The sequence below is a fragment of the Numenius arquata genome, chromosome 11 (assembly GCF_964106895.1).
Source record: "Numenius arquata chromosome 11, bNumArq3.hap1.1, whole genome shotgun sequence".
NCBI lineage: Eukaryota > Metazoa > Chordata > Aves > Charadriiformes > Scolopacidae > Numenius > Numenius arquata.
The window spans coordinates 4,365,330-4,484,331 of NC_133586.1; the positions used below are offsets into that span (position 1 = coordinate 4,365,330).

At 39.0% G+C, this 119,002-nt stretch overlaps 2 protein-coding genes across 2 annotated transcripts in view; both read right to left on the reverse strand.

The window, feature by feature from the left end:
• Nucleotides 1-24,697: 24,697 nt before the first annotated feature.
• Nucleotides 24,698-77,971, reverse strand: LRRC28 (leucine rich repeat containing 28). The gene is made up of 10 exons (XM_074155788.1): nucleotides 77,859-77,971; nucleotides 74,988-75,216; nucleotides 70,381-70,421; nucleotides 67,719-67,756; nucleotides 66,812-66,949; nucleotides 43,560-43,766; nucleotides 37,071-37,173; nucleotides 33,235-33,410; nucleotides 30,491-30,650; nucleotides 24,698-27,562 (listed from the first exon to the last, which is right to left on the reverse strand). Exons 2-10 carry the CDS (start codon nucleotides 75,153-75,155, stop codon nucleotides 27,490-27,492), a joined length of 1,104 nt encoding a protein of 367 aa, XP_074011889.1. The 5' UTR covers nucleotides 75,156-75,216; nucleotides 77,859-77,971; the 3' UTR covers nucleotides 24,698-27,489.
• A 23,471-nt stretch (nucleotides 77,972-101,442) lies between these two features.
• The window catches only part of SYNM (synemin), a 22,718-nt gene continuing 5,158 nt past the window's right edge, over nucleotides 101,443-119,002 (reverse strand). The window contains exons 2-4 of the mRNA XM_074156414.1: nucleotides 117,108-117,232; nucleotides 110,494-110,567; nucleotides 101,443-108,980 (exon numbers count right to left, since the gene is read on the reverse strand). Coding sequence (XP_074012515.1) covers nucleotides 105,175-108,980; nucleotides 110,494-110,567; nucleotides 117,108-117,232 — 4,005 coding nt within the window. The 3' untranslated portion in view covers nucleotides 101,443-105,174. The remainder of the gene's footprint in view (nucleotides 108,981-110,493; nucleotides 110,568-117,107; nucleotides 117,233-119,002) is intronic.

Genomic DNA, 119,002 nt, shown 5'->3' on the forward strand with positions numbered 1-119,002 from the left:
ACTGCTTTGTCGCAAACGTATCACAACAGTGCTTCACACAGGTTTCTTATTGCTAATGCATCCCCCCGTGGGATTATCTAAGTGCTCTTGGTACAAACCCTCTGATAAGCCTTGGAAGCAGCCAGCAGCACATCTAGTGCTATCAGCAACGCGTTATGAAAGGAATGTCATGGCAAAGCGCTGCCCGAGTCACAAGACAAAAACCACCCCGGTGTTTACAGCAGGGTAGGAAATACCACATTGAAATAAAAGCACGACAAGGGATGAGTGCACACTTTGGGGTGGAAAAAAAAAATCCAAACCACCTCTAAGCTCCTGGTTCCTTTGTCATCAAGTCAGTACATTACAGAGAAGATTTGTCTGGAGTGAAAGGCTTTTTGTGAAGCTTTATCTTGGCCTTTAGCAGACAGAACTGACAACCCTGAAGTGGCAAAAACCACTTGCCAAGTGCCACGTTCAGCGAACAAAGGAACACAACACCATGCACTGAACAGCAAACTATCAGCTTCCAGGGGGAAGTGTCATTTTCACATCCAGTTTGCTATACCAGAGTGGGAGAGAAGCTCCAACTGTTTTGAATTCATGTGTCAAGTCAATCACAGGAACAGATAATATTGGAGTTATATAAAATTTCGGAAGGAACCCCCACCCACCACCTGTAACACTCACTCGCCACTGTCAGAACGGCTCTGTAACTGAAGACAGCACTAAAGAGAAGTCATCCTCACAGCCTTCTGCAAAGCAGATGACGGGATCATTACAATTTCACTTTACATATGAACTGAGGCAGAGAATAAGTGTTTATTTTTATTCCTATCAGAACAGTATCTAAAAGTCTCCACTGGACTCTGACTGTGAGTGCTAGCTGCTTGGTTTAAGTTTTAAAAAATTTGCATCCAATCCTAGAAACTTGAATTTTCAACAGACTCAGCAGGATCTGCGAGGAAGGATGGAAAGAAGGAAGGAAGGAAGGAAGGAAACACTAGCAGTCTGCCCTACAGATTGCTTCAGCCTTTTTTGCTGCAAGGCCCTGGTGTCCTCCCTAGGGAAATCAAGCCAGATCTTCCTAGTTTCCCCCCAGGTACCTTAACCAATACCCTCCAAATGGAGCAATTGTTGTTCATGTAAACAGATGGCTTCAGTGTCAGAGCTGGGAAGTCAGAAGCTGCTTTCAGGAGGAGAACGGGTCCAAGGACCCACAGCCTCCACACCAGGGATGGTCTTAGACTTTCTGCTGGGTGCTGTAACGTAACGAGCTTATTCCTGCCCACACCTAATCCAGCCAAACAGCATTGACAAGATCTTGGGCATGCACTGAGGAGCTGAGTCTCTCCAATTTTTCTCCCACAGAGAATTAGGAGCTTGCACTGGGGTAATTTCTGAGCCTAGGCAGGAGAGCTTAATGTGACTGGTACCCAAGAACATTGATGCCAAACTCAGACCCATGGTCAGGGCAGAAACTCAGGGCTTCTTGATGCTGTAGTCTCAACCCTCCAACTTCCCAAGAGCCCTCCTATCTTCCTTTGTGTGCAATCAGTGCTAAAATCCATGGACTTGAGTTTTACACTCCGCTGTGTCGCAGTGCACTGAGGAGGAATCGCACCTGCCCTGATTTCCCCATCCACCATTACCCAAATTAAAGCTACGCCAGCCCCGTCCTCTTTCACAACCACTGTGTGAGAGCAAAGGGAGAAAACCACAAGGGGAACAGATGCTGTGGTTTGAAGAAAAAGAGAGAGAGAAAGAAAGAAAAAGATATCATTGCTCTCTGAAAGCATCCAGAAATGTTTCTATTCAATTCATTCAGACCTACACAAGATCAGGGAGTGCACAGGACTACTGTGAGGAAAATCTAGGTCACATATGATCACAGCAGCACAGCTGCCATCATCTCAGTGGCCATGTGAAGCGAGGACTGCAGCAAGGACCTCTCTTTGCTGAAGAGGGCTTTTTTTTTTTTTTTTTTTTTTTCAGTCCAGTTTTACAATTTCCCCTCATTAAGGTGTATTTTCCGGCAGGGCTGTGAGTACATTGGGTCTTCAATTGGGGTGAAGGATTTAGCTATAAATCCCAAAGATGATTCAGTAAGTGGAATTTCTGTAGGATCGTTTAAATAGTTTATAGGCTGCCAGGCAGGATTTTAACCTTCTAACAGTGACAGGAACAGTGTTACTTTCCTGCTCTTTTGAATGCCAACACATTTCTTAGTTCTCTTTGTTTCGTATCTGTTGTGGAAAGACACACATTGCTCCCATTTTCATTAAGGAAACAGGAATCTTATGCTATTGTAATACACCCGTGAAAACTTGAAATTCTCTCATTCAGTGCTCTCTTTTTGTTAAATACACAGGTCAGACCCTGTGGTCCCTTCCCCCCTTTCAAATAGAAAAGTTAAAATAAATGCATGCACACACACACACACAAAAAAAAAAAAAAAAAGAAAAAGAAAAAGAAAAAAAAAACCCTGAGAAAGAACTAGGACAAGGTAGCCCCAAACCATTGTCTTCTTTCTTTATATTTAAGCAGACCCTCCGTCACCCTCCCTTCTCCCCTTTTCTACACCTGAATAAAACCAGGGAGGATCCAAAGCTCAAATACTGATCACTCCTGCAATTCAGAAGATTAGAGAGAAAGGACAAATGTTCATGGGTGCCATGAAGTTAAGCCAAGCATCTTGGAGCAGCATTCGTTGAGGAGCTCTGCCAAAACTCCTGGCGCGGGCAGCTGCAGCAGGAGCAGCTGCGGGGCTGGGGAGCAGGAGGAAGCGACACACAGCACCAGTCAGGAAAATAGTGCACAGAGGGATCCCTTCGGTGGAAGCGAGGGTGTTATAGATAACGCATTAATAAGGATTTGTTCCCCCAAAACAGGCAGCCCAGCCAGCAGAGCAACAGGAAACCAAATCACCTAAACTGCAAAGCGACTGACTCATGCCTATTGTTAGACCTGGCCATTTGTCTCCCAAGATTTCCTAAACCTGATGATGCTGCAGCTCTTTCCAAGCCCTGGGACCAGTACAACTGCTTCCAAGCTTAGGGGAAGAGCAGTGACGCTTGGGGCTTAGGGCAAGGACTCCTTTGAGTCACGACAGCTAATTACATACCTTCGTATGTGTTGAAAAGAGAAAAGACAGACATTTTAATGCATGGCAGTTGCAAGAGAAAGGACTTATCTTAGTATCTTAGGTAGTATGTCTATTATCAGGGACTAGAAGTAGTAATATCTCTGCTGTAATATTAAAAATGTCTGACATGCAATTGATCCTGGCTGGAGATCTCGTGTGCTACCTAACCCTGGCAGCACCGCCCCTCTGCCCTGGGTCAGTCTCCCCCTGTGGGAATTCGGAGGGATTCCAGTGATCTTTCCAGTGATGCAGCTTTTGCCTCTCTGAGATCTGGGGGGACTGGATGAAACGGACAGTTAATCTGTTCCGGTGACTCTTATGCTCAGATTTTGCAAGTAGCTGAGGAGCGCTGTGCCGGTGAGTTAGCTGGTTTGAATTCAGAATTCTAATCAGATGAACTAAGTAACTTTCAATCTAATTAAGAGAACAGTAGGGTTTGTTCTTAATCCACAACCATTTAATCTTCCGACTCATTAGTTGTGCACAGGCTCTATGAATATGTATATCTGGAAGGAAAAAAAAAAAAATGCTTTGACCTTGATGAGAACGATAACGCACATATAAAGTAGGTGTGCACTCACCTTTCATCACACTCGCTTTATTATGTAGATTCGACAATTCCTATTGCTCTGAATCAGGCTATGGAGAGTTACAGGCAATCCCGCAGCCAATTAGGCACCAGAGTCCTGATGAACCATGGAACCTGTAATGATTAGCACAGTATTTACAGGCAAGCTGCCTCCTACCAATTTGCATGCAAATAAAAAAAAAAAAAAAAAAAGTATCTGTTTTCGAAGGCTGTAGTAGGCAATAGAAGTAGCGCACCAACAACTGGGTTGAGGAAGAGAGGAAATACATTCAAAGACAAAAGATTCAGAGCACTAAATAGGATTTTGTTTAAGAACTTGAATGTACTGATTCAATATATTGGTGTAATTCCTGCAGTCACTTATGAAAAACTATTCATACCATTTTTTAAAAAATTAAATTTCACATACAAAAATACTTAGCCACGCTATTTCCAGTGTTGAATGAAAATCTCAACTACCAGAAATATTTCCTCAGTTTATTACATTATTCCATGCCCCTAAGAAAAATAAACTCATGGGAAAATTTTCTGATTTTCCTCTGATTTCCTGATTTATAATTAATTTTTCATTTTATTGACATTGATGGGAAACATTCCTTTGTCTGCACTAGAAGTAGGACTGTAGAAACCACGTCTCCTTTAGGTCTGTTTTGCTCCTCTCACATTCAAAATCTCCCAAAATTGACCTTAACACCTGTCCACGCTTTCTACAATGACAACTGCATAACTCCTACTGAATTCAATGGGAATTAGGCCCAAGTACTTGATGTGAAGTGGGAACTACACCTGGAAAATATTTCAATACGAAACATTTTGTGAAGCACGGGCGCTGGTTTAGGCTAGAGACAACCCTAAAGATCAGGGGCTAGAAAAAAATCTGACTCAAGTACCAAGTAGGACTGTTGTGTAACTGTTGCTGAAAATCTCCCTTTGGGAGCCGTAACAAAGCTGGGAGGGATCACGGAAAAGCTGGCTCCTGTTCCCTAGCTCACTTGGGTTTTCACCCTAGAGGAGACCAAGCTGTCCCATCAGAGAGGTCCAGAGGCAGGAAATGGGGAAAACTAAAGAACACAGCAAGGGAAGGGACCCTAAACCCCGGTCAGACAAGAAAGATCCCAAGAAGGACCATGTCAGGGGACTGCAACCTCCTGATGTTTACTTAAAAACCCTACATGGACCAAAAATTCAACACACATCCCCAGCTTGTGACATGAGACCCCGCAGAAGCGACTTCTTCCCTCGGCCATAAAGGAAATGCCAGCAGAGAAGAGGGGTCTTGCACTGCAGAGCCAGCGCTGCCCTTAAGTGAACCAGCACCTACACGTGCAAAGCCTTCACCCCAAGTGGGGAAAACCTTTTAACTTGACTCTGCCAGAATCAAGGGGATTAAGGGTACCATTTAACTCCGTCCAACTTCTCAGCTGACACTATCCTTGCACGCACCTCCACTGCTTTTTTGCAGCACTGGGCAAGTTCACTTGAGCCAGCTCTTAAGGTTTTTATCTTCAAAGCCAACGTAGATGAAAAGTTTAACAGGCCACGGAGATGCAACCCAAAGCTGTCCCTCTAAACCACCGGGCTCCAGCTGCACAAAGGAGCAGCAATAGCCAGTGCCCCGCGAGGTCCAGTGCTTTCTCTGAGGGATCGTAGCCAGCGCTGGCCCCGTTGAGCTCCTCCTGCCACGTCCACAGCAGAGCAGGACGTGTCCACCTAACCCATCCCAAACCCTCAGCTTCTGTAGAGAAGTTGCTCACAAACAACATCGTGTTTCCAAAGGATGGTTTGTGCTGGGGTGAAATGAAACAAGTCCAGTTGTTGCGTTTCTTTTTCCCTGTGGAGCAGGTTCAGGCCAAAGAAATTTAACCGCTACTCAGCTGTTTTCTGCTGACATCGCTTGCATTCCTCTCTCTTCTCAAATAACATTTGGAACTCCCTGCCAGATAGTGCAATTTGATATATGCCCTGATGATAGAGGGTGGAGGGGAGGAAAGTACATTGGCTAATATTTTTCCATTACCGACCTAAACGGCCCAATCTACAGTTTAATCTGCAATAAAACCAGCAATTTCTGAAGGCTGGGTTACTGACTCGGGGCCAACACTTGCACCCGAAACCTTTATACGCAGATTGCTTTTAAGAGGCTGTGATAAAATTACCATCAATAGTATTTCTAAGCTACAGCTTTTGAAGCCACCCAATGACTTTTAAGCCCCAGACTCTTGGATCCCAAGACCAGATTTACTCTGCTCAGAGCCGTTCAGCTGGCGCTCAACCACAGTACCAAAATCCTTACTCAACCCCGCTGAGATTTTCCTTCCCAGGTACCTCTGAGATCCTTCAGTATTGAAACGGATGGTTTGCCTTTCATGAACCCAAGGCTCGGTGGCTGCCACCAACAGAGGAAAAAGCCAGCATTTACCACACAAGGGTTTTCCTATACTAATGGCAGGAAATACCACAAATACCAGGATGAAATAAAAATCCACAGCCCCTCCAAATGCCACATGAATTAGCAAGGTAAGGGCTTAGAATTTCTGGTATTTAGAAGTCAATGCTCCTCTATGTGTTTGGAAATTCAGAGGTTTATTACTGCCTCTTATCCACAAATATAAATTTGCTTATTTTTGCCTCCTGATCACAACAGCAGTGCTTTCAGAATTATTGTATTTCAAACGTACGCAACAGGGATGATCACATCAGGAAAAGAAGAAAACACTGTTTTGGCTGTGTCCCTGCTCTGCAAAAGGAAAAAAGAAGAAAAAAAAAAAAAAGTCCTTTCCTTTCTGCTGGGACCGAACCATGCTGGGATACTTGGCTCCATTTACTTTACCATCTCCCTGCGCTTCTCTCCCAGGGCTGGGAGAACTAAAACACGATGAGAAATTTTACTCCGCTGTCAGCTGGCCCGAGGACGAGGAGGACAGATCTCTCAAAGGAAAGACAGTTCCCAAGGGGCTCACAACCAAGAAGTATTTCAGCTGCCCTGCTGTAAAAGCCTTGCTCTCCCCGTAAGCGCGGCCGCGGCTACTGGACGTGCAGCTGGAGCACAGCCTGCACAGACGAGGGAGGGACAGACTGAGGACGGGCTCCTGGATGGACAGACAGCCCCTTTCATTCCTCATGCCCATGTATTAGTGACTATATGTCTAAAAGATAGAGTCTGAACCCTGGTGCAGGCAGCAAAAGCATAAATGTCCTCACGCTAAACAAACCCAAGTAAATCCTAGACCACAGCAACTTTCCCCTTTTTATATTACTTGAAGTTTTATCGCCTAATCTAAATGATACTATCACCAATCTAATTTATTCTGCGATCACCTCTCACTCAGGGTGTCCAGGAGCCAAATATCACCGGAGCGTGACAGAATGTGCCAGCAATGAGTCCTGGGTCCACCCTGTCCCTTCGCAGGTCTCTCAGGGCTCCTGCTCACGCTGCCAGAGGCCGCTGGGCTAACCTGATACAGACATTGCTTCATTCCAAGCAGTCACTAAAGCATCTCTTTGTAAGGGATTTCCAAAGTATATTTATCCTGAGGTGTTCTCCAGTCCTTCACCCCTACGGGGACATTCTTTGGGACAGCCAATATTGAGTTCTCTCTATGCCTTACAGACAGGAGGCGAGTTAGTTGGCTTGGGGTTTCTATGAATAAATCAGCTTTTAGAGAGGATGAAAGAAAAACATGACAGAATTTGGTCCTTCTCATTCAAAAGACCTTATGTAGCAGCAGAGGGAGGGAGTAGGGCAGATTCACCTTCAACATGATAATCTCTTGCTAGCTCTCCTTACAGCATTCCCAGCTTCTGCCCTTCACTGGATGCTGAGCATGAATGTGGGAATGAATCACTGCTGATCTTGGCAAAATACCAGCCTCCCTCCCTTTGCTCCAGCTTGGAGTAATCCCAATTTTCCAAATGGCTTCAGTGAATCCAGGATTTAAGTTCAGCTATTAAAAAGGAGCGGGAACCCATAAATCACAGGCTTTATATCAGCAAGCTCTTTGATGCATTTAAAACAATTACTGGGAAATATATGATCTTCCTAAAAATAGCTATTTACGTGAACACCAGGAGAGGAGCTACTGTCAAAACATAACACATGGACAATCTAATCTCCCCTCTCAACCCCAAAGGCAGGCACGAAGACTCGCTTTACTCTCTTTTACTGCTCACAGCTGTATTAGAATTGATAATATGCTGAAATGACACATGCTTACGATGATGCTACAGCAGTATAAAAATTATGCAGTAAATTAATGTATGCCTGCTTTCAAATCCAAGAGGGTGGAGATCACCAGCCCATAGGGGGCCATTTTTTTCACCCATTTTGCTCACAAAATGGCCTGTAATTACAAACTCTTACACTAGGCTTGTATCAATGGTGACATTTCATTCCTGCCATAAATATAGACATAGGAGTGCTAGGAACAGACAGAAAGAGCTAATCTACAAACAGGTCAAAGAAGAAAGCAGATTAATTCACTCCGCAATCCACACCTTGCTAGAAATTTTCACTGCCAAAACTTTTCCAGCCCGCAACTGACCATGTTGCTGTGTCATGGAATGGGAATATACAGTTTTCAGCTTTTGCTAACGTTGTTTTCAGGTCTCCACTATTGCTATTGATATCCATCATGCCCTTGGCATGACAGAGTTTGTGTAGCACACGGATGTGGTTCCCACAACAGCATAAATGGGAGTTACCATCCCTGCTGCACATGTGGTGACAAAATATGACTTGTATTAATTAAAAGTTTTAGAGGAGAGAACAGGCTTTAAACCACCGCATCACAGATGCCCTACTGAATGGGTTAAGGCGCATCTACCACCTGCCCGGAGTTAGGACAGATCAGGAAACCACACACCAGAAGAACATGAGCTCCAGGTCACAGGAAGCACCTGTGCTGCTGTGGCACCAGATGCCTACTCAATAAAGTGTCTGCAATGGCAACAGAAACACATAACCTCTCTGCTGTCACCAATTCTTTTGCGATGAGACAGGACCAACACACAACTTCCACCATGGAGGCAAGTTCTGTCATCAAAGCCAACAAACCTGCAACTCAGCCGTGAATGCTCTGAGAACTAACCCTTTAGTGGCGGTGTTTGATGCAGCAGAGCTGGTCTGGTGAACGATAGAGAAAATCCATGCTGTCCTGTGGATCCCCCAGTATGCAAATCCATGCTGAAAGAAATACACTGCCCTGTGGATGCTGGGACCATGGAACCACTCCAGCCTGAACAGAAGGCTCTTTTTCTCCAATGGTTAGAGCAGGCTGAAACAGGAAGAGGGAGCTCTTCCGCTGTCCCCTGCAGAAACCCAAAGACAAGGGCATTCCTGAGTTTTGTCCTTTCCTTTCCAATCTCTTGTCTTTGCGCTTGCTCCCTTCACCCTGCTACTTCCATCACCCTTTCCCCAAGTTGGAGCTCATGAGCTCGAAGCGCTGGAATCCAGCAATTTGCACTTCTGAGCCTCCCTTATTGCACCCTCCCAAGGCTACGTGTGCTCTATGGTCCTGCTGGCAAGAAGCTACCAGGGAGATAACAGTGAGTAATCAAACACAGATTTACCCTGGTGGGGGGCATCCAGGTCCAAATAAACACAAAGCTGGGAAGTAGGATTTGTTGCGTGGAGCACTGAAAACCTTTGGGTTTTGGCTTCCTTATGCATCTAACTTTTGACTGTATGCTCCTGCCGCACAAGATCAGCATTATTGGTGCAGCCCACTTAGAAATCTCTGAAAAAAGATTCAGCCACTGCAGCATGATGAGGGAAGATGTCTTGATTTAAGAACACAGAGATTACTAGAAAGGAAAAAAAAAAAAAATAAAAGGGTCCCTTACTGTTCTAACATATCAAAAGGAGACTAATGAACCACCAGTTCATAGAACGACCCTGCTCTTCATTTCAGAGCCAGGCTGGCCTTTTGTGTTAAGGACACTGAATAACAAGAGCAAGAACAAACAGAAAGAACCCTTTCCCCCTGCCCAAAGTAAATTTTGAAATGAAATAATTTAAAAACTACACCCTTCTGCCCTACTTTAAGGTCCACATAAGAACAGATGAAAAGTTTTGTTCCATTGGCAAAACGGAATCAAGGCTTTTGATCCTCAAAGATCTCTTAATCGCTTTGCACATCACTCCTTTTCATTATTTCAAACATACTTGAAGACAGCTACTTTTTTTTTTTCCCCTCTCTTTTTTTTTCTTTAAAAAAAAAAAAAAGAAAAACACTTTTCTGTGTTTGGGCCATTTCCCAGCCAACTGTGCCAGTATGGCAGACAGCTGTTGGTTCTTTACTTGCTGTAAGTTTCAACATATATACACACATTGATCTGCACTAGTAAAGTCTAAAAAAGCATGATCTTTGTCACCGATTGTGTTAGCTCACAATATCCACCTCTTTGCCCTGCTGGTGCTTAAGAAGAGTTCCAAGGAAGATTATATGCTTCTGGTTAAAAAAAGAAAGTAGTTGTTGGTGGGATGGTTGTTGGTTTTTTTAAAAAGCTTGACTCAGAATTGGAATCTGTCGCATCAAACTGAATTTAAATCAAGGTTTCTCCAAAATTTCACGTCTCTGCAATTCCAGTAAGTCAAATCCAGCACCAAATCACCAATTCTTAAACAAAACAGTGACAGAATTTGCAACAAACCCAACCACCTTAGCATCCCTGTGAGACGAGCGCTTAACCAGACTCAGTTTTCCGACAAATATGCACAGTGTCCTTCGGTTTTTTATTAACGTCTTGCTCCTGGTGTTTGGCTCACCGACCAACTGAAAGGGCAGAGACACTTTCTGAAACGAAGACCGTTCTTTGTCTGTGCAAAACTTTGCAACAAGACCAGGCTCCCAAAAATTATAATACAAATTATAGACAGGAGAGATGGGAGGTGGAGTCGGAGTTAGCCGGCTCACGAGCCATCGAGGGGGAGGGATAACATCAAAAACAAACTCCACCTGGAAAGCTGCATGTAGGCAGCAGAGCAGAGCAACAGTTTAATGCGTGCAGAGCCTGAGGCATTGTTTAGCAAGTGGGTGGATGCTTTTCGAGCCAACTTCATCTACCCAAATGGTGTCAAAGCCATTGTAAACTGCCTTGTTAAATTCTGGTGACAAAGCAATCCAGAGCCAAGGAGAGCCAGCAACAGAGGGCTTCTGGCAGCACCAGCACAGAACAGAACTTGTCGTGCTACGAGATGCAGGTAGTAACTGTGCAGTGCTCTGCAGACAACCGTTCTCATTCAGTCCAGTCAATGCAACCAGCCTGAGACCCTCGGGCTGCTTGAGGGGACACTGACTCCATCTGATCTGGGCTATCAGTCAGGCTCCTACATGCTTCTTTGTCATTAACAAGAGGAAAGACAGTCTTTCTGGTAGACCATCAAACCGTCTGCACTTCTGCCCCCCACATGTAGCTGTCGAACTGTCCGGCCTCTCTGAGCCTCCCCTCTTTTTCCTGTGTTTATCCCCTAAAGGCAGGGGAAGTCTCTGCCCGTAAATAAACAAGGTACCTAGCACCACAGTGTTTGTACCGACATTGGGGCTTTCAGATTCAGCCACAGTAAGACAACATTTAGATCCTGGTCATTTGTTCCACCGTACCAGATGAGTCAGATGAAACACAGCTGAGACCACACCAGGCATCGCCGCCCCGCAAACCGCTTCATCGGCATTGAACGGAGATGAAGAAAACCAGACCCTCGGCTGACAACTGTCCTCCCTGCGGGCCGGTGGCTATCTCGCCGGCAAAGAGCAGCCCCCAACACCGAGCCCACACAGACCTCACAGAGACCGTACACGTCCTCACAACAAAAGGAGAAAGCAGACCTGCTTTTTGGGAAGACGAGCTTCCTCCTCATCGATTTTTAGGCGCAAACCACTGCCCGACATAACAAGCAAGTTTTCTGGCGTTCACCAGAGCACAAAGCTTGACAAGAGAGGACTAAATGGAAACCAGGGATTCTAGCCACCTCCCGACTAGCCTTCTGTAACGGGAATGCCAGACGCAGGTTGGCAGATAGCGTGTGGCAAGAGAGACCTGCTCCCACGAGCCTCCCTAAGGACACGGCTCCCTCACCTACACAGTCATGGGGGCTACGCGCTGGAGGTGGCTGACATTTCACAACACCTTCCTGCAGCTCGGTCCTGTCTCTGCCACAAGGCACAGCTGAGTTCCGCGCTTCACACGGATTTCTGTGCATTGTACCTGCAAGCAGCAAGACACCAGTAGAGTAATTACCAGCTCTGCCCTTCCCAGTGCACGTTGTAACATTAAACCTTATTTTACTTGGCAGCTAGAACTCACTTTCCAAGCTGCTGTGAGAAAAAGACCCCTCAACTGATGCAAATAAACAGGGTTTTATTTTTAATTTGTAAATTAAAACAAACAACTTGTGTTCCAGGCTGTGCAGTCCACATTCATCTCAATAAAACCCCACGCAGAGCAAAGGAGATCTTCTGGCCTCTCTGACGCTCTACGAGATGCCTGGTTTTACCCTTAGTGTTGCATGTGGTTGAGTCACCATCCTTGGATGAGTTTAAGAGTCATTTAGATGTGGTGTTGGGGGATACAGTGTAGGGAAGAACTTTGTAGAGTAGGGTAGATGGTTGGACTCGATGATCCCAAGGGTCTTTTCCAACCTAGATGATTCTATGATTCTATGTTGATACGGATAGAAACTTCAGAAGCATCTCTGATTCCTTTTTGCACACCCTTCAAGAAATTTGAGGCCAGCTGTGCAGACTACCATTTCCACTGAAATATAAGTCTAGCTGGAGGTGGGAATTAAACCTAGAGCACAGGTTTAGCCTACAGAGAACTGAAACTATGGGATAGATCTGACCAGTTTTTGTCCATGGTGAGGGCAGGCTTGTAAAGACAACATTTGGGAGCTAACCCACAGCAACAGCAGTTTGCTGTTTCCCTGAGAATAGCGGGTCTGAATGCCCAGGCAATTTTTATCCCAGCTAGCCTAATTGCCGATGGCAGTGGTCTTATTCCTAACAATCTTAAATCACTGAAGCCCAGCACTAAAATACAAGTTTGTGACGACCTCACCTAGCACGGGTTATTGGAAACACACAAGCAGTGACAGATAGACTGATGAAGTGTCTGCAAGCCTGGCGTCACCGAGCTGCCACTTCACACACAGCTACAGTAATAGGAGCAGTAGCAGCAGATGGAGGAGGATTGTTCAAATGGCAGAGCTGGTCCTGCCTTCGGAGACATACGGCTCTAGCAACAGATGAAAACAACCAGTGAGGAGGTTTGAGGAGAGCAGTCCTGGAACACATGTGAGAAACAAATGCAAGGCTGAGCAGTGGCTCGGTATCTTTTGTTGTTCCTGGCATGGCAGTATGTTGGATATACAGGTTCTTTTTCAAGTAGAACCAAGTTTAAATGAAACACCTGATGAGCAAATACTTCAAACTACATCCTCAAGATAGAGGAGATTATAGATAGCCAAAATCCAGGGTCCTACAGTCTCTAGCATGTCACGGGTCTCTGCCACAAAGTAAACCCCCAAAAGGTGAAGATGCATCAAGTATGCTCAAAGCTGCCAACCTAGATGTGCCCACACATGCTGCTGTGCTACAGAAAGATGCCAAGAGCAGAGGTTTTTGAGTTAGGCAGGCAGGCAGGCAATGAAAGAACTTTAAATTTGTGCTGTTCCCTTAGCATACAAACTATATATACACACACACTGTTTATTTATATATAGTAAAAGCACAAGGACTCGGGAGCACTTGGCTCAGTTTATGAGTTTATGTCCCTCCCATAGGCTTTGGGTAGAGGTTTAGGAAACATACTGCCCATGTCTTCCTTTTTTGTTTTATAAACGTAACAACCCAAAGTCAATTCTTCACCTGTTTCTGATTAGGATCCGCTTGCATCAGTGTCTGTATCGATGGAGCAGTTCAGACCGCTAATTCCTCTGTAAGCTAAATATTGCTCTTAGCACCACTGGAGAATGGCGAGGGCTGCCGTTCTGCAATTGCTCTTCGGTATCGTATTCGATAACTGTGAGTGGGGGAAAGAAGAGAAAAATCACACTGCAAATTCACAAGCTCAGGATATCATTGTATTCTGAAGCTGATCAGCGCAACTGGATGGATTGGAAAGCTTTGCTGTGGAGTTTGGAGATATGAGGCCAGAGTTTTCATTAGTCCCTCCTGCACATGCTTTAACACAGCAGAAGATCGTTTCCAGTACCTCTGCCCACCAGCTTTTCCCAATTCAGCCCATTGCTTGTGGGAGATTTGTGCAAGAAGCCAATCTGCTATTCTAATGCAACTCAAAGCCAACTCCTTCGGCAGGCAAACTGCAGTCAGAGAAAATTTTTTATCTGCTTTCCCAAGGTCCCTTCTCTCAAACAAATAAACAACAACAACAAAAAAGTTTGTTTTTGTAGAGCTTGGGCTAAAAAGCCAGTCTTGGAAATGTACTGAGTGGAGCAATCCTCCGGCACCACCCAAAACTAGCCAGCAAATGAAAGCTCGCCAAGGCTGTTAATTTGACGGCTGGGGGGGAAACGAAACCTATTGCTACCATCTGTACAAAAGAAACAGAGGCAAAGAAAACCCCTGCTGTGTGAGCAGAAAGAAAGGTTCGGCATAGCAGGGACAACACAAACCATATGAGACACTTGTTAAACCCCCTTCCTGCTTTTTTTCCTCCACCACTAAATGCTGCAGGACAGTGATCAATCTATTCAATAGAAGCTTAAAACAAGACCCTCAGGACTGTCAGTGGTGCAGGTCTCTGTTTTCTTACAGCTTCTGGCATATTAAGGCCCTGGTCCCTGGTAAATCTTTAAGACAACATGAATAGTTTGCGTACTCTGAGCCCCCACAGATGGTTTGGATCTGAAAGACCTTGTGCAGACTGCAGTGGTCATGAAACCCATCCTCACAGCTAGAATTTGGGATGCATCACATTTTTACTGCTGTTTGTACTGCTCAGTTTGTGAACCAGAATAAACAAACGAGCTTTCCAAAAAGAAAGGCAGTTTGAAAAGAGCTTGATCTACTCTGAGCCCTTTATTCTCCTAATTTTACCCCAAAGGCAACCGTGGCTACAGCGTGTGCTATTTCCCAGGTGAAGAAAACATCTCTCTCAGTAACCCTCCTGCTATGGTGGGGGTTAATCTGCAATCAGCTCTATCTGCAGAGCTGGCCCCTACAGCTGCACCAACATCTCGGGCTGGAAAGCTGGCAAGAATACCTTGGTAGTGCACCAGGAGGCTCTGGGAATTTCATTACATTTTCCACTCACCCAGCGTGTCTCCGGAAGGCCATCTACGGAAGAGAACAGAACTAGCATGTTGCCGCCCAACCCTCTGGAGTTTCTCCTTTCACACCCACTGCCAAAGCACAAACACCCTCACCCTAGGCCAGATTCTGATCTTCTTTATACCAGCAAGAAAACAAAATTCAGTAATATCAGCTACAGACTCTCGCTGCAACTTCTACTGACCAGCAATTCAGAGGGGGCAAACCCTTCCTCCCACCTCCAGCAGTCCTGAGCACTGATTCTCCCTCGCCTCAAACCGAAGTTATAAGAGAAAAAACAACATCCCAGGGCTGCCCATGGAGCAGGGCGGCTGGCATCCCCCCTCCCAGACCGGGCAGCGACTCCAGTACATGTCTAGGCTTGTCGCAGCCTGCCTCTTAGCTGACACTTGCCACGGGGCTGTGGCAGTCCAACACTTTTTGCTTGAGCTTTGAACAAGAAGCTGCAATTCACGGAGCCGGCGGGGGCAAGGGGTAAAGAAGTTATCAGCTCCACAGTTCATTTTAGAGAGGGCACGCACAAAATGCAGCTCAGCTGGATTCACTCATCTCCTCATCCCAGCAGATGTGAGGATATCCGGTGACCTTGTTGAGAACAGACTCACCTGGAGAGATTCAGAGGTTTGTACCAAAACCAGAGTTCTTCCAAAGAGCAGTTTTCGCTTGGTGATTGCAAAATTCTCCTTGCAAGCAAAAAGTTCTTTTGCAAATAACAGACCACCAGTGGGGTCTCACACACAGAGGGGCATCTCTGTGCTGAAAGGATACATAGAATTTCTGGAGGCGCCCCCAAAACAGCAAGAAAAGATGTAAGACCCAGGAGTCGTGACTCCAATGCCTGATAAAGACCATTCCCTCATTACAGAAGGATATATGTCACCTTTTCAGTATGTTCACAAGACCCGTGGGAGCTGGGGGACAACCAGGCAGACATCCTGCCCCAGTCATCAAAACACCACTTGGCAGAGTAATGAGGGGATCAGGGTTTGGTGTAATGCTGTACCCTGCTTTAGCCCTACTGTCCAGGAGAGAAGTGGCATGGCAGGAGAGAAGCCCAGGGGCTGCCATGGCGTGAGCAGTCCCAGCGGTCGTGCCCTGAGCTGACGGACAGCTGTGGTGTAAGCAAACTTCTCCCGGCAGGACTGTCTAACTCCAACTTAAAATCGAGCTTCTGTTTCAAGTCAGATTTTCCCCTGATGTGCCTCATCCTGCCCAGAGACAAAAATAGAGAAAGTGAGAAAACAGACCTTTATTACCAACTGCAATCCCCACTGCCCAGCAACCGGCTCTACACTCCATGTTAGCCTTGCATAAAGAGAAAATAATAAAACCCAACAACCCGCACTACCCACAAAATAAAATATAGACAGCATAAGCCCTTTATGCAGCTCAGGCAGCAATCACCATGTGTCTGCAAGCTGAGCAGAGGAGAGCTGCAGTCTTTGTCCTAGACACTGTCTAACCTCTGCTTCGGCTCTGGAGGTGCTTCAGCGGCGCCGATGCAGGAGGCGAGTCCGAATTGTGTCCTTAGATAAGCCAGGGCTGCAGGGTCAGGTCTCCTGCTGAATAGGATGATCCCTTTCCAGCATTCCTCATTTTTTTACCTAGTGGACCCCATTTGTAATTATTTTTTTTCCCTACCGGAAAAGAAAACAAAAGGTAGTGGATACAGCAATGACTATAATGAAATAGTTACATCAGGGTTAAATCACCAGCCTGCGTGCAAGTTGTGGTGGGGAACATGAGAAGGACTGCAGCCTGCTGTTGGCATTGCCAACCATAATTACCCCTAACCAAATCATGGTTACACCCTGTTCTGTACAACACTTTGGATTTCCATCGGATTCAAAGACATATCTGATAGACACAGGGCCTGTTTCTATCCCTCCTGATGTCTACAGCGAGGCTTCAAGGGTCCAAGGTCCACACAGGACAGCTTATGCAAACTCAGTATTTAACAAATGATTTGGATGAGCCAAGGTAAATAGGCAATGTAGACACCATGGAAAGCAACGGAGCAGTTTTAACTGAAGGAGCACATTATGCCTTCACATTACTTTATGAGGAACACATTAGCCCTGAGGGAAAAGTGTGAAGAGACAAATCTCGAGTCATTATAAAAAGGCCTGGTCTCTATTAGGAGATAGATGAATACCTCCTCAGTGAACCAGAGATACCCACGTTCTCACCCCATCCACGAGTTTCATTGAGGAAGAGCAAAAATGTCTTTAACTGTTTCCCGTCCCTTCTTATCTCCTATTTCTCTGTGCCCTACAACAGCCCAGGGGGACTGTCCCCACTCCCAGGGCAGCACTGCCGTTGCTGACCCCGGATGCAGCAGGGAAGCAGCGAATAACCATGAAAGAAGAACCGTCCCCGTCTCGGCAAGTCCCTCGGGACAGACCAGCACCCACTGCCGGGCAGTCACCACGACGCTGGAGCCCAAGAGTCTGGGCTCCGAGGAGCACGTTCAACCTCTGGCATATAACCCTGCAACACGATCTCCACCGCTTCCACGTGGGGCATCCCTTTCCGCCGCCCTGGTTACCCAGCATGGGCACGAGCTTCACCCACCTGCTGCGGGCTGTTAGTTGGTCGAGTGTACTCCGCTATCATGAAATTTATACGCAGCTTCTGGGATGCTAAGAGGCCATCACAGCCCTGCCAGCCTAGGATTTGCGGGAAGAAAGCCTTCTGAAGCTGCTGCGATGACAGGCTAGAGCCCTAATCAAGCACTAAACCCCGCGACCGCTCCCAAAACCGGCAGTAACAATCCAGTTAGGAATTTGAAAGCTGGTGAGGATCTTCCCACAAACAGGCCAGCCCTTTGGCAGCCGGGGGCAGGAGGGCCAGGGCGGCACACAAACACAACTCTCATCACGCCATAAAGAGCTTCTGTTTCCCGACACGCTGCCACAGAGGGAAGGCGGAGGCAGGGAGCAAAGCAGCAGTTCCCGGGCCACGTGGCAGGTCAAACCGCCGCCCAGTTTGTTGGCATCCTCTAAAGTTTAAATATGCTTTGAGCCAGCAGTGAATCATCCCTGGCAGGTAAGAATGATGTTAATTTATGACATGCCAAGTGCAAGCAGATCTTTTGGTGTCGATCCAACGGTTTTAGTCTTATTAACACACGGCGACGGCTCAGGTTGCAGCTGTGCACATTAAACTCTGGCAAGTGGCATTTCAGACAATGACAAACTTCGGAACAATCACTCCACACATGGAGCCAGGCCAGGCAGAACCCAAGGGTGGCAGAATAAAGGTCAGGAGGGTAACCTGTTTGTCTGGGAGAGGAACAGGTGGCCTGCTTGGGTTGCTGCAGGGTCTTTAAACCGTCTGAAGGACACCGTCATGGATCATTTTAACCCGTTAAGCTGCTTAAGCCTTCCCTTACACTGGTTTGAACTTCAAGAGGGTATTAAATCTTAAAGAGCTTAGAAATACATCTTCAGGAAAGCTCTCCCCTGTGCTTATGCATTCACGGTGCACATGCTGCACTGGGGAAGTGCACACCCTCCCTTTGACAGCAAGACCCCCCCGGCAGCTGAACCAGATCCATGCAGCTAAAAAGCCATAAGCTTTAAACGAAGTCCCTTGTCTGGGAAACAGACGGGGGGAACACCACATTACTGTCACCACCACGCTGCTCAACAGGCCTGAGGACAGCGTGCTCTTCAGAGCCAGAGGAGGAGGACAGGTCAGAGAGGAACCCATCCCCTCATCAGCTCCTCCCTTACCAGCCCCACAAGGGACACAGAGGGAACAGCGGTGACCGAGACCCCGCCACAGCCTTGGGTTACATCTAAGGAACTCAAACCACATCCAGCAAGGAGTGACTTGTGAGGGCAGCTTCTTACCTTGACACCTGGACAGGGCAAAGTCAGGCCAAAGCATTCCTGCCAGTCGTGTTTTCATCTGAAAGTGCGACAGTGGAGACATAAAAGACGTTTTCACTGCAGAAAACTGAAATATTCCAAACCACTTTTCAAAGCTGTATTTCTCAATTTGAAATATTATATCAAAATAAATTTATTTGAAGTGTCAGAAGACAGATGTTTCAGAATAAAACAGTAGACTAAGATCTGACATCTAAAAATGTTTTCCAATGCAGTGTTTCCAAACAAATTTTTTGTCAGAATTTTTATATCCCCCCCTCGCCACCAATCTTATCCTTGCAAACAGAATTTTTATTTTCCAACCAGCTACTTCCCAAAAGAGAATTTTAAGCAATAAATCGGTCGTGTTAAATGAATACAAGGATTTAGCTACATATGAGATCTGATCCAGAACACAGCAGGGTGTAAATTCATAAAGAAATAGTTGTCTCTCTCCGATTTAAGCACCAGGTGTGTGGATGTACTTACTCCAAATGAAATTAAAGGAATTAAATTCTTTCATAACAAGGCACTTTAACTCTGGAACCGGAGCATCCACATATGAAATTAATCAAGAATAGCTAAAGCCCCAGTAAGGTCTCAGGCTACTGACTGTAAATGAAAACAGTAAATTCATTCTCCCTCTCGCAGCCTCTTGCTACATAACACACTAGATCCCCCTGGATAAATGTTCCTGTAAGTAAGGACTAGTCCCAGCATGTCTGCGAACACCTCACGATAATACTTCAATGAGATGGACTGGAATCAATATTTTTCATCTCTGCAGCTTGGGGCCAGAGTGCAGGGCGCTGGGCAGGGATGTCAGACGTCGTGTCACTCAGCGTGGCGGGGAGGGGACACGGCTCCACACTGACCTAGAAAGAGATGTCTGGCTGGTAGGTACCAGTTTCCACACCGTTTGAGCTTCCTTGAGGCGGGAGGAAAAAAAAAAGGAGATAGGTGAGAGATTTTCAATTCAAACTTTTTCCCAAGTATCCCTATAAAAATCAGGCATAAGTTTGGCTACAGTTTAGATAGAGCTACTGGAGAAATTCAAGCCCCCATGTTTCATAATGGAGGCTTTAGAGCCAGGATTAGATGCTGCTAGATCTGAAAATCTGATACGAAGTACTGATTTAATATAAATGAATCCAGGAATTTAAGTTAGATATCCTCTATTCATCTGCAGCCAGAACAGAATGCATATTTGTGATCTAGATAATTTTACAGAAATGTGTTCAGGTGCTTTTGCCTGCAGAAGAACAAACCTGTGTCACTGCGCAGGTAACACGCTGCTCGAATATCAGTGAAAATCAGTGACCATACAAGAGTTTGTGTACTGACTAGAGAATGGAGCATCATCTTTTGTTCAGGAGGAAGGACTGAGAGAGGAAAGAAGGACTGTTATTTGCAACTATACAGGAAAAGAAACACAAGAGGTATTAAATGGTGAGAGTAAGGAGTGTATCAGTAGAAGTACAAAATCAATCTTAATTCTACAAAGACATAAGATACAAACTAACTCACTATCATGGCAGTTACTTGGTTTTTATGAAAACAAACAGTAAGGTGTGAATATACAGAATAATTAATCCTGGTACTTTTAAACATCAGGTTCTCTACTGCCTGGAAAACTCACTGCTTTTCATCCTACTTTAAAAGGAGCACTTACCTAGAATTCACATAGGAGACCTTGCCAAGGTGTCTCCGAGCCCTATTCCAAGGTAGGCTTTCTGAAGAAAGTTAAAGCTGGTTTTCGTGGTAATTCTTCTGTTCATGTATCATCCACATTGATTTGGCTTTTTGCAAAATGTAATTAGAGAGCCAACAGAGACAGGGCAGAAGCAAAGGCAGCCAAATTCAAGTCCGCGCTCAGACTGTTTCAAAACTCTAGTGCCAGCGAAGCAATCACAGTTATCACAAACTGACCCAAGAATATTCATCTTGATTCTTCTAATTGCTTTAACAATAGAAATCAATGCTTAAAACTCTAAAGTATAAAGGAAACATAATAAGATTGATATAAAAGCTACAACTGCAGAATTACAGGAGCCAGCAAGTGGATCAACGAAAGCAGAATGGGGCATATATTTGATACCACCATTAGTTAATACTTGCCCCTAGAAGGAACGCTGGTTATCTTTTTAAACATTTTTTTTTCATAAGATCTAGGCAATGTCATCAGTATCTTCAGACCATATCTCCATTTTACCATGGATTATGTGCCCCAGTTGTTTCTCATTCTTACGCAAAATGTTAGCCTTCCAGTGGACCTTACCTGCACCAAACTGGAATTTTACAACGCATTTTTTGCTTTCTTACTAGGATAGCTTGATTTGTGGTTATAAAAGTGCACTTAGAGAACATCCATAGCACCAATCAATAAATAAACTCAGTATTGCATTTTACATTACAAGAAAGCTTTCTCAATTGATCTGAAGAAAAAAAAATAAATTAATCCTCGTAACTTCATGAGGTTCACAGACGATGACAGCAGAACACCTTCCAGGCACTGGTCCTCACACCGCGGTTGTAGTCGTATTTAGCAACAGAACAGCCATCCGTGACTGACAGCTTTCTTTGACAGAAAGAGCCAGTCAATATTTACATTCCTCATGAACATAAAAAAAAGCATCAGGGTACTTGAGAAATTAGGCCTTGATTGCCACTTGGAAGGCATCATCAGAAAGTCAAATCACTTCAGCACCTCCAACAACAGAACTGCTTTCATTCTTGAGACTCAAGATCTCTCACAGATGTGTCAAGGTCTTTTGCCTGGGAGCAGGAGATGTCTGAAGGGCATAATGGGTGCTGAAAAAAGCACGCTATGAGGGTTTTATTATTTAAAATGTCAAAAGATAATGAAAGCGTTTGGCCAACTCTTGCTCACTTTCTTGCTGAAGTAGCAGACAGAAATCCGATAGTTATAAATGTCCGCTCCCAGGCTCCTGAGCCAGCTACAAGGAATACTGGTAGGGCTCCTCAGTGCAGAATAGGGGGCTCTGCTGCAATATTAAGTGATCACTGAAGTGGGGGGATGCAGATGCAGTAGTTCAATTCGGCTCTTAAGTTCCCTAAATGTCACCACATAGAACAGCCCTAAATCTTGGCTCAGAAATCACAAAACATCCACTGCCTTTCCAAGTGAGATCTCAGCTCCTCTCATTTCCTGCATACAATAGCATTATTCAGCCACTGAAGTTTCCACTTAGCTTGCATTTATGCCAAGTACTTTTAATTGCAAAGGAAAAGGATGTTAAGCTCTCCCATTTGTTTTTTTTCTAATTCATAAGGGACACAGCAGCGGCTGGTAAAAGTTATAGGTTAAGGGTTGTTCTCCCCCCGCCCCCCATCTCGCTTATTAAGGCGCTCGCATCCTCCTCCTGCTGCCTCACAAACAGAGGTTACCTACCTTGCAAGGGTAGGAAAATTTATGTTGTCATTTGTAAAACACTATAAAGGCAAGTCATCGTAAACTTCCAAGCAAACAAGCTTCAGGGAAGTCTGAATGGTATCTAAACCCTTCAAGGCACCCATTATAACTGATGTGCAGAGTCACCTTCACCAACACAGGTCTCGCTTAAGAACGGCTTTGCCAGTACTCACCCAACACACGTACAAAAACTCAGACAGCATCCAACTCAATGAACTCATCAGAACAGATACAGAGCAGCAGCTTTGACTGAAGCAAAACGCTGCACAGCAAAGAGTGAAATAACTGGAAAAACAGATGCTTAATTTCTACTTATTTTTGGCAACCTTGTTTCTATGATATCTGTTAGATGAGGGGAAAAAAAGTTGCTGAACGCTGCTTAGTAAATAATACATGAAGCACAGCCACATCTATGGACTATCAGGGTGGCACTCAATACAGCCCGACTGAAAGTAATTTTTCTTTTGATCAATCCATAGAAGGGTCTAAACTAATGTTTCCATATGGGCTTTGTTCCTATTATGCAAGATCTGGTGAACTACATTGAGACAAAAGGATTAAGTGAAGTGGTGGTTTTGGGCTTGGCAGTGTTTTAAGAGGTGTCTTCACCCCACCTCTTCAGCCTTGGGACAAGAGACTTAGATGAGCTAATTACTGTGCAAATGAACTGAAATGTAAATTAAATGCTACATCCTAACATAGCTTAATAGCCCCAGGAGCAAGAAGTCAGTTTAATGGACGGTAATTCTATCCAAAAATATAGTTTATTAACAAGCACGTACAATAAATTGCACCACTAACTTTAAATAAAACATCTAGCAAGCTCACCTTCACACTAACTGACATGTGGTTAATACAGAGCAAAAAAGCAATACACGTATGCTTTCAACAGACATAGAACGAACTCAGTTGCAATCGAAGTTCAAGTTGTAATCCAAAGAAGGATACATAAAAGCAAAAGCAATGAAGACTTCACGTGAACCTCGCCATTTCTTTCCACCAGACCTTTGGTCTCTTACAAAATAATACAAAAAGTAATAAAAACTCTGGATTCAATTTACCCAGCCTCTTCCATCACAAGTTAACTATAACATTTTGCAACAACGTGAGTAGTATTAAGAGGGAGGTAAGAGGCAAAGATAGTTCAATCTCGGTATTACATTAAGTTCAGCTGCAGATAGAAAGGCTGCCGGGCAGCAGACGTGGACTTCAGTGTCATTGTCCCAGTTTTTGCAAGAAACACAAAGATGGTAAAACACATTCTTCTCTCTCATCAATTAAAACTTGATCCAAGCTCCACCAACATCAAGGCAAAAGTTCTTCTGTTATCAGTGGTACCCTGACGGGGCCGCAGTGGCCTTCAAAGTCATCCTCTCTAGTGAAAGGTTTGTCACTCTCCAGTCTTCAACTTGGCTGTGATGTCAGTAAAACCTGACACGCTGTTACCACATGGGTGTTCCCTTCATGCCAGAAAAAGGGATTCAGCAGAATTTGATATATAAGAATTGAAGCCAACTTGGCAATAAACAGCTCCGCTCTGCTCAGTGTAAGATCTTAACCTCACCGCAACGAAGTAAATAGAAGGTTTGTAATGAACTTCAGTGAGAGCCCAAGAGAAATATCAGGCCAAGAGAGAAAAAAAAACCCCACAATTCTTGATATTAGATCTTGTTCTTTGCAGAGGAAAGGACATTTGTATTTCTGATCCTCCAGGGGAGTAACAGGAAGGTTCCCAAGAAGAGTGCTCCAAATCTAACAGTGTCCACAGTAAAACCGCTCAAGAAGTATATTTAAGCAAAGCCAGAGATTCCTGTTTTCTTTGTGTTGTCTCTATAAGCAGTAGGGTCCCACTTTTATTAACATGGTGCCTGGTATCACAGCATAAACAAAAATTAGGCCTGTGTTCCCTATTCACATTAGGAATTAATCTTTACTCAGAAAAATTCGTTAGCAATATCAATGGGTTAAAGCCTTATTCTCTCTCATTTCTCTCCTGCACCTTTCTCTTTATAATACCTAGAAAAAAAACACGGAAACTCGTCCTGCTCCCACCCTAAGCAAAGAGTTAAGATCTACTTTTATGACAAAAAACCCTTTAAAAATGGTAATTTTTTTTTCAACTGCTGGAACCAGACTTTTTTTGCAGTACGAGGAAAATTTATCTCAATGTGAACTAACCCAAAGAGCAAGTAATCAAAAATTACCTAGAAATATATGCATTAAAAAGAAGTCCAAGTATTGTGACACCTCCTATTGAAAAACAAGTGATGCACAGTTCAATCAGCAACAAGCACCCTCTCTCCTCTGGAACTCGCACAGCTGGCTCCCATGTTCCCTGGTTATGAAATACTCTTACAGTAGAACAACTTTAGAAAAATTTGGACAACTGAGAATGGAGTTATTTTAATCGAGAACAATATCACCCAAAGATACAGATGAATACAAACACTGTTCGTATAAAAAAACCCATCAGAGAAACATGAATTTAAGCTGCATTTTCAGTCTATATATTGGCTTCCCTCTTCCTCGTTTTATAAAAATAGGGTATGACATTTCAGCTTCAATTGCGTGTTTAAGTCATTTATTCATTGAACATTCCATTCTTGAAATATCATCTATTAAAATGTTAGTTAAGATTCATCCCGCTTATAGAACAGACTAAATTTCTTCTGAACTGCACTTGTAGACGATAATAAAGAGATTGATATCAACTCAATAAAAAATAATTAGATTATGGGGAGAAGAAAAAATAAAAAATAAAAAATAATACAGAACTCAAGCACCACTCTTACCATCTGACTCTTAATAAAACAAATGTCAATGTCTTTTAGCTGATCAAGAGATTTAACTCCAAAACAACTTTTACAGCTTGAATTCAGAAATAAACTGTTTTGAAGTCTGTAAGTTGCTATAAAAAGAGGACAAAAACTTCCAACAAAACATCTCCTTCAAAGACAGAGGAAGCCACAGTAAAAATAATACTGAAAATTCCTGATCAGAGTATTGTATCAAAAATCAGTATTTGTAACACCACCATAGTTTTCTTATCCATTAAAAAAATGGATTCTGTACTACACTCCCACATTTCTGATAAAGGTATAATTGTACCTGGACAATTTACATCTCAACTGCATAGTACTGAACAAAAAGAAAAAAGCCGATGATTCATTTTGCTGCTTCAGCAGTAAACCCGGCTGGGTGGGAAGGCCTGTTGGGGATACCAACATGGAAAAAAAAAAAAAAAAAAAAAATAAAATCAGTGAAATGACAGAAACCCAATAGTATAAAGTCTGCTTGGACATGGCTCTTTCCCCTACTGCAAAGCAGATTTAATAAATGGGATTTATTTTAGAAAGTTTCACAATTCTTAAACAGTAGATGATACTTGCATTCCTGAAGGATTAAGTTCTACATTTCTTGATGCTAATTCAACTCTCTAAAACCAACCCAATAAAATCAGCAAAGGTTTTACAAGTAACATGCAAAACCTAAAAATTCTACCCTCAAAAACTGCCTTTTTGGTACTCTCTTAAGCTCTTAAGATACTCTATTTATTGAAGAAATGCCAGGAAGCCTGCAGCGGGAACAACTGCTTCTTTGGCAAAAGGAAAACATTTTAATGCCTCCTCCCTTCAAAGTATGCACACCTCACCACAACATATGTTAATATACTACCAAATAAGTCTCTTTATCTTGCCATTTTTATAACAAACTGTTTCATTCATATCTATTTCAGCTTGTAACTACCTACTGCACAGAGTAGCACACTGTGCTAAATCAACAAGTAGCTTATACCCAAGAAATAGAAAGTAAAAAAAAAAACAAACACATTGTATTAAAAAATAATTATATATTCCAAAACCAAGTCAAGTGGGGCTAATTTTGTATATTTTACATATTCAGTATAAAATTAAAATTTTAAGTCGTGCAGACATTTTGGGCCTTTTTTTCGATCCTTTGTCCTTTATTTAAAATGAACAAGGTCCAACAAAAAAGGATTCCCACAAATATGACAGTAAGTGAAAATTTATGCTAAATCTTCCATTAATATATGAAAGCAAATGTTACAGCCCTTCTGTGAAGATATCTATGTATGCATATATACCTATAACATGGAGACACACAGACACCCCCCCCGGCGTTTCCAGCCTTCTCCGAGGTTAACACAGTCCACTGACACACTTTCACAAATCAGCCAAATGGTGAATCTAGAAAAAGATGAAAACCAAGTCTTTGCAGACCTACAGTCTGCAATTGTAAAAATATAAAATAAATATAGATAAATATTTACTATCTTATTAGTAGGGTTTTCTTTTTTTTTTTTTTTAAGTGAAATTTGTACTTAAATTCTACCTTCTTCCTGAAGAACTCAAAGAAGCAAAAGGGGAAGTGTTTTTAAAAATAAAAAACTCAAGCAGTGAAAATAAAGAAAACACACCCTCAAACAGGCTGGAGCAAGACCCCTCACTGCAGCCATCAGTACCGGCCTTCCTTACTGAAACAGCATCTTAAACCTCCACACATATTCTAGTTACTCCAATTAAATCACCGTGGCTTCAAATGATACCTGAAAGAAAGATCTGCTTTTAATACGTGGATTTAAATAGCAAGAGTTAACCGTCCAAGGCCTGGCATATAACTGGGATAACTCCGCTAGGGGAAATATTATGAGAGGGAGAAAATAAAGCTAAATTCCATGGGAAAGCCAGTGGGATCCTTCACAGGTTTCTGTAGGTTAGATCTATATACCTGAATCCAGCTGCAGGAGGGATGAGGATGGGGAGGGGGGTAGTAAGTGAAAACTGGTTTGCCATAACTGGACCTTTTCATTTTTATGAAATCTGCCTCAAAGGATGCAACGGGTCAACCTGAAGACAGCCACATCTGAAAAATACTGGAAATCCTGAAGTCAGAGCTTGTGAATTTGTTTGGTTTGTATGCTGTCTTGGAGGAGAGGGAAGTTAATACTTTTAAAAGCTCGGTATTTACACTTCTGAAAAGTTTCTGCAGTTCATCCAAATTTGATAGGGCAGGATTTAAGTGCCTCTTAGTGTTCCCGACTGGGCACTTCTGCTGCTTTGGCACACGCGCACACACACAGTATTCCAGTACCAATGGGATACGACGTCTAATGCAGCTTTAAACTGGCAGCACTCCTGAGTAGTTTTCAATGTTTATCAACTCAGTAGGTCAAAAGTCTGCAGACACTGGGTGGAGCAGCAGTATGCCACAAAACTAACAGTTGTCCTCCTAGAAGAAAAAAGAAAAGGGGGAGGGGAGACAGTTGTCAGTAAAAATTAAAGCTCCTGGCCCCATTCCACAGCAGACAATATGCGGGTTTGTAAAATACAGGATTAGCCCATCCCAACACTTCAGAAGAAAGAAGGCTCGTTTGCTCTATATGAGTGGCTGATACAAAGGCAGGGAAACACTGCAGGGGTTCTCAAAAACCTTGCTGGGTTCTTATGTATTCAGTTTAAAGCAGCAGCATGTGGGGTTTTTTTTCTGCGGAGGGTGCGGCTGGGTGTTAGAGCCAGTAGGTTTAACAACGAGAAGGGAAATAGCTGGGTAATTCTTTGCTTCACCTTTGCTCGTGTGTTTCTTAAATAACTGCTTGTAGGCATGAAATAACCGAAGTCCAGTGTCCTCCTTTGGTTCAGCTGAGTGAACAAACTGGGCCCTGATCTTCAGAAAGGACGATCGAGGGGCAGTGCTGTCACATTGTGCCAGGGAGGACAGCAGGGGTGGCAACATGAAAGCGTGATACTAGCCTCACTGTGCTCACAGTGACCCTCCTCCTGCCCCCATCATGGCAGGGACCTAGATAGTCGCTTTAAAAACGTTAAGATCTGTTTTTCACTAACCCAGAAATCACACTTTTCCTGGTGCTCGTGTCATCTGTGTTGTTTCAGATACAAAATCCAGTTCAACACCTCACTATCCTTTCCTATGAGAGGATACAGAATGGGATGCGGAAGTTCAGGCAGAAGTTACTGGCATGGATGTGGCATGTGCTAATCGGTGCTGTTCAGAGGTTCAGGATCCCTACCCTGCGTGCTTTCATGGTCACTGTAAGCTCTTTAGAACAGAAACCCTGTCCTTCACATCCTTCTAAACCAGCTATCACACCTCTACAATTCCACATAATCTTACCATGTCAAGTGCACAAGCTACAGAGATAAGGATGACAGGTTGCCCTGTTTAGATCTCATTTTCTGTGGATTTGCATCAAATGTCAGCTACTTAAGACTGTATTTATTATGGCATTTTGCAGATCACAGTACATTCTTAAGGCACGGAAGCTAACCATTTTTTTTAAAAAAGTGCAGAAATAAATATTTTCAATCAATGTATTTTACAATATTAATATAGTGTTCTTGCAAAATAGCCTTCAAGTATGTTTATGAGTCATAACTTTAATTCCTAAAGGTGTTTACTTACATGTGTATCATCTCATAACTTCAAGTTCTACAATGAGCAACACTTAGCAATTAGAAAGCAGACTTTCCAAACTCTCCCGTTGCTGGATTATTTCAGATAATATAAGGATTTAGTGACCAGCAAGTAGTTTTCCACCTATTTCACAGAAAATTAGACTGTTCTAATGGAAATGCTCAATGCTTGAAAAAAAATACTTTATAGCATGATTATAACATTTTATGCCACCCTGAATATAATGACTGTAACGTGGAAGCAATTTATTTAGCTCCACATGAAATGCATTGAATTTCAACATATGACTAAAGTGTAACAATGGCAAGTTGAAGAACGCAATCTCTACTAGCAGATCTTTCCAAGAAAGATGACTTTTCCAAAATAGCATTTATGCTGCCTTCTGGCTGCTGTCCAGATTCGGCATACCTAAGTTGTTTTCATTTCTTAACACTGAATTGCTTACAAATCAGATACCTCTTATGCCACAAACTCACAGGAAAATAACCTGGGGTACAAGTGTGGAAAACAGGTACCATCAAGCTCACCTGTTAGTCTCCTCTTTTTTCATAAAGATCTCCCTATTGAAAAGCAGTTTCTTATTTTTATGGAAGATAACTATCAAGCCAATGGAGTTCAGCAGGACAAGAACTAAGTGGCATTCTTGAGCATTATATACCAACAAGTAATTTCAGAAACATTCCTTTTTAAAACACCTTTCTTTTCTGCTCCCCACATTTAAGCAGATGCTTTGTAACTAATGGCTTGACATGAATTCTCTACAAAGAACCTACAAAGAACATCTGCTTAACTTCAAGTGACTTTTGTTTAAACCTTATTTATTAGGTTTCAAACGGTACTGTAGTTTTGTCCAAGTAGAACCGGTTTAAGTTTCTCTGATGATACTCTTCCATTGCAGAAAGTGGATTTGTGGTATTATGGCTCATGGCGTGATACAGTATCAGATCAGACTAACATGGATTAGGGAAAGAATCACTGAAAAATGATCACTGCTCACCTTAAAGATATTATAAATCTTGATCTACACAAGGGCAATATTCCCTGAACCATATCCCAATTTTGAGTCCCTTCTATGACTGTACTGTCCAGCAACTCAGGAAGTCTGTGTAGGCTTGTCTACTTGACTTGTGAATCCTGCAGACACACTCACATCTGCTACAACCATAAAAACTGAAATATTTTTTAAAAGATGCATTTCTATGAAATGCATGTTACAATGAAGAATGTTTCCACATCATATCCTAATTTAATTAGCGTGGAGAATATTTTACCGCAGAACGTTTGGTTGGTTCTTTGGCTTTACAGCTTTTTTCTGCCTTTAATCCTACAGCACTTTTATTTGGTGGTGGCATTTTCCCGAAGCTGGGGTTGAGACCATCAGGTGAAATATTGGTATTCGGTGATGCTTCCTTCCCAAGGCACAGAGAGCCACGCATGTGCTGCACTACCACAAACAAGTCAATCCCATCATATCAAAACCATTCACTATCTTACAGCAGTCTGAAACAGGCAAGTGTGATAGCCCTTTTTAAACAGTGTAACAGCAGTATGCTGGTTGTCTCGCAAATAAAAGATTTACAACTTTTATATGCAATCACAGAACAGAGGCTTAGATCTGAGAGGCTGCTAAGTTAAAAAAAAATAAAATTCCTTAAGAACATGCTTTGTTCCGTAAGGTGTTTTCCTTCCTAAATAAAACCCCAGTGTAATTTCCTGTATAATTACCCTTGATGCAATCCTGCCATTGGAGTTTCCCTCAAGGGAAAGAGCTTTGGGTAGACAATGGTAAACATAGGCTGGCTGCAGCGGTGGCAGTGTCCCAAGGGACAGTGCAGCAATTCCAAGAGGCTTTTGGGTAGTGAGATTGGAGTCAGAAAGTTCAAATCTAGAGAAGAAAAGAAACAAAAAAAAGCTTGTAACAAAACAATTGCATGATTAAGTCAAACACGACAAGCATGATCCGTGAACAATTCAGAAAATCAGCTGTCAAACATTCTTAAGACTTTGTGAAAAGAAGAGCAAGGTAACACAAATTACCACAATTAGGGTGGGGCACATGGTGCTTTCCATGTATAAGCTCAAAAAATTAAATGTGTAAATTTAGCCTCTGTTGGCATAAGATTAACTGGGCCCAAATACCCAGGTGAAAATACTATAGCTCAAGCACATAATAATAACCAGTAATATATCATAAAGCATTTTTAGACACAAAGATGATCTAGACAAGTGTTTAATAATTAATAATGATGTAAAATTCTGAAAAGGACATCACTAGTATTTTACCAAAATATTTCAGCATCCAATCTGGCAGGATAACTAACTAAGCTCACTAAAAAAGCCCAAACTCCACCATCAGCAAAAAGGGATCTGAAATATTTAGAATTACTTGAAATACCATCCAGCCCAGCATAATTCTCACAGGTCCAACCAAAGAGACCACTCTAAAAAGATCAATACATTTATAATCTCTTAAGTGTGCCCCCACAGCATTCAAGATGCCATCATTTTCACCAAAAGGGACTCCAGGGTCATTTCATGGTAAAGAGCAATCATTTTCTCAGGCTTGGCCCAAACCACGTAGTGTTTTTATAAATTAAAACCAACTTGCTAATCTCCATCTAGAAACTGAGCGACAGCCAAGACAGGTGAATGAGTTTAGGTGCTGAGTAATCAAGACAAGATGCAGTACCTGATAAATCAGTTTTGCGATATCACACCAGTGTCAGCTTTCAAACACTGTAAGGATTAACCCCACACACAATGTACCACAACAGCCTCAATTGAGACGACAGGCATGACGAACAGTACAATTGCGTCAGAAAGAAAAGGTCACATTCTGGAGCCAAGCAAAGATTGAGGAAAAGTAGTCCATGCTTACCTAGCAGCCGCCAAGTATTTAACAGCACCCTTGAAACTGCAAATTTAGGCAACGATAGATCAAATCTGCTGCTTTAATCATACATGCCACCTGCTTCCCCAGCACACCATTGTCTTCCACCTGTCTGAACTCTGCATTACTCCTGCCTCACTGAAACGTGGGTGTCACCAGTGGCAATGCACGTAGTCTTTAATAAGGTCACTCAGAATAAGAATATATACGTGTGTGCGCGTGTATATGTATATATAAAAATATAACAAGCCTACACAGTACAGTGTAGCAAACTAGAAGCAGGCAAGACTGTTAAATAATGTTTCACCATCTTCTTCAGGTTCTGCACCTTGGCTGTAACCAGATATAATCCTCACAGACTTGTATAAACCATCTACAAACCATTTCTCAAACTGATTTTGCAATGGTGTCTTGCTGTTCCCAAACCGAACTTCACCAATGTCTTCAGGAACCACATTCACAGAGTCCTATTCCAGAAATTATTGTGCAAGCCACAGCTGGGTGAGAAAAGTAGTTACTGATGGTCTTGTACCTGATGTTCTCAAACTCCTTTTCAAAGACTAGAATTTTGCAAAGCAAAATGAAACAGCATCCATCATTGTGCAATTTTGGTGATACTGTACAACTAAAAACCTCCCCTTTTCCCTCCATATGCAAAAATATAAAAAATACACAACCCCAAACCGGTCAATTAATGTTCTCTGCACCACTAAATACATTCTCCGCAAAGAAGTGTCGTTTTCTATGAACACAGGCCGACCCCTCAACATGAAGCTTCTTCCTTTCAGTGTGTTTGCTGCCGACCTCCTCATATGCTGTTCCAGGCAAAGCATTAGTTCAGCAGTTCCCGTTTCCTCCAGTGCCCATGGCAAAAGCAACCCCTTACCAAAACCCGCTATCTTTCCATTTTAACTCTATACCCTTCTGCTTCCTACTTTCACCTCTAAAGCTGACAAATTCCCAAGATGCCGTGAATAGGGAAGAGTCACAACACATCTAAATCTGACAAAATCTGATTCTGCAGGTTATCATCGGATACTGCTAACTCATGTGACTGCACGATGCATAACCAGATGAGCCAAGGGCCACTTTACAAGCAAAGAGCCTGAATTGGGGCAGAACTAAAACAGCTCAGCTGTCACGTTGTACTGAAATGGCCAAGGGCTGCTCGCGTTTTTTTTGCCTTATGTATAACAGCTCTGCCAGTTTAGGAGTGTGCTGCCTGGCAAGAAGTTGCATTGTTGGCTGATGCATCTCATCTTGCCTCAGGAACTGTATTTCTCATCTCCTACTTCCATTAAAGAGTTGCTCCTGCAAAAAGCGTCCTTCTTTATACTGTCCTCAAGAAAGAAACCATTTGGAAGCACCACTAGACCTTAGAAATAGTCTTTGGATCTCTGTTTTTTGATATTGTACATTTTTGTTCTAATACAACATTTCAAACACAATTTGATTAAATAAAACTTTTAAAATATTAATCCTTGCCCAGCTCTTTGAAGAGCTATTTGAAACGTTCCTATCACTGCCAGAAAAGCACTTCCACTCTTCCTGTAATCTGAAGAAAGCAGAAATACCATACCTTTTAAAAACCTGTAGTAGGTGTTATAGAGGGTCCTCATGGCCAGTTCTTGCAAAGGCAGCACATGATCTGTTTCTGTCCCTATAGATTTCACCTCTGCTGGCAGGAACACCGTTAACTGGCCCGATGAGAAAGAGAGCAGTTTCACCTCTGAAACTTGAATCGGAGAACCACAACTAGAAGGACACAAGACATTTAGAAAGTGGTTAGAAAAAAAAAACCAACAACAATAAAAGTAACTTTATGGGGAGACCCAGATGACCAACCCAAAGCATGCCTGATGCTGTTCTTCAGTGCAGCACCCTTCAAGGATTCCTTGCAGAGTGCAATACATGTTGGGGGTGGACTAGATGACCTTGGGTCCCCTCCAACCCAAACTATTCTATGATTCTATGTTGACATACGTTTTCTATAGATTCCCACCTTCTGTGACGTGCTAGTCATGGGAGAGCTGGAGGTCCTTACTTATCAAGTAACACTGAAAAGCTGGAGAAATGAGAACACAATCCCAAGGAGGTGAAGCAAGTGCACTTTATGTCGCTTACTTTGCCAACGTGCTAATCTCTTTTAGCCTCGGAATGCTATTATTACTAAATGTTTTACATAGAGGAACAGTTTCATACCTAACAGTTGGCCTCCTGTGTCTTGGATCAACCAGTTGAAAATGGTAAAGGATTTCTCAACTATAATACTTGAGGCAACTACAACCACCACCAAAAAAATGAAATAATTTAAGTGCCACTGGGTGATTCTGTACTACATCTTTCCTCACCCAGCTTGCTTCAAGGGTGCAGGGGGGTTAGGTGAAAGAAAAATAAAAGCGGCAGCCTAAGCTGTAGTGGGAAGATACCCTAATAAGTCTACTAGCCTTCCCAAATCATATAAGAAAAAGGAAGGTTAGTTGGATCCAAGGAGAGAAACTTAGCTTGTAGTAAAAATAACAACTCTTTACGTGATCCCTGTTGCAAGCTATCATACCAAAGAGACACACATAGGAAAATTCTACTAAGAGGTTGGGGAAGTCAACAGGGGAATCGGAATTGTTTGTGACAACTTAAATTTGAAGCCAAGAGCAACTTGTTAGGGCCAGTCCTAACAAATGGAACAGAAACACAAATTCGTCAGCCTTCCCAGATATTGGACCTTAAACTGAGGTAACTACACTCAACCTTATCAAATGTGAAAGAAATCTCATAGTACTTCTCTGATAACAAAGAATCTCATCCCTTCTGATTAAAGGAAAAACAGCCCCCAGAAACAAGCAAAAAAGAGCAGCATCAAACAGCAAGTCAATAAGCCTCTTGTTAAATATTTAATACTTTCCCACAAACCATTAATGGGGTTAAAATTTAATTGGGAATTCAAAGATCCAATATTCCAACAATCCACTCCCCAGCAATCCATACCCAGCGAGTTAGCTCTCACAACAAATAAATCTATAATGTTGTATTTTCAAGCTGATTAACTGCTCGCCAACCCAGCGAGAAGTCACACCCATAAACTCACTACACTTTCTGCAGTTCAGGGCTGGGCCATTTGGTCTACTTTATGTAAAGGGTGAGGCTATTAATGCCTGACCACAACACTGAAAAACAAAGCAAACAAGCAAGACAGACCATCAAGAGGAATAATCTAAGAGATATACACCCTTAAATCAGGATGCATTAGGGAATTAATCTCAACCTACGGGTAATACTGTGTGTGAGAACAAAGAATTACAAAAAAAAAAAAAATCCATGAACGCTAAAAAAGTGGAATAGAGGATGGTCTACCTAGCTGCAAAAAATGGAGCTGTAGAAGAACCCTGGTGAATAAATAACTGGGGAAAAAAAAGCCGTGACCGCCTATTGGCTGCTTTCAACAGGACCGACAGATATCTAGCAGGAGACTATGAAATCCAATCTGCAAAAAATAAGATCAAAATTTATTTTGAGTGGTGAGATCATCACCTCTTACATAAAAGACTTTTTCAGTCAGTCTGACTGCAGGATTCCCAGACAGAGATTCATTACTTACACAATGCAATTTATATTCTATTTTCAGAAATCTAGCTTTATGTTAGTAACAGCAGGATGTCAGATTTTATTCTCCAGTGGATGACCAGACAGAGCACTAAAGCCTGGATCTTCAACTCTCGCCTGACCCAGGAAAACCTTGCATTGGTTACTAATGCTTTCTTGGAAAGAACACAGAAATTCTTCACATGACCATTATTACACAATTTTAACATCACTCGGCACATTATCAAATAAAACCTTTGGTTTCTTAATAATATACATAAGTGCTCTTCCTATGTTGAAAATTTTCCTTAAAAATAATCTATGATGTTTCCAGATGGTTTCAGAACATAAAAACAAATATCTGTTTGGTACAAAAATACAAAATACAAATATTTTGTTTAAAAAAAAAAATCTTTATTCTTCATTATTAAGGAAAAAAAAAATATCATTTTTTATTCCACTGAAGCATTACAAGAATTAATTTTGTTGCAACACTTGCAACTTTTTTGGTCTTTTCTATACCAGATTTATAACACACTCTGACAGAGATACTAGCAGCTAACCTCACCAGCAGCGTATATGTAATGACAGCAAAAAGAACTGGTAATATCTTCACAAAAAGTCAGTGCAAAGATAAAATTATTTTGACTGAGTATAAAAAAAGGACTTAAAAACATTAAAAAAAAATAATGACATGGTTGTTGAAGATCACCTGAAATAGGCAGGACAGCTGGACCAAACTTGTTAGAACATTTCCTGCATTGTCACTAGTGGTTTTGGTCACAATCAATACAGTTTTGTTATTTTTACAATCAAATTAATGTCTGTCATAGAATTTACAATCAGTTCTGAAAGAGCAAAGGCTAGAAACTATTTTTCCAGAAAACCAAAATTAGTCGAAGCTTGAGACCGTACACAGTTCAGCAGAATTATAATCCAACTACAAGTATTTAAATATCACACAACCAGCTGACACAGGAATATTAGAAAGACCTTAAAATGCCAAGACTCAGCATCTCGCATATTGCAGTAGAGTACAGGCTGTAGAGAGGGAATTTATATTTAATGCAAGATTTGCTGAGAGCGAGCATACCAGAAATTTATAATTAGATGGTAATGGGGACAATCCTCTTCTGATCAGTTTTATACCAGTAAGGCTCCATTCATCAGTGGTGCTGATCCTAATTTATGCTAGTGTCAGTGCAGAAAGAATTAAGCTAGTGTCCTAGACAGACCACTTTTTTCTCACATCCTAACCACAAACATGAGACAGCCTGGAATATTTTTAAAATCCACATGTAAAAATATACCTGCCAATCCATAATTCCTAAAAAAAAAAAAAAAAATTACTTATTTCAGTTAGTAGGTACCAAGACCTACAAGAAGCCGATACTAGGATGTAAAATGAGTGAAGGAGCTGCATGTGACATTCCAAGAAATGGCCCATACCTTACAGACAAACTAGTTAGATGCTGCAACACACTAAAAATGTTTTGTTCATTCTTTAGTTCTGGAAATTCTGCAAAGCCTACATTTTTGGCCAACCTTTAAATGCTGGTAGGATTCAGCTTTAGGTCTTATATTATCATTACAAATTCCTTCAGAATAACTGCAACTGTCTCCCATGGCTTAAAACTAGAATATTTGAAGTCAGCAATTAATACAGAAGACTTATTACAAAAATAAAACAGAACTGAGAGCTGCAGTAATCCCCTCGAAGTAACATCAGTTCTGTATCAATCACACACACAAATCACTTTTATCACACAGGAAGATATTTATGAGAAGTTTTACAGGGAACAGGTATGCAAGACATCCGAATTAATTCATACCTACCCACTGCAACCAATGACTTTATTATACAGATAAGATGGGAGGCCTTTCAGATGAATATTGTTATCCACATAAACATATTGTAGCTCCCGAGAACGACCTAAATCTGTGTTTAGAAAATAAGAAAAGTTAGAGAAAAAGGGATGACATAGTGACAATTATAAGCAAAGCAATTCTCTTTAATTATAAATTAGCTAATCAGACTCAATATAATCAAACATGGATTAGTACTTCTCAGTTGTAAAATTTCAGCCAATGGTTTTATTATGGGTAAGCTGAAAAGTTGTTTAGAAAATAGCATTTAAAAATCACTAAAACTAAACAAAACCCCTTTTCAGTAGCCCTGAAAATCCTGTTATAAATAATTAAATTTTAACATTGACAAACTCCGAAGTCAGTTTGAAGAAGCAAAAGGACAATTGATTTCAAGTCCACAGTGCATACTTCAAGTTCATAAGGTCAAACCCGCTTTCATTAACTGGCCTCATGTCACTGAAATTACAGCTTCACTCTCTTCGGTAAAGCCCTAAAGACATAAACAAGAATGTCCTCTGTCCCACTTTTTCTTTTCTCCAAGAAGAGATACTCGTTTGATTACATTAGCCATAACCAAAGACAGGCAGTAATCATTCAGGAACAAGTCTGCATGATGCGGTAAATCACAGAACACAAGAAAATATACAAGAATTAAACTGCAAAGTATTCTACAACAAAAGCTGTGACTACAAGTAAATGATCAATACATCTGAAGGTGTGCTTCTTACATTATTTCTGTTAAAATATTGGCTGGCAGTCAAAAGAAGCTACTACAGCATGTTTAAGCAATACTTTCACGGTCTAGAAATGTATTAACATACCTCCAGAAAGGACCATGTAAGTAGGGAATAATTTCATTTTGTTTAGAAAATTAAAGTGGAAAAATAGAAAAAAATTAAAGGGAAATTTTAGGCTTCTAGGAAGAATTCTCAGAAACAAGAATTTCACTTATCAGCAGGATCTCGTCAGTGGGAAAACTGTCTGCTATCAAAAGAAGAGAAAAACACGCTACTGTGAGATGTTTAAAAAGACAAACCGAACAGCGAACTAAAAAGAAAAGTCTAAAAGAGTTTTGAACTGGCAAGAAAGCTGAGATACAGGATCATCTGGGCAGCTCATTTTATCTGTAGCTTCTATGTTGTTCGAGCTACTGGGTTAGGAAAAAGCATATGCATTTAATACAAAGCACAAACCAAGCAAACAATGTTTGAAAGCCTCTCTGCCTGGGAGGGGAGAGCTGCAACCCAGACAAACTGCATTATGAAAAAATAATAAAAAAATATCTGTAAGCCTCTCAACTTCTTAAACTTTTATGAGTGTGTTATAGAAACTAAGCAAGATAAACAACCATTTGGCTGAATCAGCCACATTGCAAAACGATGCTAATATCGACTAATTCTGACTTCCCATCCTTATCAACTGTCAATTACCTTGGTTGGCATAAAGATAAGGATAACCAGAGAAATTAGCATAACTTCTGTCCCTTTTGTAATTGTGGCCAAGAACAGAATAAAAATTAAAACCATTTCAATGATGTTTCTATTCAGCAATTCTATTGGGAATAACGATCTCTTATCATTCCCTACTACAACAATAGGTAATACAATCCCTTCTTTATTATTGAATGGTTTTATTGCACACGAGAGCTCTGGACGCCACTTAGTGCAGATAAAGCAAATGGTATTTTGAGTGATCCCTCCAAAATGTTTGGCCACCTTAAAATATACTGAATGTCTTCAGCTGTCACCCACTTGAATGGCAGCTGTAAGCACCAGGAACCTTAAAAGCTCAGGCTGAGGAGGAGCTTCAGAGGGTGTCACATTGTCAATTCTTTGATATAAAGAACAAGTGACGATACCAATAGAAAATGAATAGATTCCTGTTCTGAAATAAAAATGTTAACATAGAAAAACTGAGGTTTGGGTTTTTTTTCTTTTAATACAGGCCCTTGCCCTTATGGAGGTTTCAGGGACCATAATCTGGGCTTTGTTCAAACCCAAGTCACTGGACATCAGGGGACACGTTCAACCATCACATGCTGCTTTGACGCTGTCCCAAAGACATTCTAGTTCGTAGAGTTATCCGCTGCATCCATCAACTGTCCTGCCCCAAGAAGCAAGTACAAATATCTCTGCTGACTGATGGGCACTGCTGTGAGATGCTGCTACGCATCGTTATGAGCTAACACCCCGAAAAGATGATTTATTTTGGCTCAGTATTGCAGGGCCGAAAATAGTTTTAGCAAAGTTCTGGGATATTTTTAGATGAAACAAAAGCAATGGTATCCTACAGCGAATAAAAATATTGCAATACCAAGGCACTATAACTCCGTAAAATACTGTAAGGCTGGAAAAGAATCAGCCAGTAAAAAGTAAAGCAGATAGCATGTGCGTGGCACACCTCACGCTTCGAGAATATCGCCTGATGTTGCAGAAGCCAATTATACTAAGAAGAGCAGAAAACTATGGGTTGCTGGGGTAGCTCAAATGCGCCACTGTTTAACTTACTAATTTAGAGAATGGGAGAAAATTTTTAAAAGAGGCTCATCTTGCTCATTTCTACACAGATGTATGCAAATGGGCTGAAAATCAGGCAAGTCAAAAAAAGCCCTAAAGCTGTTCTTTTCATATGCACTGAGGGGGGAGTTATGCTGCATCTCATCTCTTCCCTCTGTCTTTATCTTATGCTATGTTTAGATTCTAAGTTCTGAGTTGACTGCATTTCCTAGGTAATTAAAGCAAATTTTTGGATGTTAGACAAAATATCTCAGTAGGAAAAATTCAATTCCCAAAGCCAAATAGCCTGTAACTATAAATGTTCCTTTGATATAGTTTCTTTGCATTAAATAACCAAGCATCTTCTAGTCCCCAAAAGATTTTTTTCCAGTTCCAAACACTATCCATAAAGTTTAAATTTAAATAAATCATCACTTTAAAAAGCTCTTTGTATCCCACCCGCATTAATTTTTATGTCTTATATCAGTCAACAAATATTGTTAAAAGTTCTCTAAAAAACATGCTTCTGAAGAACTTTGTAAAATAAGGAAGCTGTCCGTCTATGAAAAGGCTAAAGCTACAAAGAAGGTTTTCATGTGGCTTTTGCAAGCACTGTACTGTGTCTAAAACATTTCCACTTTCCCCCTTCCAGGCTCCCAGATCAAAGACCTATCTCCCAGAAATGACCAAATGCCATGAGTCCTGAACAAACCCCAATTCTATTTTTTTTTTTTCTTTTTCTCCCTTTTTCCTTTTTTTTTTTTTTTTCTAACCTCAGGGCCATGGCATATGCATTCCACATGGCTGAAGATGGAACAAAAGCTCTTGTGTGTCTGCACTGATGCTCTTTTAACCATACTGTGAGGGCAAGGACACAAAAGCAGCATATACTGAGGTAGAATAAGACCTTTGTTTACCGTGCACTGATAATTACTAGACCCATTTTCTAAACAAAAAGTGCACATAAGCCCTCAACAAAGTGATATAACACTGAATATTTGCTGTCATAACATCCCCTGTACTGCCAGTACACTTGAGAATTTATGGCCTATTTTAATTATATTTGTACTTTATTACATAAATCATTTTTATTTTTGCGATGTCATCAGATTCAGATTTCTGCTTGCAATGGAATTTGTTTTCAGGCACTGGAACACTTGCTAATGGTAAAATTTTAAAGTTAAATGTCTATCAAAGGATAATTTATATTGTAAGTAGATTGATATAAAATGATCGGTAGTTCCATCTGCCATTCAAGAACAGAATTCCTAAAACCATTTATTAGGGCAGCATGAAAGCTGCCCTGACAATAATGAGACCATCCACGATGCAGTTTCCAGGTCAACTTACAATTTGGGATTTTTGTAAAAAAAATAAATTTACTAGGAAAGCCCAAAGGCTTAGATCCACATAGTCTTGTTTCTTTGAATATAAACTGGAATACTCAACAGCTGAAAATTTTATTTTATTTTTTTAAATACTGGCATGTCCAAGAATTAAGTGTATTCTGCAGAACAAATGACTAATTCAGTATTGTTTACCCATATGCTTGTTTATGTACCAGTTCTGAAAGCGAGAGAGTGGGATCAGGTAGTTTTATTGTATTTTGTAGAACTGACTAATAATGTTACACTTTTTTTCTTAAGATACATGTGCCTGCAAACTTCGAAGAACGTACAGGACAAAAAAACTACATAGAACCTATCCCAGCAGTGCCGTGGAAGTGCTGTGTTACTGCTGGGATAAATCTTACACCTATCAATCTAGGAACAGGGAAATGCAGATTTCCATTACACTTAACAAGAGGCTCTACTGGCAGCTGCAAGGGACATACTTAGATGAGGAAGAACGGATTCCTCGGCATAGTAGATGTCAACCACCATATGAAATAGAGTAAATCACACTTTAAAAAGCATTAAGCAATATGTTCCAAACATATTTCTTCCAACATGGACATGTCTAAGAAAAAAGAAAAGAAAAAAAAACTCCATTCTGTTAGGAGATGAAAATACCTGCTTTTCAACTCAAATTCCTAATTGAAAAAAATTGTTTGACAATTCTTGCTTGAATATCACTTGTAGATATTTCTACACTATCTTTCACTGTTACTTAATGTCTTTACTCAGTCATTAACTTGTAAGGTTGGATGTAATAATACACACCCCAAAAAACAGCCAACATGTGCAGCTAGCAGAAATAACACTACAATTATGCCTTAACTTCAGTAATACTCCAAGAAAAATATTTTCCCCCTACAACAGAAGATAAGATTTAATCTTTTTGCTTTTCAATGCACTAACTCTCTCTTCTACTTTATTTCATCACATCTTGACCACTCTGAGGCTTTCTGATTCTTCAGAGGAAGGATTAAACATTTACATTTATCCTGTGCTGCTTTTCCTCTGAACTCTAGGATTTATGATTCGGTCCCATATCCACAGATAGCAAATTATCTCCAAATGTTCACGAGTGAGTCACTATTAAGAACTACTGAACAGGGTCAATTGACAGTCTTTGATGTTTCCCGTTATTTTAAAAGTTCCTTTTGAATGTTTTGAATTTGAGTCTAAAAATAAAGAAAAAAGAAGGTGTGTCATTATATTAGAGATTTATTTCCTCCTTTTGAACTTAAAACACTTCAGCAGATCTATGGCTCATCCAGGTCATAGCTCGCTCACAGATAAGCTACTAGCACAAAAGTAGCAAAAACTTTTACTCTTTAATATTTCACATCTCATCTTACTGAACAGCATCTTATTTTTGCTAAATTAAAGAGATTCAACTTTCTGTCTCACGAAATGCAGCTAGAAATATTTGCCAAAATAGGGGAAGTTATTTTACTTGGTTTAGTTAATACTGCGCAATCTGGACGATGCATCCTGGAACTCATTTATATAATGACATATGTTGTGACATAACCAAAACACTATGTCTGGAGACATTATTTCTACGTACTTTCCAATAATACAAATTAAGGTGCTAAGAAAATCAGAAAGATCATAAACTTCTTGAAAGACTAAATTGCTAGTACTGAAAAAATTAAGTTAAACCTATACAAATGTAATTAATTTAGAAATTATTATCTCATTTTTAGCTGCCTCAATTTTCAGCTTCTTTTCAATGTCATCTGCACCTAATTAACGCCAAACTCTGATTGTATTCTAGAAAAACTATTAATGGCTATTCAAATGACGTGACAGATCTGCATGTGTGTCTGTATTTCAGCAGCGATTAGCCCATGGCAGAGCTAAAAAGTAACGAAGGCGGGGAAGAAGACTTGCTTTTCACAAACAGAATATACAGCCTGCACTTACTGACACACAACTACTTCCCACAACAAACCACCACACACTGACTGCACCTCCTACTCCTGAAGGCCTGCTCTGACACTTCCAGACTTCGAAAGAGTTGGGAGAAAGGCAGATAAATTCTTTCCTGTGCTACTACCCTGGAAGTTTTGATGGATGCCAATACCCAGCACAAACTAAGCCATTGCTAGATTATGCAGTTCTGACAGGCCTAATGATGAAAAAATAATTTATGTGGGGTTACTGGGATTCCGCAGCAATTTTTAAACCGTAGCTGAAGAATCTTAGTTAAATCATCCGATCCAGCAAACAGAAACAGATCATTACCCAAACTGGTGGAACTCAGATTACATAGTACTATATTTAAATACAACATCATTTAAACTTTTTTACCCCTCAGTTAGCTAAAAATAAAGCAAATTTGATAGCTGACCTATTGCTTTAAAACAGACACGAAACCTTAACCTGCATTTTTTGTGTGCGTATTAACATATTTTCCAACCATATCATCACTGTGACAACTCCATAAACAGAGTTTGTAGCGACCACCAAAGAAAATCACTTGTTTTTGTTTTTTTCTTTCTGGGCCGGAAAATTTGTTTTCCTGTCTCTTTTCTGACCCACCCCCCAGCCCAATGATGGTGGTGACTCACCCAGTGGCAAAAATGCAAGGCGGTTTCCAGCCATGGAGAGCTCATTGAGGCTTGGTAGTTGGCACAGGTGGCGGGGAACATACCACAGGTGGTTTCGGTCTGCAGTCAAGTACTGCAGCGAAAGGCACATGTGCAGCCTTTCAGGTAACGTTATCAAACGATTGGTTGAAATATCCAGCGTCTGCAGCTCCCTCAGGTCTCCAACCTCTACAACCCAAACAGGCAGCATTGAGAATTATTAATGTAACTGTTTTCACAAACAAGACCACAAAAAAAACACCACATCTCACTTTTCACAAACAAGACCACGAAAAAAAACACATCTCACATAAATCGAAACCCAAGGTCATCAGTTAGCTGTGCTGTTTTCCTCTTCAGATACTGCTCTATCAATCTGTGTTCAGAACTGATACTAATAATCTAAATCATCTTTATATTTCAAATCTTTTTGCATGAGGACAGTTATCAGTTAGGCAATGTGTTTAAATATGAGATCTCTCAAGATAGAGCATTCCTGAATTGTGGCAATTACTACTGTCAAAAATATCTAGCAGTTTCCTGGTCCTAAATTAGAACTAGGAAAAAAAAAAACACCACCAAACCCCAAAACAAAACAGATAACATAGTGTGCTTGTTATTGAGGGTGTTTTGCATGACCCCAAACTCACGCAAATTCAAATCAATTTTTTTTTTTAAATATTTGAGGATGCAGTGCTTATATCCACCTTTCTTAAGATTTTCTTGCAATGAGACTTACAAATACATGCATAGCACTTCTTGCCCAGTGACAGTCTTTCACCAAGCATGCTTAGGAACAACAGCTCTGTCTTCATAATACAACTCAAAAGACCTAGTTTAAATTAGAAAATAAATTTCTTAATAACCTGTAAGTTATATCATAGGAAGATACTACAGTAAGTTCTGAGCTACAGTTGCAGTAATTACAGCTTCTAGAGATTTTCTTTTTCAATATTTTAAGAATTTTTTAAAGTATGTTTTCTGTGTTGTCTGATTATTTTTTTTTTATGTGGGTAACAAATGAAGTTCTTAAAAGTCTGCAATAAGTGATCACACTAGTAGCCGCACTTGTGCAGAATGATTTTTCTTGTTTCTGGCCTATGGGACCAGGATGCACCTCTGTAAGCACTGACTGACAAATATATTAAGCAGCTCTATAGGTTGTCTCATTGTTTATTTAGTTATGCTTTTACAGTTACTCTCAAATTTGGATAATTCTATAAATTATTTTCCCCAAACATGGGAAAATTGCACACAGTTTTGCTTCGTTTTTAAATACTTTACAGCAATGGAACCAACTCACGAAGTGCTTGGTGCCCCTGATTCTTACCACGGTTCTCAGCATCTTGCAGAACCAAATGTACTTTGCTCTCAGCTGAATGAAACCAGCTCCTGCATCTGATAGCTGCTAAAACAAGATTCACTAGAATTTTCTACACTGAAAACACCAGACAATCTACACAATCCACAATCTGCAGCTCTATCACCCAGGTTCTTTTTTTTTTTTTTTAAAAGATATAAATAAGGTAACACTGTTTAAGTTAAAGCTAAACAGAACCTATTGTGCCCTTAAGCTCTCTCTGCAGCAAGAGCTAGAAAATTTGGTATTCACTGAGCTCTGAGGTAGCATCTTGTATACTACACCCAAAGAAGAAAAAAAAACGCTAGGTTAATTTCAAGCTGCCTTCTACACAACGGGAAAAAGAAATAGCAAATCTGACGCTGACCTTGGGAAAACTGCTATAGTGCTTTCAAGACTGAAAATGTGAAAAGGAAAAAAAAAAAAGAAAAAAAAGGAAGTTGTAATTCAGTATTAGAGATTTTCACAGAAGTACTAAATAAACAAAATGCCTGTGCACATTTAAAAGGAGCTTCTAGCCACTGCAAACAAACCCAGCATTAGCTACAATAAAGAATCAACAACATACCATATCCATTCTTTTATAAAATATTACTGACAGAAGCAGCTGCTATACACAGATGACCACATTCTTCAAACCTCTTAGTTTTGATGTCAACCGGAATCATAAGCTTTATTTTTAAAGTGTTTTGGTTTTGTTTTTTTATTTTTTAACTACAAGATTGAAAATGAATGGCAAAAGCAAAATAATCACTACTAAATAGCAAAAGACTACTGTGCAAAAGAACTTCAGTAGAACTCACTTTTAAAGAGTTTTATATTCATCACAAACAAAGCCATATGCTTGAAAACAGTGACAGGAAAAGAGCCACCTACGTTCAGCCAAACCACTGACCACATGCAGTCAATAATAGGCCTAGCTATTTTCATGCACTAACCTTTTTCTCTGCCACTAAAAACAGTTTTCTAATTCAGTTTAGGTCCAAAATCCCATAAATGTTACGGTTGGCAAAGCTGGCAGAGTTTCAAAGGCATTGCTAGAATGATATGTTTCAAATCTAAGAGGAAATAAAAGTATTCTCACTTTATCCTTCATCCAAAAAACACATACTTGCCTAAAACTTCATCCTCTCTACCTTAATCTTCCAATGCATACCAGATGTAAACATCCACTTTCAACATACAGTGCCATATGTTACAGAAACACCCACCGACCCATGATGAATTTAAAAAGTGAACCAAACAACTTAAAGTGCCATCAGATTAAAGGTATAACCCCCAGACTCCCCACCCTAGTGTTGAAAGCTCATTTTGAGGAACACGCTCAGACATTTACTAATGACACCAAATTGGTTTCAATCTCATTAAAGCAAAGGAAAACAATAAAGAGGAATAACACAAAATATAAACAGTCTGTTAATAAGTTTTTCAAGCTTTTACTTACTAAATACTATTATCCATGCTTTAAAAATCTTGCAACATAAATACTGGAGGATGCCTGGGCTAACAAACACAGCGAAAGCCTTACAAATCTCTCCCTTGCTATCACCTCATCAAACACTAGGACATTTATGAGGTGGACTTGGGAAACTTCAGGCAGACCCAGAAAAGAAAACAGCTATTCCCAAATAAAAAGAACTGACAAGGAAGGGACTTTTATTCAGAGATTTCCCCCCTGTCCCCACCTCCAAGGATAAGAGAGACAAGCATTATACATTACCATTAAACCACACTGAGGAGTTCCAATTACATCTAAATGAAATTCATAAATGTATAATTTAAAATTTATATTAGCTTTAGGATTAACACTATCAAAATCAACATGGCAGAGCACTGAGCCCCATTTTGATATGAGAAGCCAGAAAAAAAAGTCCTCGGTAGCTTTGCTAAACCTTTAACTCAGAGAGACCCGAGTCCAAACGTGAAGCTCCTGTGCTGATTCTTGGACCCAAGTGTCTCAGCTGTGTCCATCAGCATGGATCACTGCCTTCACTGAGAGCTGGGCAATTCCATGGCTGGACCATATGGTACAAAGGTGTTCACGGTGTAGTACACACGAAGGGGCTGACAGATTGTAAATCCACACACTACCTTACTTCAGAGAAACTTCAACACAGGTTTATGCCCAGCGTCCTGCCTACAGCCTTCTGAAGGTGGTTTCAGTGACAGAGACGTACACATAAATACTTCGGAATGTATTCTAAAACGGCCAGCAACTGGGTAATTAATTAATCTTTTTCATCCTTGCTAATAAGAAGATTCAGAACTGATTACTGTGGCTCCAAAAAGCAGCCTTTGCGTTCATGGTAATAGCTTTCCCAGCCACTTGGAGAAAGGGACAAGTGAACTGACATCATACGCATTTGGGTTTTCAAAAGCAAAACTGCCAAATAGGTTTGTCTCTCAACACAAAGAGAAAAGAAACATCAGCATTTAAAAAGAAAGTGAAACCTTGAAAGAATTTCAGGAAATTTCCAAAATTATTGACCTTCTAACAAAACTGGTTGTATTTATATAAACATACCTAGCGTCAGGAAAAAAAAAAAGAAAAAAAAAATCTATTTCAGATTCAGGTGGCTTAAATGCCAGTTTTTAAAATTAATTCCCATGGTTTTACATGAAGGAAAAAAACCCATCTGGAAGTAAGTAAGCAGCCTATACAACATATAATAGTTGCCAAAGGCAATTCAAACTTCCTTGACCTTCTGGGGGTACAGGCCTCACCAGCTGCGCAACTCAAAAATAACAAACAGTTTTCTTTACATTTCAAGAGCAATCCCACTTTTCCCTGTTGGGCCATAACCCAAAATTTCATCCAAAGATATATGAAACACATACACAATTGGATTGGAGTGTATGGAAGGCATGGATTTACTTGAAATCAAACGCTATCTGAGTCTTTCCATCCAAGTAAAGGGAAAAAGGGGATAGGAAAGGGCTACAGACCTACCTGCATGAGAATGCACCTCAAAGCAGGATATTAAGAGAAAGCAGAGAACCTACAAGGAATGGAAAGAGGGACTGATCAGCACAGAGAGCTGGCACTCGGAGGTCAGGCCACAGAAGTTAAATTAAAACTGCCAGGAGGCCAGGAAAATAGGACTCACAGACAAACAAAAGGTTTCTCAACAAGAAATAAAGAGCAAGAAATGAAGAACTGGTGTCAACATGGGGTAGAAATTAGGAGGACAGACCAAATATTAAATTAGCTTTTTGCATCATTTTTTCCTGTAAGAATAATGCTGTGTATGAGGACAGAGACAGAATACCTCATGGGAACGAGGACAAAGCACTGAAAATTACCACATCCATGAAATGAGGCTGCTTTAAAACTTTCCATCCCAGAATACTGAAAAAATGGGTTATATATCAAAATTGCAAGCTCAGGCACGAGGATCCTCAATGAATAAGACATTTTCTGGGATAGCAGCCTAGAGTTGGAGAAGAAATGTAGAACCTGTGTTCAAAAAAGCCCTGTTAACATGAACTCAGTGCTCTTCAGTATCTTAGAACAACTGTTCTAAGGGGAAGAGCAACCAAGAGTAACCAATGACTGGAACATAAATAGAAAGCAGAATGAAAATGCAACCCAAATCTTTCCAACTGTAAATCATGTTATACTGGCTTATCTTTCTTTGATGAAATTTCTTGGTCAGTGGTAACACATGAGTATCACATCTCATGGCAAATTATTGGGATGGAGAAAACACTAGTAGTGGTGGTGTTGCTCAAGGGTCTACTTCGTTTAGAATTTCCGTTTTCTACCTTGGTAAAAAAAAAAATACTAGGTTTTGGTTTGCCGTCAACACAAGCATTTAAAGCACTGCTAATATGACAGAGAACCAAGTTAGCATACAGGAAGAAGAACAAGAACTTTTAGATTTAAGTGATTGAGATGGAATGAAAAATAACAGAAAATCAGCATGATAAGGAAGTGGTGCGAGTCAGGCCTCTGCTTGAAACAATGAAGGAGGAGAAGGTCTGGCTGTACTCGTTCACCACCTAAGGATAACGAGCCACCAGTGAAAATAACTAATGCAACTTCTATATATAGCCAGCGCTGTATTAGGAGCAAGACAGTATGTTAATATACCTTTGTATTGCAGGCAATAATGATGATCTTGCTATTACCAAACATCTAAAGCTGCCACCCCGCTACCAAAGGGACACAGAAACTATCCTCTCCTGCCTGCCATCCACTCTGCAATGCCAGCAGCAGGTCGCTGCTCCAAGACTGCAGCGCTCCATCCTAAAGAAATCTTTGCTACGTACCATGGAGTAATGTTTTCCAGCTTGTGGTACCCAGAGGAACATATTCTTACAAATCCTTACAGAGTGAAGCGCTGTGATGACTGGATGCGATTGAGAAGCACTGGACTTCGTGTACCCAGTGATCCCTCTCTATCCTGGGATCTAAAAGGAAAGTTGGTTGATTCAGGAAAGGAACAGAAGGTACTAAAAGTGGCTACCATACTTCACCCTTGAAATAATGTTTTAATCACCTTCCATGAACCTGGGTACAAGACGCATTTTCCTATTAGACGTGTAAAACCATGTAATGGTGAGTAAAAGGTGTTTAAAGTCTTTCATGCTTAAAATGCTTATTACCTGTCCCATCAGAAAAAAAAACGCAAGTCTCTATACATGCCTGTGAATGAACTGTGATACTATTATCAGTTTCAAACTGTAATGGGCAGGAAATATAAGTTTAAATCACTAAGAGCTTGATGGAAAAGATCTCCTTTAGATCTGCTTGGGGATGTCTCAGGAGGACTTAAATAGATTTTAAGATGGTTGAAACAAATTAAATAGCCTATTATGTATTAACGTTACATTTACTGTCCTACCACGCAGCTTACATTTCATAGCCTATAAAAATTAAATTTTCTAGCACAAATTGGCACTTATGATAGACCTGTGCCATCTTCAAACAAGGAAGTTTGACCGTAACTGAAAATTGCCATCATTAAAGGACAAAAAGGGGGAGGCAAATTGAGTCACATTTACATTCTGACACTGCCGTATGCAGATCTGTTACTGTACTGTTAGTGAGAGAGCTTGAAAAATGTTCTGTTTCTCAAGCCTAAGAGACCTGAAGATGATTTTTACCTTGTATTTTTCCCCTGTAGGTTAATATTTGCTCAATACTTTAAGTAAAAAAAAAGAAGAGGGACTGGAAGAGACATCGTGATACTGTAGCAACTATTTTATTAATAACCTGTTTTTAAATGAGGTGCTGAATATGAGTTCAAACCAAATTCTATGGAAAAAAGCCCCTATCCCAGCTGATCAAACTTGAATCTATTACTTTTAAAGCAATACTTATGGTGGCATTTCACACAGATATCCTGGCTGGAGAGAACAGGGAAAAGGATTTTCTGGGGCAGGATTCTCTTTGTGAATGAACATACTCATCTAAGTAACACCTCAGAGATGTTCCCAATTCTCAGTTTCACCTACTTCAGCCATAAACTATATTGACTCTTCCCCAAAACATTTAAGCAGCAGACAAAACCCAAAACCAAGTGAAAAATATATACTTCTACTGAACACACCCAAATAGAACCTTTTTTCCTCAACTTTGCTAAATGTCACACACAAATTTAGTACCAAACCTTATTTATTTTGTACCGCCATTCACAGGCAAAGGTGAGAACAGTGACTTTCTAAAGTCCGATCACGCTAAACAGCAATTTTAGTTCAGCTAAAAGTGGCAGAAAACAGACATCAGGCATGAGGGTCACATTAAGTCAAACTCTTCTAAAGGTCAATGGTTGCCCATCTTTTACCATAATGAAGCTTCAATTAAAAAAGCATGCAGCCTTCAGTATTTCACAGGTCCAGCACCCTTTGTTTTCCTCAGCATCAGCACTGAAGCACCAGACACAGGTCACACATCCAGAGCGGTTACTGGGTTGTGCTCCCCGTTTCCCCTCAATGCAGGTTGGGAATTCAATTTTCTTCCATAATTTGATGACCTCAATAGGAACAGTTAGAAGAAATCAGACGATAAAAATACCAGAAATGAACATACATGAGAAAAGTGGAAAAGGTGGGTGAAAGGGAAATAACGATAGAGAAGAAAAAATTTGTTTATGCACAAAGGTAACTCAAGGGCACGAAATGATCAGGTTTGCTGTTTGTTTGGTTTGGTTTTGGGTTTTTTTGTTTGTTTGGTCAGTTTGGGGTTTGTTGTTTTGTGTTGTTTTTTTTTTTTTTTTTTAAGAAGACAGCCTATCCTTTCATTTTGTTCTAGTGTACTCTGCCTAGTACTTTACTGCCCCCACAGCAAGGTACTTTTGCTACTCAAATGAGTATTAGATATGAAAATAATATATTCGTATTATTCTTTGGGTTTATTAAATGATATTCCAAATTTTACATAGAGGAGCCAAAATGAAGCGTGAAGAGACAGAATGGTACTTTGTCAAGTACATCGCATGAAAAATTTTGCTAGCACCTTACAGAAAAGTCTTTTTATTTGCAAAGTGATGTATTTTTGCTGTTGTCTTTCCTTGGAGGAGCAGCTGTTTCCCTTTTTCTGGGTGTTCCTGGGTGCTATGAACATAAACAAATGTGACATGAATAAAGCATGAGACCTGTTGTGTTTCTCTTGTTTTGTTTATGTTTTTACCATCTTTACTGCTGCACATCATTTACAATTCCCCGTGCACTAATATCACTACATGGAAAGGGAGGGGAAAGCTTTCCAGAAAAACTTTGGCATAAAATAAAGAGCTAATAATTTGACCTCAAGATGCCAGGCAGCCAGAGATGGCTACTTAAGGACCCTGCTTCGATTAAGTACAACAAATCGGTAATTGCCTAAAAGTAAGGCAAACAAAATGAGCATCCTAAAGAGAGATTAAGGATAGTTCAGGAAGCCAAAGAGACCGGGCCGGTCCTGGCTATAAATTCTAGGACAGCTTTTTCCTTTCTTCTTCAAATAAAAAACTTCAGATCAACACAACGGACCGGTCTCTCTGACAAACAAAATTAGTATCTCCTAACCCGTTACCACACCAGTGTCTAAATAATCCAAGCAAAGACCTATCTGTTGTGACTGTTGCTATCAACTGTTTCCAACCAACTGGAGACAGACACATCTTTCTTCCTTTTCTTGAGGTTAGCAGGATTCTTTTTTTTCTTCCTCTCCAAGAAGTAACCAAATGCATAAGAAAAGCAATAGGTCTGTGTTAGATTTTCATCTTTCAGTGGAAAACTGTTATGCTGTACCATGCCAAGTTACGCTCACTTATCTTACTATTGGGAGATACCAAAGAACCCCAGTCCCTGAAGGTAAACTCCATAGCAAAAAAATGCAGCTACAAAATTGAGTGGGATGAGGGAAAGGAAGATCTTTAGTTTGGCACCAGGCTTACAGCACTGAAGTTGCCGTATTTGCTTTTCAAAGGAATGTTGATGGATGGGATTGTCTTAACTGAAGTCTTATGAAAATAATAGCTCTTCCACGCCACTGGAAGTTACTGCAAATTGCAACAGTAATTACAGGGAAAGGACTGGCTAAACATTCATAGGAAATATTCCCACTATAATAGAGGTGCATCTTTCTCAAATGTAAACTATGGATTCAGATGCCCTTTTCTAGCAGCAGTAACAGGAGCTTGTCTTGCTCCTCATCCACTTGCCCAGGCAGTGTCTGTGTAGCCACCCAGCAGAATGGCTAATTCACCAGTTGAGAAGGGCAGGCAGGAGCTACTATAATGATGCAGCTACTACTATCGACCAACTACTAACAGTTTCTAACTAAGATTATCACCAAAAAAGAAGACAGCTAGTGTTGTTTCAAGTCAGATATGTCCCCATTTTCACAATGCTGAGAGCAACTGCAAGCTGTATCTTAATCCGTGGAAGATAGTGCTGTTTAGTGTTTCAAATCAGCACAAAGCAGACAAGTAAGGCTTGCAATTCTACTCCAACCCCCCCCCACTCAGTCATTCCGAATTGCATTCCTTTATCTACACAAATGAGTAGTCTTAGTCCATAAAGCTCTCAAACATTAAAAAATTACCACCTGGGGTATACTTGCAGTTGCTCAGTATCAAAACCTTCCATAAAGACTGACAATTTAATGCAGATTTGGACAATGGTAAGTTAAACATGCATCTTTATTTTAAATACCACTGCAATAAAATTAAGATAACTGAAATACAGGTATCAAACTCTGCGTGTGTAACATGAGCCACAAGGAAGTTAATCTCACATAATACCTCTAGTTCTACACATTCTCTTTAAAGGCATTTTCCATTTAGATTTAGTGTCAGTAAATGATGCATTTTATTTTGCCTCAATTTATTTAATAGACTAGCTGAGTAACAACAAGGATGTCGATAACAAGCAGTATTTTAACTCTCTCATAATGGTATGTATAAAAGAAAATTATATTTGGCCAGCAAGGTCAAAATGGAAATCGATACATTCTAAAATTCTTCTGCTGCACAGCACGAACAATTTGTGTTTGTTCACTTTCAAAGACTGTGTGACTTTGTTCTCCAAGCTTCCTTGAGCACTCAAGTCCTACTAGTAAATTGCATTTGCTTAATGCACAAGTAAAATCAACTACCCGTTAAAATAGCTAATCACTGTACATAAGTTACAGAGAGCTTAGGGAAAGAAAAAAACCAAACAAGGGAACCAAAGAGACAAAAGTACATTCATAGATAATAAAGACGTAAGAGTTTAAGGGGAAAACAAGTTAACTTTTAACACCCAACCCTAAAAATCACAAATATTAAGCCTCAAGAGCTAATTTTTTCCTGTCACAAATGTTAATTTGGTGCAACAAAAAAGAGCCTCAAAAATTCCAAATTAGTAAGAGGTTTTACATGAAAAAAAGGAGTAGCAAATTATTTTAGCAGCTCATTTAACAGGTAATTTTCTTCCAAAACTAAATAGCTATATAGGTTCTATGAAGTACCGAATTTCATGAACAAGTTTGCAGCCATGTGCTGTCATAGCAGATAAACACAGTTTAACTTTTAACCAACCTCCTTAGGGTGGTGAAGGATACAACGAACTGCAGTTTTTTCTATGAAATTGGTTTTTTCGCCATTTATTTATTCATTTTAAAACAATGTTGGTAAAGGCAGCAAGCATGGACATAATCTTCCTCAAAAGCTGATTTTACTTGTATGGCTTACTCTGTCTCTGCTTAGGACTCTCCTGAAATAAGTCAGTGCAGCAAAACAAAGTTAGAGCCCTTCGGCAGTACAGCATACTGAAATCAGTAAGGCATTTCTAATGTAAATCTGGAATTTGCAAAGCAGTTACTACTACTATTTCCTTTTTCACACATTTACAAACTGATGAAAAAATCTCAGAGTAAAAAGACCCACAGTTTAATATCTGTTCAAAGCCGAGGTTCTTGGAAACCCTGACTAAATGCCATTGAACAGATTGTCTGTATTAAAGAAGTTTTCATGCTACAGAAACGCAAACACCATTTGTATATGAAACACATCTTTCTCAGCATATATCCAACTCTCTTATCTTGGAGGTTCAGTCTCAGCCTTGTCAATACACATCTGTCTTCACCCATGTGAACAGCTATTGGCAAATGTTTACGAGAGAGGCCCCTGAGCACCTTAAAACCCCCTTTAAGTTCAGTTTTGCTTTTGGGTAACAGTTCTAAAAAGGAAGACTTTTATAAGTATTTTAAAGAGCATCTGTTCTGAAGTTTCATAAGTGAACTTCGTATCTGTCACATGTGCCTTGAACCCAGCAGTCAGTAAAGTCAGATCTTTACTGTAAGAATCAACAGCAGAAGAATCCAGTGCTGACAGATGAGTTCCAAACCAATTTTTTCTGAAATTCCTTCACTTAGGAAGCTAGTCTGACACTAGGCAGTATACGACCACTTAAGTTCAGTTTAATTGCTCTGAATATGTTAACTCTTAATAATAAGTGATGATTTTTTTTAAGAACAGACAGTCAAAGGGTAGAGGCTTACTAGAAGTTCCATATTCTTCCTTGCATGAAGGAAAGACAAGCTAATACACGCATTGCGCAAGAAGGAGAATCCGCCTCATGACAGCCCCAAGCTATGTTGCTCAGAAAGTGACTGTTGCCAGCCATAACATGGAAAAACCCTTGTATCAAATTCCAAAGAGGCTTTACTGTGCTCTCAGTAGAGGATTCAGCATGTTGAGGGAAGAAGCTCCAAAAGGAAGGGAATGACACCCTGGAAGAAGTTTCAGTAACCTATGTGAATTTTATTTTAATGTCACTTTCTTATGTAAGAATAAAGTTGAAAAATACTAAAAATTCTTTATTGGTTTAAATTTTTTTAAAAAGTACAAAAGCAAACAACACCCCCAATATCTTAGACATAGATCCAAGCATTCTATCGTAATAAATACAACAGTGATTACATTCATATTCAACAGCACTGAAGAGAGTTGTACAGCAAATCAGCCAGACAAGCAATGAAGCCTCCTACCTTCTCAGTTACAAAGATTATCAGAGATGCCAACAAGAAATCTGGAGAGCGGGAGGGGATTCACTAGAGCTATGAAAGGAGTAATGATCTGTACAGCTTTAAAGCCCACGCAGGTAATACATAAAATTAAAGCAACTAAGAATGTTAGTTTTTATAGTCTTTATGGCTTTTCAGATACATTTATATAACAAACATCTTCAAACACTCAGAGCAAGGCTACAACACAGAATTACATACCTACAAAATTAAATTCCTGGTAGCCTGCTTTTCTACATCTTAGATTCAACTCCACAGGAATAGGACTGACCAAAAGTAACCAGACTCTCCACTTCTCCTTCCTCCCCTCTGCTATGCAGTCAATAAACTCACATAAAATGAACACCACAAATGGAATAATTACTGAATTCAAATACAACTGTGGCTGCTTCCAGAGTTATTTTTTTCTGTGGTATATAACTGTGTCACAAAGAGTCCTCTACATAAATCTCGAACCCAAGTCTTCAAACAATCAAAACATAAAAAACCAAATAATTCTATTTGACCTTCATTATTTAGGTCTGTGTGCCAGGTCCAATCAGTTCTCAGAAGCACATTCCACTTAAAAACAGACTGTAGAAATACATTTTTCAAACTAAAAGGAACAGAACGCATTGTTTTGATGCTACAGCCTGAAGCCCTTTATCTGAGTTTTATCAAAGTATACTCTATCACTGATCAAAGCAGCAATGACAACTTAATGTTCTTTAAAGTTACATATTGCTGCATAAACTTCCCACTTTTGTCTCGTGGCCTCAGGCTCAGCATGTCATTGGGAGTATATTCAAAGGTCAAGAGACATGCTTCCAGAAGCCCTCAGTTCCCAAGTGGCAGCTCTAATGATTGCAGGAGCGGAGAGTAGAACGGGGTAGATAATTCCATCAAGACTCTGTTCTCATATACTCTAGAAAATTCAGGTTGTCGTTTCTTCTGTCAGATGTTTGAGAGACTACTTTGTACATTACTGTATGAATTATTGTACATGGTAGTAGCATTTCCACGCTGCCCTATTACTGATTTCATTATCATCTAAAAACTTCTAATATTGAAATCAGTATTTCCTTTTAAATTTCTTTCCATTTAATATTTTGCATATGCCATGTGGCTGACTTTTTAAAGCAAATTTTGGAAGTTAGTTGGATATGAGAGACAACAAATAGGGTTTTTTTTAATCTGCATTTTAACAATTTACTGAGAAATCTCAAATAGAGTTTGCTAGAAAATATTATGCAATTTTATGTTTAATGAAATGTGTTGAAATGAGTTGTACTTAAAACTTCTTATTTAATAAAAAGGCATAAGAACATGCAACCTAACTAACATGCTTCTACAGTTATATTTAAGATCTCCAACATCGCCATAAAGTTTTAAGCTTCAGATGAATGCTTGTCGCGATTACTTAAAGCCCTCTCAACGTCTTCAAAATTCCTGTCCACCCCCCACAGACAAGAAGAAAGCCCCTGGAGAAACAAGGCTTACAGCAACTTGAGAAATCAAGGACTGCAGAACAAAAGTGCAAGCCAGGATTCAAGAGGCAGTACCAAATCTCTTAACAATAGAGAATCCAGTTAAATCTGCTCCCATACTCTCAGGAATGCACAAATCGTCCAAGTACCTCAACATTAGAAGCCGTACTCAAACTCCTTTATCTTGGCACAACTCCTTTATCTCCTACCTGCAAGCCCTTGAGGGGGACGGCTACAAGGGGGAAAGCCCATGGCCCAGAGCTTCGAAAACATACGTGTTCCTGCAAAGATTTTGATTTTCACAAGCGGAGTTACTCCAAAGCCAGAAGCACAACAGGCTTGAGAGCACCACTGGTAATAATTAGGTTGGCTCTCCTCTCCTCCGTCCTGATTTTACCTACACCTCACCAGGTTTCTTACTAACTCCTTTCAGAGAAAGAAAGTAACGAGGTGGGGGGGGGGGGGGGGGAAGTATGGGGCTGGTGGGGCCAGATTCTGCAAGTTCAATGCAGGGTAACTTTCACAAGGATCCCCCATGGAATAGTACAGAACAAATAGCAACATTGGCTCTTTCTCAGAAACCAGTACCAAAGCTCTAAAAACATAGGTATCTGGGATTTTGATGCTTCAGAGGAAAGCAAAATTGACAATAAGAAATTGAACAATAGATCAGAGGTAGTCTTGCACTGACATAGCCTTACCCTCTAAAATCATGTTAATTCTACAATATAATAAAAAAGTATTTTAGTGATTAGAACTCACATGGTGTCATTCTGAGAGATGCCTCCTTCCAGACACGTGATGCCACCATTAACTTTCACTAAGATTCTGTGGCCAGTGAGAATCATCATATGAAAAGGGAACCTTTACGGGTCAATCTCTGCCCAGATCATATGAAGAATTCAAACGAAATTAACATGGCCTGAAACACTGATGTACAGCACCCTACTCTCAGACACTCTTGGATTTATTCATGAGCTCAGTAATTGCACAACCGACCACACTGTTCATATTTTAAATATTGTCAAACATCAACCAGGCAGAGATTTTTCGAATTAAAGCATCAACAAAACCAAAGTAGGGACCTAACAAAAAGCATGATTGATCCAGTATCATTACTATCTTGCTAAAATACGTAAGAAAGAAGACAGAAATTGAAATCAGTAAAGTTATGTTACAATTTTGAGCAACTTTCAAGTATTTTAAAACTAGTATTAGAAAACTCAAACATTTGGCCATATTAGGCTTTTGCTTCAATAGGATTTTAGCCTTCAATTTTTTGACCTGAAACCTCAACGTCAGTTTTAGTTTGTCCCTGATCACTTTTCCACATACATAACGACCGCAGAAGTTGTTTTAAGATCTAGGTTTTATAAAATTCAGGTACTTGGAAATATGATGCACTGAGCCATATCACAATTTCTTGATGGGCACAAGCTGGAACACAGGAAGTTCCACTCAAATATGAGGAAGAACTTCTTTACGGTGAGGGTGACAGAGCCCTGGAACAGGCTGCCCAGGGAGGTTGTGGACTCCCCTTCTCTGGAGATTTTCAAGACCTGCCTGGATGCAGTCCTGAGTGATGTGCTATAGGAAATCCTGCTTTGGCAGGGGAGTTGGACTAGATGATCTCTAGAAGGTTCCTTCCAACTCCAACAATTCCATGACTTTTTTTTTTTTTTTAACTAAAAATACGCTCACTAAAACAGCTTCATTTCCAAATACTTTTCCCAGTGATTGCGCTAAATTAGACTAACAAATTTTAAGATGGAATTTTCTAGTCCAATAGGCCTAGTACACAAAGCAATATTTGAATCTGTAATTTAAATGTTACAATGAAAGACACTGATGGCTTCTTCCAGCTGTTTCCTATTAGTTTTCAGATTAATGAATTACAACACATACATACTTAGCACATGCATTTTTGAGAACCTGCTGTGCAACACCATAATGAGGAATACCGCAAGCCATTGTTGAAAGAGATAGTTTTTTGGGTTTTTTTGTTTCCTAACGTCATTTCTGTTACAGTTACGGGAAGTATTTCAGTTCCAGTACGCCCAATAGAAGCCTATCTGGAAGAAGTGTTGGAACAAAAGCATACATTAGAACAACATTTTAAGCTTAAAATACAGCTCTAGAATTTTTCTGACTATATGTTTACACTACTATTTTTGCTACCAGCATCCAGTGAAATTATGAACCTTCTGTGCTATACTAAAAAACATTGTATGATACTAACAAAGAAGCTTTTAAAAGCCCCTCAACAAGGGGGGAAGCAGAAAAAAAGAACTACAAGAAGGGACAAGCAACGAGAGAATAGTGAGCAGCTCCGTGTACACAGATGACTCATTCTGACACACTATACAGGTGAGGGTATACAGGAAAAACTTCAGTTAATGAAAATTTCCAGAAATTTAATGGAATTTTTTTATTCTCCGTCTTCACTTCCCTCCCCATAAATTTAAAGCAGTCAAAAGTACTAGTAGTCCTCCTGAGAATTTAACCCAAACCAAATGTTTGAGCAAGGCAGACTCTGTTATAAAATTTCACACAACCAACAAATCCTTTAATTAAGTAGGTACCACTGTGTCTGGACACGCACGAAAGCTCATCTGTAAGGACCAGCACTTGTACAATATACTACCCTGTGCTCTGGTCACTTCTATTTTCGTCACAAACTCCAATGACAATCAGTAACCATCCACACTGCCATTTTGTTCCTAACTCTTCAGAGATGACTCTCGGATATAATTTCCTAGGAGAAACTTCTCATAAAAAATTTCAGTCCTTACAGGCTGTCAGCACAGGGCTGTGCTGGAGTTTATTCAAGATCAAAACATGTAAAAATATTTTCCTCCTAGAAATCCAAAGAATGTCTTAAAGATACTATCAGGTATTTTTATTGTGCTTCTACATTAATACAGCCTAATTACTGAAGTCTTACTAATCCTGATGTGAAAAAAGAACCAATACAGGCAACTATGGGTAAGTTTTGCATCTATTTAAGTAGAAAAAAAAAAAAAACAACAAACAACGTTGTTGTTGAACCTAAGAGCTAATGTAAACCTCAGTATGCTGACTCTTGGTTTTATACAGTAAACTGAATCTAGAAATGAATTATTAAACAGAGCATATATTTTACAGATCTGTGCAAAGAAAAATTTATTTTTAATAATGAGGCATCAACCTACTTGAAAGAAAGCAATGTATTATGATAATAATGAAAAGATATTTTTATTTAGGAGTCCATGCTCCTTTAAATAGTCACATACTTACAGAGTGCAAAGCTCATGTAACCTAATCTATGTTTTCCTCAAATCCCCACAAGTCCATTTACTTAAAAACACCACACTCCTGGATGGGTGCCTGGCGTACCAAACCTGTCCCGTCGTACATATTTTTATACGTGTTACTAAATTAGGAAAGCAGAGTGGACTAAGGTTATGCCAACTCTGAAAAAAGAACATGGTCTGCATCAGTCTGTGCCTTTGCTTTTAAAGTTACAATCATTATTTTAAAAATTTGAACTTTATTAAGTATCAAAGCCTTCTACTCTGAGACAGTAATAAAAGTAGAAAGGAAATACAGGAGGGGAGGGGGGAAGTGCCAAATTTATCCCTCCCCATTTTGAAGGCTCTAAATCAAAACACAGAAAACAAGTTTAAAAAATGAGTTAGGACTACATATTTTAATGCCAGGGTCTAGAATAAGAATCGAATTATTAGCATGCTGTAGTCACGATCAGTGGAAATCTACTGTGAAAAGGAGGTAGGGAAGAAGTGGTGTTTATATGCGTTTAATTAAGATTTACTGAAATACCTTCTATTGAGCTCTATTCAGAATTACTAAGTAGGGTATTCAGGAAGTCTTTACAAGTGAAACACTGGCATGAATAGTAAATACAGAAACTGTATTTCATAGCCACTTAAAAAAAGTGAGAGAAATGAATATTCAGTTTTCATGTCTCAAAGTTTCTCTTGCCCCCAATTAGCAAAGCAAATTCCTAAGCAAAACAGACTTTGCAATAACCAATTAACATTCCGAGGTTTACTTTATAAATAGACAAAGCAGTAATCAACAATTATAGTTTGATTTATAATTTTAGTAATGATTGAACCCTTCTTGTCATTACCGGTGAAGCTACCAATACAAGAGAAAATGATCTAGTATTCATCTATAAGTTACATTTTTCAAATTCATCTTCATGAACTCTTCCAGCCTTCTGGAAGCACAAGTTGTTTCAGTTCCAAAAATGCACCGAACTTACTGCTATTAATTTCCTATTAACTTAGAGGGTTATTAATTACAGAGAGAGAATTATGAATTTCTTAATAATGGGTGGAAAGACTCAATCCTCCCCAATATTAAATATGATCAACCTCAAAAAGGTGTGGTCTTAACAAATGGAATGGGAACACCCAAGTTCTATTTCTGGCTAACACTGACTCCTGCTGTGGCCTGGAGCAAATCACTTCTGTTAAAAACACTTTTTTCCATTCTGTAAAATGAGGATAACACTCCCTTATCAGCTTCACAGGATCTTTCTCAAATGCTTTGAAGATGAAGTTTTATAAGCCTACAAATGTATTTTAATGAGGCTTAAACTGACTAGATTTCTAAAACAATTTGCCTTAAAAAGGAAAAGGATTTGAACAAAAATGAAATGGAGAGTCTATATGCTATTAACCTCCTCTAAATATCATTGCAGTTCGTACTTCAAAAATACCAGAGGCAGATGAATAAATTTTCCTTCAGATTCTGCCTAAATGAAGCAAAATGGCAACAAGTGGATGCAATACGCAGAAATCTCAAGAGACAACACAGAAATGTCAATTTGAAATGGAAGCCACATGTTGCCTTATATGGGAAAGAAAGGGCATTTGCTAAACCTGCCTTTCACTCTTGCAGGGATCTGTACCCCCCTTCTGCAACAGCAGCTGCTGGTGCTCCCCAGTCACCTGCACTTTCACTTTACACATTAAAGAAACAGCACTGCACAGTTTACATGAAGTTTGGTATCATTTGACTGCATTTTATTTCTTTTGCCTGATCAATGCGCTCAACTCTTGGTTTTGAAACACAAAGGGAAACTCGGTCTAGCCCATGTAAAGACAACTGCTGATAAAGGTTTTTTTTCCCCCTTCTTAAAGAGAACTTTGCCAAAAGATGGGCTGGGATCATAAACCATACCCTATTCTTTGTTTAATTACTTAGCTTTTGCTCTTGACTTGGCAAAACATTAAGCTTTTCATTTTAGTAAATCTATAATTATCTCCAACATGTGCTGAGTAAACATAACCTCATTTTTAATTAAATCTTAGAACAAGATGCTACAACTTGCCATTTCTAAGGAGAAGTATTTCTTAAGTAATGTGCAATAAAAGAAATCTAAGCCTTGTCAAATATGAAACTTAAGTCCAGCTGAGTATAACCCACCCTCTTTTCAGTCATCTGTTGTCCAAACATGCATTCAGTAACTACAAGACCAAAATGCAAACTTGAATAGACTTTACTTTACATCAAAAGTTTCCAAGGCTACCGTTAAATCAAATCTAAATGGTAAAACAGCAAAACAGAGATAACTTTGGCTTTGGGACTCCCGAAGAATGGTTTTTCCACTACATCTCGCTGGATTTTTTTTTTTTTTCTAAACGATGCAATAATTCTTACATAAAGAGAAAATAAATACAATTTCCCAAGAACGAAAGTAATTGAAGTATCATATGCATTATAGACATCAGAAACAAACAGGAACTTTCTAATTAGACGTTCATAAATGAGATTCAGAAAATTTACTTCTGACAGTCATATAGGACTAACTCTAGAATTCTAAATTGAGACATCAATTCTCTGAATAAAGAGAAATCTCTAAAAAAGAAAAATAAAGTTAAGTTAGCATTGACATTACGTTTTCATAGTAAGTCAAGCTTATATATAACTAACATAATAATATGAAATATTAACCAACTTTCGTTTATGCTGCAACTCTAAGATTTTTTTCCAAATAAGATCTCTGGCGTTACGTATTTCTAAATGGCCCTCAAGAGTTTAGATAATTTAAGTGCTACAGCTAAATAGTAAAAAAGGTCACAAAAATTTACTTTATGTTCAAGAATTACATGTGCCAGAGCCAAATAAAGGAACAAAGAAATTGTTACAGACAGAAGCTACAAGATTTACAGTTTGCAGAACAAAAAAATGTGCATTTTAATGAAAAAATGTGCTCAAGAGAACATTAAAATATTAAATCCCCTGATTTTATCTGCAACTCTTTAAATCTGTTCTCCTCTCAAAGACAGTCTCTCAGTTATTCTGATTACCACAGAATCTAGGTACTGACGACTCTGCATTAGGCAGAAGCTGGTCCACTTATTAACCTTACCCAAATTATATTCAAAACACGATTTCAAGAGAATTTCACAAAGCATTTTCTTCCAGCCATTTTATATTATATTTCAATTTGAACATGCTTATTCTGGACAAATTTTTCCCTTTGCTTCTCATCAACTTTAGCTTAGTCATCTTTCAACAATTCTCACAAAAAAATTTAATGATGCATGATGGAAGGCCCCTTGTTTCAGTGGTAGTTCACAATCAAACAAAGTCCCTTGAGGCCTAAGTACATGATCTTATCCATGGGTGATACTGATTTGGTAGCATTTGCTAAGCACAAAGGTAGGATTATGATTTACACTACAAGAGTGCCACAGCATAGAAAGTGTTTCCTGATCTTCAAGGAACACAATTTCCATGCTTCACCTAATATCCTTTTCCCCCCTCATCAGTCCTGTATTGCCTGATCTCTTCAAGAAACTAAGGCTTATGTATTCATGCTGCCTCCATGTATTTCCAGCATTCTCCCAAACCTCCACCATTAAAGTAACTTCTTCAAAGTAGTTGGACAATTATGATCAAACCAGAAAGGAGAAGAGAAGAGAGAACTCTTCATTTTTAAATTCTCATAAGCTTTATGAAACAGGTACTTAGAGACTAAAATCTTGCCCATCACACTGAAGATAAACCGCAGCACAGGCTCAACCTTTATTGGAGTCTGAAGAATGTCTACAGTCAGAATGAAGACATTAATCCTTACAGGGCTTTATTATGCACACTATTTCAATTGTTTTAAAATTAGAGTTACACTAGATTGCTATAAGGCAAATCTTAAATACTAAAAATGAATGTTAAGGGCACAACGGTAGAAAAAAAACATTAAAAATTGATAACGAATCAACATATGCTATTAACTGCATTATTTCATTCAGTTCTTAATCACAATTAAGGAAGACACAACAGAGAATCATTCTTAAAATATAAAATGCAATAGAAAAATGTGGGTGTTCAGACGCTTAATGGCAAACATTTACCGTCCAACTGTTCTGCAGTTGTAATCAAGAGATTTTTTTAGCAATTGATTAAGGCTATTACTAGGAGTATCCTCCTAGATACCCATGTAGTTTCAACAAAAACTGAGGGCACTTAAAACACCAGACACTGGAGAGACAAGAGGAATGACAGGGCAACAACTCTACAGTAAGTTTTTTATGTGATGACATCATAATGTTGCAAGTTAGCCTATCTGGTTACACTATGTGGATACTGACCAGCCTTTCTTAACCAGCCCCTCCGTTGTGATAAACAGTTCACTGTGTGATACGGGCAGCACTAAGTCTAGAAGAAAAAGATGGTCACGAGTTTTGAAAAGTTACTTCCATAAATGACCACCACCTACACCTGAAAGCTATTTTTTAATTCAGATCTTTAAATTCTGCACGAGCTGTGCTAGTAGAAGCTAAATTATATCTTAAATGCTTACTTACTGTAAATTAAGAGCAATTAAGAGCTGTCTTTCCCTAACAATGCATTGCAATGCAGTATCTGCTGTAAAGAAAGCAGTTAAACAGCAAAATGATGTACTGTGGTGAAATCCCATCTCATCCTAATTCATTTTATTCACTTTCCTAGCTTTCCTGACAGAATGCTCTTTAACGCTATTATGAAGATTCATGCTACCAATATAATTAAGGAAGAAACAATTCATCAAAACAACTATTTTGCTCAATTTTTTCAACTGAACATAAATGTTTATAACAAAACCTTTGAGTTTGAAACTAAGTCATCTTTGAAATCTTTGCAATTTACAAAGAAAAATAAGAAAATATGCTTGGAAGCCCTCTTCAGGAAGTGTTATGTTTAGGAAACACTTAATGCAGTAGATTGGGCAAACTCTCCAGTGTAAGTGAGAGATTAATCTTGCTCGGACTGATAACACTCAAGCTGTATGACATCCAGTCATGTTGCCAGTGACAGGATCTTAACACACGGATTAGTAGTGATAGCAGTAATGGCATATGTATAAATTGATGGTAGACTACCAACAAAAACAGGAAGACAGGAAGACCAGACACCACTGGATTCTCCAATCCAAAAGTAGGCAACAGTAGCATTATTCCAAGCATGCAAAATTTTCATGCTTACAAAAGTAAACACACTTAGGGACAGTGCTCAGTACCAAATTCGGTAAAATTCAGGAGAAATTAAATGCAGGGCGCCTATGCAGCTGATACCGGTTCCTAATCAAATGCGGTAGACTCAAAATCAACTCTTCAGTAATGTAAATTATTCTTTTGAAAGTCTTTTTTGGAACCTTTTTAAGTTAATGTGTGAAGTTTTGCAGAAAATGTGTCACTTTTTCTTTGAACAAGTCTTTCTTTCATGGTACAGCACCATAAGGTAAATTATCTTTGAGGAACATAAAGCACACTCAAGTCACTCCTTCCTTTTGAATATAGGACATCTGAAAATTGATGGAAATTTTATTGGCCTTGGGTCATAATGTTTAACAGGTTTATCTAATTTCATTCCAGATCATTTACATAGTCATGTAATTTTTTTTTCTTTCTAATCATAATCATCCTTTGACTTATTAAGCTTATTATGCCTAGAAAAGTACAAGGAAAAGACAGCTAGATTTCTGCAGCCAAAACTTCAAGGAGCAATTGCAACATATTTCTTGAGAAAAAGCAATGTGAACTTACAAACACATGAATGTCACATTGAGAAGTTAGTTAAAATTAGAGCCAAGAGCTAATCCTGTTAGATTAAGTTAGACCAGTTTTTTGAAATGCTGGCCTTAGATTTTTATCATCTCTGCAGATCAGAAAATGCAAATACACCAGCGAAAGATTAAAAAATAATAATAATAAATTTCAATTTATTTAATTTCATTTAATTAATTTAATAATCACCATCATCTTATCTGGAAAGATACAAGGACAATGGAGGAAGAATAATTAGTTATGTCTGTTTATCAAAGTACTTAGAAGGCAAAAAAAAATCATCCGAAATCTGCCTATGGCCAACTTTTTCTGACTTTGTGTCACATTTACTTTGAATAAATTTTGCTTTTTTATTACAAACTAGCAAGACAAACATTTGTTATTTACTGTCATAGTGAGGTAGAACTGCCACAGGCAAACCTACTAGACATGTGTCTTTTTAGAAAATACAAGAATGGGGTTGTTGACCAAAAAGAAAGGAAGGAAGGACTGGAATTCTGGAAAATTGCAAGAAATGTCGTTTTATCACAATGACAGTTGTCATTGGTATTTTGTGTCTTCTCAAGGATGTTCAATATTTTCTTGATACAATGGCAAAAACTGTTAATAGACACATTTTTTCCCTACTTCAGAAGCATTTTTCAGGACTTCTCTTTAAGTACATACACTGTGGCTTTTTTCTAACTACAGAGTATATTCAGTATACATACAATGGCAATCCCTGCCTAGTCTTTAAGTGCAAGTTGTACCATGCTTCAGCTGTAAGATACTAATAAACCTGGAGCAGATCACCATGCAAATTAAGTTCAAATGGAGTTTGTCATTGCTGTAATCCCTCACGCATTTGTACTTACCTGCAGGTAAATATTTCAGCTGGTTGTTAGCCAAGCGAAGATGACGTAAAGATCTCAGGCGGCCAATCTCTGGACACACAATTTCGAGGGCATTATCACTTAGGTCCAGAAACTGCAGTTTAACGAGGGAGCCAATGGCTTGTGAGAGAACAGATTAAAACATGAATGTGACCCAACAGTAACGTTAAAATCTTAATAGGACTATGAGAGGATAAAAAGCCACACTACCTAACACTTATGTCTGAGCAGATTTTGATGTATTAAAGCTGGTCTCACAACTGAATGACACAGCTTGTGGAAATGCTTATCTATCTAATGAACAGTTCTGCTGGCAGTGAGACAGGGAGGGGAAAAGAAAAAAAAAGAAAGAAGTGATGTACAGAATACTCCCATTTCTAGATTCACCTCAGACGATTCTGCTCTGAAATCACTTTTTCCATTCCTTCCTTTTGAGTCTGATTTATGTATTCAAAAAGAGTTTAAACTACTTTCCTGAAGTTACGCACATAACTCTACAATTGAGACAAGGAAAAGAAACTAGTACAAGCTCTTGATACTTTAGGTTTCAAATCTGTCATGATCTAAACCAGCAGAGTAATCTGTGTGGTAACTGGCTGAAAGCAGAAGACACTCTGGATTTTTGTTTCTGTAGATGAGTGCCATTTAGCCCTTTCACTTTCTGCCATTAGAATTGAAGCAAACAACATTTAGATGCATTTGATAATTCATTAAAAGAATTCAACATAGCATAAACAAGGATATTAGCAAGTAAAAGCTACACTGGTGTATTTTGTATGAAAATCTTTAATGTTTTATGGGAAAATAAAGGAAAAATAGGCCTCTTCAAAGACGAAAAATGAATATTTTATGATTCTTGCCACTTATTGTGAGCTGGTAGATTACTTACCTTCAGGTACAACAACTATGTTATTTGAATGGAGGTACCTGGGGGGAGGAGAAAAAAAGCAGAGGACACCACCTGTTACCCTCAAGGACTTCTGCTACATAATCAGTTTGCAAAATATCCAATTTCAGACTGAAAGAACACCCTCAAAGCCATTCCTCTCTAAGACCACAAAAGCTGTGGAAACTGTATAAACCGGCAATGGATAGGTACTTAAATTTCACTCAGACTATTAAATGATGAACATGAAAATAACAGAGAATGACATACAATTATTTAAAACAAAACATTCACAATTACAATAATAATAATGGGCTCTAGTTTTGAAAGTCATTAGAGGAAAATAAAAAGGAAAAAAAATAAAGAAGATAGAACAACCAAAATGAACTATATTTGATAACCAGGTTATTCCACACTAAATGCTGGGTAAGGAAAGAAAAAAGCCCAAACCCACAAAAGTTATACAATTACGAATATCTTCCCCTGCAGATTAAGTCTTACGTCTTTCCTGACTTAAGAAACAAGCACGTGATCTACTCACTGCAAGTGGGTTTTTCAAACCTAGAGAACATTTTCCAAAAGAAAAACCCAATCTTACACATGATCACTCAGGTAGTTAGTGAGGGTGGCCAGATCTCTAACTAAGAATATTCAGCACCCTCTGCTGGAGCACTTCCAGTACTACTAGTAACATAAAATCTATTAGACAAACAAAATTTTCAAATATTGGTATCTAATTGTAGAGGTATACCGAGTACTCAATGTCCAATTGCTCAGACACACATGGAAATTATTTGCATAGCATATTTCTTTTCCATTCTATTCAAACAGCATTTCCAAAAGTAGGAGCCTGTCTTTTCAGAAAGATAAGAGGCAGAACAAGGAGAAAGACATATGAACATTTCGACTGCATGAAGCAACTGAGCCTTCTCTTGTTCTTTAAAAACTATAGACATTTAAACTTGACTATAAACATAACAAACATAAGGATAGCAGGTATGTTTCTAGAAATCATTATATATAACCTCAGGATGAGAATTCTCCTACTCCAGCTGCTGCTCCTGAAAATACTTGTGAACTCTTTCACTCAAGGTAAAAAGTCTATATTATGAGGATCTACACCTACTATCCCAGAACAAGGGACACAATATACAAAGGATATACAAAGGATATACAATATACAAAAGATAATAGTGAAGTTTTGACAAACATATAGTGAAATGGCTAAGGATGTAACTTTCAGGAAAATTAAAACCAGTTAAGTTAATCTTTCAAAATTTAAAGCTACTGTAACAAATTATTCTTTAAATAAATATTTTGTGGTCTCTGTCAACAAAACACCTCTTATTGTCTGATCAAAAACTGACTTTTACTAGTAGAGCTACACAAACCACAGGCTCACTGCTGTTCTCTCTTGACCACCAGAATGTATGGGATAAAGGTGGTACAACTACACTTGCTGAACCCCAAATAATTAGGTTTGACTGCTAGAATTCGGTATTTGTAAGATATTATTTTAAGCTTTAATTTATACAGATTTTCCTAAAGGCACTATCAGATAACACAGAGATTTCCTGATGCCCTATGGCCAATCATTAAATACTAAGTATATCAAATACAGAAATATTTATTTTACTGCTTCAGAGCATAAACATACTCTCAAGACTTGGGCATGATGAGACAAGACTGTCTCTTAAGGAAGTTGGAGACTGCAGTGACCTACAGAACAGTTCAATTACACTGTGGTCGCGTGTACCAGAAAGGTGTGGTTTCAAGGGCCAAATTAAGATGACAAGATCAGACAGCTGAATGCATTAGACTACTCGGATATACACCTCCTCCTGTTTGGAGCTTTCCATTAAATAAACACAATCAATGGTCCATCACTAACTCCACTGAAAGTGAGCCAAATGAGTTATAAGGGGGAAAGAGGATGTCCTTTTTAACCCCACCACCACCAATCCTACCATACAAGAAAATCATAACCTTACAAGAAGAAGGGAGGAAAGAAGACATTGACTCATGGGCTTACAGCTTAAAATTAATTACCAAAATAATACAGTTCATGTGACATCCACTCTTTGGACAAGATTGCATAAACTACTCTGCCTACAGCAATCATCATTAGTTACTACCCCTACTTGCTCAATCCTGCTCCTATTTGACAATCTGTGACATGGTTCCAAAAAAACTTATTACTACAATCAACAAGACTGAGATCATAATACCCCTGGCAGCTGAGCTGAAAACGAATAACTAGGGATGGGCTGGAGGGAGTAACCTGTTACTCTGTCTCTGTCACAACCCTCTGACCATTGTATTTGGAGGTTCCAGTGCTTTATCAGGGTGACAACAGTCTACACAGGAGCTGGGGGGTAAGTATTTTTTCCCTTAACAGTGTAGACGTTTGTGTAATAGTTCTTGTTATAAAATAAACAAGAAATTGTAAGAAATATTAACATGGGACTGAATACATCTGGATATACCACCTTTAAATAAACAAAAAAAACCCCAAACCCCAAGAAAAAATAACCCTTTCTTGACCTCCATGAAAACCTTTCACACTTAAGAGGTAGGTTATGCGCAAGCAATACATTCTAGAATTATTTTAAGATAAGACGGATCAGCATAATAAAAATATATTAGAACTCCTACACAAACTCACAATTCCACGAGGTTTGGAAGCTTCTGTGCAAGGTTTTCTGGCTGAAAAAGAGTTAGAGATTTTTTAGGTTTCAAGATAAAAAACAGACACACACATATTGTGTACCCAACTCATTTTAATAACCGTACTAAAGCATGTCAGCAGCTAGTCACAGAAAAAATGGCAACAGGGAGCTTGTATACAATACCCTATCTCCACATCCCCGCACATTATCCATCAGTGCAATCTGGGATATATCAAGGGTGAGCAATTCACTACTGAAACAGAACTACAGCCTAGAAGTGACATTAACATGTCCTCAACCAAATGGTAGTCAGACTTCTGAGGCTGAAAAGATGGATTACTGAAACATCACTTTTGAAAATATATTCAAATAATTGAGTTAGTTGAAGCCAAGAGACTGCTAAGAAGCTGCAGCCCTTCAGACTTAAAGCAGAGCAAGAACTATACAAGATGTCTAACCATAATGTATTTTATTTTGTAATGCTGCTAAACTGGGAAATGACCTACAAACTTTGTGTAGCTTAATCAATTACTACCAAGCAAGAAGTGCTGAATCCATCAAACTAGATTTCCATATTTACATATTAACATGCATATAATTTTCTAACTGCTAACTGATCCCTAGCTGCAATTCTGTTTCTTGATGGCATTTATAACCATGAACATGTATCACAAAATCAACTTCACAAGTTTGAGATGACATGTTAGTAACTCAAAATTATTCAAGGTTAAGAGAGCTTTATTGCTTAAGAAATCTACTTTAAACATAGATAAGTTTTATTGAAAAAAGTTTTTACAATACACATACATGCAGAAACAAATTAATTTTAAAAGCAGCTGGATCACATGGTCAATTTCCTGCTAAAAAAACCCTAGCAATTTTCACTGTCATGTAAATTTAAGGTATATTACTATCTAAAATACTTAACTTTGTGTTTATAAATTTATTATGAAGGAATATGCTAGCCCGAAAAAGTAATGTCATAATATTCTCACGTAGCAAACAATGCCACATCCTAGATCTGAGTACAATAAATAGTTTGTATGGAGCAGCAAATGGACTATGGAACAGCAAATGATGGTTCAATAAATTAATCCATTACAGCAAGACTCAAGAAACAGGCTATAACTAATCAATTGTTGCCACCTACTGGAAGGTTTGCTACAGCACATCTGTCTTCTCGGCACACAATATTATTTGGTCAAAGAGAAAAGCTTAAGATGGGGAAACCTGCAAAGGCTGCAATATGCTCAAGAACAAAAAAATCAAGCTTTAATTAAAAAAATTAAAAGGGAATGTGAACAAACAAATTCACTGTCATCCTACACCGTTGATTAGAATAAGGATACTAACCTAAATCACAAACTATTTTCACATTATACATGAAGGTTATACTTTTATTCTTGCTTTAACTGCTTCATATCGTAACAGAGTCAAACTCAGGAGAGAAATAGCTTTATAGTTTAGTAAGTCTATAATAGAAATTCTGCTTATCTTCTTGAGTACCACAATAATAATGGGTCTGAGTCAAAGTTGTTCAATACAACATCCTACAATGAAATTAAGTTTAAAAAAACCTATTTGTGATCCATCAGTTGAGCGGTAAAACTAACTCTGGTCTCTATTGGTGACATGACAACAATGATGATAAATGAATCATCAGTTGTGCCACCAGTTTAGCGAAGCTTGCCTCACCCTCACACGCACTGGACGTTTTTTCAAAAAGCAAACCTGCTGATCTGTCTGGACAGGATATTGCATATTCAGGACAACACTGCATATTCTGAGTTAGTAAATTAAGAAAAATTGTTCTTAGATACAGCTAGATCATGCTTCTGACGGTGCCATCCAGGCAAACGTGTATTTCCTCTTAATAGAGGAGGAAATAGGATTACTGGAAGGCTAATGTTATCAGTCAAATATTAAACACGAAGTTGGAAGACTTGATGCTGGGATAGAGGTGTGCTATATAGCTTCCTGATCCATTCATTATCTCATGGCCCTCTATCATTTTCATCTTGCCAATGGAGACAAAAATTAAATTATTCTTAGGCAAAGTATATGTAAATTCTGTCAGCATAACTATTCCAGACATTTTCATAGGAGCCATCTGTCAAGGACTAGAGTCATTTTAGAAGAGCAAAGAACAAAAGCTGACTTAGTCAACATTTTTCAGAACTCTGAAGGAATGAACTGGTGGGACAGAAGTACCACCTAACTTTAAAGAAATAAGTTGCAGATTTAGTTTTGATGATTGGTAATAATCCATATGCAATTTAAAGTATTTATTGATGAGCTAATGCTCATCACCTTCCATAGAATCAAAGGAGCACAAGGCTGAAAGAGATATCTTCATTCAATAACCTATCTGTTTTTAACTGTTCTCAGATGAGATTCCCCTCCCCACCCCCGCGATATCGCTAACTTACTACTTCTTTACAGAAATTGAGAGTATTACTTGTCCTACCAGCAGTAGACATTAAAAAAAAATTCATTATGAAAATACTACTTTGTAAAACTACTGATGATTTCTGCTCTCCCCCATTCCACCTCTTCTCCTTTTTTCCTCTCTGTCTTCTCTTTTTGCAAGAGGAATTAACATAAACCTCTCAACCTTCGCTCACTGGGCATGTTCCCTAAAAATCCCTTGTTCCTGCTCTCTAGCTTCTTTCCAATTTACCTAGGTTGTTCTTAAGTATGAAACTCCACTCAATCTTTGTTCCAGCTTGTGCTTTAACAGTATCCAATAATTATTTCTTTCTGCTTTTAATGGAGATTGCGAAACTTTCTACGTTCCAAAAAAAAAAAAAAAAAAAAAAAAAAATCTGCCTTTTTTTGTAACACGCTGCTGACTCGATCTGTTTTGGTCCACTACAACTTTCAACATCTATTCTGCAAAACAGATGCTCAATGAATGAGACCAAATTTTGTTTGCCTAGTTCCTAGCTATAGTGCTATGCACTTGAATGAGATTCCACCAAATCATATTATGAGCAAATTATCCTGATCATTTTGAATACTAATGCTCTACTTCACATGGTTTGGAAGTCATTTTGCCTAGGTATGATCTAGATTTTAAGTATCGTTTCAGTTCCTTTATCCCAGGCCTCAATTTCAATATCAAACACTATTGGGCAAGACTGTCTCCCTCATTTGATACATCTTCTGTTGACAGTAACCATGGGTAATTACTCTTAAGCCATCTTAGACCTCTATTGGCTGGTAGTATTCACAGATATTGAGAGGAAAACAGAACCAAACTTATTTGTGAGACTTCGCTTTGGTTTCTGTAATCATTTGAGAAAAAATAAAACCAGGCTCTAACAGACACATGCAGAAAAGTGATATACAAAACTCTCCTTATTATTGTTTCATCTTTTGAGCAGTGCAAACTTCATGAACCTTCCTTACACCAGTAAATAATCACTGAATTTCTCAGAGTGTCAAAGCAGAAATGTTTACAGTCTTACTGTAATTTTTAAAGCAGCTTTAATTTGTAACCATGAATCCTATCCTCCCATTAAATTATTAAGCAAAGGACTCACCTAAAACCAGAAATTGCCAAAATAATTCTCCACAGCACATACAAACTTAACTCATTCAAAACGAAGAAAAGGCAAAAAATCCTCAAAATCCTTTCAGCTTTTGGCCCATGAAGTGAAACCTTTATTGAGGACTTGTAATGTATTACTGTCAAAGCTTTAAACACTATTCCTTAAACTGGAGTACTGGACTTTTTCTAGGAAGCACTGAAAACCATATAATTTTGGTGACTTAAGTAGTCAGGGCCTCCAGCTCCTCTGCCTTGGCTATTATTTTATTATCATACCATAGAAGAGCCCAAGAAAAAAAAAAAAAAAAAAAAACCAATCAACCAAACTGAATTACTTGGAGACTTGAGCCTATTGACAGTGGCAAGTTTTGACTCTCTATAGAGAGAGTCTCTCTTACCAGCTCAGAATGTCTCACACAGTTATTTAACTATCCCACACTGAATTCCGAGGTCACAACATTCATTCACGGTGAGAATTTGTTCAGTTCAGTGAAAAAAAAAACAAAACAAGAAGAAATCGCAACAGAAAATCCCACAACCTTGAAATCAACCGTGTCTTCTCCTACCAACAGCAGCCCATAGACACCTTAACAGCAAGCTCTGAATTAGTTTAAAGGCATCGTCAATCCCGGGGTCTAAGGCACACACCAAGGTAAAAGTTGTTTAGCCTAATGAAGGAATGTAGACTAGACTGCGTAGTATCACCTGACAGTACAAAGGCCTGACCACTGATGTGAGCAAAATTTATAGCAGTTAAAAAAACCAGCCCAAAACAACAAACCTCACAAGAGAACCCCAGAAGATCTCCACAGAGCTTCAAAAGGGTAACCATAAAATGTTATAAACTTTCATTTATTATTCTCTACATTACCTATGCAAGTTCAAACATAATACAACCAAACACTCATATTTAACATAGCATGACATCATTCAGGATCAGATTTGCTGTGAAGTTGGGTTTTTTTTTAAATTGTCTTGTTTTTTCTGTGCCAGAAATCAGAATTCTTAAACATACAGACAGTAAACATTACAATAAAGAGGTTGTCGTACCAATGTGGTCAGGGAATTTCTTTTCATATAAAGTCTCTCCAAGTACTGCAGCCCCTCATCTTTCAGTAACTCCAAAGGAAAATGATGGAGATTTCGGTAATTTAAAAACAAGTTCTTGTGCCTTTCCAGCTTTGCCTCAGAGATTGTTTTACATAGTTCTGATGCCATGACTAATCCTGTTCCAAGCACCACATCTAGTGCATTGCATCTTCTGAAAGCAGACCCATTTCTAGGAGACAAAAAGAGAAAAAAAAGACATTATCAAGGTGTATGCCATGCATTCTTTTGTGGAAAGAGCTAGTTATTACATATTATCTGATAATTTATCTAAACACAGTTGTTCCAGTCAATATATAAATAAAGTACCCAGAACATCCACACCATAAGATACGTTAGAATCAAGTATTTGACTATCTTCTGGATGAAGTTTTAGCATGTTATCAGACCAGCAATAACAAGATCTTAATGTATACATAATGCTTTTTTTTCATCCATTTTTGATGGACCTTTTAGATAATTTAGTCAAAGTTGCCACCACAAGACACAAAAAAAAAAAAGAAACCCCTCTCTACTAACCATTACTGATGTCCTACATCTATTCTGTGAAGTGTGCTAAAATAAGAATCCACAGATAAGAAAACCGCATGATTTATTAGAGGACTTCTTATTCTCAGATGACTAGAACACCTTTACGTAGCTTTTAAGCCAGAATGACAAAAGGCAAGGAAAGTTTGTTAAGCTTTGCCATACAAAACTACCAGAAGAATTCATCAGTTGGAAGAGATATTGGGGATGGACAGCCAGTAAGGCCATTTTAAAATAATAAACTAATATATGAGAAATCTGAAACTTACAGCAAGAGAATTTATAGAGCTAAATGTGACAGCAGATTTTCAGCTCTCTTTACTAAAAATAAAACCAGAAAGAACTAAATGTCAAGCTTCAACTGACAATTTCAAAACCAGAAAACAAAGCTATGAAGACAAATTAAAAATTAACTTGTATCTGAAACCAGACTTTATTTAGCTTGTTTTTCATGTATTACCGAAATTCTAGTCATTATTACGTTGTCTAGATTTAGATAACAGCAATGCTACATCTTTCCAACTTTCTCAGAAGTCAAGAGAACATAATAAATCCAGTCTATTTATTAATTTAAAGTTACCAGTTTGCTACTGACTCGTGTATGAATTGATTTCCATCAACAAAAGGCAAGGAATCATAACTGCTTTCCACCAATAACATTTTAGTTCATTCCTTTAGTGAAGGAGATTTCTAATCATAACAGATGATGGAACTGAAGGTACTGAGTTACAATCAAGAATCCTATCTGATTATACAGCAGTTGTTGTAAACAAAGCTCCTTACCCAGCTGACGACTGACAACTGGACCATACATATAAATCAAGCTACTTTATCAGTTTCAGTAATTCCCTCGATTTGCAGATAAACAGCTTTTACCAGTGACCTACGTCCCTCTGGAAGAATACAGCATTTATTTTCTTAGAGTCCCATGCACAATTAATCACAACTTGGGTGTAATATCCTGCACACCTTTTCTGGGCTTGAGTTATGCCCAATTGAAGCCATGCTAAGGTCAGTTCTACAAGCAAATGATTACCCTGTTGAGAATCCTAAATAAGATTAGAAAGTATCCGTCTAACTTTGGTTAAACAGTATTTTTATGAGAAAAACCACAGGTCTAACAGTTGCCTTCATTAGCTACCTTAAGGAGACAGGGTACGCACACTGCTGGCCCTCGGCTCCCTTATTTCAGCAGATAAAGGAAATTAAGGCACTACAATTCCAACTCCACATCCGTGATTAGCTTTAAAATAATTCAAGGAAAAGCATTAGAATTTTTAACATGCACAGGCTGAGAGTATTTGTGCATGTACTGCTACAATTCATCTTTCCATGAAACGTTGTTGGTTTTTTTTTTTTAAATGAAAAGCTGTAAAGTCACAAAACACATACATAAATATCCAGTCACCTTCCAATTTGTCCAGAGATGCTTTTTAGGTGTTCTGCAATTGCGAACTTCTCAGAGTTGTGACTCCATACACCAACTGGACGACGTTTAGCCATGGCACACATGAATACACAGACACGTAAGCCCACAAATGCAAAGTCCAGTCGTAACGTACTCTATTTTGGCTCCTACTTCAAAGGAAAACCCTCCTACTCCCTTCCACCACCAGCCAAACTTTTTAGCTCTAAATAATCTTTTCCCAGAGATGAGGCACATCACTACCAAAAAGGAACAGACACAATCAGGGTCTTTAAGGACGGTAAAAAGGGAGGGTAAGGGCAGATAATACACAGTGATGATGGCCCTATGAGGTGTCAGGTCATTCAGGAGAGAAAGCCGCCGTTTCACGGAGGATGGAGAAGAGAAAAATAAGCCTTCCCGAGTACAGGGCAGGGAGGTGAGGCCAGGCGAAGGCGTTCGAAGAGCTGACACCAGGAGACTCAGGAGACCCCAGGCCGAGTTGGGACTGTCTGGGGGGAAAGAGCGGACGGGGACGGGAGAACACCCGGAGCCGCAGGGCAGGAGAGGAGGAGGTGGGGCTGCACGGAGCAGGCCCGCCCGCTGCCCCTGGGGCCCAGGGAACTCAGGGAGGCCGGTCTGTCACGGGTGGGTGCGTGGGAACCGGCCTGTCCCGGCTCTGCGGGTGCCGAGGCGGGGAGGAGCCGCCAGAGGAACAGGCCTGTGAGGGCAGAGGCGGCGGCGAGAGGCCGCCCCCACGGCTGAAGGGGGGCCGGAGAAGACTCACACCTCGTCACGGAGAGGGGCTGAGCAGGGGAGGCGCCCACACACCCCTCCAGACCCTGTCCCACTCCCCGCCCGCCGGGGGAAGAGTCACTCACCGGCGCCACCGCAGCGGCAGGGAGCGGCGACCGGCCACGATCGCCTCCGATCGGCTCCGCCGGGCGCCACCGGCGGCCCAAGCAGCCGGGGGAGGGGCGGGCCACAACCGCGCGAGACCGCGGCCGCCGCACGACTCTCGCGAGAGGTTGCCCGGCCGCGGCACCGCCCTGCCTCGCCTCCCGCCACAGCACCGCCCCCTCACCGCCTCTCACCCAATCACAAGGCAGCCCAGCGTCCAATATCCAATCACAAGTTTCCCGCCCTCTCCTTGCCTTGTACCCGCGCCTCTATCAGCCAATAGGAGGGCGCCGCACCTCAGCGCCTTGCCCGCCCCCTGGTGTGGCCGAGGGACGGGTGTGAAGATCTGGGCGGCGGTGGGGACAGAGGGGTCCGTCCGTCCCAGTGGGTCTCTCTGGGCAACAGGTGGACTCAACTTGCCTTCCCTGGTGTTTACACAGTTCCTGGTGTGAGCAACAGTTATCCCTGCTTGACAGCTGTTGAAGCAGAATGTCATTGGCAGGTAGAAGTTGCGGTGCCTAGGGAGCATCTTCCCAGCCAAATTTAGGTGCAACTAACACTATCTTTTATTTCTTTGTTAACAGCAGGCTGGAGACCCTTAGGCAATCCTGCCTACACCCCCCAGCCTGTCCGTCATGACCATATTTACCCATGATAGTTGACCTGTTGAAACAGGTAAGGGGGTCATGGAAGCTTAACTTATCTTTGTGCTGTTCACCTGATTTTGATTTTAAATCCATGTGTATTCACACGTTGCAATGATGCAATACATACATCCTTTAATGACAGCAATTTCCCTCATACTCAGAATATTTAACATTACTGGGTAATAAAAGTTCTTCTCTGCTGAAGATTAGCCCTACCAGCTGCCTAAAAAAAGGAATCCCAGACGGAGAAATCCTCTTTCTAGTTCCCACAGACTAATTAACATAAACTTGTCTTAACAAGATTCATATAGCCAGTCTGCAGGGGAACCAAGAAGTTCAATGTAGCAGATTAATACATTGCAGAAGGCATTTCTTCTCTCCTATATAATCACAGAACTTTCACCTGAAGCAAAGCAACATGCAGAAAAAGCTTAAGAATTTTTCTTGCAGGCTCATTTCTCTCTTTTTCAGTTCGAAATAAAGAATAGCTATCCTTAATTGCTCATTTGTCATTTTCCTACACTTGAAAGGCAATAATTGATTTTGACAATTATACTTGCTCAGTCTCACTTGCGATTTGCAGTCTTTTTGGAGTTGTTTTTTCAGATAAATTCGAGATGAAATAATTTACCCTTCAAAATTAAACATCCTCCATATTTGTCGTATCATACTGCATACGTTTTGTCTTACTGTGGTTGATAGTACTTGTCTGTTTTTCTCAGCTGGATGTTAAATACCAGGAAGTGGCCTGCTTGTATACCACCACAGTTAAAAACAGCAACTACATCACGCTTCTTAACGTCACTTCAGTCCCACGTAGTAGTTATCTGAGAAATTAGAAGTTAAGCATACTTCAGACCAAAGTGGAAGCTGAATATGAGCACAGTTAGCATCATGTTCCTCAGAGGCAATTTAATGATGTGCCAAACCAAATGTTCTCTGGGATATTAAGTCACTGATGAGGACAGAAACTGTGTTCCTGCCTTCTTTGAATAAAGTACAGATAGGAAAGATAAAATGTTTTTCTTGGGAGACCTGCTCTTAATAAAGCCAGGATAGTTAATGTGTTTCTTTACACAGTTGTAATGGTTTTGGTTTTTTGGTTGGGGATTTTTTTTGAGACAGTTAACAGGGAGGAGATAAGATTACTGCACTGTGTTATTTTTGAGAGAAGAATTTTGTCTGTTTCTTCTTTTCCGCTCACACCAGTGAAGGGGCTACAGAGATCAGAGCAGTGCTAAAATGTCTTTGGTTCTGCTCTGTCATGAAACAAATTCAGCTCTCAGGGTGTGACTTCAGTGTTTATAAAACATACTGTACACATGGATTCAGCATAAATTATAGGAGCAGTTTAGGATCGGTGAAACTATTGGAGATGTTAATAATATATAAAGTACTGGGGCTGTCAATATTTAAGTGGGGAGTTTTAAAACTGAGGATTTGAAAGTCTTTTTTTAATCTCTCTCTTGTTTTCTGAGTTAGAGGGTTCTTACTAGCAGAATTTAAAATATCTTCTCCCAACCAGTAATAGAGTAATGTATATGATTCCCTCCAGACTCTTTTTTAATTGGTAGAAGAGTCTGTAGAATCAGATGAGCTGCTCTTTGCTGGGCAAACAAACATCCTCACCCACCTCAACTGCATTACATTTTTCTTGCTTGTTCCAGAGCTGTATCACGTTTATACCATCTATATAGAGGTAAGTGCCAGTTACCTCATAGCTTTATGATATCCACAAGAATTTCCAATGTGATTTGAGTGTTCACACATCACTTTATCTTGCATCTTCCTTCCTGAAACAGTCACTCAGGATTCTCTGTTGTCTTACGTAGCCTGCAATCATCACACTCATTCATTCTCAGTCTGATTGTTTTGGTTTTTCCCTTGACCAATGCCGTCATGATCATCCAGGCTTGTGTCATCAAATTCTGTGCAGTGCTTCTAAAAAGTGCTGCGCTCTGGGATGTGAAAGCTGATCTCTGAAGCTCTGATCCTGCACAGCACAGGTGTACAGTCTTGCCTGTCTAGTCACAGGGCTAAAAATGATGAGCAGGGCAGGGGACATTGGAATCCGATCTTCCGTTACGGAGAGTGCTTGCCTCATGGTTGCCAAGTCATTCCCATCTAACGAGTGAGACCTGTGGGATGCCCTTTGCTGAGTAGATTTTTACTGTTTCTTTATCCTAGTCTAATTCTTAATTTTGTGCTTGTGAGAACAAGGAACAGAGGGGCTTGAAATTTACATCTTGCTCAGAAGGATGACTGATTTTATCTGTGCCTACATAGAGGAACTAATAAAACTTGTTTTGAAGTGCAACTTTGAAGAAGTAGATCTATTTAAGTAGTTTGCAGTTGCCAGTGTCTTGACTCACCTCCATCAGTTGGTTTACTGGAACAAATCTGGTAACTGGAGCACAGCTCCACTGGTGATGCCTCATTTGTGCCAAACCTATGCATGCCAGATGAATGTAGTATGAATAAAAAGAGACAATGATACATTATCAGATTTATTACACAAGGTAACTATTTGAGACTAACAACTTTGGGAAGATGCAACTGGAAATATCTTTGTATAGTAAAGCTTTATGCAACCATTTTCTTTTGTTCTGCCAAATGAAATGAAGAAATTATTTTTATTGACGTTTTTGTGACAAGATTTCTAGCTCTCAATTTCACAGAACTAGGAGATCCAAAATGTCTTACTGAGCTTTTGAATTTGAGTTCTGAACACTCTGAGGTTCTCCCAAATAATCCTGGATGAGTCTTTTCCACCCAGTACTGTGGATACCACTTATATTGAATCATGTACATTAAATTAGCCTTTGTAAGTTTGGATTATGATCCAAATATTTACTGAGCAATTAAAGGTAAGTTTTTACCAGTCGGAAACTTTAGTGTGACTGATGCATGACAGGAAAAGAGTGTTTCTCCTTTAAGGTTGGATAATTTTTAACCTTCGCTCTTTAGTGTGTTAACTAGTAGTACAATATGGGCTTTTCTGAACTACGCTGTATTCTGAGAATTTTAGTGAAGCAAAAATCCATCACTAAACGCCAAGCTCATGCAGTTATACCTGGTACAGGGAGGTTCTGTGGGTTGGAGGACTCTTCTAGGCACAAGGAATCAATAAATGAATCCAGTGATCAACAGATGCAGCTTCAGCTTTCTTTAGGTTCTAGTTGCTGAAGGGTTGGCATGTACTAAAGTGTTAACATATGATATGCACAAGCGTGGAAAGCAGTAGTAATCCAGTGGACTGTCTGGTACATCTGACAGATTTCACAGCCAGTGTACCTCTTTTCCATGGGAGAAGAATCTGCTTAAAACGTGCCTGGGATGTTTGAAATGGTCTAGGAAAATGGCAGAGGTCTCCCTTACATGGCAGGATTCCAGCATGGGGGCTCAATGGTTTCTGCTGTCCTTTTGTCTTCTGCTTACACCTAGAAAATGTAACCTTGCCTAGAATTTTGAAAGTTCCCATGCAGTTGAGTACACAATTTCATTTTTCTGCTCTTGCAGATGCTGAGGGTGGCTTTCTCCCTCATCTATAAGAACTAGTAACTTAGGTTTTTCTTCTAACAAGAGCTAAGGGCCTTGTGTCATCCCCAGATTCCGCAAACTGAGAATTTAAGAAGCACACTTTCCTACTTTACTGAAAAGACACTATATGTTATGATGTGATTGTTTGTCACTACTAAGAATTGAATTTTTTTAGTTTGCATTCTTTCTTCTAGAATTTCAAATACATTAATTCTGCTTATCCTTGCAAGTATTTACTGCTTTTTCAGTATATACAGCTTTCATATACACAATGATAGAAGATCTCAATTGTTATAAATTTCAAGAGTTTAGGATCTGTTCTTTCCATAGGATGTTTTTTTCCATTACGCATACATTTGTTGATTTGTGTTTCGTATCAGGAAGAAATAAACTCACTAAAATGTTCTGGTTTTACTGATGGAAAAAGAATCCATTCTTCAGAAAGTCTTGGCTCTTCTTAGGAGGTCTTTCCTAATTTCTAGTTAATAATTTTGGTGTAGGGACAAAGCTGTCTTATTTGAGTGGAATAAAGTTACAGTGACTCATCATAGTACTGCTCACTCCGATTCCATAAACTTTTTACTTAAAGCTCTGGCTTCTGCAGCAGTACCAAAAACTGGAAGGCAGATGGAGCTCCTGCATGCCAAGTGCCAGCATGCTAGTATTTAACATTTAGACATCATCCATCTTTGGCTTAATTCTTTTTATTTTCAGTTTATTTCTTATTGCATTTGTTAAACTTTAACTGACTCCTTTTTCAATGGCACAGTAATGCTAATGAAAAAGCTAATTTGAAAGAAAGTTAATTGTACTGCCTGGTATGGTTCAAATCAGCATTTGTCAAAATAGAAGCTTTTAAAACAGTCCATCGCTAATTTGGGCTGAACTTATTTTTTGAGGAAAATTTCCTGGTAATCCCATTGATAATGTTGTGGAACAGATTTCCTAAGAAGTAATGGAAAGTACTAATAATTCAGACAAACTGCAATTTGAATGGAACAACCCTAACAAAGAATAAGAGAACAGTGGATTTCGGCCCTCATGGTGCAGTCTCTGCTCATTCTAAATTCTCACTGATCTAATTAATCTCGATTGGAAAAAAAACAATGCCTCACTGACTGCCCCAGAAACCAAATTCCTCTGTTAATCTGCTAAGCAAATATAACAATAGGCAGAATCAACATTTCTGCCTCTGCTCCGTCGGGTAATCTCAATATGGGATCACCACAAAGGTAACAAATCAGCCAGCTCTCCATAGTTTATTTAGCTGTTAGTCCTTCTTTAATGACTGCTAAAGGTGCATGTAGCTGATATGGAGATACTTTGTTACCTCTTGTAGACAAGATAATCAAGGCTTTCAAATTAATTTCAATTAACCAAGTATTATTTTTCAACTTGCCAACATTGCTGTATGTCACAAATGCATTAGTGAATAAAATTTTGTTCATCTTTTGGAATTCACTTTATGAAACTCCTTAAACTTGGCTGATTTGGTTCAACTAAAGCCACTTAGAATATTATCTGCAGTTTTGCTTCACTTGAAACCAGAAAAGTAGTAAAACTTAAATAGCAAATTGAGGCAGCACATGGATGTTTATTAGTTTCAGGCAGCAAATGGCATGAAATGTTCTTTGGTCTATTTTTATATGACCTCAATAATATTATTTTTTACTACCGCCCTCTGCTGTCATTGAGGCTGTATGTTTGTTTTTTCCTTTGTCTTTCTGCCTGGCCCAAGATCTGATTTCTTTTCATCTTCACTGCACTTCCCTTCAGTTCAACCCACAGATTTGCTGCGTTTGCAGTAATTGTCAAAAGATTCCTGAGTATTTATAATGATTCATTGGATCTAATCAGACCAAAAGTTGTTATTCATTCACCTGAAAACAGGGATTTTAAGCTTATTCTGATTATAATTATAATAATAACTTCCAGATACCAAACTTATTCCAATTCTTTAATCTACTATGACTATTGTTGCCTGATGTAATTTTCTTTCTCCTTTCTTAGCCATTTATTTTTCTGAGGGAGAAGTCCCATGCTCTTATGTGTGCCAAAATAAAGTCATGTTTTATAGAGAGACTCCATATGGTCAGTAAAGCTCCATTGTTCCTAAAACTTTGATATACTATTAAATCCTTATATTCTTATCTACACAGTTCCATAATTTTACTACATGTAAGCTTGAAATGGAAGTGTGCTGCACTTGGTTTTTAATTACACATAATACACATACCTGAAATAACATATTTTCATATATTTATGAGTTGCTTGTATTTCTTAAGTAAATAGGAGAGTTCCAAGTGAGGTCCCAGATGTCTTGGTTGTGTAATAGTGACCGTTTTTGTAATTTTATTCTGCCATTCATATCAGAAGGGTGTTAACTCTGTGGCCTGTTACATTGTGATAGAAATGAGGCAGGTGGTAAGCTATTTTTCATTCCAAGTGAATATAAATAGTGAAGGGGGGAAGCGTGGTGTATGCACAGCTCCCTGATTTATGCAAGCATATTGTGGAACCTGTTATAGTGAAGTCAGATACAGAAATCTTCTGTTCCTGAGACCAGTGGGAGATTTGCTTTTAGAGAGCTTGCAGGGTTTTTCCTTTTCATGTAAACCATCCCTCTGGTTACAGCTGGGGTCTGACCTTTCTTTTTATTGAACACACCAGGAATAGCTTAAATATATGGCTGGATGTTCCATGTGTTGGGGAGATGCTCAGTAGAATGCTTCCTGTTAAATGCAGAATTTTTAGTTTTCAAGAGCAAACCAGAGAAGTCAAAGATACTTGGGCTTTTGTTATGCTCTGTGTATCCTTTCAGAAATTTTCCATGTGAATTCCGGAGCACTTTGTTACTGAGAAGTCTAATAGTCAAAATTTGAGCTAAAACAGGTAACAGAAGTCAAGTCATAATTGGGCTTGAGGAGGCTCTTAGGTAGTGGTAAATTAACAGTATTGCAGTAGTGACAGCTTAGCATATGTATTTTTGAGTACATAATACTTTTTTTTACCTCCTTCTTGGTTTTGTCACATTTGCAATATAACACTGTAAAAGACCTTTCCAGATTATAAAATTGTTGCATAATACTAGCTACCAGCTGCCATTTTCCTTGGTGTAAGGAGTGTTATGGACAATATGGCATTGTGTCTGGCACCAGCTCTGCTCCTAGGGAACTATTCCAGACCATATGTCTGTAGCAGGTTAACATGTTCTTTCTGACAAAAGGAACTAATTTACCCTTCATTCAAAATCAGAAATGGAGACTCAGAGTAATTTCAACTGACTACAACTAGACTGTCACACTGAAACTGATTTTCAGTTTTTACCCATGGCATAGGAAAAAGAGTCATGTACCTTTTACTCTCTTCCAGGGATTAATAACCTATAATTCTGGGACAGTGAAGTAATTAGGTCTATTAAACCCTTTTAGTGACCTAGTGCTTTTAGCACTGAAGTCATGCTCAATGAGTTCACGTTTATTAAATACATATTGATATACTTAGGACAGCTATCCTCTAGTGAGTGACTGCACCTTTATAATGGTAATCCATAGAGCTACAAATTAGAGATAGCCCTACCAATACAGATCACCAAAGAAGCACAGCTGCAACTTTATTATAATCCTTAACTTAATATTTGTTTCTTTCATAAAATAGAAGCCAGCCAGACAAGCACATACAAAACACAACATTTGGCTGCTGGAGAATACATACCTGTCGGTGTATCAATGCTGCAATCCTTTTGTGGAACTGAGAAGGAATTTTCATAGATGGACTTTTGTTTCTGTCTCATTTTACTCTGCCTTGAATTGGTGGATCAGTAAGCCACTGTCTCCTCAGCGAATTACTGAGGAACTTTTACAACAATAGGAAAGAAAACTAATTTAAAAAATGCTTTGACCTACCTATTTGTTATTTTGTTACAAGAATATCATGTTTCAATTTTTCATTTTATTTAATTGGAGAAAAAAAAGAAACTAAATAACGATCTGAGTTTACCAATAGATTCTTGAACATAAATATTTTAGAGCATATACTGGTTCTGTGTATGTTTCTATTATCACTATCAAATATGTGGTAAAAATGTCTGAAAGATTTTTTTAGTCCTTGCATTAATCAAATAACATTTTTTCTACTTAGTACCTTAAACACACAAGTATTCAGTAATCTTGTACATGAGCAGGACTATGCCCAACATTGAAGACTAATCACAGTTGTAAATGTTTCAAAGAATCGAGATCTAAATGGAGACATAATTTTGACTGAATTCTAACTTGACGAATTTAGTATTGGTAGACAAAGGAAAGATAGCTTCAGGTGGCATATATGCACCACAACAGGGATTATTTCCACCCAAAACTTGTCACAACACATAAAAATGCTTCTGTTAATCTCTCCATGGAAAGTGCAATAGAAGATGCAAAGACGCGTGCATCTTGGATTCTATTTATGTATCAGTCACTTTTGTATAGTTCCTTAGACTGACCAGTAAGTTCAGTAAACCTTGAAACTGCTACAGCTTCGTTCATCACGTCAGCACTGTTGAAGATGTGTTCATTTTCTACATCATGTTTCCCCTTCTAGTGTTCTTTTGGGATACAAAACTTCCAAGATGATGTCGTTACTTTTTTCCTTTTTTTTTTTTTAAGTACTCTTGCTACTATATGACTTTAACATTCTGCCCAACAAACAAAGGGACTATACATGCAATCATTTACTCTTTTGATAGGTTCCAATTGCTTTATGGAAACAAGAATAGAAAATGACTTTTTTTTTTTTTTAATTTGCTTAACTAAAGAACAGCTGACCAAGTTCTGCAGGCTAACATAATCTAGGAAAATAAAGCAAAAACAGGAAAAGCAGAAGTATGTAGTTAAAGAAACATGGACTTGCTTTAGATTTATCAGTTCTCTTACTGTTCTCTTATAGCTCCTGAACACTTTGATCAGGCTGCTAAATAGCCAGCTGACAGGAATTCTATTTCTAAGCTATAGACACAGGACTTTGCAGAGAAGTAGTTCATTAAAATAGGCGATCTTCACACCTCTGTTTATATTTTAAGAGCATGTATAAATAAAGGGAATTAGGGTAGTGAGAAACCTGATCTAACATTGTAGTTCTGCTCTGAGCAGTGGGTGTGGGCCCCTTGGTCTCCTGAGTTCCCTTGTGGGGAAAGTGCTCTTGCTGCTATTATAACTAATGTGGTCATTGCTATAGCATTAATCAATCCTTGTTATAGACTGGGCAGAATAGCTTTGCGCTGAGTAGACATGGCATTTAAAAAAAAACTTTCAGGCTTTCCCTCTCTGTTTTTTCAGCCTGGGCGAGGTCCTTTCCTTGGTTGAAACATCAAATGGTACCTCTGGCAAAATATTTTCTTCCAGTCCCATGATTGTGTGGGTCTACGGGCAGACATCCATAGCACAATGCTATCAGGAAAAAAAAAAGTTAATATTTTACATTTAGTTTTATTTAATTTTTAACAATAATGTACATCTAAGACCAAAGGAGAAATTTATACCAGAACTGTTGTGTGTTTTGTATTTTTGAAAAACGGGCATACTCTGTGTGTATCCTGTCCTTAGAGATGACTAGTAAGTAATGTCACTCCTGACCTTCCCGAGTTTTACTCTGCAAGAAAACATGACAAATGTTTTGACATGGACGTCTTTAGCAATGTACAGGAAAATACAGGCAAGGCAAGGATGGAAGAGCTAGAAAATGAAGAATAATAACAACCAAACGTAGCCATAACTGAGATTGGAAACAAGACAGAGTTCCATTTCGCCCATGACATAATTTTGGCCTGAGTAACTACTAGTGCCACTGTTTTTGTTCAAGATCTGTTTGTTGGGGTGTTACAGTGATGAAGGTAGTAATTGTCACTATTCCACATGTTCAAGATAGCAGCTCAGGTAGTATCTTGGTGATACCTAGTTTAGTATCAGCTCAGAGAGACAGTGCTAGCTATTTAATGTAGGCAGTTTGTTTGCTTCATCTTTTCCTGGGTGGACAGTTTAGTTTGAGTGAAAGCAATTCTAGGTGATCTCCTGCCTCTCTCTCCAGAAATGTGCTACCACTAGCAATTTAAAGTGACTGCCTTTGGCTGGTGGAGACTTCTTAGGTGAAGCTCAGTACCTTTTTAAAACCAGATTGCTGGTTTTAAGAGTGCAAAGAATGCATATAGTTTAGATGAAACCTGTTTTGGTTTGGATTTTTTTGTTGTTGTTTTATCCTGTATCCATTATATCCTAACAGCTATGATTTTTTTTCTTTTAATTGAAATTTTATTGAAATAATTTCCTTATTCTAGCTTGAGATAGCTAGTGATGAGAAATAGATCAGTCTGGATTTGGAAAACAGGTGGAGAAATGCACCACAGTTTGGCCTCTACTTTATGTTTTAAAATAATCTTACTATACCCTTCAACAAGTAGAGAAAGAGAGGAAACTGATAACGTGTTTTGGTATTACGAAATGGAGAAGCACACTTCCATGGAAGATTTATGTGGTACAGTATGCCAGCATTTAACAGCATATGTCAAGCGTGCATAGGTTGATGACAGGATAAGTTTTATTTTGCTGAAGAGGGGGCTCAGCTCTCAATGTCTTGGCCATCCCTGATGCAGAGGAAACCATGTCAGCAAAGCTAATGATTTTTTCGTACTTCCATTTGCAGGTGCTCCCTCCCTGACCTCTTCACCACATATACATGAGTTTCAAAGCAATACAGGGTGAATGGCAAATCCTTTGTGTTTGAAAAATCTCCAATGCTTTTCCTTCATTTCCCTAGGGGAAGGACTGGAGTTGACTGGAGGCTAGCAAATGTGACACCCATCTACAAAAAGGGCCACAAGGGGGATCCAGGGAATTACAAGCCTGTCAGTCTGACCTTGCTGCTGAGTAGATCATCTTGAGTGCCGCCACATGGCACATAGAGGACCAGGCGATCAGGCCCAGACAGCATGGGTTTATGAAAGGCAGCTTCTGCTTGACTAACCTAATCTCCTTCTATGACAAGGTGACCCGATTAGTGGACAAGGGGAAAGCTGTGGATTTTGTCTACCTAGACTTCAGTAAAGCTTTTGACACCATTTCCCACAGCACTTTCCCAGATAAACTGGCTACTCATGGCTTGGATGGGCATACACTTCACTGGGTAAAAACTGGCTGGATGGCCAGGCCTGAAGAGTGGTGAATGGAGTTAAGTCCAGTTGGCAGCCAGTCACAAGTGGTGTTCCCCGGGGCTCAGTATTGGGGTCTGGTCTCTTTAATATCTTTATCAATGATTTGGATCTTTCCATCTTAAATTCTGTCTGTGTCACAGAACTCAGCGATATGTAAATATTGCAAGAAGAATATTGCAGCACTGCCTGAAAGCTAGTAATATTTCTCTATACTTTTCCTTATACAAAGCTAGAATGGGGGAGGATCTTTTGGAAAAAGAGACATTACTCAGTAAAACTGAAATTCAGCTCAATGCGGAGAACTCTGCAGTTTGCTTCATAATATTCCATTCCACGTTATGGCTTTTAGTTCAATAATATGAAATGTCCAGGGGGTCGTACAGACTCTCATCTCTCAAAATTCAATGAAAGCAAACCCCAGTGAATGTTAGTGCAAGGAAGAAGCTATGCTTATTTACTAGGAATTGCTATCAAGGAGGAACCAAGGTAAAATAGGGATTTTGCAGAACTGAGCAAATGATTTTAAAATATTTCTAATACATTTGCTGCAGACAGAGGGTCACTCAAAGATAAAGATAGGCCCATCTCATTTAACCTTCTTACATGCACTAGCTATCCAGTTCAAGCAGATCTGTTAAATGCAATGTGTGGGGAAAAAGATAGTATTTCCACAGAATGATTTATGCTCAGTAGTTCATTGGTTTATAAAAGTGCTGCTAGCAAAGTAGCTTCATGCATATTTTAAAAAGCTTTTTCAAGTGACCAGACACAGGAAGGCCATGAAAGATTTGTGGATGGCAAGTTTATAAAAGAAAAAGAAATGGAAGAGAAATAAAAACCCTTTCCAGCAGTATTGACTTTCCCAACCCACGTGATGGACATAAGCAAACTTCTAGCATCTTGTTCATGACACTTAGCCACGTTCCCCACTGGGTTTAGATCCCTTGGACTTTTCTTCTTTCTCATCCCTCAATGAAGAGATAAGCTATCTTCAAAAGCTTTAAATATTAAGTCCAGTGAAATTACAGAAGTAGAAATATGCACTAATCAGAGAAGCAAACTTACTATTTTATCTAAATTTACATTAATCTTACCAGTACTTTAGCCAACACTTTTATTTCCTTTGTGTTTTTCTGTGTATTTTCCTTCTTATTTTCACTTAGAGTTGGATTATTAGGAGTCATGCTTTCTTGTTTCAAGAACTTGGGAAGAAACCATGGCAACATCTTCTAAGCAAAAAATTCTCAATTTTTGGTGAGCATTGCAGCAGAGAAAAGAGCTTTGATTATGTCAGGGTACTATAGGCTTGATTCAGCCCCAAGCTCATGGTGAATGGAACAGCAGTATCTTTGTCCTCATTTTTCATATGTCATCTTCTGTTGCAGACTAGAGCTTTCCTGTACTTTTTTTTTTTTTAACTGGGGCTGGTTCCTCCTCAGGTAGCACCATACCCCTTCAACTTTTGTTCTCTTCCAGCAAATTTGCAGATCTACCCTTGGTTCTATCTGCATTATATTCAGAAGAGGGCTCTTGCTGACAGCTCGGTGTAGCTCTAGCTATTGGCATCCACACAACCCTTAGGTACAAGTTCTCCTCTATGACTAACCCTCCCTTGGAGAGGCAGTAAGGAACCTGTATGTAGCCAGTGTGCTGATCAAAGTTTGGGCTCCAGACTAACATATCAATACAGATAAACCCTGGGTTAGAACTGTATCACTGCTGGGACTGTACAGCTGCACTGAATCTCCAGTCGGGGGACAGTGAAACATTTTTAAATGGCATACAGTCCAAGGTCAAATTTATCAGTGCAATTTATAAGGGTAGCAATATTTGATGACTGCAATACCATATCAATTCCAGCTGCAGATTACTAGTCAGCTCTTTTCCCCACAAACTGCAACTGTACATGTAAATTGTCCACTCGAGATTTTTAAGTGCTTTAATTTCCTGGAGCTATTTACAAATCTTAGAGACCACAGAGAGAACTTCCTTAAAAGGGTAAGAAAAGCCACTGCTCTTATTGCAGCCAGAAAAGTTTCTGCAGTCAGATCGTCCTTCTATTGTTAGGTTGATTGAAAAATAGAGGGTGAAAAAATTAAAAATGTTTTTGACTACGTCCTGAAGCACAGAAGTCCTGTGAACAATCATTCCCAGAGGTGAGAGCTTTCTGCAGAGACTTTTATTGTCAATTTCAAAAGACAGTCAGTTGTAGATGACATTAAAAGGAATGCCCTGACTTTCTTAATTAGCATTGCTGATGAGAAGGGCTGACACAGGTAAACCAGCTCTCAGAACATTCAGGGCTTATGAAACTGTAATTGAATTGCACCAAAATCAAATTGATAGTGCACATTTAGGTACAATATGTTGGCAACTTCACCCATCCTAAATTTCAGTTCATTTCAAAAGACGTTTCAATGTTTATACATGCTTGTAGTGGCTGTCTCGTCTGCATGCAAGAAGGGCATGTATGTCTGTTTTGAGGTCACTTATCAAGGTTCTTACTTTATCACTATGAATATTTTCATTAGACTTCCTAATACTCCGAAGACATACAGGCCACAAATAATCATATTCCCTAAGCCTTTAGAATCTCAGTACATTTTGTCCCAGCTCTAAGTTTTACAGGCTGTATACTGGTTTAGATGACTGGAGAAACAGCTATATCAGGCAAATTTTGGCCTTTTGTCTCATTACAACTCTTCTGGATGCACAATCAATTTGGAGAGGGGAAGTCAACAAATTACAATCTTGGAGTTGTTTTCCACTATGCTGGCCTGAAAATGATAACCTGAGGCCTTACCAGGGTGGCCAGTGTCAGCTGGTATCAGACTCTTACAATAACACTTCTCCCCAGCACTGAAAAGCATTCAAGACATTTGCCTTTTGTTTATAGCTCTTTCCATAAATGATATTAATCTGAAGTAGCTTGTGAGGCAAAGAGTACTTCAGTGTAAACCTTCAAAGGGTGATACTAGAAACAGGGCTGCACACAGGCAGCCTTGTTTGGAATTGTTTCCCTCTTTGCTTTTCAATGCTTGAGCCCCTTCCAGGCTGTGTTCTTTAAAGAGCATTTGAATACAGAGTCTGCACAACGCAGCAGGCACTAGGCAGAGAGACATTTCTTTAACTCTGCTGTTCTTCCCCAGGTTGCAATTGTCACAGTTCAGTACAAGGCTAATTGTACTGCATTTCAATAGCAGATTTGGGCCATGTTCACAGTTATTTTGGAATCAGTTCTATTTGCTGTAAATTTTCCAATTTATATTTCATGCTTATATGTCATCCCTTATGCTATGCAAAACACATTAGTGCTTTCCTTATAATTTATTATAGAAATTATTGTATTACATTTTTACGGCACCTTTGATGTGACAATCTAAAAACATTTCATAAACAGTGAGCCTGTTGGGTTTTTTTTAAAGTCATTTGAGGGATAATTAAACTGAGATTCAGAGTATTCATGTCATTTTGCTAAAAATGCCCATAATAAGCAAGCGAGGATTTGGGAATAGAACCCAAATTCTTGTTCACACTTCTGTCCAGAAATACCATTGTATAATGTTTTCATAGGAAGTGCTTATATCATCTCCAGATCAAAACAGCTCAGTGATTTTGATGCTATGGCAGCTTTACTTTCAGTTTATATCTTGCATGTTCACTTAATACAATGTTATCCCAGTCCTATATCTGCATTTACAATTCAATTATATAGCAACTGTGTTGAAAAAAAAATAGATGTACATTTTTTGCATTATTGAAGAGTTAATAATGTCATTTTAGCACAGACATACTGTCTATCACTAGGATTTCAGTTCAGAGATGTTCAATGTCCAAATCTGTCAAACTGAATTTAATTTAGACATCTAATTCCCTCAGGCCTAGTTGGAAAATGTCAGCCTAAAATAGCATGTGCTTGAGTACAACAAACTAGAAAGGCACTGCTTATGTATATATTTGTATGTATAAACAAATGTCACAAACAAGAGTATATTGGAATAGCAAATACCCTCTTCTTCATGGAACTAAATTGCCATTCACAGAATTAAGATAACAATAAGGAGTTGTAGGCATGATACCTCCTTCCACTTGCATAGCACCTGAATAAAACGAGAGAAAGAGCTCCTTAACTTCACCAGGTATTGACTAGTGATCATAGGAAAGATTAAAATAGCTACCACTGAGGTACCAGTTACAGACTGGCCCAAATGCCAAGGGTTTAGAAAGTGAGCTAATGCTCTAAACAAGACTATATATATATATATATTGGGTGACTTAGGAGTCAAGAATAGAATTTAGTAATAGAGTAATTTACTGAGTAATAGAATACTCAGTAATACAAACACAGAAAGCAGTAACAATTCGATTATTTGCTTTTGAACAGGACCAAGTTAAATGTTTCTTAGCTTCATTTTCAGTTATAAAAAATTGGCTTATCAGATGCACATGCACGAATAGTTTAGTTTTGTTTATAATTCAGTAAATGAAGTGCAGAAGTTACACATACCTCTTTCAAAGTGTACAAGATCAGTCATTACCTATCTGCTACCCTAAACCTTCCCTGGAAGCAAGTGAAAAGCTTGTCTAAAGTGTGCTAAAAGGTAAGTAAAGCATTTAACATACCAGAGAAAACATAACGTATCCACGATTTTGAGGACACAGGGACAGCACAGCAGAATGGAAAAATCCCAAAGCATGTTCTTTAACAGGGCAATTATTGAGTGAAAACCCAAAGAACTCATATGAGAAATTTCTCCGATTCTTTCACTTCACAGAAAAAAAATCAACTACTGTGGTTTTTTCATCCTGAGCTCATTTTAAAGAAGCATGAGAAAAACATTTTAGTAGAATTAAAGAATTCTTCATTATGACCTTTAACTAATTAAACCATGCCCATCTTTGTTGACATAGTTCACCAGCAGCAGGGAAAATCTGTACAGTATTTTTTTATGCTACAGTCTTTCCAGAGAATACTATCATTTTCTTCAGTTTACTATGAATAGCAATAAAGAAAGAAAAGACAAAGAAAAAAGAGAAACATAGATAACAATTTGGTCTTCTTCCTCCCACTGAATTAGTTAAATTGCTTAGCTAGTACTGACATCAGAGTATAATTGTTAAGAAATTTATTTGCAGTGCCTCGATACTAGTTTGCTCATATGTTGATGCTGTCAGCAGTCTCATGTGCTGATGAAAGTGGAAGGAAATGGGTTACTTCAGGCCTACTGTGCTATTGCCACGGACAAAAGGAGGCTCTTAAATGTATTGCGCAGATTTTCAATGTGCTAGGACTTCCACAATGGAAAATTTTCACAACTATCTGTTTGCTGTTAGCCACAATTTGCTTCTTTTATTGTTACTAAAAGAGACCTTATTTGCATTTTTCCACATTGTGGATTTTGCAAATATTAGCACAGTGAATCAACAGACTTTACAGACAAAAGCTTTGATAAATACATTTGGATTACATTTAAGGATAATAATTACGGTACCAAACTAAAACTCATGGAAGACAATGGCAAGATCTCCACTCTATTCAGAAAGTTGGCATGCAAGTTGGCAGAAACACAGGGAACTATTGCCTATCTTAGTTAAATCCCAGAAAGTAAACTTTTTTTTTTTTTTTTTTTTTTTAAATGGCTGCCCTGTGTTAAGGTAAAGAAATTCAGGTAACTCGATGTTATCTTGCACATACAATTCAGGTACTCATGTCCTGTCTTAACTAAGAGCATTTTAAAATTAGGCCACGTACAGAGAAGATTTGGGTTTTGTAATACGTGGGATTTATTTTCATCATATTTCATAATAAAAATTGAAGTTAATTAGCTCATGTAAGAGTTGATATTTTTTCCCTCTCTTCTCTGACCACCAGTTCGTAAATGTTTTGGTCACTGTTCCTCTCACAAAAAGCAACTGTGCTGCTGAAAGAAGGGCCAGGAATTAGAATGGCTGCATACACGGATCTTAGCCCAGAAGTAACCGAGACAGAGAGGTGCCTAGAAGTGACAGAATGGGTAAAAGGGCACACAAATACAGCACACATGAAACCTAAGCAGGTACAACCATTAGCGTAAGAGTTGGCAATGTTATAAAGATGCTTTTCAGATAGGCAATTTATACCCTGGCAGATCTTATTCTGGCTGACTCTTTGTAATGAACTAGGGTTCTTCATCTCAGTAACAGAAACTTGGCTCATCCAAGTCATCCACAGAACTAGGGGAGTGTGAAAGCCAGCAGAGAAGATAAATCCCATATTTGTAGTTACTGCTGAATGATTCTGCTGGACAATCTGATGCTGGCGTCCGCACTCCGTAACTCATGGAAAAAGTTACACTTTTCAGCTCTGCCATCTAAGATTAACCAGTATCTAACTCATTTCTTATTCTGTCAGCACTTCTGAAAGCTTTGTTGTGGTAGGAGGCAGGTACTCTTCTCCATAAGGGACACTGGACTTTATCATGAACTCTGCTAGCTTCCCTACTTTCCCTGTATGCAAATCATGGTGTTGTGGCAACAAGCAGGCATCAGTTAGAACGTTGGTGTACAGGTCTAAGAGACACCAGGTTTTTGCCAGAACAGCATAGAAGGCTGTTCATCTATTTAGATCCGGAACTCATAGCCAGCTACATGGTTTAAATAGAAATTTAACCATTATCTAATTCAGTCTAAGCTGACACTCATGTCTGTGAACTGTAGAAGCTGAAGAACTTGTACATGTCCCCTTCTGTTGTCCTTGATACAGTGCTAGCAAAATGTTGGCAGATAACTGGGGGCAATAATCTCCTCAAGTGACAGAGCCCATCTGCCTGAGGCCTCCTACGCTCTTGGGAATTTGGCTGGTGGTTCACAGACACTGATAATGGGAGGTTCCTCCCCTCTGCTCTTACCAGCAGGAAGTGGTTTATTTGTGATATCACAAAATATTTGCTCTGCTTCAAGACAAAAGAAGCGGGGTTGTCACTACTTGCTTTCCAAAAATAATCTTTTCAATCTTATTCCTGTGTACACAAGTCCTAAAAGAGAGTCACTAGGTTACGTTGCTTGGTTTGGGTTTGGTCGTCTCTTGCTTACTATTTACTTTAATGATGTGGGATCAGGGCACAACTATCAGCCATTCTGTGCAAATCATACCATATTCAAATAATTGCTAAGAATCATGCTTTTTCTTCTCCCCCCAGCTGAAAGGTATTTGCGCCGGGATAGGAGAGGAATCAGTAAGCCATCAATATATTGAATGGCCTGCCAGCAACTGGTTTATATGAAACAATTTTACTTTAATTTAGCTACTCAGTGGAGTGATTTTAATAATGAACGCGTCCTTTGTAAGTTTCCAGAAAAGGGAAAACTAATACATTTATTATAGAACACTATGTTTTTGTTCTGAGAGGGAATTATATCCACATCGGAATGCTAGCACAAGTTTTACTTATCTTTTTGTTTTTCCCTCGAGTTAATGTACAGTTAAAGTGAATTCCCATGCTTCAAATGAGATTAATCTATTTTCAGCTACAAGTAAGCAAAACCATATTTGGTGTCACATAGAATAAACAGCAAATCTCCAGTTTAGATTTTATAACACCAGTTTAACCTGTTGCTATGCTATTTATTCTGAATTGAACCATGGTGCAAAATAAGATGTACAGTTAGTTATTAAAGAAAAATGGGTCAGTGTTAGATTTCCCTTTAAGGAATTAATATAACATTTTATATTTTGTTTATTTTCTTTCTTTAAAAGAAAGCAAGAAATTAGCCCGCTAGTCTTCTTGTCTTTGGTAAATTCAGTATTCAAAGTCACAATCACTTTTTACAAACATTTCCTAGAAAAAAAAGAAAGCAGGTTCTTGGATTTTATGAAAGTGCGGTCCTTTACTTTATCTCAAAAGCTTCTATAGTGTAAGAGATATCACTGCTCACTTCATTTTTCAAAAAGAATACAGAACATTGTATTTTCTTTTTTTTCACATTACATTGCTCACAAGTTGATCTTTTCCTTCTGCAGGAAAATTCTAGTATTCTACACAGTAATATGCTGTTACTGGTCTAACTGGAAGAAATTTATTAAAGCTTGACCAATTAGAGAAAGACTTTTCAATGTTCCGTTGTAATAACTGATCTAATACTGAGTAGCAACACCTAACAAAAAGACAAAAGTCGTAAAGCTGAATCCAAGCCACAAAAGTTGCCTGATTCAGGATTCAAAAAGCGAGGCTGGTAGTCTCTTAGCATCGGCTGGTTTTGTGGACTGTTTTTACTGTCCATTCTACATTATAACAGCAGCTGCAGGGGCAGTTTCCAGCATAGCTGTTTGGAAACCATTTCAATATAAGTTTTTCCAGATGTAGGCTGATGTGTGCCAAATGGTCTGGCTCTTCAGTATATAAAGCTAATTGGCAGCTGAGACCGGCGCTTTAGCAGTAAGCAGCTTTAATCAATGCTCAGCTCAAACAACCTGCCTGAAAAATTGTGATGGCTGTGATTAATTTGGAGAGTGATACAAAAATGTGTGAAAGCCTTCTCCCCCCAAGTTATTATTTTTCCCTCCCAGTAATACAAATTGTCTAATAATCTATATAAAGTTGGAAGGATTTCTATTGAGGCTTCAGAAAATGGTTTTTATACCCATAATACATAAAAATTACCCACCAATGCTGTAAGTTTTATATACCTTCTCACACAAGGAAAGGATAGATTACCAGCTATCCAACCAATCAAATTATTTACTGTGCAATGAGATGGGATCTTGTGGAATAAATAAATTCTGCAAAGGTACAACTTACCTACCCGAAAAGCATCTTTGTAATATTGCTAGTTCTTAGGTTTTAGGAATGCTAAATTTTAACTCTTGCCCCCCCTTCCAAGAAACAGATATTTAGCAAAGACTGATGTCTGCACATCACCTTATAATTACCTGAGTTTTGTTGAGTACAGTCTGACATTGTAGATTATTCTATTATATTACTACATATCAACCTGGGCTGTATTTAGTGTACCACTTCCTACTGCTGAATTAGAAGAGTAGCTTAAAATGCCAAATTGAAAAAAAAGTTACAGCTTTTCAATTTGCTCACCTAATCTGAGATTCTGGTTATTTTATTAAAGGAGGACTCATGGTGGGGAGAGTGAACACATGCATATCCTCTGGTATTCTGTAGCATATTTTTACAGTACTAATTTTCAGACTCCTTTTCCTCTTCCTGCTTTCTCTCTCTCTCTCTCTAAACCACTGCAGGATCCTTAGATGTATATTATAACATGAACAGTCAGATGATGAAAAACCATCTGATTTTTCAGATGTAGTGCCATTTATCACATATTAATGTCCATCTCTCAGTTACTGCTACTCAGAGTTTCTGGAGTTGCTGATAAATAATTTATTTTAAATATACTGAGTGTTGAAATTAAATCTTGACATTTAGAGCTAGTGGGCTGAAAGCATTCGTATTTCCTCCCACTACAGGAACAGGATCTACCTTTGTATGAAGTATCACTGGCATTTGAAAGATGGATCTCTGAAAACTCCCAAGTTTATATCTAACTGGTAACAACAAAATTAAAGGTTAATACTTTATAGTATTGCATTTAAAACCAACCAAAAATCTGGATGAAGCAGGCTCTGCTGTAAGAGTAATTCCCTTTGCCTGGACCAGAATGTATGAACCTTTGGGTCAAGCCCTCACCAAAACCCCTTGCTGAACAGAACCTAGTCTGCATTATCACTGATAGCCAAGTAACAACCAGTATTTCTATAAATGCTCACCACTGTGTAGTCAAAGTCATCTACAATAAATATACTTTACTTCCCAAAATGAGATGGCAACTACAAAGTTCTCTTAATCACACTCCCGCCTCAATGCACAGCTCTAGAGGCAATGCTTTTATGAAAGCTGCAAGGTTTAATGAAATTAACCGTATCCTTACTTAGTTTGACTGTCACAGGGCTAAATGTATTTCTCAGAGTAACAGTATTTTTCAATATATGTGTATATACTAGTGCAAAATAGATGTATTTGAATTGTGTCTTTATCCGTTTACTCCAGTGAGACTCTAAAAAATGTATATAGTTGAATTATATGCTGTACTACCTTCACTTACAAATCTCATTTGGCACTCACAATAAAAAAAAAGATTGATAGCAAACTGCTGACATATTCAGAGCAAGTTTTTAATTAGATCTCTTCTTGGCTGAGCAGCTTTTTGCATCCTTAGAATCTATGTTCCTTTGCACTTCTCGAAGGTATTTAGGCACAAGAGTCACACAAATGCCTGATGGAAAAGACAGATGAGTCAAACTGTTGGAAAGTTCCCAGGGCAGCAGTTCAGATATAGCTAACTCTTCAGACTTTTTCCTCCGCTAAATGTCAGATGTGTCACCCATTTAACAGCCATTGCCTGAAGAGATTTGATGATGTGCCACCACCACGCCTCTTGATTAATCAAAGCAGCAAGTGAAAAATATGAAGAGAATACGTTCACCTTCAATTTTATTCGTAACTCATAGAAATAAAGTCAGTAATTCTCTTGGTCAACTCCTCTGTTTAAGTGATAATAGCAAATAGTGACAGAGGTGGTCAAACAGCATCTCGTTTTCATAGGATGATGCAATAACATTACAGGAAAGTAAAGCCAAAATTATGAGAAAAATCAACCAAAAGCAGCAGTTTACAATTTAAAAGAGAATTTGCCTTTTTACAAAGTTGTATGAAATAGCTGGGTATCTTGCAGGCATACACTCCCTGCAACACAAAATTAAAATGGCAAACAATGCTGACATAAACTACAACCTTTATCTCCCTGCCTATTTTTCAGGGCCATAAAAAAGCTGACAAAAAGATCAAATAAGATCAAACCACTGAAACATCAACCCATCATGAGTCTGCTTCCGACTATGGTCCCAAAGCACAAAATTACTATCGGGAAACAAGGCCAGTATGACAGGCTTCGCATTCTTAACATGAATGAATATATTCCATTTCTTCTGTCCATCATGAAGACCCAGTGTCCCTTCTTCACATTAAATACTAGGAAAAAAAATTCCTTGAGGATAGATTGGTTACATAGGTGAGTACAGAAATAAAATTAATACAGGTGAGCATATTTCTTACACTCTCTTTTCAGAATATTAGTCACTGTCTTTATTTTCTTTAGTAAAAAGATGGACTGAAATCCAGTACAAAGGAAGTAAAACAAAAATAAAATTCAGGCAGCCACATACCCCCGTATTTTCATTGTATCTTTAAAATGTTATCACAACTGGTAAGTTTGTCAAAACCAGGAAACTGAAAAGAAATCTTAAAACAGTGTATTAAACACCAACCCACTGTGAGTCCCATTCCGTACTATTCAGAGAGGCACTTCAAGTTTCTGAGAAATCAGGTCTTCACCACTGACAGTTTAAACAGCAATACTACTTAACTTCGTAGATGAAGGCTGAAAACACGTTTTTCTGACAGAGGCCAGTTTCAGTAGAAACTATTTTGCTAATCGTTTAATCATCTTCAGAATATGCTGTGATTTGTCAGTAGCTTCAGATACTGTTTTTCAAGAAATGGAGAACTATGTGTTTTTCTCAGTGTACTAAAAAAGCATGATCTCTTTAGAAAATCGCACTCTTTCACACAGAATCTCATTATGACCTATTTCTTTAATCAACAGAAAATTGAGTTAAAGGCATAACATTTTCTTCATTACAAATAAAGTATGTGGTTAAAGAGAAAAATAAACTTCACAGCATAGAGGCACCATTTTAAAAAAAAAAATTCATTTTCCATTAAAGGTCTAAACATGTATAAAAAGGTTGTCTTTGCTAGAAAAGAGTAAAAGTTAAGACTTACCTTGGTCAAATCCCGGGATCCAAGGAAGACTATGATGCTGGCAACTCCAGGAGTTTCCACCTTCTATGTTGCTTGATGCTCTGCCTCTCCCACTACCTGCTGTTGAACTCAGGAACCACTGCTTGTCCACCCATGTTGTGTGTAGTTGCAATAAAGAATACACTATGTTTTGCCATCATTTCTGTTACCACTGTGAAAGAGGTATGCCTTTGCTGGAATGAAAACTTATGTTCCATCTTTGAACCCAAATTAACTCATCGGTCTGAGAGGCCTTTGAGCAAGATATTTATATACACAAATTCCTTTTTCTTTCACAATGCAACCTTAAAAACATCAGACAGGAAGGAAGAGATTTTGCATTGATTTTGATTGTTTAATACTCAAGAGTGAAAAAGTGTAAAATCACAAAGCTTATACCACCACAAAAACGCAGTTTCATTGCAAATGACCAAAACACAAGCTGCCTGCAAAGTTTCACACAGCTGACATCAACAAACCCAGTTTCAACATTCTTACCGTCTTTTTTAAACACCTGCTATTCACAAACAGTCAATACAGAGTTCTAGGTCTCTCGCACATCTTTCTTTATATTCTATGTTATATTTGCTTTCTAGACCAGTGGTTTACACATTTGGAAAACAGTGCTCCACTTCTGATCTATATTAGCATATAAACACATAGTTTTTACCCCCCAGATTATGGATTATATTTTAAAAGCATTTTGTTTAATCCAAACTCAGCAGTAAAATTCTTATTTGTATTTAATGAAAAGCACAACTTATATGAGTAAGCTTCAGAAGTGCATGCTGACCGAGGTTATATCACCGATCCTTTCAGCCCCAGGTTATAATACTTATGCAGAAAGTGATCATACGGGGTGAGTTAGTACATCAGACAGTGGGTTATATTTGCTCTTACTTGTAATGCATGTACCTATGGCCCTGATTCTGCAGGCCTAATGGTTGCATTTGCAAGATGCAACTGTCCACCTAAGAATATCTTGTTGCCTGAAGGTAGCATCATCCAAAAGCTATCATTAATGATGTCAAAATGTCTCAAGTTAATGAGAACTAAATGGAAAATGGGCTGCTTACACAAATAATTTTAAAGCTTAAAGCCTTTTTACATGAGATACCTTTGTTTTCACAGCCTGAAAGTATTCATGCAAAGGAACTGTGCATCTCTTTAAATGGTAGGTTAAGGCATGTTTCCAGTTCCCTACAATAACCTATCTTTCCAACAGTTGATTAAAATCCCTATCTTAAATAGAACTAAAGAAAGTATACACAGCAGGAATTTTTCCCTCCAGACAATCAAAGTAGAAATGGATCTTGGTATAACCTACTGTATCCGACAGTGATGCATAAAGGAATTTTTAAAGAGCTGTTGTTGCCTCAGTGGAAACAATAATGTTTTTGTTTTTTTTTTCTCCTCCTTCAATGCTAAGGCCATATACACTTTATGATTCACTTGCTCCTTACTGGCTTGGCTCCTTGCTTCATCTGACATAATCCTCTGAGCAGGTGAAGATAAAGATAACAGAGTGTTGGTATAGCTGTTCTTAAGGAGCACATCTGTCAAAGATTCCACAAGGTATCAATAAATGGGTTTGACCTTGTAAGCTTTTGGTTGGTTACAAAATACCTTTTCTGCAGCTATTAATATATGTTTTACAGAGAATGTCTAAGTTTCATCTTAGAAAAAAACTTCAAGAAAACTAGCACAGATTACTTTTTTTCCACTGTGCTGCTTGTTATAGACCTAACTTCTTCGTTTATGCAGTTATTTAATACCTGAAGTACAGAATCTGATTGCTTGCAGTTAGGCATCTAGCTGAAAAATTCTGATTTATGCACAATTATTAAAATAAACACATAAAATCATATAGTCATCTGAGGAAACAGAAGTATAGGATGATATTAGAAGTATTACAATTAACAAAACTATTTATAAATGGAAGCACAAGATCTCTTTTGAGCACATATGAATAATTTTGAAAAAGTATTATCCATTACACAGTAAACAGTATAAATAAGCTTAGCATACATGCCTTTAGTGCTTCTACACAACTCAGTTTCCTATTAATTTTCCAGCTGTTGTTTATACTTCCAATTTCAAGAAATTATTTCATAGTACATGATCAAAAAATATCTAATCCTGATTTACACTAGTAGTCACACTTATACAAAATGAGGAAAACGTACAGAAAATTTTGCAGTGCAGTCAAACCTCAGGAGTTAATCTTTGGAACGTTAATAGCTTTGTACAGTTTCAAACTTAGTAACTAAGGCACACAACAATTAAACTGTCCCATATCTGAAACAGCATGATATGTCAGTCAGCATGGAGCTTCTCTTTAGCTTTGCATTTACATTCAATATTATAAAGCAGCAGTCAGTTTTGAAAAATCTAGCTTCTGTTAATACTAAGGAATCTGAAAAGTGACTAGCCATGCCAGACTAAAATAGATTAACTGGATTCTAATCTGGATTAGTACACACAAAACTATGCTTAAATAACCACAGGAAAGAAATTCTGAGTCAGAGACCACCAGACTGGCACAACAGAGCCATCCGGGTACAGGTGTGTTTCTACTCTGCAGAGGTGTGAGAGTGAGTCAGTGAATGTGCGCTTGTGTGTGTGTGTGTGCACGTAAAAATAGCAGCTTCTCATTTGTGTATCTCATTTCTCCTATGTGTCCGGTATGGTATCTTCTTACCCCAGTGACAAAAATATTTTGGCTGCTATTTTTGCTTCTGCTAGCACTGCACAGTTTATTTAGTACAGTTACTGGTACTGGCTTCTGATATGGACTTTGAAGTCACTGAATTATAATTTTAAAGTTAAACTTATGTCCTTCATTTAACCAATGTGCAATCCAAGTTAAATTAGCTTATTTTCAAATGATTTAAGTAAAAACCAACTTTGGCCTGAGGCAAATGTTACAACCAGAAAAAAAGAAGGAAAAAAGAAAGGGAAATTCAGATCTCAGGTCAGGTTGGCAGGGCTAGTAACTGAAAAGGGCATCTTCTCATCTGTAAACAAAAAAAGGATTGTCTGGAAATGACTTGATAGACAGTGATCATAAGTGTCATCAATGCCATTTTTACAAGTTTGCTTCCAAATAGAACACATATTAGCTAATTTCACTGTGTTAAGAAATTAGGCATTATGTAATTACGTTTGACACTTCACACTTACCTTTAGCAATACCTAGTATCAAGGTAACCCATATACTGCAAAATAAGTTGATGTTATTAACGTACATAGCCACTGAAGCTGTCAAGAGTTCTTACTTCAGTGGAAATAATATCCAACCTATTTTTTAAATTTGCTTTCCTTTGCAAGATATTAAATGTACTATGGTCTAACTATTTCTCATTATGAATGCTGTGAGAAATTCTTGCTTCAGTGTTACCTTTCTTTTTTCTTGCACTGCATTCTAGCTATACCAATAAAATAATTTTTGTCAATTCTTTCTATGCTTAGTTTGATCCTACATAATTTTATTTATTTTTTTACCTGTAATAACTGTATCTTAAAATATTTTCATTAGCTATTGCATATAAGTACACAGAAATGCAACTGAAAATCAGCTACCTGCCACTCTCATTAGTTCTATGTTCTGTTATATTCGTGGTTAGTAGCTTGAGATTTAAACAGAATTGCTGAATATTTTAGTAACCAAGTAAAATACAGTATTCTTTAAAAAAATATAAAAGTCCTATTCAACCTCACACTTAGTAATTGACCTGCTATAGAACAAACTTAAAATACAATCCTCTGAATTCCCCAGTAGGAAATTCCTGTCTCTATGGGTGGAAAAATCTGAAATTATTTGACACAGGTCTCTGAGGAAAAAACATACTAATAGCATGATTTCTCCCAAAAATAAAATTTCCAATAAAGTAAAAAGTGTGCTGAATAGGTAGAGGCTTAGATTCAACACTTCTCACTCCACTATTAATAATCTAAATAGTGTGAGTGTTTCCCCATCCCTTTTTTTCTCTTTTAAAGAAAAGAAAAAAAAAAAAAAGGATAATCAAAAATTTGTATAATCAAATTACTAAGTAGACTTCATTGAAGAGTCCTTTCAGAACCACTGTCCATCATTATCATCATCATCTTCCTCCTCATGGTCCAGATAGAGAAGAGCGACTTTCTTTTCATCAGATATAACTGATCTTTGGTCTACCATTCTTTGCAACTGTACAGTTTGATCAAAAAATGACTTTTCCACTACCTCTTCACCACGATCTTGAGAAAAACTGGAGAGAACATAGCCTTTGTTATTTTCATTTTCTACAATCTGGTCACTTTCAACCACAATCTGTGATTGACTAATGGAAGGGTCTTGCTTATTGGATATGAGCATTGTTGCTTGCTGTTCTCCACTTTTTATTGTGGATATTTCGCCCATCTTGGAAACATCCATTTGAAAAGTAAAAGATGTTTCCTTGGATCCTACTTTAATGTGCTTCACAGACCTGCTGCTCTCAGATGACTCTTCTGTTTGTGAAAGATCTTCCAGCGTTTCAGAAATAGGTCTTCTAAAGATTATTTGCTCAGCATGAGTTTCTACAGGACTTATTTTAACGTGCCTGAAAGATCTATTGATATCTGAGCTTCCTTCATTCTCTGAAAGATGTCCTCCTTTATTTATGAGCTCTGGAGTTTCAGAAAGGGAGCCCTGATACATGATTTGTTCAGAGGTTTTAACTTCCACTTGCCCTAGTCTGACATGCTTTATTGAGCCTTCTGAAAGAGTCTGGTCTTCCAGTTCACTGATTTCTATGTGCTCAGAGACAGGTCCCTGGTAGATGATTTTTTCAGCTGTCATAAACTCTTGGGGACCCAACTGAATGTGTCGGACTGCACTTTCTGTCTGTGAAAAGTCTCTAGAATCACTGACCTCCACTTTACCAGAGATTGGTCCTTCAAAGATAATCTGCTCAGTATGAATCTCTTTTGGACCTAATCTAAAGTGCCTTATTGATCTGCTGACATCCACAGACCCTTCTGTCTGAGACAGGTTACCTGAGCTGTTGAGCTCCAGAGAGTCTGAAACAGGCCCTTCAAAAGACACTTCTTCAGTTACTTGCCTTGATCCGACTGTGACATGTCTTGTGGACCTGTTAAAGTCTGTTGAAAACTTCTGGGAAAGATTTCCAGAATCAATCTCTTCTACAGTGGTAGTAATAGGGCCTGTAAAAATTACTTCTTCTGTGGTTTGGATTTCTTTGGGACCAAGTTTAAAGTGCTTCACAGATCGGCTAAACTCTGACGATCCTTCTGTCTGAACAAGATCTTCTGTAGCACTGAGCTCCAGCGTTTCAGAACCAGGGCCTTCATATATGATCTGCTCAAATCTCTGAACTTCTGCTGGACCAACCTTAATACGCCTTACGGATTTGGTCTCATCAGTTGATTGTGGTGAGACTTCTCCAAAATCTGCAGTTTCCAGAACTGAGCCATCATAAATAACTTTTTCAGTGGTATGATACCCTGTGCCACCACTCCTCCTCACTGTGGATGAGTTATAGATTTCTTGATCAGCCAAAGGAGTGTATTTATCACTGCGGGAAGAAACACCTATTTCTATATTGCTTTTACCATCAACAGCTCTCTCCGATCTCTCTTTTTTCAGAGAGTGCGATGTTGTCGTCTCCGTCTCACTTGCAATTACTTCACCAAGCTGAGCTACACTGAATTCATCGGTATTAAGGGTCTGTGACAGATTGACTTCAGCAACAATTGTCACCAAGCCACCCTCCTCCGTTTGATCAATTTTTTTGATATCAAATTCTAAGCTACTTGAGTCAGCTTGATTTTCTTTTGTTAATGCAGACAGCTCCTCTTTCACACTTTCTGGGAGACTGCCCTCCAACTGCTCCAAAGCTTCCTTCAATTGATGTTTAGGGTCCTTCGTTTCCTTTGATAAAAGCCCTTTTATTGAAGTCTGAAATTCATGAGGAATTTTAATTTCTTTTTCAATAACAACAGATTCAACATGGGATGTTTCAGCTGCGGGATTCTCTTTTAAAATATGTGCACTTGCTTCCTCCCCCACCACTTGATACGTTTCTTCTGGAAAGCTTACACCTTCATCTCTCTTACTTTGCGTGCCTTGCAAAAATTCATCTTGCCAAGAATATTTAATAGTTGATTCTTCTTCTATATGAATTTGCCCATATACTGAGTCGTCATCTTTTTCATTGATAATAGGATGCTCATCGGGAACAGATACAAAATATTTTTGTTCAATAGGTGAGTCATCTTCCTCAGTTACTTCTTCCACATGAGTGAAACTCTCATGGCGCTGTTTCTTCTTTTTAACATCTTCATACGTGAACGTTATGGTTTGTTCCTCTTCATCACCGTAACGCCTCTCTCTCTCAGGGAATGTATCTTCCACTTCCTCTACTTCAAAAGGCGTTGAAAAGTCAGTCCTTTCATCAGTGGCATAATCTAGTGGCTCCTCTACGATCTCAACATTAACAGACACGTTCTTTCTGCCTTCCTTTGCTTTCAGGCCATGATGTACTATATCTTCTATCTCTTCTTTGGAAGGAGTTCCCTCAACACCTTCTCGAACCACTTTTCTAACATCCTGGTTTGATAGACGTCCTCGGTCAGCTTCATCAGAAATATCTATGTTTTCTTGAACTTGAGATTGCACTGTGATCTCAGTCTTTATTTTCCCATCATCTGGTTGTTCTTTCTTATTAAAATAGGTCACTTTCGTGTCTGTTGATATTTGGGAACTAGAAGACTGGGTAAAACTTTTAAGAATGTCAGCAACAATATTCTCTGCTATATTTTCAGTTGACAGAGTTCCCATTTTATGACTTCTGTCACTGAATCTCTCTTCATCTTTCAGATTGGACTCTGCTTCTGAAATACTCACTTTGTGAATTTCATCAGGCTTAGTTACATGGTCATCTGTTTCTCTTCCTATGGAAGTTTTAAAACCTTGTAACCTTATTTCTTTATTCTTCTGAAATTCTTTGTCAGAAGCAGGCATTTCAAGACTGATAGGTATCTCAATGACTTCTTTGCTTCTTGATTCCAAGGTCACATTTCTATCTTTTTTGGTTGGTTCGCTTTTCAAAGTTCTTGCATTAGAAGTATCACTCCCTGTTAACTTCTGGTTAAAGACTTCCTCTCGGATATACATTTTCTGCTCAGTCTTCCTTCCAAAATCAGAACTTCTTTCTTCTGTAAAAGGTTTCTGATCTGTTTTCTTTTTCTCCTCCTTTGTTTGTTTCTCTAGGTTATCTTTCAGCAGAGATTTTTTCTCTTCAGTTGGTTTGCTGCCTCCTATTTTTTCTTTTAGCGTGGTCCGAGTTTCAGTTATGGTTTCTTCATATTTAGATGGTTTGAAATTGGTAGTCAGCTCGTAAGCTGGAAACCTAGTGAAGCTTGGTTTTGTTCTTATATTTTCAGAAATCCCTGGCTTTGTGTCAGCTTTCTGGTCCTTGTCTGATCTTTCAGTATGTGATGATTCTTTTGAGAAAGATACTGTGGATGAAGTTGTTACTTCTGTTTTCTTTCTTTCTGGAATTGTCTTTTGCTGCATTTCAGTGTTTTTCCAGCTACTGTAGGCTGGAGTAAATGTTCTTAATTCTTTGTGGTCTGTCACAATCCTTTCATCCTTTGTAACAGCTGAAGGGCGATATATTGAACCAAGCACATCTCTTCCAAAACCTCTTCCATCAACTGTTGTCTGTGATCCAGTCCGTGTTGATTGAGCTGAATAACGTGCAGAGCTGCTAGTGTTTGTCACCGGCATTCTATGTCTTGTGTCAGTGATCCTGATACCTGGTGAAGCTTTATTTCTACTTCTTTCTTGATAAGTAGAGTAAATATCAGTGTAGTTATATGAAGTGTTTAGAATATCTGCAAAAAGAGCATAGGTGACCAAACATTAAAATAATGGCTTGTGTCCAAAAAAATATAAAATAGATTTTAGTATAAAATTTTATACTAAATTTTTGAAAGAAATAATAGCTTCATTTTCAGTGCAGCTTTGTAAAGGCATTCCTGTAGGTTTTGCATGATAATTAAGTCTATGCATAAATTATATTAAAACTGAAAGAAAAGCTTTTTACTAAGTTGCAAGGTCTTGCTAATTTTACCTTATGTAACCTACTGAGTATTATGGCATTTACTTAAGAATTACACCCTTTGTATTTATATTAATGTTCATTTACATTTACAAGTTCTTTTTAATTTAAATAATGTATGCTAGTATCTTAGGCTTGGTTTTTTGCTTCATTAGTCAAAGCAGCTTGAAGTTTCTTAGTTCCTATTGAGGGCATACCTGCCACCATATATTGGAAACTGGAAACACAAATACAACCCCTCACAGCCACAAGATACAACAAGGGACAACAGGGGAGAGAAGTAACGCACCTTTTAAGCTATATCTGTACAATTTAATAAACTGGACGAGGAATCATTGTCTGGCTCTAAGACCAGCCACCACCACACAACTCAAATCGCCTACTCCTAAAAAGTTAGTCACATCTCCTCTGACTTTTGGTAGTGCTTCCTGGTCCATGGGAACCACTGAATACACCCCAGCGTTGTCTGCAAAAGTACTGGCTGGTCCAGATCTAAACTGTGCCAGGGACAGTGCTAACAATTTAACAGCACAGGCAATTCCACGTGAGCATTTCAGCCTAGGTCTTATTCTGTTTAACTTACTACTGCAGACACGGCCTTTAACTCTCCTTTGGGACTACTATCTATGGTAGTCTGATTATTTTAAGACCACATATTGTTAAACTCAGGAGCATTATCAAGACTAATTCTGTTATTAATAACAATGGCCACAGCAGTCAAATCAAGAGTCCATCTTATCTAGTATCCTGTTTACAGTGATCAACAGTAGATACATAAAGAAGAGTATAAGAACAGGGCAAGTAAATTGTGATACTTCCCTGGCATACTCTCACAGCCTCCAGAGATTTGCAGCTCCTAAGATAGAAACGGTATCTTTATGTTTAGTAAGTCTTTGCTTTTTCTTTCATTACTCTGCTAAAATTTCTCTTTAAACCCATGTAAACGTTGTACCACTCCCAATGCCTCATGATGATGGATTCCATGGTTTTAACTATGTTTTGTTAAATACCTCTTGCTTTATACTTCAAAACTCTCCTAAGAGCTATGGGCATCCAAGCTATTACAACTATGAAACATCACTCCCTACTTACCTTCTCCACTTGAGTCATGATTTTATAAATTATCTCATACAGAATAGCACTATATTGATTTAAAATATTAACTCTCAAAAACTATTCAGTCTGCCAAACACTCACAAAAAGTATGCTTCAGGAATACTATAACAAAATAGCTTCCAGTTATATTTAATTTCATTCAACATTGATTTTTAACACTCATTTTTTACCTTGAGGCAGTTTCCCTGCATGCTGATCTCTCCATGTAATAATCCACTGGTTGCTCTCCCCTTCTAACAAAGCTCTGCAACACACATTAAAAGGCATTCCATTAAAATTTTGGGAGGAATAATCATAATATTTAACATTTATAAGTCTTAGAAATGGAAACAATTATCCTGCAGTTGGGTCAGATCCTGAGTGTTTTCCACACTCTGTATTTTTATTACTGGGAATGAGAAATCCTTAGCATCTTCCAGACACTTAATTTGCAGAGCCCCGTTCTTGAGAACAATGCAATACTCTTACAGTCTGTGACAGCAGCAGACAACACAGTTTTAGATCAAATCTTCCACATAAGTCAATATATTGCTTCCTGACACGAACAAAATCCACTGACTTCCACTATGGAATCACACAAGCTACCATTTTTTTCCAGAATGATGAACTTATAACAGAGTTAGGAGAAAACAAAGCCAAACAAAACTGAACAGATATTCAGTAAAGCTTTCTGAGAGAAACACATGGAGACATTTTATAAAGAAAAGGCAAAAATGAAAAAATATTTGCAAGCAAATAGCCACCAGCTTTCCTGCTGGTAATATAGTACTAAAGGGGTTGCTGCAGTACAATATATGAGGGAAGTGTTACGCCCAGGATTTCTAAGTTCTATCCTTTTCAAATGAAAATTGAAGGAAAGTATTACTTCTACTGTCAAACACTGGCTAGTGCTGGAAGAAACAACTTACAGCATTAAAGTAACTATTCTTGGTTCCTATTCAATCCAAAATCAATACAACATATTTTACAACAAAGGACTAGGAAAATTCTTTGTGACAGAAACCGCTTGGTTTCTTTAAAGGACTTGACTTGTGTGTCCCTTCTGTTCCTCAGCCTTCCGTTCCTCCTTTTTTGCAGTGACTCTCCAATAGCTTCCATAGTTCCAGGAAGCCACCACTTTCACAGGATTACTGTGTGGTCAAGGCTTCCTCTTGTTGACCAACCAAGACATCATGTTAGCTCAGCAGCAACTGATCAGAAATGGACAGGACACCAATTTCCTTACCTTTACTTTGTGGAAATTATATCACTACAAGCAAATAACAGAAGCAAGCAACAACTGCTGATAATCTGCTCCATAATTTTGTCTACTGCCTATTCTTGGTGTGATGACACATAGAATAGAGACTCTTTGAGTTGCCTCTTCTATGCTGGTGACACACATTAGCTGTTCTTGGAGACATTATACCCAGCTGATTGCTTGGTAACACTGGTTGTCTTTCCTTTATGCCAAGCTTTGCTCCCTCTACAGTGTGCACATACAAGGGCCACACTCCCTCAAGACCCATCTGACAGCAGCCACAGGCTCATTCTGTTCCTGCATAAGGTTACTACCCTACATTTTCTCCTTTCTACAGCGGTGAAAAATACTCCAGAGGTACGTTTCCCACAGGGATTAGGACAACTGAGGGGCAAAACATTTCCAGGAGTAATTGCTCTGCGCTTTTCTTCCCTCCTGCTGTCTATATGCTTGTACTGTCTGACATAACACGTACAGCCATTTAAAAAAAAAAAAAAAAAAAAAGAGAAAAAAACCCAGTTTGTCCGTTTTCCACTGTTGCAGGGCCACAAGCTGTTATCCAAAAAAAAAAAAAAAAAGCCCTCAGGTGCAACAGCCTAGAAATTCTATGGCAGGTTCTTTCAATATGTAACTGAATGCTATAATCAGTACAGTAGGTTTGGTGTTTTTATATTCACTTCTAGTGAGATAACTGTTTCATCATTTCCGGTTTTGGAAATGCCAGATGTTTTGCACTGATAACATACAGCTGCAACGTGAAAGTTGTCAAGAGTAAGGCTGGAGGATTATGATAGCCAAGGCTTCTGACTCCCTAGGGGGTATTTGAAAGCGGTTTAGGATTGTGGTATACACATATTTGCCAGGCATTTCTGTCAAAATTAGCAAAGCAGTCATTTTAGATGTCATCTGTAGATTTCACAATTCACATGACTGATCACTTTGGACATTTTATGCTTCTTTTGGTTTCTGACTGCCTCTAGATTCAGTAGGACAATGCTACATCAGCAAAATATTATTAGTATGGTTTTCTTTGCAACCAGAGATTTGCATAAATTGAGAAAAAAAGCCAGGTTAGAATTACCTAATGTATTTACAGGTCACTTTCTCCCTCAGGCTCAGATGAACACCTTTACTTCTCTGTTAGTTAGTAAAATTCAAACCTAGGATAACCTTTACTAGGTAAAAGCAAAGTAAACCAGGTAAACCAGGGTCGTGAGTCCTGGAGAAGAGAAGGCTCCGGGGAGACCTCATAGCAGCCTTCCAATATCTGAAGGGAGCCTACAGGAGAGCTGAAGAGGGACTCTTTGTCAGGAAGTGTAGTGACAGGACAAGGGGAAATGGTTTTAAATTGGAAGAGGGGAGATTTAGATTAGATATTAGGAGGAAATTCTTTACTGTGAGGGTGGTGAGGCACTGGAACAGGTTGCCCAGGAAAGCTGTGGATGTCCCATCCCTGGAGGGGTTCAAGGCCAGGCTGGATGGGGCTTTGAGCAACCTGCTCTAGTGGAGATGTCCCTGCCCATGGCAGGGGGGTTGGAACTCAATGATCTTTAAGGTCCCTTCCAACTCTAACCATTCTATGATTTTAAAAGCAACTTATCTTCCTCCATATTAAGAGAAGCTTTATAGGACTTAGATCACTTCAGCACATACAGAGAATGTTCCCAAGACCAAACATCTGATCTGGTGAAGCTAGTGAGTGCCAAACAAATTGCTCTGATAGACCCGCCCTAGAGAAGCTGGTGATGATGTTGCAGAAGCATATCAAGGAGCCGGCAATGAAAGCGTTAACCATGACGAAGGAAACTAGGAATGTGGGTAGTTTGACTAAGGATTTCTGGCTGCTGTTAAAACAACAGTTGTCCAGTTGCTGCAGCAACGTATGAAGTCACTAAAAATAAGTTCCAAGAGGTAACTGTATATGGCAAAGGGCAACAGCGCACAGAAAAGCTGGATCTGAAATATTACTACTGAAAATACACTGCATTTGAAAATGAAAGGCAAAGCTTCATGAAACCTCTATAAAATTGGACAGTGAGACAGTGTTTTACTGTACACAGTTCATAATATGTATTTTCTCAAGCTTATCAGATAAACAAGAAAAAGTTAAACTGACTTTGGCTTAATAAGCTAGTATGAGAAACTGCAGTGTAATGTACTGAGCACTGGATCGGAAGCCAGAAAACTCAGGTTATGCTCCTCAACTTGACCATAGCTTCGGTTTATGCAATTAATTTTGCTTCTCTGTTCCTTTGTATCCTTCCCTAATAATAACCATTTCAACCCTCATGGCGAGGACTGCTTTTAAACTTAAACTGCCTGAAGAATAGGGTGTTAATCTCTGTATATAATATTCACAGTATAACAAAAAACATTCCTCCAAGCAGCACACTTCTAAAAAATAACCATGTCAGCTACTTCCTGGAAATTAGATCCCAAATGACATATACCCACACCATGTTAATACTTCGTTTCAGTGTTGCCAGAAAATATTCCAACTGCACCTTTAACTCATCTCATTATTAATGTCATTTATCTAAAGTTAGCAGTGACATGCTAGCCAGCCTGGAGCCCCGCAGTGTGCTGGATGACAACAGAAATAACTAGTCCATGAAAGCAGGTGGATGAGATAAACTGGTTGGGAGAGATAAGTTAACAAAAATAAGAGGATGCAGTGCAAATGTTATCATGGTCGTTGCCAACAGCAGTAACATTTCAACTGCAGAAACCCAAAATCTCAGATTGGGGCAGTTAGCCAGCAGCCTGTAAAAAATCATCCTCTCTATCCTGGGTATTTGGGAAGAGTTATAAAAAAAACTCTCCAGGAAGTGGAATGGAGGAAGCATTCTTAGGGGTAAAGGCCACTCCGCGTGTTTTTTCCATCACAGAATGGGAGGACGAGGACCATGTGAAGAACAGCAGGTAACTGATTGCATGTTAAATTCCCTGGGTGCAGAAAACTCAGATTGTGCTCAAAATAAAACAAATACAGGAATAGGACACATTGGATGGTACAAGGTGTAAACAGGAAATAATTAAACTGAGAAAGCTGTGGTGAGTAGCTGAGGAGGCCTTAGTGCTGGTGATGATTTGTTGAGGAAGGCACGGAAAGGGTCAGAAGAAACATTGATGGAGGAAGCCAACTGAAGGAGGACTGGAAAGTGTCTGACAAGTGTATTGAGACATCCTGACAAAAAAAAGAAAACTTAAAAAAAAAAGCTTCACAGCCTCTGCTACTTGAAAATGCAGGGTGTAACCTGGAACAGAATATTTGCATGACACTAGGATTTCAAAGCAAAAATCTTTTACTCTTCAATAACAACATATTTTAGAGAGGGCAGAAAAACTACTTAACCTATGGCAGAGGCTCTGGGCAGCCTCTGCTATTTGAAGACAAGAAGCTTCTGATAGCTGAGGAGAAAGGCTCAATAGTAATTCTGATCCTAGGCAGATTTTCTATCTCCTTTTAAAATTAACAGTCTTACACAGTGAATAATTCACCACTTCTCTCTGGAAATAAAATTTAAGCATAGTCTAAGTAGTTGTGGTTTTGCAGGGTTCCAAGAACACAGAACAAAACTGCAAGACGTGATAAATATTTACTGCAACAGTGGTGAAAAGGTTTGGGAAAGAAAACTCCCATGAGGTATAACTTCATAAAGCCACATAAAACATATTTCATTTGTTGAGTAAGCCTCCCCTTCCAGAGCAGGAAGGGTGAGCAGAACCAGAGAGGAAGCACACTTGGTCCTTGAGGAAGGGTGTTCCTTGCAACAGTCATCCTTCTTGCCAGTCTAGGAGCAACGTTGACTAACGGAAAGAACTGGCTTTAAAAACATGACCTGTAGGAGTTGTAGAACAAAGAGAAAATACAGGGTGGGAGGTACAAAGAAAGCTTCAAGAAGTAGACCAGATACCGCACCCTTAACCTATAATGCCAGGAGGAGAAGAGGTGGCTTCACATGCCCTGGTTATCATCGATAAAAAGACCTGGGAGAGGAACAGGATTTGAAGAAGTGCATAGATGAGCAATCCAGAATTCTCTTACTAAACATCTTACTGACTGGATCCATACTGATTCCTTCCCATAGCAGTGCTGATGAAGGCATACAGTAGAAAAGGCATTATTTTCTTAAGTTAAGGGTGAACAAGACGAAAAGAGGAATAGGTAAAACCACATAAATGTAAAAGCATAAATCAAACCACTTTTCAGCAGCATTAGATAGCCTGTTTTCTGATCCATAGCAAGGCTGTTTTCATCGGGTTTCATATGTAGATCTTTTTCAGTAGGTCATTTGTCCACTGAAGTCTGCCTTGCCAAAGCAATCAGTGATACAATTTGCGTTCACTACTATCAGATGAAGAAACCCAACAGATTTAGGAGGCTGCTTAACTGGACAAGACACACGTGCTGCCGGTGATGCTGAATTGTTTTCCTTTCATTAACGAGGGCAGGGAATCCTTAGACAAACCAATAATGCTGTTACAATCAGTGATATGACCTCTGGAGAAGTTCCAGAATTTAATGGGCTGACAAGGTTTTACAGAGCAGAAGCACTGATGATTCACTTATTAACTAAAAGCATGTCCAAACGCTAAATATCTGGGCATTATCATTCCTGCCTCTGGATGAATACTGATCATCGAAACAATTCTGATAATTCTGTTATTGTGAAAGTGCTAATCCCATTTTGCAGATGAATAAACCAAGGGAGAAAGTTTAAGTGACAACAGTAAAAGTCAACTTCAGAGCTAGGATTAAGTTTATAAGAATCATATGTTTTAGCAAAGTTAACAGAATGAACATACACAAATAAGGATCACAACTGGCTTCCGTTTCCACAATTTCTTCTACTAGTAACGCTCCAGACACTACTGGCTTTCCAAGGATCACAGGGGTCCCACTCCACCAACAAACATCCAGGTACTGTTGCTCACCAACTAAGTGCTTGTGATTTCATCTTGTCCAGAAGCCAGCCTTGGTCTGTACCTTGTAGCACACAATACTCAAGGCATCTTGAACAGACTGGTTTTGCTCTTTGATGGATTACAGACATCTTTTGCTCACTGGTTTGTTATCAAGCTACTCAGAAGCTACTCATATTTTCAGTTACGCAACTACAATTGAATTTCATGTTTATCAGTGGATTGCTTTAGTCTGCACATTTCACCCATAATTCAGCTGGTGCCATCTCTATCCAGACTTAGATGTTTACTGGTTCACAGCAACATTACATGCTTAGGAGACAATGTTAATGCTTTAGGACACAAAAGCGTGTATCATATATAACTCGTAATACCACTGTGTTTACGCAGGTTGAATATGAATAACACACGCGGTATTGACAAGCTAATGACTGAGGCATACTCCTTAAAAAGAATACAAAAGGAGGCTGACATTAAATTCTTGCAAATTATTACTTTGCTCAATAAGAATTGCACTATTTTGTTTTTGAAAATCAATATCCCAATTAAATTTATTGAAAATATTGTCCTAGTTGTAGGAAAAAACCCGCAACAATTTAGTGTGACCGCAATTCTTACCTGTAGGTTTCAATTTCCAGGATGAGGCCTGCTTTCACCTGCAGTAGTTCTTGATAGTCCTTCAGGTAATCCGTGATCGACATAGTCAGGAACTGCTTTTCTTCTTCTAGGGCGTCAATTATCCTCTAAAGAGAAATACCGGTTTTTAGTTTTGATCCAACATAGACATCCATACACTTGAATACCTAATAACTTAAAACTTTAAATTAAAAAAAAACACAACTGAGAAAACAATAAATCAATACGTTCCATCGCTTTGAAAACCAGAACAAGTCGGCTCTAGGACCTCCCCATATACAATTTGAAACACATTGTTACTGAAGCAGAATTTTATGTCTTACTAAACTAGCTAAGTAATTGAGTAAAACCTGTTTGGATGCCCTGTACAAAAGCTATCAAGTATATTCAGCAAGGAAAATACACCGCTTTATAAATGTGATGCATTTTGTCATTTTAAGGGTGCAGATTTACATGCTTAAATCATACATGAGATCAGGAATTTTGGTAACCGCTTTGCCATGAGAACCTGGCCTATTTCTCTTTGTTAGGATATTCAGTTCCATAGACATGAGGGTTCAAATCAGTTTTTGGATTCTAGCTTCTGGAGTTATTCATAGTGCCTAGAAGGTGAAGGATGAACCTCCAGTGGTTACTCTGAGCAAAGTTTTCTACAGTATTTGGACACCTGCTTCGTAGTCCACCCAGCTTTGTTGTAACTGGTACTCAGAAGATATACAAGGGATTGGTCATTTTGGTTGCTATAACTAAATATTAACTTTGTACCTTCATAGCTCTGTGCATGTATGGGAGGGATGCAGCTTATATTACACCTCCAAATGCCTTGTGAGCAGCAGCACTGACGAGGTCGTAGGTAAGAACCGCCCACCTTTCTTTAACAAGTTTTGGAAATGGATAAAGGGACTGATTCTATAAGCAGAAAAGTTGAAAATTATCTAAATTTGAACATACTCCAAAATACTAACTGGACAATTAAATACTGAATAACTGCACACAACAGAAAAAAAACAATGAAGACTTACGCAACAAAACATTTATTTGATTCAAACCCAGACAACTGACTCTCATGCTCTTGAAAAGAACATCACAGAAAGCAAGTGCTTTAATCACTGCTGCTACCTCTCGCATGAAGGGCAAATCGCCATCTTCTGGAAAATAAGCCCTCCCCTGATAATTGAGAGGTTGAGAGGAGCTTGTCGAGTACAGATGCAGAACTAAAAGTATCAGTGTTAGCTCTTCAGTTTGGTTCTTAATGGCTTCCTCGCTGTGGACAGAATCTACTAACCCAGATCAATCCTCAGCCAGCAGACTGATGCTAACCGAAACACTGTAGATTACGCTTTGTTCTAGGGGCTGGGAAGACAGAAATTAAATCTCAGCAAAGGCCTGATTCTATTTTGCTCACGTCAGTCTGCACTACGCAAGGACACTGAGCTGTCATTCACAGAGCAAAATGCCATGCACGTGTGCAACACCGAACAGGAATTCATGAGAGCGTATTTTAGATTGCATCCTAGCAAATACTTTGTAATACAAACTGGAAAAAAAAATACACCGATAGTCTAGTTTTTACAAAATTCGAAACACATCATTTATAGGCAGCAAGTGTTCAAGTATGAGCGATAACAAAAATGAAGATACAGCAGGGGATTCCCCAGATTGGTTAATGCCGGTATAATATGCTAGGCAGAAGTAAGGTTTAAGAAGTAAAGTGGTGGCATTTCAAACATTAATAGTCTTCTTTCTTTTCAAGTAAAGGTAAAAAGAAAGCTTTATGAAGGAAGCTGCCTGTATCTCCGTGTACATGTGGGTATATCTCTCTATGTAACACACATGTTAATCTATAACTTCAGTGTAATCGTTAAACAACAGTTTTA

Coding starts and splice junctions, on each gene's coding strand:
- LRRC28 (XM_074155788.1), bottom strand. CDS start 75,155: ATGGCATCAGAACTATGTAAAACAATCTCTGAGGCAAAGCTGGAAAGG. Junction 67,757..70,380: donor CTTCCAAACCTCGTGGAATT/GTGAGTTTGTGT, acceptor TCCTCCCCCCAG/GTACCTCCATTCAAATAACA. Junction 33,411..37,070: donor AAAGTCATTGGTTGCAGTGG/GTAGGTATGAAT, acceptor GTGTCCTTCTAG/TTGTGGTTCTCCGATTCAAG.